The following is a 144,179-nucleotide window of genomic DNA, read 5'->3' on the forward strand; positions in this document are numbered from 1 at the left end:
ATGTGTAATGTGTGTAAAGTGTGCCGCTTTTATTACTATATCTCTCAGTTTCTTGTCCCTGCTTTGCAGGGTTGAGAACGTGACAGATCACTTCCTCTGTACAGAGCTTTGTGCTGTTTACTAACACAGAGCTCTGGGCTGTTATTGTACACAGTCGATCAGCAGGTCCCAGTGAATCATTGCCCAGACTCCCTCTGTGTACAACCACATGCCCTAAACCTGAAAGTAGGCACCTGCGTCGCTTTGCCTACAGTGGCAGCTCGCCCACATTACATTGTAGACAAGCAGTCACCAAGTGGTTAAAGTCAGCCCGTGAGCCACTGAGAACCTGAGCTAGTCTCTCACACCCTCTGCATAGCCTCTAGTGAGCACTAGAGGGGCAGAGCAGACAGTCAGTGGCTGACAGTTACTAACTCCCTGCAGGCTGAAGACCAAGAAATGAGCGATCAGTGGTGTTTGATCGCTCATTTCTGTGTCTTAGAAGTTGCAAGGGACAGCTGAAGCTGGCATTGGTGCTGCAACCATCTAGGTGAGTATGATTGTTTATTTTTTTACAGAGATGGACACCAAAAACTTCAAAAACATCTATTCTGAAGCAATCCTCAACAGATGGGTTGACAAATTTTTATGTTATATGCAAATCTGGCAAATTTTTGCAAATCTGGCAAAAATGTAAAGTATGTCACACATTTGACTTGCATAACAATATATTCCTTGAGCATTCATAAAAGCCATCTTAAAAGGAACGTTCAAACCAACAACGTTCCAAATATTTTATAAAGACTTTAAACATAAATAAAAACACCATACAATTAGGTCCATATATATTTGGACACAGGCACAATTTTAGTTTTTTCAGGTATTTACCAAAACATATTCAAGCTATAGTTATATAATGGATATGGGCTGAAAGTGTACACTCTCAGGTTTAGTTTGAGGGTATGTACATCAAAATTGGAGGAAGGGTTTAGGAATTACAGCTAAGAGTAGCCATCCCCTTTTCAAGGGACCAAAAGTAATTGGACAATTGAATCAAAAGTTGTTTCATGGCCATGTGTGGGCTACTCCTTCATTATTTATTCATCAATTAAGCAGGTAAAAGGTCTGAAGTTGATTCTAAGTGTGGTATTTGCATTTGGAATCTATTGTTGTGAACCTACTTCATGCGTAAGGCTTCAAAAACTAACAAATCCATCAGAGAGATGGCAGCAGCCTTCATTAGGAGTGGCCAAATCAACAGGTTGGTACATTCTGAGGAAAGAAGAATTCACTGGTGAGCTCAGCAACATAAAAAGGCATGGACGTCCATGGAGGACAACAGTGGTGGTTGATCGCAGGATCCTCTCTATGGTAAAGAAAAACCCATTCACAACATCAAGATAAGTGAAGGACACTCTCCAGGAGGTGGGCTTATCATTGTCAAAGTCTACAATCAAGAGAAGACTTCACGAGAGCAAATACAGAGTCATCAATTTTGTCAAGAGCCCCTTCTAGTTGATCTTGCAACTCCTGTATACGGGCGGTATTTTGATTAGCCTGGGAAACTGTTAAGTTCACTTTCTGTTTAATGACTTCAATACGGCAGCCCAGATTTTGCAGGTCTGCCTTTATATCTTTGGTGATCTGCACCACCGTGTGAGATAGGCCACGGTCTAAAAGCTCTGAAAATGTGTTAAACATGTGAGTGGTTTCCACATAATGTCCTGCTGTCCAGCCAATGGGGTAGTAGGGCTGAAGGGAGTATCTGGTAATAACGGTGGGTAGCGAGTGCCCAAAGTGCATTAAAGCAGGGATTCAGTGGATGGTGTGGAGAATGCAAGAGTACTCACAAACGGACCTCCACCAATGTGAGGGGTTTGCAGAAGGGAGTCCTCATCCGCAATGGAGACCTCACTAGCATGGTCTTCCATAGCTTGTGGTGTAGCCGCCATCTTGGGAGAAGCAGTCTTTGGGCTGCAAGTTCCCAGTTGATGGGAAAGGGTTCTCCTGGCCATTCCTACTGGTATTAGGGAGTGCCTCTAGGCTTACCCCTGCCCCGGAGTGCTCTTCGGAGGAGGATACGCTGTGTATAGCAGCCGCAGTTACACAGAGCCAGCCAGAGCGGGATGGAGCTTCCGGAATAAGCAACCATCTTGGGAGCACCTTTTTATTTAAGAGTGCCCTTGTTGGGGTATTGAAGGTATGTATTATATTTAGTAGGAATGTTTACTTTGTTCAATGAGTTCCTCAGAGTTAAAACATCAGAGAAAGTACACATTCATCAGGATAACTGCCCATTCATCCCTTATTTAATATTTGCATGTGGATCTGTCTGATCTGCAAAGAATAACACCATTTAGGAAACCAGGTAATTGTGATCTATGAAATAGATGTATTGAATTAAGCAATTACACTATAGAAGATCTTTATAGTTCAATTCCTTCCAAGATCAAAAAAAGAGTTACTCATTTTGTAAACTAAATTGTAGGATTTGGTTGGCAACTGATGTGTGACCTTCTCTAAAGCCCATAGCTTGTCTAGGAAAATTGAATCATAGGGAAATCTAACTACATTATATTAGCTGGAATATATTACTGAATTTTCTACTTTCACCCATAAAAGGAAATGTGGGAAGGCATTCTGAACTAGTAATGGTGAAAGTTGGGAAACTTTCAAATACTTGCACAAGTGTAGAACTTCCCTATACCTTGATCAGTGCATGATTTGTTATGGATATGTGGTTCTCTGCCTGGCTGAATACATAAAACAAAAATATTGTCTGGAAATTCAGACATTATTAGCTCATTGTTAAAGTGGTATTAAACCCAAGAGAGAACATTTAATATATTGCAGCTTACCAGTTCTTAGATGTGATGGCCAGTAAGTCTGTTATTTTTCAACAGAAGCTCTCCTGCAAATATATAGCAATTAACGGTTTGGGACAAAATCTTTACCTTTGACTGGGATGCTTAGAATGATCGGCTTTCTTTTTATTTATGTATAACGTTTTCCCAAAAGGAAAAAAAACTGTTGCTGTAACTGTAGTTGAAGATGATGTTTGGCTTAAATGTGTTAGTGTATCTAAATCTGCTAATACATCTGTAGCCAGGTGCTATATCATTATGCCATTCTGGGACATTTACAGATGAGACTATGGTTAATCCTTTTCCCCCCAGTGCCCAGTACTGGGACTGCAACATCACTTCCCATTTCAGAGTGGATTCAGTTTTTCTGACAGCAGAAGATCTTGCGACTTGTAGTACTATAGCCAATACATCCAGTATTCCTGAGTGCTGATCTTCACAAAGACATCTCTGCTCACCACGTTGGCAGGCCGTGAGGCAGTTACTGCACACATCTCTGCAACCAGCCAGTAGCCTGAGCAAGAACGCTGTTCCTAGGAGGTCATGCTGTCCATTGGATTGGTGAGCTGGAGGATGCCCAACCTCTTTCTGTCTTCACTCTAGAGAAACTGCATGCAGACAACTTTACAACTCAGTATCAGGAGATCTTTAGTTTGAGTAGTACCACAGTCTGTTTAATTGAATTGAATTACCAGTGTTCACTAATGTTTATGACCCCACCATTGCTAGCAGAAGACAACAAAAATAACCACCATATCAGGAACTTTAAACATCACAGGACTCAAGTTACAACATCTACTTAAAGGGACCTCTTCTCTTTTAAGGCCATTGCTATTCAAATTGTGGTACTAATATCTATTCATAGCAGAATATAGTACGTTTACATAATTCTCTGCTTTTACCATTGCAGAGCCGGTGGTCCGAAGGGAGCTCATAATTCACCAACATTTTCTTCCTTCTCTTGCTGCTGTTGTAAATGACTGAAGCTTATTACTCATGACTGTATAATCTGTTAAACATTGCTAATTATTCATTTTATTTTACCAGTGTTCTGTGCTTTTATGCGTCAACTGGGGTTGTATATCCTAAATCTATTATTTCTGTAGCCTACTCTTCAGAGCAAGTGTAATATAAAGATGTTACTAAAGCATTGTGTCTCATGCTTTAATATTTTATACTGTTGAAATATGTCTGAAACCAGAGTGTCAGAGGTTTTGGGAGCATTGCAAGGTCAGGGCAACCACTGGGGACAAGTATTTGGAACTAAATTTGGCCGGTTAAGCAGGGACTGACCAAATTCCGATCCATGTATGGGCACCCTGGTTGTGCAGAAGATGCTCTATCAATCTACAACAACCCCTCTGAGTTTTTTCCAAATGATCAGGGCCTCTGACTATCGTTTGACTTGTGTGCAACCAGTCTGTCTGGTTTTTCCCGAATGATTAGTGTTGCTGGATATAGCTCCCCTCAGTTAGAACATAATAGCTGTTTAGGAGGGATTCCCCATAAATACTGACGGGGGAGTCAAGAAATTGTCTTTCCTTCCACCCATGGTGAAAGCAAAAAAAATGCATAATCAATGACCTGCCTAAGTGAGTCACTGCATATAATTCAATTCTCTCCAACAGAGGCCACTCACATACACAACAACAATTTACACAGTACTTTTATAATCCAATTATTTGTACTTTTACCATCATCAGCTACCAGTAGAACAACTTACAAGCTTTATGACTAGAGATGAGCGAATCGAAGTATCCGAAGTGGAATTCGAGTCGAATATCGGAAAAATTTCGATTCGTGCCGAATCCGAAAAATAGCCTAATTCGGACGCGCGAATCGAAATTTTTCAGAAAATGGCGGCTGACATGTGCGGCGACGGAGCGGGGATGTCTGGGAAGGCGCGCAGACAAGGCGCGCTGACCCATAATGCATTCCTCAACTACATGTGATCGCATCAGCCAATCAGCAGCCAGCCAGCCAGCACTGTGTAATGGTCGAGCTATAAATAGCGGCCATTTTGGAATTCTTCATTTGCCTGCAGTCATTGAACAGAGGCAGACCGCTCTGTACTAGGGACAGGGACAGAGTTAGGGCCACAGAAACGATAATTGGGGACAGAGAAAAGTTACTTAGGGACAGAGAACCATTACTCAGGGACACAGACTTGTTAATGAGGGCCACAGAATCGTTATTTAGGGACAAAGAAACGCTAGTTAGGGCCACAGAATTCATACTCAGGGACAGACAGAATTGTTACTCAGTGCCAGAGAATTGTTACTTAGGGCCACAGAAACGTTATTAGGGCCACAGAATTTTTACTCAGGGACAGACAGAATTGTTACTGAGTGCCAGAGAATTGTTACTCAGGGACAGACAGAATTGTTACTGAGTGCCAGAGAATTGTTACTTAGGGCCACAGAAACTTTAATTAGGGCCACAGAATTTTTACTCAGGGACAGACAGAATTGTTACTGAGTGCCAGAGAATTGTTACTCAGGGACAGACAGAATTGTTACTGAGTGCCAGAGAATTGTTACTTAGGGCCACAGAAACTTTACTTAGGGCCACAGAATTTTTACTCAGGGACAGACAGAATTGTTACTGAGTGCCAGAGAATTGTTACTCAGGGACAGACAGAATTGTTACTGAGTGCCAGAGAATTGTTACTCAGGGACAGACAGAATTGTTACTGAGTGCCAGAGAATTGTTACTTAGGGCCACAGAAACTTTAATTAGGGCCACAGAATTTTTACTCAGGGACAGACAGAATTGTTACTGAGTGCCAGAGAATTGTTACTCAGGGACAGACAGAATTGTTACTGAGTGCCAGAGAATTGTTACTTAGGGCCACAGAAACTTTACTTAGGGCCACAGAATTTTTACTCAGGGACAGACAGAATTGTTACTGAGTGCCAGAGAATTGTTACTCAGGGACAGACAGAATTGTTACTGAGTGACAGAGAATTGTTACTCAGGGCCCCAGAAACTTTACTTAGGGCCACAGAATTTTTACTCAGGGACAGACAGAATTGTTACTGAGTGCCAGAGAATTGTTACTCAGGGACAGACAGAATTGTTACTGAGTGCCAGAGAATTGTTACTTAGGGCCACAGAAACTTTACTTAGGGCCACAGAATTGTTACTCGCACAGACACAGAATTGTTACTCGCACAGACACAGAACTGTTACTGAGGGCCACAGAAACTTTACTTAGGGCCACAGAATTGTTACTCGCACAGACACAGAATTGTTACTCGCACAGACACAGAACTGTTACTGAGGGCCACAGAACTGTTACTTAGGGCCACAGAATTGTTACTCGCACAGACACAGAATTGTTACTCAGGGCCACAGAACTGTTACTTAGGGACAAAGAAACGCTAGTTAGGGCCACAGAATTCATACTCAGGGACAGACAGAATTGTTACGGAGTGCCAGAGAATTGTTACTCAGGGCCACAGAAACTTTACTTAGGGCCACAGAATTTTTACTCAGGGACAGACAGAATTGTTACTGAGTGCCAGAGAATTGTTACTCAGGGACAGACAGAATTGTTACTGAGTGCCAGAGAATTGTTACTCAGGGCCACAGAAACTTTACTTAGGGCCACAGAATTTTTACTCAGGGACAGACAGAATTGTTACTGAGTGCCAGAGAATTGTTACTCAGGGACAGACAGAATTGTTACTGAGTGCCAGAGAATTGTTACTCAGGGACAGACAGAATTGTTACGGAGTGCCAGAGAATTGTTACTCAGGGACAGACAGAATTGTTACTGAGTGCCAGAGAATTGTTACTTAGGGCCACAGAAACTTTAATTAGGGCCACAGAATTTTTACTCAGGGACAGACAGAATTGTTACTGAGTGCCAGAGAATTGTTACTCAGGGACAGACAGAATTGTTACGGAGTGCCAGAGAATTGTTACTCAGGGCCACAGAAACTTTACTTAGGGCCACAGAATTTTTACTCAGGGACAGACAGAATTGTTACTGAGTGCCAGAGAATTGTTACTCAGGGACAGACAGAATTGTTACTGAGTGCCAGAGAATTGTTACTTAGGGCCACAGAAACTTTACTTAGGGCCACAGAATTGTTACTCGCACAGACACAGAATTGTTACTCGCACAGACACAGAATTGTTACTGAAGGCCACAGAACTTTTACTTAGGGCCACAGAATTGTTACTCGCACAGACACAGAATTGTTACTCGCACAGACACAGAACTGTTACTGAGGGCCACAGAACTGTTACTTAGGGCCACAGAATTGTTACTCACACAGACACAGAATTGTTACTCAGGGCCACAGAACTGTTACTTAGGGACAAAGAAACGCTAGTTAGGGCCACAGAATTCATACTCAGGGACAGACAGAATTGTTACGGAGTGCCAGAGAATTGTTACTCAGGGCCACAGAAACTTTAATTAGGGCCACAGAATTTTTACTCAGGGACAGACAGAATTGTTACTGAGTGCCAGAGAATTGTTACTCAGGGACAGACAGAATTGTTACGGAGTGCCAGAGAATTGTTACTCAGGGCCACAGAAACTTTACTTAGGGCCACAGAATTTTTACTCAGGGACAGACAGAATTGTTACTGAGTGCCAGAGAATTGTTACTCAGGGACAGACAGAATTGTTACTGAGTGCCAGAGAATTGTTACTCAGGGACAGACAGAATTGTTACGGAGTGCCAGAGAATTGTTACTCAGGGACAGACAGAATTGTTACTGAGTGCCAGAGAATTGTTACTTAGGGCCACAGAAACTTTAATTAGGGCCACAGAATTTTTACTCAGGGACAGACAGAATTGTTACTGAGTGCCAGAGAATTGTTACTCAGGGACAGACAGAATTGTTACGGAGTGCCAGAGAATTGTTACTCAGGGCCACAGAAACTTTACTTAGGGCCACAGAATTTTTACTCAGGGACAGACAGAATTGTTACTGAGTGCCAGAGAATTGTTACTCAGGGACAGACAGAATTGTTACTGAGTGCCAGAGAATTGTTACTCAGGGCCACAGAAACTTTACTTAGGGCCACAGAATTTTTACTCAGGGACAGACAGAATTGTTACGGAGTGCCAGAGAATTGTTACTCAGGGCCACAGAAACTTTAATTAGGGCCACAGAATTTTTACTCAGGGACAGACAGAATTGTTACTGAGTGCCAGAGAATTGTTACTCAGGGACAGACAGAATTGTTACTGAGTGCCAGAGAATTGTTACTTAGGGCCACAGAAACTTTACTTAGGGCCACAGAATTTTTACTCAGGGACAGACAGAATTGTTACTGAGTGCCAGAGAATTGTTACTCAGGGACAGACAGAATTGTTACTGAGTGCCAGAGAATTGTTACTCAGGGCCCCAGAAACTTTACTTAGGGCCACAGAATTTTTACTCAGGGACAGACAGAATTGTTACTGAGTGCCAGAGAATTGTTACTCAGGGACAGACAGAATTGTTACTGAGTGCCAGAGAATTGTTACTTAGGGCCACAGAAACTTTACTTAGGGCCACAGAATTGTTACTCGCACAGACACAGAATTGTTACTCGCACAGACACAGAACTGTTACTGAGGGCCACAGAAACTTTACTTAGGGCCACAGAATTGTTACTCGCACAGACACAGAATTGTTACTCGCACAGACACAGAACTGTTACTGAGGGCCACAGAACTGTTACTTAGGGCCACAGAATTGTTACTCGCACAGACACAGAATTGTTACTCAGGGCCACAGAACTGTTACTTAGGGACAAAGAAACGCTAGTTAGGGCCACAGAATTCATACTCAGGGACAGACAGAATTGTTACGGAGTGCCAGAGAATTGTTACTCAGGGCCACAGAAACTTTACTTAGGGCCACAGAATTTTTACTCAGGGACAGACAGAATTGTTACTGAGTGCCAGAGAATTGTTACTCAGGGACAGACAGAATTGTTACTGAGTGCCAGAGAATTGTTACTCAGGGCCACAGAAACTTTACTTAGGGCCACAGAATTTTTACTCAGGGACAGACAGAATTGTTACTGAGTGCCAGAGAATTGTTACTCAGGGACAGACAGAATTGTTACTGAGTGCCAGAGAATTGTTACTCAGGGACAGACAGAATTGTTACGGAGTGCCAGAGAATTGTTACTCAGGGACAGACAGAATTGTTACTGAGTGCCAGAGAATTGTTACTCAGGGACAGACAGAATTGTTACGGAGTGCCAGAGAATTGTTACTCAGGGCCACAGAAACTTTACTTAGGGCCACAGAATTTTTACTCAGGGACAGACAGAATTGTTACTGAGTGCCAGAGAATTGTTACTCAGGGACAGACAGAATTGTTACTGAGTGCCAGAGAATTGTTACTCAGGGACAGACAGAATTGTTACGGAGTGCCAGAGAATTGTTACTCAGGGACAGACAGAATTGTTACTGAGTGCCAGAGAATTGTTACTTAGGGCCACAGAAACTTTAATTAGGGCCACAGAATTTTTACTCAGGGACAGACAGAATTGTTACTGAGTGCCAGAGAATTGTTACTCAGGGACAGACAGAATTGTTACTGAGTGCCAGAGAATTGTTACTCAGGGCCACAGAAACTTTACTTAGGGCCACAGAATTTTTACTCAGGGACAGACAGAATTGTTACGGAGTGCCAGAGAATTGTTACTCAGGGCCACAGAAACTTTACTTAGGGCCACAGAATTTTTACTCAGGGACAGACAGAATTGTTACTGAGTGCCAGAGAATTGTTACTCAGGGACAGACAGAATTGTTACTGAGTGCCAGAGAATTGTTACTTAGGGCCACAGAAACTTTAATTAGGGCCACAGAATTTTTACTCAGGGACAGACAGAATTGTTACTGAGTGCCAGAGAATTGTTACTCAGGGACAGACAGAATTGTTACTGAGTGCCAGAGAATTGTTACTCAGGGCCACAGAAACTTTACTTAGGGCCACAGAATTTTTACTCAGGGACAGACAGAATTGTTACGGAGTGCCAGAGAATTGTTACTCAGGGCCACAGAAACTTTACTTAGGGCCACAGAATTTTTACTCAGGGACAGACAGAATTGTTACTGAGTGCCAGAGAATTGTTACTCAGGGACAGACAGAATTGTTACTGAGTGCCAGAGAATTGTTACTTAGGGCCACAGAAACTTTACTTAGGGCCACAGAATTTTTACTCAGGGACAGACAGAATTGTTACTGAGTGCCAGAGAATTGTTACTCAGGGACAGACAGAATTGTTACTGAGTGCCAGAGAATTGTTACTCAGGGACAGACAGAATTGTTACTGAGTGCCAGAGAATTGTTACTTAGGGCCACAGAAACTTTAATTAGGGCCACAGAATTTTTACTCAGGGACAGACAGAATTGTTACTGAGTGCCAGAGAATTGTTACTCAGGGACAGACAGAATTGTTACTGAGTGCCAGAGAATTGTTACTTAGGGCCACAGAAACTTTACTTAGGGCCACAGAATTGTTACTCGCACAGACACAGAATTGTTACTCGCACAGACACAGAACTGTTACTGAGGGCCACAGAAACTTTACTTAGGGCCACAGAATTGTTACTCGCACAGACACAGAATTGTTACTCGCACAGACACAGAACTGTTACTGAGGGCCACAGAACTGTTACTTAGGGCCACAGAATTGTTACTCGCACAGACACAGAATTGTTACTCAGGGCCACAGAACTGTTACTTAGGGACAAAGAAACGCTAGTTAGGGCCACAGAATTCATACTCAGGGACAGACAGAATTGTTACGGAGTGCCAGAGAATTATTACTCAGGGCCACAGAAACTTTACTTAGGGCCACAGAATTTTTACTCAGGGACAGACAGAATTGTTACTGAGTGCCAGAGAATTGTTACTCAGGGACAGACAGAATTGTTACTGAGTGGCAGAGAATTGTTACTCAGGGCCACAGAAACTTTACTTAGGGCCACAGAATTTTTACTCAGGGACAGACAGAATTGTTACTGAGTGCCAGAGAATTGTTACTCAGGGACAGACAGAATTGTTACTGAGTGCCAGAGAATTGTTACTCAGGGACAGACAGAATTGTTACGGAGTGCCAGAGAATTGTTACTCAGGGACAGACAGAATTGTTACTGAGTGCCAGAGAATTGTTACTCAGGGACAGACAGAATTGTTACGGAGTGCCAGAGAATTGTTACTCAGGGCCACAGAAACTTTACTTAGGGCCACAGAATTTTTACTCAGGGACAGACAGAATTGTTACTGAGTGCCAGAGAATTGTTACTCAGGGACAGACAGAATTGTTACTGAGTGCCAGAGAATTGTTACTCAGGGACAGACAGAATTGTTACGGAGTGCCAGAGAATTGTTACTCAGGGACAGACAGAATTGTTACTGAGTGCCAGAGAATTGTTACTTAGGGCCACAGAAACTTTAATTAGGGCCACAGAATTTTTACTCAGGGACAGACAGAATTGTTACTGAGTGCCAGAGAATTGTTACTCAGGGACAGACAGAATTGTTACTGAGTGCCAGAGAATTGTTACTCAGGGCCACAGAAACTTTACTTAGGGCCACAGAATTTTTACTCAGGGACAGACAGAATTGTTACGGAGTGCCAGAGAATTGTTACTCAGGGCCACAGAAACTTTACTTAGGGCCACAGAATTTTTACTCAGGGACAGACAGAATTGTTACTGAGTGCCAGAGAATTGTTACTCAGGGACAGACAGAATTGTTACTGAGTGCCAGAGAATTGTTACTTAGGGCCACAGAAACTTTAATTAGGGCCACAGAATTTTTACTCAGGGACAGACAGAATTGTTACTGAGTGCCAGAGAATTGTTACTCAGGGACAGACAGAATTGTTACTGAGTGCCAGAGAATTGTTACTCAGGGCCACAGAAACTTTACTTAGGGCCACAGAATTTTTACTCAGGGACAGACAGAATTGTTACGGAGTGCCAGAGAATTGTTACTCAGGGCCACAGAAACTTTACTTAGGGCCACAGAATTTTTACTCAGGGACAGACAGAATTGTTACTGAGTGCCAGAGAATTGTTACTCAGGGACAGACAGAATTGTTACTGAGTGCCAGAGAATTGTTACTCAGGGCCACAGAAACTTTACTTAGGGCCACAGAATTTTTACTCAGGGACAGACAGAATTGTTACGGAGTGCCAGAGAATTGTTACTCAGGGCCACAGAAACTTTAATTAGGGCCACAGAATTTTTACTCAGGGACAGACAGAATTGTTACTGAGTGCCAGAGAATTGTTACTCAGGGACAGACAGAATTGTTACTGAGTGCCAGAGAATTGTTACTTAGGGCCCCAGAAACTTTACTTAGGGCCACAGAATTTTTACTCAGGGACAGACAGAATTGTTACTGAGTGCCAGAGAATTGTTACTCAGGGACAGACAGAATTGATACTGAGTGCCAGAGAATTGTTACTTAGGGCCACAGAAACTTTACTTAGGGCCACAGAATTGTTACTCGCACAGACACAGAATTGTTACTCAGGGCCACAGAACTGTTACTTAGGGACAAAGAAACGCTAGTTAGGGCCACAGAATTCATACTCAGGGACAGACAGAATTGTTACGGAGTGCCAGAGAATTGTTACTCAGGGCCACAGAAACTTTAATTAGGGCCACAGAATTTTTACTCAGGGACAGACAGAATTGTTACTGAGTGCCAGAGAATTGTTACTCAGGGACAGACAGAATTGTTACGGAGTGCCAGAGAATTGTTACTCAGGGCCACAGAAACTTTACTTAGGGCCACAGAATTTTTACTCAGGGACAGACAGAATTGTTACTGAGTGCCAGAGAATTGTTACTCAGGGACAGACAGAATTGTTACTGAGTGCCAGAGAATTGTTACTCAGGGACAGACAGAATTGTTACTGAGTGCCAGAGAATTGTTACTCAGGGACAGACAGAATTGTTACGGAGTGCCAGAGAATTGTTACTCAGGGCCACAGAAACTTTACTTAGGGCCACAGAATTTTTACTCAGGGACAGACAGAATTGTTACTGAGTGCCAGATAATTGTTACTCAGGGCCCCAGAAACTTTACTTAGGGCCACAGAATTTTTACTCAGGGACAGACAGAATTGTTACTGAGTGCCAGAGAATTGTTACTCAGGGACAGACAGAATTGTTACTGAGTGCCAGAGAATTGTTACTTAGGGCCACAGAAACTTTACTTAGGGCCACAGAATTGTTACTCGCACAGACACAGAATTGTTACTGAGGGCCACAGAACTGTTACTTGGGGCCACAGAAACGTTAATCAGGGACACAGAATTGTTACTGAGGGCCACAGAACTGTTACTTAGGGCCACAGAATTGTTACTCGCACAGACACAGAATTGTTACTCAGGGACACAGAATTGTTACTCAGGGACACATATTCGTTTAATTAAAGAGTATGTCAGACAACATGCAGAGGAGTGGCAGAGGAGGCAATGTTTTAGGAGCGAGCAGACGTGGCAGCAGAGGAAGGGGTCGAGGCAGCACTATTCGCAGCCAGAGGCCAGTGCTCCCGGTGTCATCCAGCGGTCGTGTCTCCACCGACAACCCTGCCGTCATTGATTGGTTGGCTCGGTCGTCTTCCTCTTCCCAGGTCACCTCTGACACCTACAGCCAACGGTCGGTGGGTACGTCAGACACAACCGTTAGTTGGCATGGCCCGGGAGCAAGCCCACTGAAATCACATGTCCTCTACCTGCCCCTGTCCTTTGCTGTTCCCTCACCAAGCGAAGTATCGCATGCTGTGGGCTCAGCCCCACTGTACAGTGAGGAAGAGCTAACAGAGGGCGGTCAGGAACGGGGGGAGACATCGGCCTTTTCAGCAGCCAGGCGAAGAAGTACTGGCGAGGAGAGTGACATAGGGTGCTGGCAGATTACGGACCTCCCATAGCTGCTGCCAGGCCCCTAATCTGCCATGGGCCCCTATATACCGCCTCCTCATGCTGCTGCCAAGTCCAGAGTCTCTCATGGGTCCCCATACGGCCTCCCATTGCTGCTGTCTCCATCGCCACACTCTGCCATGTGCCACTTTCAGGTCTCCTCACACACTGCTGGTGTGTTGAATTTTTTGACATAGGGTGCTGGCAGATTACGGGCCTCCTATAGCTGCTGTCAGGCCCCTAATCTGCCATAGGCCCCTATATACCGCCTCCTCATGCTGCTGCTAGGTCCAGAGTCTCTCATGGGTCCCTGTACGGCCTCCCATTGCTGCTGTCTCCATCGCCACACTCTGCCATGTGCCACTTTCAGGTCTCCTCACACTGCTGGTGTGTAGAATTTTTTGACATAGGGTGCTGGCAGATTACGGGCCTCCTATAGCTGCTGCCAGGCCCCTAATCTGCCATGGGCCCCTATATACCGCCTCCTCATGCTGCTGCCAGTTCCAGAGTCTCTCATGGGTCCCTGTACGGCCTCCCATTGCATCTGTCTCCATCGCCACACTCTGCCATGTGCCACTTTCAGGTCTCCTCACACACTGCTGGTGTGTTGAATTTTTTGACATAGGGTGCTGGCAGATTACGGGCCCCCTATAGCTGCTACCAGGCCCCTAATCTGCCATGGGCCCCTATATACCGCCTCCTCATGCTGCTGCCAGTTCCAGAGTCTCTCATGGGTCCCTGTACGGCCTCCCATTGCTGCTGTCTCCATTGCCACACTCTGCCATGTGCCACTTTCAGGTCTCCTCACACACTGCTGGTGTGTTGAATTTTTTGACATAGGGTGCTGGCAGATTACGGGCCTCCTATAGCTGCTGCCAGGCCCCTAATCTGCCATAGGCCCCTATATACCGCCTCCTCATGCTGCTGCCAAGTCCAGAGTGTGTCATGGGTCCCTGTACGGCCTCCCATTGCTGCTGTCTCCATAGCCACACTCTGCCATGTGCCACTTTCAGGTCTCCTCACACTGCTGGTGTGTTCAATTTTTTGACATAGGGTGCTGGCAGATTACGGGCCTCCCATTGCTGCTGCCAGGCACGTAATCTGCCATGGGCCCCCGTACCGACTCCTCATGCTGTGACGTTGCAACAAGGTGGAATTCAACCCTACATATGTTAGACCGCCTTTACGAACAGCGAAAGGCCATCACAGATTTCCTGATGTTAAAAGCGGATAAAGGTACTCCCTGTGTAACTTAGATGTCAGCCATTGGCAGCTCATGCGTGACACCTGCCGCTTGCTCAGGCCCTTTGAGGAGGCCACGCTATTCGTGAGTCGGCAGGACTATGGGATGAACGACGTCATTCCTCTGTTGCACGTCCTGGAACAAATGCTGTTAACAATGGCTGGTCAGGGTGCGGTAGACGTGGCGCACAGATCTCAACGCCACATGACCCCTGTGGGGGCAGGACAGGAAGAAGAGGAGGAGGTAGAGGAGGACATTGGTGCTCAGGAATTATTGAGTGAAATGGGTGGTTTTTCCACTCAGCGGACAGGAGTGGAGGAGCAGGAGCATCTGGTAGAGGAGGAGGAGACAGAGGACCCAGATGCACCGTGGCAGTATGCTGTGGAGATGGAGGCAGGGAGTCCCTCGCATTCCTTGGCACAAATGGCCCATAGCATGCTCGCTTGCTTGCGTAGCGACAGCCGAATAATAACCATCAGACAGAGGGATGACTTTTGGCTGTCCACCTTGTTGGACCCTCGCTACCGGTCCAAAATGGTGGCCTTTTTCACACCTGCTGAGAGGGAGGCCAAAATTACGTACTATAAAAACCACCTATGTAGTCAGTTGGTCTCTGCCTTTGTGCGCCAACGTCCATCCTCAGACACTGTGGGCCCTGTGCGCTCGCGTTCCGCTGGCATGGCAGCAGGGGAGGGGTGGGGTGGTAGGAGCAGTGGCAGCTCCACCAGCAGCGGCTGCCTCAGTCTGCAGTCGATGATGAGTAGCTTTCTTCACCAGCGCAGTGAGGAAACTACTAACCAGCCGCAGCAGCAGCAGCAGCATCAGGTGGACCTGGAGCAGGAGCTCAAACAACAGGCTTGGGCCTACTTGGACAGCACCCTGCCAACCGAGGTAGACAATCCCCTTGATTACTGGGCAACGAAACTTGACCTTTGGCCCCAACTAGCTGAATTTGCCCTTGAAAGGCTGTCATGCCCGGCCAGTAGCGTGGCATCGGAGCGCGTGTTTAGTGCGGCAGGAGGTATTGCAACTCCGCGGAGGACACGACTGTCCACCCAAAGTGTGGAGAGACTCACGTTTGTGAAAATGAATCAGGCGTGGATTAGTCTGGATTTCAAACCACCAGTTCCTGACACAACTGACTAAATCCGCCATGAATCATGCCACAAACATGTGCCACTTTCAGGTCTCCTCACACACTGCTTGTGTTTTCAATTTTTTGACATAGGGTGCTGGCAGATTACGGGCCTCCCATAGCTGCTGCCAGGCCCCTAATCTGCCATGGGCCCCTATATACCGCCTCCTCATGCTGCTGCCAGGTCCACAGTCTCTCATGGGTCCCTGTACGGCCTCCCATTGCTGCTGTCTCCATCGCCACACTCTGCCATACGCCACTTTCAGGTCTCCTCACACACTGCTGGTGTGTTCCATTTTTTGACATAGGGTGCTGGCAGATTACGGGCCTCCCATAGCTGCTGCCAGGCCCCTAATCTGCCATGGGCCCCTATATACCGCCTCCTCATGCTGCTGCCAAGTCCAGAGTCTCTCATGGGTCCCTGTACGGCCTCCCATTGCTGCTGTCTCCATCGCCACACTCTGCCATGTGCCACATTCAGGTCTCTTCACACTGCTTGTGTTTTCAATTTTTTGACATAGGGTGCTGGCAGATTACGGGCCTCCCATAGCTGCTGCCAGGCCCCTAATCTGCCATGGGCCCCTATATACCGCCTCCTCATGCTGCTGCCAAGTCCAGAGTCTCTCATGGGTCCCTCTACGGCCTCCCATTGCTGCTGTCTCCATCGCCACACTCTGCCATGTGCCACTTTCAGGTCTCCTCACACACTGCTGTTGTGTTGAATTTTTTGACATAGGGTGCTGGCAGATTACGGGCCTCCCATAGCTGCTGCCAGGCCCCTAATCTGCCATGGGCCCCTATATACCGCCTCCTCATGCTGCTGCCAAGTCCAGAGTCTCTCATGGGTCCCTGTACGGCCTCCCATTGCTGCTGTCTCCATCGCCACACTCTGCCATGTGCCACATTCAGGTCTCTTCACACTGCTTGTGTTTTCAATTTTTTGACATAGGGTGCTGGCAGATTACGGGCCTCCCATAGCTGCTGCCAGGCCCCTAATCTGCCATGGGCCCCTATATACCGCCTCCTCATGCTGCTGCCAAGTCCAGAGTCTCTCATGGGTCCCTCTACGGCCTCCCATTGCTGCTGTCTCCATCGCCACACTCTGCCATGTGCCACTTTCAGGTCTCCTCACACACTGCTGTTGTGTTGAATTTTTTGACATAGGGTGCTGGCAGATTACGGGCCTCCCATAGCTGCTGCCAGGCCCCTAATCTGCCATGGGCCCCTATATACCGCCTCCTCATGCTGCTGCCAAGTCCAGAGTCTCTCATGGGTCCCTGTACGGCCTCCCATTGCTGCTGTCTCCATCGCCACACTCTGCCATGTGCCACATTCAGGTCTCTTCACACTGCTTGTGTTTTCAATTTTTTGACATAGGGTGCTGGCAGATTACGGGCCTCCCATAGCTGCTGCCAGGCCCCTAATCTGCCATGGGCCCCTATATACCGCCTCCTCATGCTGCTGCCAAGTCCAGAGTCTCTCATGGGTCCCTGTACGGCCTCCCATTGCTGCTGTCTCCATCGCCACACTCTGCCATGTGCCACATTCAGGTCTCTTCACACTGCTTGTGTTTTCAATTTTTTGACATAGGGTGCTGGCAGATTACGGGCTTCCCATAGCTGCTGCCAGGCCCCTAATCTGCCATGGGCCCCTATATACCGCCTCCTCATGCTGCTGCCAAGTCCAGAGTCTCTCATGGGTCCCTGTACGGCCTCCCATTGCTGCTGTCTCCATCGCCACACTCTGCCATGTGCCACATTCAGGTCTCTTCACACTGCTTGTGTTTTCAATTTTTTGACATAGGGTGCTGGCAGATTACGGGCCTCCCATAGCTGCTGCCAGGCCCCTAATCTGCCATGGGCCCCTATATACCGCCTCCTCATGCTGCTGCCAAGTCCAGAGTCTCTCATGGGTCCCTGTACGGCCTCCCATTGCTGCTGTCTCCATCGCCACACTCTGCCATGTGCCACTTTCAGGTCTCCTCACACACTGCTGTTGTGTTGAATTTTTTGACATAGGGTGCTGGCAGATTACGGGCCTCCCATAGCTGCTGCCAGGTGCCTAATCTGCCATGGGCCCCTATATACCGCCTCCTCATGCTGCTGCCAAGTCCAGAGTCTCTCATGGGTCCCTGTACGGCCTCCCATTGCTGCTGTCTCCATCGCCACACTCTGCCATGTGCCACATTCAGGTCTCTTCACACTGCTTGTGTTTTCAATTTTTTGACATAGGGTGCTGGCAGATTACGGGCCTCCCATAGCTGCTGCCAGGCCCCTAATCTGCCATGGGCCCCTATATACCGCCTCCTCATGCTGCTGCCAGTTCCAGAGTCTCTCATGGGTCCCTGTACGGCCTCCCATTGCTGCTGTCTCCATCGCCACACTCTGCCATGTGCCACATTCAGGTCTCTTCACACTGCTTGTGTTTTCAATTTTTTGACATAGGGTGCTGGCAGATTACGGGCCTCCCATAGCTGCTGCCAGGCCCCTAATCTGCCATGGGCCCCTATATACCGCCTCCTCATGCTGCTGCCAAGTCCAGAGTCTCTCATGGGTCCCTCTACGGCCTCCCATTGCTGCTGTCTCCATCGCCACACTCTGCCATGTGCCACTTTCAGGTCTCCTCACACACTGCTGTTGTGTTGAATTTTTTGACATAGGGTGCTGGCAGATTACGGGCCTCCCATAGCTGCTGCCAGGCCCCTAATCTGCCATGGGCCCCTATATACCGCCTCCTCATGCTGCTGCCAAGTCCAGAGTCTCTCATGGGTCCCTGTACGGCCTCCCATTGCTGCTGTCTCCATCGCCACACTCTGCCATGTGCCACATTCAGGTCTCTTCACACTGCTTGTGTTTTCAATTTTTTGACATAGGGTGCTGGCAGATTACGGGCCTCCCATAGCTGCTGCCAGGCCCCTAATCTGCCATGGGCCCCTATATACCGCCTCCTCATGCTGCTGCCAAGTCCAGAGTCTCTCATGGGTCCCTGTACGGCCTCCCATTGCTGCTGTCTCCATCGCCACACTCTGCCATGTGCCACATTCAGGTCTCTTCACACTGCTTGTGTTTTCAATTTTTTGACATAGGGTGCTGGCAGATTACGGGCCTCCCATAGCTGCTGCCAGGCCCCTAATCTGCCATGGGCCCCTATATACCGCCTCCTCATGCTGCTGCCAAGTCCAGAGTCTCTCATGGGTCCCTGTACGGCCTCCCATTGCTGCTGTCTCCATCGCCACACTCTGCCATGTGCCACTTTCAGGTCTCCTCACACACTGCTGTTGTGTTGAATTTTTTGACATAGGGTGCTGGCAGATTACGGGCCTCCCATAGCTGCTGCCAGGCCCCTAATCTGCCATGGGCCCCTATATACCGCCTTCTCATGCTGCTGCCAAGTCCAGAGTCTCTCATGGGTCCCTGTACGGCCTCCCATTGCTGCTGTCTCCATCGCCACACTCTGCCATGTGCCACATTCAGGTCTCTTCACACTGCTTGTGTTTTCAATTTTTTGACATAGGGTGCTGGCAGATTACGGGCCTCCCATAGCTGCTGCCAGGCCCCTAATCTGCCATGGGCCCCTATATACCGCCTCCTCATGCTGCTGCCAAGTCCAGAGTCTCTCATGGGTCCCTGTACAGCCTCCCATTGCTGCTGTCTCCATCGCCACACTCTGCCATGTGCCACATTCAGGTCTCTTCACACTGCTTGTGTTTTCAATTTTTTGACATAGGGTGCTGGCAGATTACGGGCCTCCCATAGCTGCTGCCAGGCCCCTAATCTGCCATGGGCCCCTATATACCGCCTCCTCATGCTGCTGCCAAGTCCAGAGTCTCTCATGGGTCCCTGTACGGCCTCCCATTGCTGCTGTCTCCATCGCCACACTCTGCCATGTGCCACATTCAGGTCTCTTCACACTGCTTGTGTTTTCAATTTTTTGACATAGGGTGCTGGCAGATTACGGGCTTCCCATAGCTGCTGCCAGGCCCCTAATCTGCCATGGGCCCCTATATACCGCCTCCTCATGCTGCTGCCAAGTCCAGAGTCTCTCATGGGTCCCTGTACGGCCTCCCATTGCTGCTGTCTCCATCGCCACACTCTGCCATGTGCCACATTCAGGTCTCTTCACACTGCTTGTGTTTTCAATTTTTTGACATAGGGTGCTGGCAGATTACGGGCCTCCCATAGCTGCTGCCAGGCCCCTAATCTGCCATGGGCCCCTATATACCGCCTCCTCATGCTGCTGCCAAGTCCAGAGTCTCTCATGGGTCCCTCTACGGCCTCCCATTGCTGCTGTCTCCATCGCCACACTCTGCCATGTGCCACTTTCAGGTCTCCTCACACACTGCTGTTGTGTTGAATTTTTTGACATAGGGTGCTGGCAGATTACGGGCCTCCCATAGCTGCTGCCAGGCCCCTAATCTGCCATGGGCCCCTATATACCGCCTCTTCATGCTGCTGCCAAGTCCAGAGTCTCTCATGGGTCCCTGTACGGCCTCCCATTGCTGCTGTCTCCATCGCCACACTCTGCCATGTGCCACATTCAGGTCTCTTCACACTGCTTGTGTTTTCAATTTTTTGACATAGGGTGCTGGCAGATTACGGGCTTCCCATAGCTGCTGCCAGGCCCCTAATCTGCCATGGGCCCCTATATACCGCCTCCTCATGCTGCTGCCAAGTCCAGAGTCTCTCATGGGTCCCTGTACGGCCTCCCATTGCTGCTGTCTCCATCGCCACACTCTGCCATGTGCCACTTTCAGGTCTCCTCACACACTGCTGTTGTGTTGAATTTTTTGACATAGGGTGCTGGCAGGTTACGGGCCTCCCATAGCTGCTGCCAGGCCCCTAATCTGCCATGGGCCCCTATATACCGCCTCCTCATGCTGCTGCCAAGTCCAGAGTCTCTCATGGGTCCCTGTACGGCCTCCCATTGCTGCTGTCTCCATCGCCACACTCTGCCATGTGCCACATTCAGGTCTCTTCACACTGCTGGTGTGTTGAATTTTTTGACATAGGGTGCTTGCAGATTATGGGCCTCCCATAGCTGCTGCCAGGCCCCTAATCTGCCATGGGCCCCTATATACCGCCTCCTCATGCTGCTGCCAAGTCCAGAGTCTCTCATGGGTCCCTGTACGGCCTCCCATTGCTGCTGCCAGGAGGCAGCAGGGTCGCAGCAGTGTCAGTGGAGGCAAACGGCCACGGAGTAGAGCACCAGCTCCACTGCAGCCTACCACCACGGCCAGTAGTGGTGCCGGTGTGCACGGAGGAAGTAGCAGTCAGCCAGTGAGGAGTAGAGGAGGCAAAGTTTCCTACTCTGCGGTGTGGCAATTTTTCGTCAAGCCGCCCGAGGAAGTAAACGTAGCCGTATGTCGACTATGTGGCCAGAAAGTCAAGCGTGGCCAGGGGGCCCATGTTGGGACTACAGCGTTGCGTCAGCATATGCAGCGTCGCCATTCGGTGGCCTGGGAAAACCGTGATAAAGATACGGCGGTTCTGCCTGCCCCAGCCCAGGGTTCCATTTTGTCATAGGGTGCTGGCAGATTACAGGCCTCCCATAGGTGCTGCCAGGCCCCAAATCTGCCATGGACCCCCGTACCGCCTGGTCACGCTGCTGCTGGGCCCACAGTGTGACCTGGGTCCCTGTACCGCCTCCCATTGCTCCCACTCTGCCATGTGCCACTTTCAGGTCTCCTCACACTGCTGCTGGTTTCCATTTTGTCATAGGTTGCTGTATGGCCTCCCATTGCTGCTGCCTCCACCGCCACACTGTGGCTCCAAACACTGGTTTTGGCCCCGTGACTGGCCAAATGAGTGAAGTGTGCGGTGATTCTAAGATCGACGGCACTCATCTGCATGTCATACTGAGTGACAGTATTATTTCTCTTCCCCAGCAGACTCCAAGGGCATTTAAATTAAAGGTACAGTGTTCTGCACTAATATTAAGTCTCTCTGAAGCCTAGAAACACCCTTTTTTAAGTTAAATTCACAGCAAATTTATTCGACTCGAATCGAATATTGTCCACGAATTCGCCGAATCAGTCGAATCGAATTTTTCATTTCTTCGCTCATCTCTATTTATGACACTTACATTTCTCTGGCCTCAACTGCATACTGTATTATATGGATCCAGAATTTCGCTATAATTACCAGCTCTCCCCGGCTCTTAGTCTCAACCAGGGGTGGACTGACCATTGGGGTACTTGGGCACTGCCCGAGGGTCTGGGGTCAGTAGGGGGCCCCATGAGGTGCCCCTGGCACCTTTCATAATCTTTTTTGGGTGTGGTTTGAGTGTGTGCGAGGACACCATGATCCCCTATTACCCGGGGGCCCCATGAGTTGTCAGTCCGCCCCTGGTCTCAACCAGTAAAGTTAGATAGCAACTATCTTGGCCAGTTGATTGGGTCACCCAGGAAGATGTACCCCACACACATCACGCTCAGTTCTGATTGCCCTAAAGAGGTTTTCAAAGTCTTGTTTGATAATGACAATCTGTTGCCTTTGGCTTTTAGAGGTGGTATTTTTCCTGATTGCATAATCCTTAGTAAAAATATAACTTTTTCTATCTTTTTCAGAGCCCTTTAAATGTATCCTGTACACATTAACCACTATCAGATTAGCATCTTGAAACCATTTGGTTCTTCAAAATTATTATTCCAGTCTCCAGCTGCAGCTGCTAATTTACATTTATGTAATTCCCCCTTATCCAGGTGCCTATGCCTTATTATGTATTTTCATATCAAGTTTAGTTTGGATGAACATTTTCACTTCAGTGTTTTAGATCCAACCCCTGCAGCTGATACCACATGGCTAAAGGTTTTCTTTTAAACACTCCAACTGGCAAAACGTGACTCACTGGCCAGAACAGCTTTGCCTCAGCAGGGAGGAAACAAGCTGCTGTGAATATGAAACATATAAGATAAATTATTTTACTTTGTGTGCAAGCTACTGAAAAAGCAAACTTGGGTAGAAAGAGAAAGTTCAACTCTACTTGCTAGAGAACATTGATATTACTGTCACATTAGTTGGGTAATTGCTTTAGAATAAGTGTCATAAGGTCATTCTCCCAGTGGAATTTTCTTATATGTATATATCATATCAATTAACTCAAAATTATTTAATGTGATTCTAAAGCCTGAAAGTTTTTTTTTCAACTTAATGCATTCTCTGCATTAAAGGAGAAGTAGGGCCAAAGCTTTTTTGGCCCTACTTCTCCTATGGATCACAGGAGTGCAGCCTGCTGTTGGCTGGTGTCACTCAGCCAGTCCAGGCTCTGAATCGATCCTGAATTAACATTCAAGATCCACCCAGATGCCTGGACTGGCAGGTGCCTCAGCCTCTCAGTGAGCCACTGAGATCCTAAACAGCCGCTTCCACTGTCTCCACAGCCCGGTGCTCCAGTGAGCACTGGAGAGGCAAAGCAGAAGGCAGATGACTGACAATCACCAGCTCTCTGCTCACTGAAGACTAAGAGCCGTGCGATCAGCAATCTTTGATTGCTCAGTTCTCAGTCCTAGAAGCAGCAGGGGACAGATACAACATTGGACTGATGCTGCATCCACTTGAGCAAGTATATATATATATATATATATATATATATATATATATACACACAAGGTGATATCAAAAATTTTCCAGACTAGTTTTGTAACACGCCAACAGATGGCAGCACAAGTCTGTACGTACAGACGCAGGGAGCACTGACCTTCATAAGTCAACATGCCAAAAGACATCGTCCTTTTCACATTGGGAGTTGTGCAAGTGGTGCTATTCTGACCACGTGCATTACCACATCTGATATTTTATCATGGACAGCAAGTTAGAACAAAGAGCAAACTTGAAATTCTGCGTGAAACTGGGCAAATCTGTCACGGAGATGTTTGACATTATTCATCAAGTTAATGGCGATGCTGCAATGAGTGTTTTGAGTGGCATGCGTGCTTTAAGAGTGGAAGAACATCACTGGAAGACGACAAGAGATCAGAAAAACCTTGAACAGCTCAAACCCTGGAAATACCCTCTTCATGAAGATGAAGATCCAGCTCAAAGGTCGTCGTTTTGACAAAATGGCGGAGATCCAGCGATTTGCCCAGTTTCATTCAGGATTTGACCTTTGTTCTAAGTTTCTGTCCATGATGAAACAGCAAGGTAATGCATGTGGTCAGAATAGCACCAGTTGCACTGCTCCCGATCCACACAGGACAATGTCTTTCGGCACACTTACTTATGAAGTATGAAGGTCGGTGCTCCCTGGGACTGTGTGTGCAGCCTTGTGCTGTCATCTGTTGGTGCGTTACAAAATTAGTCTCAAAACTTTTTTTATACCACTATATATATATATATATATATATACACTATATTGCCAAACATATTGGGGTATCCCCTTACAAAAAATTACCCAAAACCATGATATTTCACCTACAGATAGCAATGAAGGTAATATTTGTACTGTATAATAGTGGAACATAATGTAAATGCATTAACATACAGAAAAATGTGAATGAGCCTTAAAGAAAATGAAGAAAATTAAAAGTAAGTGTAAGATGTAAGATGAACAATAGATAAGTAGAGAATATCTTCAGTGAAAATATCACATCAAAATAATTAGTAACTGGACAAAAACATACAACAAGAGTATTATGGAAGCCATATATAGCTCTTGCCCACAATAAAGATAAAAAGGAAAAGAGATATATATGGCTTCCATAATACCCATGTTGTTCTTTTGAATTTGAATAGATTTCATTTACTTTTTTTTTTTCTTTTTTCTTTAGTGTTTGTGTTTATTTTTAGATTATTTAGCGCTTTGAAACCTTGATGTTATGTAGAATGGTGTGCTTCTCACCAATATTCACTTCCATCTGCTGTGTAACATACCACATAAGAAATCAAGGTAAAATGAGACACTTACAGTATTAAACCATTAGCCGCCCAGCCTATAGTCGTTTGGTGGCCGCAAAAATGCTTTAGCTTTCCGGGGTGTACGCCATTTGGCGTCCTCCAGCACATGCGCAGTTCGCGCGGTTGCAGAGCCGTGCAGCGGCGCGATCTGTCACCGGCCGTGTACCTCGGACACGGCCAATGACAGATCTGAGTATCGGCCCCCGTTGCCGGTACCATGTGACCTGCTGTGACCAATCACAGCAGGTCACATGACAGTTGTATACAATGGATGGCTTCATTCATGCCATACATTGTATACTAAAAAAAAAAAAAAAAAAAAAAAAAACCTGAATGAATTGATGTCATTCAGGTAAATGCTTGCTTAAAGCAAAGTAATTCTTTGCTATAAGCAAATTGTGTAAAAAAAAAAAAAAAAAAAAAAAACTGATCACTTCCCCAAAGTAGTACAATGTTACTATGGTAACATTGTACTACTTTGGTCATAGTAAAATATGAAAATAAATCTTAAAAATGTTTTTAAAAAAATGTAATAAAAAATTAAAAATAATAAAAAAATAAAAAAAAATTAAAAAATATATAGATTTTTTTTTTTTCATGCTGTCACCAGTCAGTGTCCCTGTTCACCGCCATGCCAGTTATATGATGATGCTGTACTGCACTGGTGACAGTATGTAAAAAAACAAATGAACAAGTGAAAATAATTTTTTTAATTTTTTCATTTTCCGAAAAATTATGACAAAAAAAAATACAACTTCAAAAAACTCGCCATTCCTCTTATGAAGTACGTTGGACTGTCTACTCTGCAAAAAGGGGTCATTTGGGGGATATCTGTACTATTCTGACATTCTTGGACCTCAAGAAATTAGATTGGCTGTCAGTACTTCAGGATTGATCAATATTCAGATCTATACCATAGTTTGTGAACTCTATAACTTTCCTACAAACTAAAAAATACATCCTAATTTGGGTTATTTTCACCAAAGAAATGTAGCAGAATACATCTCGGCCAAAATTTATGAAGAACAATTATTTATTTGTAAACTTTTATAACAGAAACAAAGAAAAACGTGTTTTCTTTTCAAACTTTTTGGTGTTTTTTTTGTTAATTTAGCAAAAATTAAAAACCCCGGCGATGATTAAATACCACCAAAAGAAAGTTCTAGTTGTGTGAAGAAAATGATAAAATTTTAGTTTGGGTACAATGTTGTATGACCGCGCAGTTGTCATTCAAAGTGTGAGAGCGCTGAAACGTGAAAAATGGCCTGGGCAGGAAGGGGGTAAAAGTGCCCGGTATGGAAACGGTTAATTGGGATTGTATATAGATATTTTTCTAATTATATATAATGATATTTTTTTTTGCATTGTTGCATCTTTTCATCTTTTGTTGCATCATTCCTATTAGATCCTATATATTCCCTGAAGGATTATAGCTATCCCTTGTGCTATCTGTGGATGTTTGGAGGTGTGCCCCCCTGGGGACATCTAACCACACTTTGCTTTTGAACTTTTGTACAAAGTATACTGCTGAGAATTGGAGGTATCTATGATATGTTACTCCCCCTTAATTATTGTAACTTGTGTCTGCACTGGTTTTTCTGTATGTTTTTTGTTGTTTGTATTTATTTCAGGCTTAATTTCAGAGAAATAATTGATAACGCTCTGAGGAAGACTCACGAGTTGAAACTCTCTGGCGTATATTGAAGCAATGTATGTACATGACCTCCATATTGTATACACTGCATGTAACATTTTTCTCCTGTATGTTTTCAATATAATATGTACTATATATGTTGTGGTATGTTAGCCTTTGGAGGCTTGTTTATCATTATTTATCATATTATTTTTTATACCACTTTTTGTCATATACTTTGGTACCTTACAGTCCTTAGTTCCTCATTTATTCCCCTGTGGTTTCTATTCATATAGCATACAGTATTTTGGGATGTGGTACTTACTGTTCATTCATGGGAAGTCAGGAACAGATTTTAATTTCTAAAGACAATGCTCCTCTTTTACCTATTAGTATTTGATTGAAATATTTCTTGTTTGTCACTGTGGATTTAATAACTTGGGCATATTCCCAATACATACAGCACACTAACCTGCTCACAGAAACAGATAGCTGTGTATAACTGAAGCTGCTACTGGTCCACCACCCCTGACCCGAGTTCAAACAACAATCCTATTCAGCTGAGCTCTGCTGATTTGGCTCTCTCGTTTGACTACATAACAATCTGTTCTAGCTGACAACAAGAAGTCGCCATTGAGATCCCTTCATCACCCAGCAACTGTGAGCAGCAAAATGCATTATGATGCTACTATTCTTTTCTCAGCTCTAACAAGGTCTTGGATTTGTAATATTAATGAGTGTGGATTATAAGTAAACTTCACATAAAGCCTTCTTGTTTTTATTTGTGTATTGCACATTTGGGACAAGCTGAAAATGTGCCCAAAATACACTGACACAGACAGAAATAACCAGGTAAGTCAATTTATACCTATTATTATGTAATAATAATTACTAAAAATAGAAATGGTTTAGAGAATACTAATATATATATATATATATATATATATATATACAGTTGTGGCCAAAATTATTCAACCCCCAATGCTGTAAAGGGGTTTAGGGACTATAGTGTACATTTGGAATTGTATTCAGAATCAAATCCTACAAGGACGTTGTAACTACCCAAATGCAACTAAAATGACATCAATTGTTTATGTAATACAGTAGTAAATGGTTCTTATGTGGTTTCTTCATTGCCACAATTATTCAACCCCTTAAAGACTACCACTCTGAAGAACAGAGGTTCATACAGGTGCTTTCCATCAGGTATTGAAAACACCTGTGGATGTCACCGAGCAGCAATCAAGCATAATAAGCACCAATTAGGCAGCTTTAAAATGACTGTGATACTCAGCTCCTTCTAGACATTTACTGGTGTGGTTACAAACATGGTGAAGGCAAGAGAATGGTCCAGGAAGACAAGAGAAGAGGTGATTTCTCTTCACAGGAAGGGCAATGGCTATAAGAAGATTGCAAAGATGTTAAACATACCAAGAGACACCTTAGGAAGCATCATTCGCAAATTCAAGGCAAAGGGCACTGTTGAAACGCTACCTGGTCGTGGCAGAAAGAAGATGCTGACTTCGACTGCTGTGCGCTACCTGAAGCGTAGAGTGGAGAGAAGTCCCCGTGTGACTGCTGAGGAACTGAGAAAAGATTTGTCAGATGTGGGTACAGAAGTTTCAGCCCAGACAATAAGACGCACACTGCGTAATGAAGGCCTCCGTGCCAGAACTCCCAGGCGTACCCCCTTGCTGTCTCCAAAGAATAAGAAGAGTCGACTGCAGTATGCCAAAAGCCATGTGGACAAACCACAAAAGTTGTGGGATAGTGTTCTGTGGACAGATGAAACAAAATTAGAACTGTTTGGGCCCATGGATCAACGCTATGTTTGGAGGAGGAAGAACAAGGCCTATGATGAAAAGAACACCTTGCCTACTGTGAAGCATGGTGGAGGGTCAATCATGCTTTGGGGCTGTTTTGCTTCTGCAGGTACAGGGAAGCTTCAGCGTGTGCAAGGTACCATGAATTCTCTTCAGTACCAGGAGATATTGGATGGAAACGTGATGCAGTCCGTCACACACCTGAGGCTTGGGAGACGTTGGACCTTTCAACAGGACAATGATCCCAAGCATACCTCCAAGTCCACTAGAGCATGGTTGCAGAGGAAAGGCTGGAACATTTTGGAGTGGCCATCGCAGTCACCAGACTTAAATCCGATTGAGAACCTCTGGTGGGACTTAAAGAAAGCAGTTGCAGTGCGCAAGCCTAAGAATGTGACTGAACTGGAGGCCTTTGCCCATGAAGAATGGGCGAAGATACCCGTAGATCGCTGCAAGACACTTGTGTCAAGCTATGCTTCACGTTTAAAAGCTGTTATAACTGTAAAAGGATGCTGTACTAAGTACTAAGATTGAATGTCACTTGGGGGTTGAATAAAACTGATAATGCTGTGAGCACAGAAAAGACATTTGTGGTTATTTCATTATAACTGTTATGTTATATTTGTCTGACCTACAAGTGCCTCTTTAATGTAAATGTAAGCAAGATGACTGAATGATCAAAAGCAATGTCAAACTGGCCAAAACACTCAATTTCAGTGGGGGTTGAATAATTTTGGCCACAACTGTATATATATATATATATATATGAGTAGAACATAACCTTTTATTATGGTATTTTATTATGTATTATTACAGGTCTGGGCAAAATATACTAAAATGCACTAGTCAGTTCAATTAAAACCAGATTTTTAGAATCTAGGAGCTATCTAACATGTATAAGAAGTCTATCTGAGTCTCTGTGACCAGAGACAGGAGTAGTATTTGCTAAGGTTGCAATATGGTTTGGGATTCACTCCACTGGCAACAGTTAGTCATCCCTTTAAAGCCGAACACATATTAATTACACGGGTTTTGTGGCTGATTAAGGTGGTAATTAAACTCCGTACTTTATCTGCATGAACACAGCTTCAGAACCTGTGTAATTAATAGGTGTTCAGTTTTAAAGGGATGAGGTATCAACCCTAGCAGCAGTGGACATGGGTTCTAAGAGCAAACAAATTGCTAGCCAGAATTTGATTTTAGTTTTTAATAGTGTGAAGAAAGGATAGCAGCTTTATCATGGCTTTTTTGTTGTCTGTGACTCTCCTAGGGAGATTCCCCTGCCTTATGTGTCTCAGTGACACCTATGTGCAGGGGCGGACTGACAACTCATGGGGCCCCTGGGCAATAGGGGATCATGGAGCCCCTGTGTCCTTGCCCAAACTCAAAAAAGCCTATGAAAAAGGTACCAGGGGCATCTCATGGGGCCCCCTACTGACCCCGGGCCCTCGGGCAGTGCCCGAATTTCCAAATGGTCAGTCTGCCCCTGCCTATGTGACACCAGTAGAAAAGAGGAACTACACTCACTGGGGCTGGAAGGCAATAAAAACATAATCAAAGTTCTAACGTTTCCCTTGGGATTCTCTTTATGATTGTTAAAAAAAATCAGTATTAAAAATAATATAGTCATTATAATATTTCCTACCTAAAATGCCTAAGTTAGGCCTAAAAGAATATCTCCGGAACTACAGTATTAAAAATACAGTCATTACAATATTTCCTACCTAAAATGCCTAAGTTAGGCCTAAAAGAATATCTCCGGAACTACAGTATTAAAAATAATACAGGCATTATAATATTTCCTACCTAAAATGCCTAAATTAGACCTAAAAGAATATCTCCGGAACTACAGTATTAAAAATAATACATTCATTATAATATTTCCTACCTAAAATGCCTAAGTTAGGCCTAAAAGAATATCTCTGGAGCTACAGTATTAAAAATAATACAGTCATTATAATATTTCCTACCTAAAATGCCTAAGTTAGGTCTAAAAGAATATCTCTGGAGATACACTATTAAAAATAATACAGTCATAATATTTCCTACCTAAAATGCTTAAGTTAGGCCTAAAAAAATATCTCCGGAACTACAGTATTAAAAATAATACAGTCATTATAATATTTCCTACCTAAAATGCCTAAGTTAGGACTAAAAGAGAATATGGCCAAAGCTCTTTGGGCCATACTTCTCTTGTGGGTCACAGGCATGCACTTACTTGTGCTCTCCTGTCACCCAGAATCAGCAGATAATGGGCTAAAGCCTGCTGTCAGATGATATCACAGAGCCCCTCCAGATTTTGGAGGGATCCTGACAATAATGTTGGGGTCTATGTTGTAATCAGATGCCTTACAGACAGCTGGCTCAGCTTCTCAGCGCACTACTGAGAGCCTGAGTCAGCCATTCTGGCCCCGTCTTTTCCCCGGTGTTCCGGTGAGTGTGCTTGACAGTCCTACTCTCTGCTCAGAGCAGACCCAAGAACTTATCAATTAGTCATGTGATCGCTCAGTTCTCAGTTTAGAGATGGAGGGAGACAGCTTGCAGGATCGGACCGATGCTGCAGTAGGTAGCTGAGTATGTACCAGGGGTGGACTGACCATTTGGAAACTCGGGCACTGCCCGAGGGCCCGGGATCAGTAGGGGGCCCCATGAGATGCCCCTGGTACCTTTTTCATAGGCTTTTTTGAGTTTGGGCAAGGACACAGGGGCCCCATGATCCCCTATTGCCCGGGGGCCCCATGAGTTGTCAGTCCGCCCCTGGTATGTACGTTTATTTTTTATATTACTATTGACATTCCCAAAATCAGCTGCATCCAGTCACCTATTGAGATGCGTTAGAAGTGGCAGCTGTACACGGTTGTGCACCAAGGGTTGCATAAAGGATCCATGTGCACAATGCCATATGATCCGATTGCAGATTGTGTGTATTCAGAGCAAACGTCGGTGCTTTGTGCAACCCATAGCACACAACTAAGTACAGCTGCCTCTTCTAATTCATCGCAGTGGGTGGCTGTATGTGGTGGCAATGGGTCAGGAATAAAAAATGATCATAAAAAGTCCCAATTGTGGTGACCTAGGGTAACAATGCACACTGACCAGAAGTGCACATAAATAGTGCAGTGTAATAAGGATGGAGTTCATAAAGTAGTCATCATCATGGGTAGATGTATAAGGGTAGATGTATTCCCTTGATCAATGAAGGTCCACACGATGATACAGAGCTAGGCAGAAGAAATCCACTAGATGGCAGAAAATGATCACGGCTCCACCAAAGAAAACACTGCTCCTCCACTGTACACCAACGATATCTGAGAGAAAAGATGCTCCCCACAAGGGATCAAGAAAAAATGCCCATAGTGAAGTATAGTTAAAAGGTATTTATTATTAGGCAGGATGCATCCAGTAAAATAGCAAAAAATAGCAAACAAAAAACAGACAGGACTAACCGTCCTGTCAAATGTAGTGGCCGCCGGAGCTCCACGATGCTCCGACGGCGTGACGTCAAGGCGTGCGTAGGCTCCTCCTTACGCGTTACGTGCCAAGCACATCTTCAGAGAAAGAACAAGTGCTAACAGGCGACCCGGAAGGCGACGTGTGACATCACTTCCGGGTCACAGCTGTCACTCTCTCGGCTAGCGCAGCCAACAAGCAATGCATTGTGGTCTGCATTGCAATACATTGAATGTAGGCCAGTGGAGACATGCAGAGTCTTTTAGACCCTACATGTCTCAATAAAAAGGACTTTGTGTCCCCTATGTGAAGAAAAAAAAGTTAAGCAAAAAAAAAGTTACACCCAAGCACATAACATCCCTCTCCAACAAAATTTTTGAGGCCCCTCCCACCCCCACATATACGCACGCATCAGGGCATCTACGTGAGAAATTTGTCGATTGTGATACATGTTACATGTCGCGTGAGAGCAATAATTGTAGTTCCTCCGTAACGCTAAACTGATGATCAGGGGCGGACTGACAACTCATGGGGCCCCCGGGCAATAGGGGATCATGGGGCCCCTGTGTCCTTGCCCAAACTCGAAAAAGCCTATGAAAAAGGTACCAGGGGCATCTCATGGGGCCCCCTACTGACCCTGGGCCCTCGGGCAGCGCCCGAGTTTCCAAATGGTCAGTCCGCCCCTGCTGATGACCTATACGGGCTTTAAAGCATTGCCTATAGAAAATATAGGGTACTGAAGTTTGTTGCTATTTCATAGGCACACACAGATGTAAGGTTTGGCACATTGAGTATCTATTTACTTGGCAAAACCTCATCTTTTATATTTTACCAAAAATTTGGGTAATTTTGTTGCATTTGTTTTCCCTAGTGTGTTTTTTTACAGAAACTTTGCATTTCCTAGACCTTTGCAGTAATATCGAGTCACATAAAAAATTGGAACTACCACTATTTTATTCTCTAGGGTGTCTGCATTCAGAAAATATATTATTTTTTTTTGAGGGGGGGTTCAGGCCTAAAATGATTTTTTTAAAACGTGTTTGAGAAAAAATGCAAACACAGATCTTGCAGCGAAAGGGTTAAAACTGAAGTTTTCCCCTTGACTCTTTGTTCTTTTTTGCCTCCTTCTCTCCCTGCCCCTTCCTTATACCCCTCCTCTCCTCTCCCCTCCTAATGCTCCTTCCTCATATCCTTTTGCTTTCTTATAAAGGGTAACCAATATCGTAAAGTTGTAAACCAGTCTTTGATTTTCTATGAATGCTCATACCTTTTTGTCTACTCTATTGTGACTATGTACTGTGATGCACTATATTGTGCCATTTAAGTTGTATGCTGTTCTTGATGGAGAAAACACACCACTGCTGCTTGTAGTGTTTGCTAAAACTTAATAAAGTTTTCTGTTAAAAAAGCTGACATTTAACTAAAAAAACCCTACAGCTTTATTAACATTACTTACCTTTAAGGAAGTATGTCCCACATTGTGCAGGCAGCTAGATCCTGGAAATGTTTTTACTGCAGGGATGCCAGTCCTCTTCCTGTCTTTGAATTTCCAGAGCTGCAGTTATCAAACATTTATAACAAATTGTTTTAATTGGTATAATTAAGAAACCAAAAGGAAGCAAAAAGGGAAATTTTAATCATATTCCTAAATCAAGTTTACTACGGCAGTGGAAAGTGAGTGCAATACTAAACAGACTTACATGATACTTGTATGGGGTTTAGGTGCCACAACATTTTTACTACAATAAAGCATCAGAATTGAATGCCTCACTTGTTCCCGCTTAGGATCTAATTGAATTTACATGTAAAATAAATTGTCTAAATTAAAGTTGCAGGAGGACAGTTGTAAATGTTTAATACTGCTATATACAGTAATAACTATTTGACCTTTAACTTGAATATAAAATCTTGAGCCCCAGGCAGGAGGCTGGGGATAGGACAACTGTTATCTGTGTGTGCGGATTGGCTATACTTACCCTGCATTGTGTTTACAGTGATCTGCTGCAAGAACTCTTATGGAGCTCTGTGTAGAAAAATCTGAAGTGCAGGGGCTGATTGTTTCAGCTCTTGAGCTTAGTGCTGGATGCTGGCTGTCTTTGTAACAGCTTCCAGGAGTCATGGTGCCCTTTATATTGTTAGTGAGTAGACAGAAAAAAATGCCCCAGTATCGGTGGTTTGTGGAATACAAATGCTCAGGTGTCAGTGGGAAGAAACAATATGCTGGTATCAGTGATCAGAGGAAGGAAAAATTGCCCCGTATTGGTGGTCAGAGAGGGGAAAAGATTACCTGGGAAAGTGGTCAGTGGTAAGAATGCCATGAAGTCCATTGTTAGTAAAAATTACCCAATGCTGGTTGTCAGTTGGAGAAAAAAGGCCCTGGTAATGGTGGTCAATGAAAGAAAAAAATGACATGTGGAAGTGGTCAGTGGAAGATGAAAATGGCATTGTCAGTGAGGAAAAAAGCATTCAGTGTGTGTGTTTGGGGGTGTTCATTGTGGGGAGATGGGGATACTGGCTTTTAATATAGAGGGTTTACAGGGAACCACTGATTATCAATGTTGGCCAAAGGGTGTCCTGGTAGGGTGTTGTTGACTGTGTAGCACAGTTAAGGTCCATAATTCCCTCATGCTGCTGTTCCACCCAGAATGCACTGTCCTTGGCCTGTACCTTTCTAACTTTCCACCACCCCTCCCTAATCTGGCATTCTTAATCCACAAAACTACTGTAAGCACTGAGAAGACTGACTGATGTAATGACATTATGCAAGCATAGTTGGAGAGGAAGAACTGCTGGATTAAAATGATGGTGTCAGGGCAGGGCTGTGGAACGGACAGGTAGGCCTAGTGGCAGGGTAACGCACTGACTGACGACAACCACCACCAACAGACCGAAGTCCCTCAGGAGTCTAAGTCCCTGGCTGCCCTTCACCAGGGCCCCTGATGGTGGGGATGGACTTGACGCAGCCAGGAACCAGTTCGCGGCCCCCGAGACACCCCAGCTGCGGTAATGGCCGCCGCCAATGGCGTGTAGCTGGTAGAAAATGACAATAGCGAAGTCAGGCAGGCCGGGTCAACAACAACAGGACAAAACAGTACAGAACAGTAGACAAGAATCACAGGTCACGAGCCAGGTTCAGCAACGGAAGGTCAGATCAAAGGAAAACACAGAGAATGGTCTGGTCACAAGCCGAGCCAGATACCAGAAGAGTCACGAGAGTATACACAGAGCTGTAGCAATACAAAGACACAAGACACAAGTGCAAAGAGCATGTGCGGATCACAGGCTTATATGTACTCAGCCACACCCCTCTGGGGGAAGGACCTCAGAGACCTGAAGGCATAAAAGACTCCCACCATGCTCTGCAGAAACCCAAGATGGACGCCAGTACATGAAGCTGCACAGTCTCTGGAAAAGATAGGACCTTGACAGATGGGTAGTTGGACTTTATTGGGACATAGAAGTATTATCATAGGACTTTGAGACCCTGGGATCCCCCTCAAATTGTGGGACAGTCCTGGCAAATATGGTATTGTTGGGAGGTATGAGCACATGTATTATTTTAGCGTTCTGTCTCTAGTTAATTATTCACACAGTAGCAGGCTCCCACATAGCACATGTACTTTTTTAGTATTCTGTCAGTAGTCAGCCTTTCACATAGCAGAGAGAGAGCCATTGAAGATTAGCCAGTTTACATTTCATAAAGGTCCATGCACAACTGACTAATTAGCGAGGTTTGGGTAACAGGTAAAAAAAGTAGATATAAGACTGTAGGCTTAATGCCTCCCAAAACTCTACAAAGTCTCCATACTCTGAGACCCAGACCAGAACCTATAAGGATCTGGATTCACTTTGTTTTCTCCATAACAGATACAAATCATGAAACCCCTCAATCTCTGTAGGTTAGAAACCTAGGTGACACATATATACTCACCGGCCACTTTTTTAGGTACACCTGTTCAATTGCTTGGTAACACAAGCTGCTAATCAGCCAATCACATGGTAACAACTCAATGCATTTCGGCATCTAGACATGGTGAAGACAACTTGCTTAAGGTTCAAACTGAGCATTAGAATGGGGAAGAAAGGGGATTTAGATGACTTACAACGTGGCATGGTTGTTGGTGCCAGAAGGGCTGGTCTGAGTATTTCAAAAACTGCTGATCTACTGGGATTTTCATGCACAGCCATCTCTAGAGTTTACAGTGAATTGTCTGAAAAAGAGCAAAAGTCCAGTGAGCAGAAGTTGTGTGAACATAAATGCCTTGTTGATGTCAGAGGTCAGAGGAGAATGGACAGACTGGTTCGCAATGATAGAAAGGCAACAGTAATTCAAATAACCACTCATTACAACCAAGGTATGCAGAATACCATCTCTGAACATACGACATGTTGAACCTTGAAGCAGATGGGCTACAGCAGCAGAAAACCACACCAGGTGCCACTCCTGTCAGTTAAGTTCAGGAAACAGAGGATACAATTCGCACAGGCTCACCGAAATTGGACAATAGAAGACTGGAAAAAATGTTGCCTGGTCTAATGAGGCTTGATTTCAGCTGTGACATTCAGATGGGAGAGTCAGAATTTAGCATAATCAACAACATGAAAGCATGGATCTATCCTGCCTATACAAGCCAGGATGGATCCATGCTTTCATGTTGTTGTTTATGCCAAATTCTGACTCTACCATCAACAGTTCAGGCTGGTGGTGTAAAGGTGTGAGGGATATTTTCTTGGCACTAGCAAGGTGTACCTAATAAAGTGGCCACGTCTAGATGACTAGATATTGCTATATATTCTGCCTTATTCTGCAACAAGGACGTTTATGTTTTAGTTGTGGGGATAATATTTTGTAAATTATGTTAATGTACTATATAATTTGTAATACTACTTATTTTATATATTTGCTCTTTTGCCGTGATAGGGAATTCTATATGTTGGTTACCGGGCATCTTATGTCAGTGAAAAATAAGATTATTTAAGAAATTGAACATTGTAGCTCAACCTTTTAAAGCTCGTGTTCATGGGCTTTTGTTCACTTCAAGTGGTTTTGCATTCCCCTGCAAGTCTATGGGAATGCAAAACTTGTTTGAAGTGGGACAGAGGGAGGTTAACTGCAAGTTAATGCACCTGTAAATGAATTCAAAATGATCAAACTGATGCCATCAACGAAAGCCCAAACCCTGTCAAAATAGACATTTATGATTGTGTGAGTTCACTTATAAAATATTTATATTTTCTCTCTAATTTAGCATTTTTTGTGTGTATATAGGACACTGTGGCTTGAGTATCAGTGGTCAGAGATCACCAGACAGTTGGGGGTTTATTTACTAAAGCTGGAGAGTCCAAAATCAGACTCCCTTCTGCATAGAAACTAATCAGCTTCTAACCTCAGCTTGGTCAATGAAGCTTTGGCAATGAAACCTGGAAGCTGATTGGTTTCTATGCAGAAGGGAGTCTGATTTTGGACTCTCCAGCTTTAGTAAATAAACCCCTTGATGTCTTGCCTAGAATTTTGACTGTTCACTTGTTAGTCTTGATTAGAGATTAGAGAACCTGTCCAGGTTTGATTCACAGGGAGTTTATCAAATCCTGCTTGGAACCCACAAAGTCCAAATTTAGCTGCTAACCCCTATTGAGGTACATTAGAGGTGAATCTTGGTACTACATTCTAACCATTTTCACAGCTAATTGTGAGAAAAAGAACATGGGTAGCTTGGTACTGCCATGGGGGACATTTAACAAATAAAAAAAAACCTTTTAAAAGCTACCACACTATAGGAAGAGAGTCCTGTTAATGTGTCTATGAGGATGACATGGGAAAAACATTGTTCCTTATAATACATGCTTTGGTTGCATCCAGAAGCCATGGATGATATATTTGTTCCTCACTGCTGTCTCCTAGGATAGCTGGGCATTGGAAATGCCATAGTAATTTGCCCCTGCAATGGTCTGCAGAGCATTCTCATGGGATTGCAATCAACCAGCAATTACAAGAGGCATCAGTGAGCCATATTTTGTTGGTAAAGTGTAAAAGATGACATACACTAAGTAAATACCAAACACACTTAAAATTTGCACATGCCTATGGAATGGGAAAAAACTACGGTTTATTAAATTATCCTTAGGTGACATTTTAAAAGCCTTTACAGGTTACCAGTTTAGACTTACACAGGAGGTCTGGTGCTCAAATTATTGCTCTTACTGTGATGTTCAGGATGATACCTCATATGTGTGGTGTGATCACCTTTTACATATGCATGTGGGACCTACATATCTGTTAGCATTTGCAAGTGAACACATGCTTTTTTTTAACATTTTTTTTATCGAACTTTATTACTACCACTGGGGATAAACAACAATACGTGTGATTGCATGTGCTGCTCTCTGCAGGTCCTCTTTATGGAGAGATCTGGGGTCTATTAGACCCCAGATCTCTTCTCGGCTCTCCAAAGCAGAGAATCAAACTTGTTTTTCTACCTATTTTTTTCTTTCCATTTTCTTTTATTATTTTTTTTTTGTTTACATCTTTCTCTCCTACAAGAGGAGAAAGATAAAAAGTATCTTTCTCTCCATTCAGGAGAGAAAGAGAAAACACATGGGGGGCCTGTAGAGTGACTGATCACTGATAGCTAATCACAGTGATCAGGTGACTGGAAACTGGGAGTCTTGGGTTCTGTGGGTTCTGATCATTAGTGCTCCCAACAAAAAGACAGGTACTCAGATATGTGGCCCCAAGGATAAAGACCCACTTCAGTGAGGCCACATATGAGTATGAGTACTTTCGGCAGGAAGGGGTTAAATAAAACAAATGTTCGTAATAATGTGCAACTCATTTGCCATTAAATAAATAACAAACTAATAACTAATATTAAAAATAATATAAATGTATTTAAAGTGCATTATCTATACAAAATGGAAATGTCTGGCTAGACAAAACGTGTCAGATGTGATTCTACATGTGACATCATTTCCGGTGAAACACACACCGGCTCCTAGGTGAGCTGAGGAGAGCGGTGAGGCTCCCCCTAGAGGATTAAGCTGTTGCCTTAGTGCTCGGGTTACAGTGGCACTAATCCATGTGAGTGTGCATTCGTTTTTTAAACATTGTCAATACATTTTTGGTTTTACTCAATAAGTTCTCTCTATTTGTGGTATCGGTGTATGTGATCCTGGTATAATTGGAGGGAAGGAGCTGGTGGCCATGCAGGTGGAGGAGCAGAGTTACTATTGCCTGCTGTGAAGGTAGCATTCATCTAAAGCTCATTAAGACCTCTATTTTAATAAGAAGGTCTTTTAAATCTGGTGAGTGATCCATTGTATGGGGTGTGAGCGCTGAACATACAGTTGCTAGGAGTCACCTTATTTTTGGACATGGTGTTGGTTTATTTATACAAGAGGTGGAAAGTAAGGAAAACTGTACCACATGCATGTTGTATATTCGTGTTTAAATATGATTTGCACTTAATAGAAAGCACTATTTTTGCACAAGAAGGACATTTTTTTTATAGATATTGTACTATGAATATATTATTTATGATATCAGAGACTGCTATTTAATGGCATCATTCTTAATTTATTACTAAGAGTTTTTGTTTTATTTAAAGTGACTGGGGATCATAATTATTACACTCAACATTTTTTTTAATTTGTTGAGCGCTGCTAACTTTTCATTATACAGTATTTATATATGGGCACTGTAATATACCCCAGTTTTCGGTAACTGCCGATGAGTACGCACTGCCTAAGACACATAGTATATTGTGGTGCAGATGTTGAATCCCTTTTATCTAATTAACAAATATACTCACACAGCCTGTTATTACTGTAGTACATGTAGACAGGGGTGTCTATAAATTACAGGGTGTCCCAAAAGTCACCGTACTTAGAAAAAATGGGAAATTGTAGATAAACGTACATTTGTTTACAAAATATTAATTACAAAATTAAAAATTACCAAAAAAATATAAAAAAGAATATAAATATTAGAACTAGAAAATATCATATGAGTTGGCAATTTTTCCTATGTATAGGGACTTTTGTGAAACCCTTTAGTGGCCACTGTGTGCTGTTCATGTAGCAATTGATAATAAATCAGATTTATCACTGGTTTCTCTTCACAGGGTACTTTAGAACAGCACAGTGTTAATATTCCTAAAACTACAATCAACATTAAAGGTGATCTCTTTGAAATTGTTAATTCTCTTGAAGCAGGTAAGATATAAAGGGACATCAGGGTATTTGTTATGAATATTATATTGCAAATTGACATTTACTTTTATGAAGGTGCTTTGAGCTCTTGAAAGGGCAGTGGAGAGTTTTCTAAGCACATTTCAAAGAAGCCAGTCCCTTTCATTAGCCTGTTCTAAATGGAGAAGGTGAAAGAGTAAAGATTAGTAATGACAAGTGAAGATCATTTGTGATAATAAACCACACTGGAAGTACGTACCAATACCAATTGCTGCAGTTACTGTACTTGTGTTCTGCATTTGATATTATAGATAAATCTAGGGAAACTTTTGACCACAATAGTTTACCCCTTCCCACCTGTTTTTAGTCACTGGCATTTCTCCTACAGTGTAGTAAAACCCTTTAAAATGTTAAATGACCGTTTTGTGATCATACCATTATTGTTAATAAAAAAAAAGGGGTTTCAGCTGCATAGATTTGAATTATATGTTGCTGTCAAATACTACTTCCAAGATATTGGAAGTGCAGTCCTGCTCTAAACTGCAAGAGCATCAACAGTGGGATTAAATTGAGAGCAAGGTCACCTGAGGATACCCAGCTCCATTAAAAGTACAATGAAACAGACACAGGAAACATACCCAAGGTAACTAATTACTTTTCATATGAGGTCAGCAAACACTGCAAGGGTAGGAAATGACAGGCAGTTAATTGTCTTATAATAGGTACAACAAAGTTAAAGTGTTTGTAAAGTTATATTTTTTAAATAACAAACATGTTATAATTACATGCAAAGGTTCTGCACAGAGCCCTCCTCTTCTTGGGTCTCCCATCGGTGATCTTGGCTCCACCTCCCTGCTGAGTGCCCCCATAGCAAGCTGCTTGCTATTTGGGCACTTGTGCGGGCTCACTTACAAGCCAGCTTTGTGTTTCCATAGACACGCAGTGCGGGGCTTGGACCCACCCCCTACTCCCTCCTCAATGGCTGTGATTTGAAAGCTGCAGAAATCAATGGGGAGGGAAAGAGTCAAGAGAGGCACTATTCCCGTGCACATTTCTGGACAAAGATAGGGCTCAGGCAAGTTTAAAGGGGACATGGGGGGACTTGGACAAAGACAAAGAAGTTTTTTTTACCTTATTGCAGAGAATGCTATAAGGTTAAAAAAAAAACTTCAACCTTTAGAACCACTTTAATTCAAAAGTGTGTTTAAAAAAATTCCAAGCTCTCAGCCCCACCTAGCACTTCGAGGGGCACTGCAGTAGGTAACCAGCCAGTCCATCTCTAGTATAAATATTTCGGTCAGGTTTTATTTTCCTGTCCAATAGCTGTTGTATCCCTGAGATGACTGCTTAGTGGACATCTCTGTGCTACAAAAATATACAAAATTAACAATGACAACCCAAAAAAAGTGGCTAAGTCTAAAGACTTTGGGATATGTCTATATAGAGACTGGCTGCACATTGCCAGCAGGCCAACTACACAGATTTGCATGTAAATTCACCTTGACAAATAACATTAAGAACATTTGTTTTTCAATGACAAAAAGGGAATTTAAACAATTTAAGTGACTGGAGGGTTAATTTTGAAACATTTTTACATGTTTTATAAAAGAGGACCCCCCTACACACACACACACACACACGTAATACTAATCAGGGAGCATTAGGCTCATACAATGTTGATACTATCTTCCATGCCCTTCAGTGTTGGTTGGGTAGAACCCTTCCCAAAGCACTGATGGCCAATGGTAATAGGCAATGGGCTATTCGACAGCTAGGTTAGCTATTTTCCAGTTAGCTACCTTCTCCTTGGTAAATTAAAGGGAGTATCAGAACTCTTGAAGCCAATTCCAACTAAAAGGGATAAAGCTTCTGTCAGGTCTTTGTCGACTAAGATAGTATATTGTCAAATAAACTGAAGCCAAATAGTGTGAACACAAACTGTAGCAAGTATGCTTCCTAATAAAACACAGTCTACAGAAATAAAAAGAGTGCTCAAAATACAAAAAAGAAGAGGCTTTGATTCTTTAAAGAAAATTCTATTTCATTAATGAGATATTGGGAAAAAAAAACAACAAAAAAGAAAGTAACTTAGCAAAGAATTAAAAAACAGTTTACTAATAATATTAAATTAATTTAAAAAATAATTACTAAGCATTAAAATCCTAAGAGGAAAGAATCTGATAATATAGGAACTCTTAAACAGATTTGGGGACTATAACTGAGGGGCAAAAACTAGACTAGTAAATACATATTGATTGTATTGTAATATTGTTGGCATATAATATTATTATTATAAGCCAACAGTTTACGCAGCACTTTAAAACAAGTGTCAAGTGTCAAGATATACAAAAGGTAATAAAGGTAATAACTGTAGGGGATGAGCTGATGGAGAAAGCAAAAGTATAGGCTGGATAGGCTTCTCTGAAGAGAAGGGTTTTAAGGGATCATCTAAATGTGGACAGAGTAGGAGATAGTCAGACAGATTGGGGTAGGGAGTTTCATAGGATGGGAGAGGCTCAAGCGAAGTCCTGGAAGAAAGCATAGGAAGAGGTGACAAGGGAGCTAGAGAGCAAGAAGTCTTTGGAGAAACAAGAATGATTAAGCTGGCATTTTGAGACCAGGATAGTGATGTAGCTCTAGACAAAGTTGTGGATGGCTTTAGAAGTTGTTTTGAATTTATTTAGTTGGGTGAGCGGAAGTCAATGGAGGGATCGGCAGAGAGGGGTGGTGGACACTGAACGGTTGGTAAGGTGGATGAGTCTGGCAGCAGCATTCATGATGGACTGAAGTGGGGATAGCCTAGGTAAAGGTAAACCAATGAGGAATGAGTTGCAGTAGTCAAGGTTAAAGATCACCAGAGAGTGAATCGGAAGCTTTGTGATGTCATTAGTTAGTAATTAGTTAAGAAGGTGTGTATTTTGGAGATGTTGTGTATTTTGAGGCAGCACGCTTTGGACAGTGATTGGATGAGGGGCTGAAAGGAGAGTTCAGAGTCCAGGGTAACACCTAGCACCCTGGCATGGGGGGATGGGTTGATAATTGTGCCATTGATCTTGACAGAAAAGTCAGGGGAAGGTGCCCATGGGCTAGGACATATTATAAGCTCGGTTTTGGATAGATTGAATTTGAGGAAGTGTGATATCCAAATTGATATATCCAGACTAATAATACTAATTATTATTGTTTTGTTTTAGCTATAGCTGTTTTAATTTAAATCATCCACAGTTTTTGAATACTTATTATTTTTTTCAATCTCTAGTAGCATACAGAATAAGATAACTATGTTACCCTGTTATTCTATGACATTTTAAAGTCAAATAGCATAATGCTGAAGATAACTATGACTTTCCTGATAGAACAACATAATAGAAATGTATCCTATTGGCTATACAGGCTGCTTTACAATAGAGAAAAATTTTTCTGCATAGCAATACTTATTAAATGTAAAAAAGCTCAATTATAAAGAAATTTAATAATCTTTAAAACATTTTTGTTGGTGTAGAAATGACAAAAATCATACATGATAAAATATCCAGCAACATCCACTGTGAAGAGCAGACTTTTGATATTAATTATATAGGGATAAGAATATTATGTATTGCCCTTTTATAAACTTAATTTAACTGGAAATAAATGGATTTCAAATATACTCTTTTTTTTCTAATAAAACACCAAGAGAGATAACTTATCACAATTATATGTAAAAAAAACAATTTTCAAACGCTGCTCGAAAAAGTTACTTAAATAATTACTTTTGGCCACATGATTTGGACCCTGTAGAACAGGGACCCACACTGCTTTCAGTGCCTCAGTTTTACTTGACTCCTGCGAGCTTTGAATCATTCAGTGGTCTGGGGTGGATTACTCTATTATACAAATACTACCTGCATTGATACGGTAGGCGCAATGTCATGGTTTTGGGTCAATTTTTCTATTATAAGACATAGTTCACGTTACAGTGGATGTAGAGGAACACTCCACACAATGGGGTTGATTTTCTAAAGGCAAATACAAGGGTTCTTCAAAAAGTTTCCACACTTTCTTTTTAAACTCAATTATATATATAAAAGCGTGGAACTTTTTGAAGACCCCTCGTACATTGTTCACTTTGCAAGTGAAGTTGCGCTCTGCAAAGGAACGTTACCCAAAGCTTAGTGAATGTGATGAAACTTCACCTTGCAAAGAATACCTAATCACGTGCAGGGAACGAAAAAAACTATTTTGCTTGCATATAATTGGATGATAGATATAATGTTGATCCATGGAGTCACCTTGTTTTTTAGGTATCAGAATCTCAGTATTTCCAGGGTGTATGAGCAGCCTTGCATAAACTAGATGCACCAACCAGCTAAAAATCTTGCTATCACATGAGAGGTAACAAGCTGGGATTTGACATTGTAAATCAATACCAAGCTCACGGCTACAGCAGCAGCTGTAAGCATATTATAATACATTTATAAACCCTTTGAAAGACATTTATAAATGTACCTTGGCAGCCAAGAGTTTAAGCAGCATGCTGATCAATGTCAGTAGTTACACAGAGCTAATCACCTTCACCCCTCTCTTAACTTGACAGTGCTCAAGTCCGGAGAGTGGCTGCTTAGGCCAGAGCACTGCACCCTGGGAGCAAAAAGAGAAGGACACAACACCCGTATATAGCAAGAAATTTTTTTTTTAACTGATGGGATTCTCTATATAGTTTCTATAATTTTTCTATAATATCAAATATGCTAAAAATCAAATAAGGAGAGTGAGAGTGTGGAGATAGATTTTCAGATCTGGAATGTGCGTGTACTAGAATCCATTACATAGCTGTAAACCATTTATAAATTATTTACCGTATATACTCGAGTATAAGCCGACCCGAATATAAGCCGAGGTACCTAATTTTACCACACAAAACTGGGAAAAACTATTGACTCGAGTATAAGCCGAGGGTGGGAAATGAGGCACCTACTAGTCAATGTAAAAAATTGGTGCCAGTGGGAGGAATAGTGCCCCATCATTGGTGTCAGTGGGAGGAATAGTGCCCCATCATTGGTATCAGTGGGAGGAATAGTGCCCCATCGTTGGTGTCAGTGGGAGGAATAGTGCCCCATCGTTGGTGTCAGTGGGAGGAATATTGCCCCATCATTGGTATCAGTGGGAGGAATAATGCCCCGTCATTAGTATCAGTGGGAGGAATAGTGCCCCATCATTGGTGTCAGTGGGAGGAATAGTGCCCCATCATTAGTATCAGTGGGAGGAATAGTGCCCCATCATTGGTGTCAGTGGGAAGAATAGTGCCCCATCGTTGGTGTCAGTGGGAAGAATAGTGCCCCATCGTTGGTGTCAGTGGGAGGAATAATGCCCCATCATTAGTATCCGTGACACCAATGATGCGGCACTATTCCTCCCACTGACACCAATGACACTTGCTGACCCCTGTTGCAGTATGGTGCTGCTGTAGCCAGCATATGTGGTTGCAGCAGCACCTCTGCACTGCACACTTACCGGCTTTTCCCTCACTCGATTTTCGCGGGTCCGCTCGGCTCTGCCTCCTCGCCCGTGATTGGCCGCCTGTGTACCTTTCCTGAGCTACAGAGTGAGGGAGTGGCCGGAGTGACAGAAGGAGCAGCGCTTCCTGGATGGATCATCGTGGGATCGGAGCCAGGTAAGAGACAGCAGCCCTCTGCCCACCCCTGTACGTGCCCCCCTTGACGGAGCCTCGCGCCCCCCCTGTGGGGCGCACCCCACTATCTGCAGATGTTGACTCAAGTATAAGCCGAGGGGGCCGTTTTTCAGCACAAAAAATGTGCTGAAAAACTCGGCTTATACTCGAGTATATACGGTACCTCCTTTCCTGCAAGTATTGTGCCCATTGCATGCACTGCTAAATTATTATTATTATTATAGAGGATTTATATAGCGCCAACAGTTTGCTCAGCGCTTTACAATATAACGGGAGACAATACAATACAAACAGTAACAATACAGTTCAATACAAGAGGGATTTGAGGGCCCTGCTCCTTGGAGCTTACAATCTAGAAATTACTTCAGATTGCCCCCAAATTTATGGCGCAGAGAGAGTGCAAGGCAAGTATAAGAGGTTACAGAGCCACCAAGTGCCACCAAATCCAAAATAAGAAAAATGCTAAGCCTTTACATTTATAAATCAATAACATTTCTTCTTAATTTAAATTTGAACTCCAGAAAACTGCTAAGTACAAATAATAAATACATATAAGTGGGCTATTTCATCTGCCAAAGGAATTGTATTTCGATCACTCAAGGTCTAAGATTTTACAAAGCTGCAGCACTTGAAGATTCCACTTTTGGTATTCCCACTGGTAAAATATTCCACCATAGAACATGAATCGTAATTGATCAGACAGTGAGATCTTGATGAATCATAGGGCCAATATACATTGTAGATCAAACCTTATAAAGTGCTGCACTTAGCTATGCACTCATCAACCACCATTGAAATCTAAAGACAGTATTTTACCAAAGGTTCGGAATCCAAATGTTAGAGGTCAAATGTGCTTATGGATGGCAAATTTGCATACAAGATTAAAAGGGACATTGAAATTTTCAACTGCCAGAACTGTTCTCCCAACAATGTACTGTCAGCTTTCCTTCAGATGTCCCCAAAATAAAAAAAAAGTACAGATCATCTATTACTTAAAGCGTATTTGTACCCTAAAGGGGAAATTCTGCTTTATGCCCCCCCCCCCCTTCTATTTTTGGCACTTTTTGAGGGAGTAGAAGGTACCTGATTTTGACAGGTACCCGATCTCCCTTTCGGTCGAATCACTGCAGTGATACACAAAAAATTCTCCCCCCCTCCACCTGCAACCTTCTCGGACATGTCACAGGCCCCACAAGGCTGTGAGACCATTCACATAGCGTAGCGTGACTCGTACATGCACAGTGAGCAGCAAAGAATCACAGTTGGCTGTCCACTGTAAACATGGTGGTGCTGGGGATCCAAAGACCAATGAAGAGCTGATTCGAGCACGGATGGAGCTGGACCCCTTTGCATTAAAAGTCAACAGCTACAGTAATTGTGGCTGCTGACTTATATTTTTTTTTGCAACCAGGGCGAAGAACCAGTTTAATAAAAACTTAAGATATTACCTTGCATTGATGGTTAATGTATGCACATCTAAGGAGTCTCACTTGAAGTGTTTCACTTTATAAGGATTTGATCTAGAAAGTGCATTTGACTTCTGATTTATCTGGGTTTCACTGTCAGGTAAGTTGCTATTTCTGATCTATGCAGTTGTGATTACAAAAAGCTGCCATTTTGGAAAATGTACTTTTATGAAAATCAAATGTCAGTGTGTTCTTTCTGCCTGCTGTTATTGTAATTTATTTAGTATCACACATACTTGGTTTTATAATTTATTTTATTAGCACAGACTTACAGATAGACATGAGTTTAGGTAATACAGGTCTTGTCCCTCCCCCAGCTTGTGGATGGACAGTAAAAGGAGCAGCAGCAGACTAATGAGTTCATCTCTCTGTCACTCTGCTCTCCACTCATAATCATGTTTTTTTCAAGACATAAGCCCAGCCACCTCCCTGGCATCCTTCTGTTGCTTCTCTTTCCCAGTTGGAGCTCTGCTTTATAGAAGATTGCAAGGTGCTGATACTAAAGTACTTACACTGCTTGCATTAAAACAAGGACATTTTAATGATGAAATAAAAAAAATACAGAGCTACATTAACCTGTGTCCTTAATATCTGCCTAGAGTTTTAAAATGAGACATCTGCTGTGCTAAAGACGAGTCCCCCCCCCCCCAAAAAGAAAAAAATTAAGAGTCAGTAGCTACAAATACTGTAGCTGCTGACTTTGAATATTTGCACACTTACCTGTCCAGGCATCCAGCAGTGTCCTCACCTGAGCCGATTCTTCAATCAGCTATCGCATGCAGGTGCCACCATCTTGCCTGTGGGAAACCAAAGCCTTGCGGATTCACAGCTGGTTTCCTACTGCGCACGCACAGTATTGTGAATGGGATGCAGTCTTCTGGGACCTGTGAAATATCCTAGAAGGCTGAGGAAGAAGGAGGGTGGCAAACTTCCAGGTCAGTTTGCCACGGTGAACTGAGCCGGTAGTGAGAGCGGGTACTTGTCAAAACCAGGTATTCTCTCTGCTCTCCCCCCCCCCCAAAAAAAAAGGTGCCAAATGTCAATGGGGGAGAGGAGGCAGACAAGCCGAGCTTCCCGTTTTGGGTGGAACTCCACTTTAGGTATGCAGTAATAATGCCCAGTAGTATTTACAATGCCAGCCCAAGGCCTACATTAAAAAACTCATGGGAAAGTGATTGTATACATGGTATTTTTAACAATAGTATTATTCATGGTCATGATAGGGATTGCCTACAATGCCTAGATAGCCATGGTGATCTTTGAAGTAAGAGCCACTGATATAAAGCCCTGAAATAATAGTGAATGAACTCAATCCTACATGCTGTAACTGGTGTATCACCAATTGTTATATACCAGAACTGTTAACTGTTTTGTATTTCACATCTAGAAAAATCAAGAAAGCAACAATGCAGTGCCCGGAAGATTCTGATCCTCCTTTTTGCTGCTGGAGTTGTCACGGGGACAGCGGTGGGAGTTTACATATTAGGTATAATTATTATATAACATATTTTGGTTTGTGGTGGTTGCCAAATCAGCAAACTCCAGTGATATCTTGGTAGTGATGGTTTCCTTTTTCCATACCCATATGCCATCCTATTTAATGCATTATTGACCATAGCAGGTTAAACAGTGAATATATAATTAATGATTACCAATGAATTAATATGGATAATTAATAAATGATTAAAACAAACAGGCACTGGGACTTAAAACATTTTTGTGCAGTTAAACAAGCCTCAAACAAGCACGATAGACTCCAAGATACTTTCATTGTTCATAAAGATGAAGAGGGGGTGTTTCGACCCCTGAAAAATATGACCAATTATGAAACATAATGTATGAATCATTAGGTAATCTTGGAATATTTCATTTCTTTTTGGTCTGGCTCTCCAGTTTTCTTATGACTTGTGTAACCAAATAGACAATGCATTTAAACTGGCTCCCAGTCTACTAGCTGAGTGAATCTACCACAGCTGGCTGCCCCATTTTTTAAATCCATACTATTTCTCATCATTTTTATCAACGTAATAGCCCTTAATCCTATTCTGGTAAATGCTGCCTAAATGTACCTTCATTCACGCCCAGCCCTCTTTATAGGGACCTTATATGTACATTGGGAAGAGGAAGGTCATAGATTGCAGAATTATATAACAGGAGCAGCTTCAGCAATGTTACAATATTTCTGGAGTAGCATTGGCAGTTCAAAGAAAGACTTGATTTGTACATTTAAATGCCCTTTTATAAGCTCTTTTACACAATTTAACATTCACTAGTCCATCATTTGCCAGTAATTAGTGAAATATATTTGTTTTATTTCTCCCCACCAATCTCTGCAGTCTACAGTACCAGAACTTGCCAGCAGTACCGACAACTTGCTGAAATTCACAAGCACTTTGTGGTATTCCCCGTGTTTGAGAACACATATAGATAAAATATGAACTAATAAGGAGCTCTGTAAGCACATTATGCAAACTCCGCATTTAGAATAAAATATTCATAAAGAAAGAAATCAAGCCTCGAGCCTTTTTATGGCTAATATACATTTTTTCTATGTGAAAGCCGTGAGACTGCACCGCAGGCAAAATGTGCCACTATAAAGTGTAAAATATAAAACTTAAAAACTCTGGCGATGAGAATATATACATTTACAGCATTGCATAAGGGCTTTGTGTTAAATTCCTAAAAATCAAAGACTGTTTAAAATGAGGAATTCTCATTTCACCAGCATTAGGCCGCTTGATAGCCCGTTATTCAGAAAGCAATGTCTTTCAATACTCATACATTTAATTTAAAGGAAAAAATTAAATAGTCCCCAGTTTACCAATTGGTGCACTACAGTCAGACACAGCTCATGCTATTACCTCCTAGATTGTAAGCTGGAAAGACCAGGGCCCTCGAACCCCTCATGTTTTGCATTGTATTGTTATTGTTCTGTCACATGTTCTGTCCCCCTTTGTAATGTACAGCGCTGAGCGAACTGTTGGCGCTTTATAAATACTGTATAATAATAATAATATAATAATATTACCAATATACAATGAGCTGTGCTAAAGTAAACAAATATGGATAAAGGAGTAGAATATGAATAATCTGAAGAATATACACTATATTGCCAAAATTATTGGGATGCCTCCCTTTACACGCACATGAACTTTAATGGTATCCCAGTCTTAGTCCGTAGGGTTCAATATTGAGTTGGCCCCGCCCTTTGCAGGTATAACGGCTTCAACTCTTCTGGGAAGGCCGTCCACAAGGTTTAGGAGGGTGTCTATGGGAAGGGTTGATCATTCTTCCAGAAGCACATTTGTGAGGTCAGGCACTGATGTCGGGGGAGGAGGCCTGGCTTGCAGTCTCCACTCTAATTCATCCCAAAGGTGTTCTATGGGGTTGAGGTCAGGACTCCTGTACTAAGGAGAATAGTTATAATATTGAGCATTTAATGTACTGATGTAATGCGTATATATATTTTTTAATTTCACTCCAAGTGTCAAAATATATTTTGAATGTAACTTCATGCACTTTCAGAGAGAAATAAAAAGAATCAGAAATATCTATATTTTTCTTTACACACATCAGTTTGTTTATATAAATGTGGTTGTAGGTGGCAAATAATTCTGAGCGCTAAAAACTAAACCTGCATCATTCATGTCTCTCTATTTTAATTGGTTTTCCTTGACAGCTTGTTTGGCAGTGCACCCTGCAGAGATCATACAGACCTTTACACTGAAGTATCCACTGCTCAGATATTCCTGCCTGGAAAAAGTGTTCATAATTAATAAATGTTTTACTGTGTGATTTATTACCAACATTATGTATAATTAATTAGGATCTTAACAGCAACAAGATAGAGTTCCATTATTTCTCATTTACATTTGAAGCAGCAAGTTCATGTTTATGACAAGACTACACATGATGTAAATGTAAAACTAGAAAATCAGAAATAAGATTGCTATTTTTGTGCTGGTTGGAAGAATGTTCAGAGATTAGTCCTACTATGTTAATTTTGTGGGGGTATATCACATACTGTATGTAACTGTGACTACTGTTCCATAATGAGTGAACTTAATAGCAGGGAGGAACAGTGTCTTGCAGAACAAGATGATTATGTAACCACCGTCTTTCTTTTAAACCATTCTTTTTTTGACCAATTTTACAACAACTGATAAACTGTTAGGATGATTACAGAACCCGAGAAAGAGAACGATCATTTTATTGCTTTTAATGCTTGCAGTGCAGTATTTGATGAAGCCCCTCATTTACCAAGGTTCCATTTCATTACAAGATGCTGAGGTGACCTCTCGATGCAATGACACTGAAAACAACGAAGTGGCTACAGTTCCACGCAGAAAAGGTTTGTGAATATATCATTACTAATTAGCCATCATAACCGTGTCACTGTGAAATTAGTTAATATGCTTTGGCTCATTTTTTCAATTCAGAAAGACGAAGCACAAATTTTAGTTTATTAAAGAAAACATACCTAACGGCCTTTAATTAATAAGGCAAATAGCAAAGAACGCAGAGTAGTAGCTTTTTCCAGCCAATTATAAATCACATTTAATTGGTCCAACTGCACTAAGCATCTGGATATCAATGTGCTTCATGCCATGTTACTTCAAATCTCCTATAAACATTTACTTAAAGGGTGTTCAACGGGAACTTTTAGCTAAAGTCCTCCAGTTACAGCTGCTATGAGATGGGAAACTGAAAACAGGTTATCACATTCTAATATTATAAGCATTGATCAGCAATTACCCTTCTTCCCCTTCCTTTAGCTTCTATAAGATTTTGGAATTTGTCTATTGGAGTTTGTGCCCATTTGTCAAAAAAGAGCATTTGTGAAGAAGTACTTAGATGGGAAGGTTTGGTTCACAATTTGTGTTTCAATCCATCCCAAAGGTTTTCAGAAGGGTTGAGATCATGGTTCTGTGCATGCCACTAGAGTTGCTCCACACCAAATTTGTCAGCACATGTATTCAATCACTTGGTTTTATGCTGCTAGAACAGAAAAGGGCCTTCTCCAAACTGTTGCCCTGGTTGGAAGGGTTCAATTGTCCACAATGCCTCTGTACACTATAGCAAGACTACTACACTATTTCTATTTTCCTTCAATGGAAACATCTGAACTCGATAATTTGGATTGGCATGTACATACTTTTGGACACATAGGTAGGTGTGATCTCCACAAATTTAGTGTAGGTAGTAAGAGGGCCCTCCTTTCCATTGGTGATCATTTTGGTCTCTATACTGACAAGACCTTAACCGCTTTCCCGCCACACTATAGCAGATATACTGCTACAGGGCAGCAGGGGTGTATATATACATGATTTTTCACTTCCGGGTAGGGGGCGCGCGTGATCCCTACCTGCACTGCTATTCGGGGACACTGAGCATTAACAACGGGGGGAGAGAACTGTATGTAAACAAGACAGTTCTCTCCCCTGTCAGCTCCTGCACACTGCTTTGTATGGCTGTGCATAGCAGAGCCATACAAAGCAGCGTGCTTACATTTAAGTACACACACACAGCTTACAGTAAAACAGCACACAGTTAACCCTTTGATCGGCCCACATGTTAACCCCTTCCTACCAAGTGCCATTACTACAGTGTCAATGCTTTTTATTAACACTGATCACTGTATTGTTGTCACTGGGGATGTCAGTGACACCAAGTCAGTTCCCCCCAGTGTCCGAATGCCTGCCGCTGTCCTGCTATAAGTCGCTGATCGCTGCTATTACTAGTGAAAAAAAAAAATCCCAGTATATATACCGCCATTTGTAAACACTATAACTTTCACGTATACCAATTAATTTACACATATTGGGCTTCTTTTTAGCAAAGACATGTAGCAGAATACATTTTGGCCTACACTTATGACTAAATTTGATTTTTTTAAAACATTTTTTACTGGACACGTTTAATAGCAAATAGTCAAAAATATTGTTTGTTTGTTTTTCAAAATTGTCAGTCTTTTTTTTATAGTGCAAAAAATCACAGAGGTGATGAAATACCACGAAAATAAAGCTGTATTTGTGGGAAAAAAAGGACGTACATTTCATTTGGGTGCAGCATTGCATGACCGCGCAATTGTCAGTTAAAATAACATAGCACTGTAACGCAAATAATGGCCTGGTCAGGAAGGGGGGTAAATCCTCTGGAGGGCAAGTGACTAATAATGTTTAACTGTTTGCAATGAAATTATAGTAGTAGGTCCAGTAAAGTTCCTAATGTCAAAGAACACACAGCAGAGGTTCTGGTAAAAGATCACATGTGGTGGTTAGTGAGCAGGGGCAGACTGACCATTTGAGCACTCGAGCACTGCCCGAGGGCCCGTGGTCAGTAGGGGGCCCCATGAAATGCCCCTGGTACCTTTTTAGGCTTTTTTGAGTGTGGGCAAGGACACAGGGGCCCCATGATCCCCTATTCCCTGGGGGCCCCATGAGTTGTCAGTCCGACCCTGTTGGTGAGGTGATGTTTGGCTGCGCTTCTTGGATGAAGATCATAGTTTCAGTTATAGATGCAAAGATTTCTTGATGGAGAGAAATGGAAATGGAGAGGAAGAAAGGAAATGGTTTAACTGCTGCTGGAAATGGAAGAACTGCTCTGGTTAGACAGCCCCATCATCTATCATGACCTGAAAGTTCTAAATCAAAGATGTTTTTTCAGATTTTATCAAAATTCGATTTACATTTGATGTGGTCATTTAAGCTAACTAGACATGGTACCTATAGTATGTGTAAAGTAATATATTGTATGTTGTATTTATTCTGTGATATGAGGAAAGTATTAGCCAGCTAATACATTATGAAAAGTACAGTTATCTGAAAATATAATTTATTCGCACACTGACCGCCCGGTCAAATAGTGATGATAGATCGGCTTCATCTTGTTCCTTGTCCTTCAATAAGGTACCCCCCAATTTTAAAAGGCATGTTACCTGCTGTGGTTCAGGTGGGCCACACATTTGATGCCCTGTCTTTCCTGGCCAAGACAAGGGTAAGGGTCTGGTTGGAATTTTTTTTTACATTTTATTAAAGTATACCTTGCCATTAACAAATTGGGGAAAAGAGTGCTCCCCAAAAAAATTTCAACTAGGCTCTTATCCAGGTATGCACCCTGGGTGACTAGGAGAGGGCGGGCAGCAAGCATGCAGCTCCCTTCTTGAACAGAGGGGATAGTAAAACCTCTCCCTCTTGCATAACACCCTTTCTTCATGTTGAGGGACAAGGAGCTCTTCATTCTGTCCCCCAAAAGGGATGTAAGCGTTTATGAGGAATCTGTAAGCCTCCTATGTATTAAAGGGGACCCCAAATATCCACTTCCCCACCCAAATAGAATGAATATGGATACATCTAGAACACTTTTTAATCATTCTCAAAATGTCAAAAGCAAATAAACACCCACACCATGAGAAAGACCTGCAATAAAAATACCCCAAAACACCCAAAAATTTAAACAATGTGTATTGATAAATGTAAATCTATTGGCAATCATGTAAGTCCCCTTTAATAATAATGGGGCCCCCAAATAGCACCCCCCTCAACATGAATGGGTAAGGGTATACAAATGACCCCTACTCATTCACACACAAAAAAAAAATAACCAAAAAAATAAAGACACCCAAGCATTTGACAAATCTTTTATTTTAAAAAAATTAAATCCCCAAAAAGTCCCTTATTGTAAACCCATGGTCTGTCATGATGCCTGACACCTCACCACGCGACCCAGCACAAATGACTAATACCAATGATAGCAGTAGCTAAATGACAGCTCCCCAAGCTGCCACCAGCTATATAAGAGAAGGGGTGGGGATATCCGTGAAATAATTGCCCAGAAATGGCCCTTGGCCATATTTGGGCAGTGATGACACTACTATCCCTGCCCTTTTGCTTACGTGGCAGGGGATTCCCAACCATGAAAGGCAATGTGCCATGACATCTGCAGTTCCTAGGCACGTGGCAGGTGAAGTCACCTGTTTCTTCTTCAGAAACCAGTGACGGTGGGAAATATATAGCAGCAATAAAAATACTGCTTTTATATATAAAGCTCAGTTCCTGCTGAACAAGGGGCTGGACAGGCAAAAGTTCAGGAATGCCTGAACAGCCAATGCTTGGTCTGAAACAAAATAATATAAGTGGTGAAGCGCTCAACTTAAATAATCAAAAAAACTTGTGCATTAACCCCATATGTAAATATTACATCCCTAGTGATATAATGATAAACAAATAATACCTCTTAAGCTATGAAAATATACAAATAATAATAAATAAAAAACTAGTGCAATATCCTCATATATGCATAATATATCCCTGGTGGTGTAGTGATGAACAACTAATAACTCTTAAACTGTGCAAAAGTGATACTTAAATACAATTAATGAAACCAATTTGAATAAAGTATTAATTACAATAAATTAGATAGTGATGCCACATTGTGCAAAAACATAGGAAAGTGTTCAAATAATGTCACTCCATGCTGCAATAGTGCTCTTCGTGAAAATCTTGACGTGACTCCCCTCAATAATAGCCAAAATGCCCCCTCACCTTCCACATTCGACCCTTGCGGGTCACAGAGCTTTTTATATATATATATATATCTCTGCCAGATATTATTCTCCTCCACCGACCATGATCCTCCTCCAGGCAGTAAGTTACACTCCAATAACTCCCCTCACCAGACGGACTCTGCCAGATATTATTCTCCTCCACTGCCTCCACCGACCAAGATCCTCCTCCAGGCAGTAAGTTACACTCCAATAACCCTCACAAAATGGACTCAGACACAGGGCGCATATGGAAAACAAAAGCAAACCTCCATAGTGCAACACTGTTTAATGCACTTCAACGGTACAATGAAACATTACACTCACATGTCCTCCAATAAAGTGAAGCAGTTCCCATGTACTATGGGTGTATACAGGTGTCCAAAGATGGCGTCCGAACCCGGAACCGGAAGTACGTCACCCCTATGACCGGAAATACGTCTACCCGTTGCGCCACGATTCACGTGGCTTCTTCAGGATACCTGAAGGGTATCCTGAAGAAGCCACGTGATCGTGGCGCAACGCGTCAACGTATTTCCGGTCATAGGGGTGACGTACTTCCGGTTCCGGGTTCGGACGCCATCTTTGGACACCTGTATACACCCATAGTACATGGGAACTGCTTCACTTTATTGGAGGACATGTGAGTGTAATGTATCATTGTACCGTTGAAGTGCATTAAACAGTGTTGCACTATGGAGGTTTGCTTTTGTTTTCCATATGCGCCCTGTGTCTGAGTCCATTTTGTGAGGGTTATTGGAGTGTAACTTACTGCCTGGAGGAGGATCTTGGTCGGTGGAGGCAGTGGAGGAGAATAATATCTGGCAGAGTCCGTCTGGTGAGGGGAGTTATTGGAGTGTAACTTACTGCCTGGAGGAGGATCATGGTCGGTGGAGGAGAATAATATCTGGCAGAGATATATATATATATATATATATATATATATATATATAAAAAGCTCTGTGACCCGCAAGGGTCGAATGTGGAAGGTGAGGGGGCATTTTGGCTATTATTGAGGGGAGTCACGTCAAGATTTTCACGAAGAGCACTATTGCAGCATGGAGTGACATTATTTGAACACTTTCCTATGTTTTTGCACAGTGTGGCATCACTATCTAATTTATTGTAATTAATACTTTATTCAAATTGGTTTCATTAATTGTATTTAAGTATCACTTTTGCACAGTTTAAGAGTTATTAGTTGTTCATCACTACACCACCAGGGATATATTATGCATATATGAGGATATTGCACTAGTTTTTTATTTATTATTATTTGTATATTTTCATAGCTTAAGAGGTATTATTTGTTTATCATTATATCACTAGGGATGTAATATTTACATATAGGGTTAATGCACAAGTTTTTTTGCTTATTTAAGTTGAGCGCTTCACCACTTATATTATTTTGTTTCACATATCTTGCGGTATAGAGAATAGGTGTTAGCAGCTTACTCACTAGGTTCTGTGGAGCGCAGGGGGATTTCTGTATATCTATTAATGCTTGGTCTGAGCCTAGGTTCAAAGTGAACCGTTGGCTCATCCCTAGTGTCTGAAGAAGTTTTCCTCCCCACCTTCCCAGTATTGGGTCTGTTTGAAAAAAAACACCAATCACTGTCACAGTGCTTTCTCATTCTAAGAGTGATATTCCAGTTAGAACTTGAAGAGGAAATACACCCACTGATTTAACAGTTTCCCAAAACTGTGTCATTCAGATCATGTATTTGGTGAAAACTGTCACATGCTTATATCAGCTCTTTGTTAAATTTGCAAGCTTTCAAATGGCTGGTGATAGCTAAGCAATACAAACTGTAGATCTAAGATTTCTTTAAGATTTCAGGAATGAGATCTCTCTGCCATTGCGATAGACTTTCTTTTCACAAACTCCTCGGAACTTTGGGTATTCCTGCCTATCTTTGAGGGTTTCCCATTCCTCCAGTTACATTAGCTAAAATATAAAATAGATCACAAATCCAACATAAGGAAGGAGACCCCTTCTAATGGACCCATCAGATGTGCTGGCTTGAGAACTTGAGAACAGAGATCTCTTTGCTGGAGTCCTGAGAGACAGCAATCTTTGTAGATGAACTTAAACCCTACGATATCTACCAAAAGCTGAAAAAGTACTTACTGTATGTTCCCTCCCTAAACCCAGCCTTGTTTGGCGGCGCAAAAGACACTCTTAAGTTTTCTATCTTTGCAAAAGATTTACAAGAGAAGCCAAATACGTACTTACGGTAAGTGATTTTTACAAATGACCAAGCCACCTGTTTCCAAGCACAACCAATTTCAGTGCATTTGGTAATACCATATGATCTCGTGAGATCTAACAGGGCAAAGTCATAGGGCTTTCATGGTATATTACATAAATTATTGTTGTTTGGTCATGTCTCTCAGTGAAAACATTCTTTCATTTAAAATGGTTTCAGTATCTTTCAGAATAAACACAGAAACCTTCTTGTTGGAAGTACAGGTGGAATATAGACAAGAATGGCTCCTAACCTGCCATGAAGGATGGAACTCAGCTTGGGCAACACTTGTATGTAAACATCTAGGTTATATCAGGTACGATATTCCACTGCAATATAAAGGAGTAAAATATAATTTACAACCTGTTATTTCAGTTTCAAATCTATTACATTCCGAGAGTCTGCACCTGGTTGCACCACTATAGAAGCAGTCATTTAAAACAATCTAATATCCTATCTATCTATCTATCTATCTATCTATCTATCTATCTATCTATCTATCTGTCTGTCTATCAATCTCTATATATTCATATCTATCTATATATATCTTGTATGTCAGCACTGACTATCAATGGAATGCTAATGAGACTCAATGGGAATTCTGATTGTATTCAGTCCTTAACTCTAAAGTGAGACTGCCATGTTTCTCATGTACATCATGCATTTGGTGAATTTTGGGTTTCAGATGTTTAATTGTGTTCTTTTAAGGTATGGTTGGGATTTTTTTTATTAGAAATAATTACACTAGATGACAAATTTTGTAAAAATGTTTGCTTCCTGAAAAGCCTTCAGTGATTAACACTTCTTCAAACTTTCCACAAATATAATTTCTGAATGACTGTATCACATAAAGACTATAAAGTGTTTAATCACAATGTTTCACATGCACAGCATAAGTTCATCAGGACTACTAAATTTTTTTTCTGCTGATTTCTATTTGGACTGGTGCATGCTGCTGCAGTGTCCAACAATAGTCAGCCACAATTGTTGGGTTCTAGTTGCCCTGTTACTATTTTCCATTGTGGCAATGTCCTGGTGAAATCTTTACCCATGTTCATCACTGACTGCAACTAGATTTTTAGGAAATAAGTCCGAGTGTGGATGCAGAAAAAGAATCTTCAGTGACATGTTGTGGTTTATGGTCTTGTAAGCTGTAAGAAGTTTGTAAACCAGCGGAAAGTACTTTGGTGTTCTGTAGTTGTGAAGAAAATTCTCAACAATGTCCTTGAAAGCTTTTCATATGATTTTCTCTGACCCTGTTAACATATCTTCAAACCACTTTTCATTGATGAGGTAAAAGATCTGTGTGCCAACAAAAATGTCTTCCTTAATCTTGTCTCAAATAATAAACCTTCACCCTCCTTGTTCATCTCTTTCAATACATTTTTCATCAGTCCAACTTAAATTTAATGCGGAGGCAAAAATATCTTTGTTGGGTCAACAAGTGGTTTATGTGTCAAGTTTTTCTATTCCAGAACCAAACTCTTTGAGGGTGGTCATTTCTTTTTAATGTAATGTGACTCTCTTGCATGGCTGTCTAATTTGAATATGTAATAAAGTTCTTAGTATGTCCAAGCTGCATTCCAAGCAGCAGAGCTACTACTTTTAGATCTGCATAGATATTCCAGTTGTACTTGGTGTACTGGATGTGCTTCAATAACAGTCCCACGTTTTTGTATCTTTAATTCATATGTACAGTATAGCCAATAGATATTGCAAAAACAGAAGATTTCTATAAAGCAGTACATGATAGGTTAAATTATGGTTAATTTCATGATTAGCCATCAAAAATCTAAAAGACATACCAAAACATGTTTAGGAAGCAAAATGTTAGTTGTCCAGTGTTGTCAAAGTATCCAGCAATGTATAACATACTCTTTCTGTTGTGTTTCTAAATAACTTTCCAAAGGCTTATCCAACACAAAGCTGTAAATCTGACAAACTACAGGCTAAATAACACTCAAGGATTTGCACAGATCCCTCTTACTCAGACCAGTTCAGCAAAACATATTTGGCAAACCAGGTAAGTTACTAACTGAATTAAGTACATATTTTAAAGCAAAATAACTTGACATATTCAATAACCAAATTAAAAGCTGGCCATACATGATTAGATGTCTTTCATTCAGCTTGCAGGATAATTAAAAAAAAATTATATATATATCAGATTCCTCCATCCACGCTTTACAGCATGGATGGGTGATTTTCCCCTAGCTGGGCTATTATAACAGCTGCCTCAATGGCTGCCAGAATACCTGAACAGCGGTTACATCCAATCAGACAATTTTCCTTCTGGCTCCTTTTGATTTTTTCTTTGAAGGACATCGGATGGGAAGGGTGGACAGAGACACCCACTAAATTAATTTGAGCTTGTCCATTGGGAACAGACCGAAATACAAATACTATGTGGCCAGCTAAGTGTTTGGTCTTTTATCACCATCCTCAGCTCAGTTGTTTTTACATCAGCTAATTAGCCATCGTCTACTATAAAAAAATTAGGCTTATCTTGACTGAACAAAAATCATTAAGGCCCCTTTCACATAAGTTGACCGTTGGGGTCTGCCTGTCTGTTTTTCAGGCAAACCTGATCGGTCCATCTATAGAGTTCTATTGACCGTCAGTGTCAGCAGACAATAGTCCACTTACACCCGCCGGCATCTGATCTGATCCTGTTTGGAAAAAACAGAGGGATGGGGATTTGTTCCCCATCCCTCCAGTGGATTGGATCAGATGACAATCGGGTTGAAACGGACAGGCAGTCAGTATCCATCCGACCGTCCCATTGAAATCAGTGGGCAATGTCTGTGTCAGAGACCTGTCATCAGCCTGCTCAGTGGAGAGATCCCCCGCTTAGCAGGCGGATCAGGCTGACGGATCCTCCCCATCTGAAAGGGGCCTAAGAGTGCCTTTCATATTTTGTTTATATATGCATCAATTGGTGTCATGCTATAAAAACTGCAATCAGAATGTGAAACCTTTTTTTTTTTTAACCTCAAACTGAATATAGCATTTGTTGTGTTAAATGGTATACTGTGTGCTACAATTTCTTTCATTTTCCTGCTCAAGACTCTTTCTTGCATGTGCCTGGTAACACATTTAATAAATAACATTAAAACCAAAAAGTATTCACTGGCAGAAGCAGGTGTAATGCAGTTAACATCATTAAATAATATCTAAAGCCAAAACACGATTTTTACCATTTTGGATAGAGTAGGGAATAGTTGAATCTCATCATGGTTTTTTTTGCCATCATTGTCCCTTTGGGGAGATTTCTCTACATTTTCCGCTTTGTAGATGCAACAGGAAGTGAAAGGAGATCTCTCCAAAATGAGGGAAATTCCCTCTTAGACAGTTGTCACCAGAACAAGCGGAAATTTTTTACCTATATTATTTTCTAGTGACATCTCATAACTTTGAATTTTCCCTTTAGTCCCAAAGGCAGTGTTTTACCAGGACAAAGGGAGAGAATGGCACTGACAGCAACAAAAAAAAAAATAGGTAAAAGTAGGAAAGCATCAGAAAGATGTGTAAAGTTCATATTTTCTTTTCCTTAAAAGTTTTATACGGTAAAACAGCCAATACCTTTTGGGACTAAAGAGGTGCCTCTTCATCAGGGCTTGGTAAAGATTATAGACAGTGCATACTGAACTTGTGTGCCTGGGGGGTTTCTAAAGGGAACTTAGAAAGCACTTTGCAGAACATTACAGGGCAAGAGCTTTGTGCTCCTGACACCTTAACTTTCTGATAAAGTGGTTCTAAAGGCAGAATTTGTTTTACCTTAATGCATTCTATTCATTAAGGGAAAAAGCCTTCTCCATGCATTCCCTCCCCCCAATACTTACCTGAGCCCGATCTCAATCCATGACTGTGCCCAAGAGCAGTAGCTCTTACTGCTCTCTTCCTCCTCATTGAACAGAGAGGCAGCAGCAGGAGCCATTGGCTCCAGCTGATGTCAATCACAGCCAGTGAGGAGAGAAAGAGAGAAGGCAGGGCCAAACTGTGCTCTGTGTGTCAATGGACACAGTGAGCATGCATGAGTGCCCCCATATCATGTGGCTTGCTCTGGGGAAACTCAGCAGAGCCAGGGACACAAGAAGATGAGGGTTGAGGTTGCTCTGTACAAAACCATTGACCAGAGCAAGTACGTATGACATGTTTGTTATTTAAAAAAAAAAAAATGTTGCCTTTACAATCACTTTAAAATGACCAATTCACATTGTCCTAATTTTGTAGTGTATTCCTTGTGTAATTATGCAATTTTGTTTTCCTAGACGTGAATGTCTTTCCGGTCACGTTGTTGCATTGAAGTGTTCAGGTGAGTCATTTCAATCAGACCAAACAGTAGGCACATTCAGACACAGAAACATACAAGGATTCCAGAGGAGCAAATGGGGTGAGCAATGTAGTTTTTTTTGGGACAACATGAGACAGGATAAAAATACAGGATTACAATTAGGGGACAGAAATTGAGCACTGTCATCCTAAGGCCCCTTTCATATGAAGGGTCTGATCATATTCATCTGTCAGTTTTTCAGATGGACCTGATCGGACCCTCCATTCAGCCCTATGGACCGGCAGGTTGTGTCCATTTACACGTGCCTACCTCCAATCAGATCCAGTCCACTTAAAAAATAAATAAATAAAGGGGGTCCACCCCTTCTCTCTAGGTCGATCAGATTGGGGCGGTTGTTGATTATAAATGGACAGCAGAGTCCATTTACTCCCAGCAGCCCATAGAGGGGGAAGGGCTCTGTCCACTCTGCATAAACCAGGAGTGCTCAACCTTTTGAAGAGTGAGGGCCACTTAAGTGATTTGGTAATCGGTCGTGGGCCATAATGAAATGAAATGGCTCAAAATTTTGAATTTTATTTTGAATAGCATAATGAACATTCTCCTCCTGCAGCCACTGAATGCTGGTGGAGGGAGAGGAGGAGAAGCCAGATTTCAGCAGTTGCAGGAGGAAAATGGAACACAAACACAAGCCCATCTCTGAGGCACCCGGGTGATCTGGAAAAACTGGTCAGGATGTCTTTTCTACTCTCCATGACCTCCTATTGCGGTGATTTCTTGATGCCAACAATATGATAAGTACAGTTGTGCTCAAAAGTTTGCATACTCTGGCAGAAATTGTGACATTTTGGCATTGATATTGAAAATATGACTGACCATGACAAAAAATGCTCTTTTATTGAAGGATGATGATCATATGAAGCCATTTATTATGAAGGCCAAGGGACCCATCAGACAGCTCAGAGGGCCACATGTTTGCCCACTTTTCTCTGATCAGTAGGGAATCATCAGAGAGATCCCCTGCTGATCTAAACGGAACCTGCCCCATGTGAAAGGGGTCTAAATCAAAATGTGTCTGCACAAGCACCATCATGGCAGGATTGCCAGTGTATGTAAATCCAAACCTTTTAGTCAGTTTATTGTGCTTTGTGTCCTTTTGGGGAAATCATATATATCACAAGTGATGGGATGTACCCTATTAGATATTTGTTGAGCAAACAGAAGAACTGGAAGGAGCGGAAAGAATACCACAGGAAATATCAAGTATATAAATGAATTTAAAAAATGAAGGTTCCCGAAAAAAAACAGTATACTCACAACTGTAGGGTTGCATGAAACTCAGATGGAAGGCAAGTAATCTGATAAGGAGCTTGTGGAAAATATATATCTGTCTCCATACAGATATGGTGAGCATCTACCTTCAATGTTCCATGTTTGACAATATAGGGATCCTGGTGTGCAATGAAGTTAGAGATTTCAACCCCACTAAAGTGGAGGTGAAATCAGCAGAGTGGCCCACAATAAAGGACAAGTATTCATAGTATTTTCCCCAAAAAGTAAGTATTTATTTGGTGTGTAATAAAAAACAACTCCATCAATGCATTTCTTGGCTACCTCATCAGTTTCATCAGATCATATGCCATAAATACTGACATTGTGCCACAAGTCATTCAAGCTGCTTTGAGTTGTTTAAATGTTCTTCCAGCTTTTTTCTTCAATCCAAACTTGCAATTTCTGCAGAATGCGGGTCCCGTTCCAAGTCTTCCAGGATTATTGGAGGAAGTGATGTCGCCTTAGGTCGCTGGCCATGGCAAGTCAGCTTGTACCTTAATAAAAAGCATGTCTGTGGGGGCTCCATCGTGGCACCTAAGTGGATCATAACTGCTGCACACTGTGTGCACAAGTAAGTGTTAAAAGGCAAGCTTTCTCTGATGCTCAAAGTATCATTAAAAAGGGACCATTAGAATAGCAACAATTAAGGAGTGGCTATAGGATTATTTCTCATAATATAATCACTATTGAGTTCTCTTTGACCCTTGCATTACACTGCTTTTGCCTATCATCTGGGCCAAATTATTGGGTGGACTGAAGCTGTAGTCTGTCTAGTGGCCATTTCAACTTTGTACTACTAACTTTCTGATGTGCCAATCTCACGCCCCCCCACCCCCAACCACTCTAGTGACACAACTCAGGTTGGTTTTGCCAGGAGTCTTTCTTTACTGACAAGAGAGAATGATGGACTATTGCCAGTTTTATCAGTATGACATCTGTATATTATTTAGTAAATAACCTGAAAACCTTAAATTCAAACCTAAAGTAAATATCACCCAAAACATACAGTGCTTACATAATTACATAAAGTGCAAATTATAAAAAGTGCAGAGCAACCATTATAGAAGTGTAAATTCTAATATATAAACGTGTGACTCCTTAAATACTGTATATGAAGTACTACTTAGTGTATATCCTCCAAATAAATACATTTGTCCATATAGTGCAACAGTTCCTTCAAAAAGTGCGCCTCCTGCGTGAAAATAAAGTGCTTCATACAATCACTTTCAATCTCTGTTTTTTGTGCTCCACTTCCCCTCCATGTGCCACCACCATAACAGAGAATTCACCAGACAGCCATGACCTTCTCAATTAAGAGTTGGTCTGTATGCGCTTGCATATATATATATATATATATATATATATTGGATCCCCTCTCCAGTGGGTCACTCCACTATGCTCCTCACTTATAACTTCGCCAAGCGTATAATATATATAGGAGGGAGAAAGAGAGCATCCAATAATGTAAAATACCCTTTATTAAAACTCACATAATAAATGTAAAACCATTAGTTATCCTGCTCACATTTAACAGTGCATTCCGCCCTGCATGTGGGTGTAAACACTCAATCTCTTGCCCAGCCAGCCCTGCCTCTCATTGCTCAGGCCACTTCCATAATGCAAGATTATCTCACCTTTTCTGGATTACTGGACCACCACATCCTGTAGCTCCGCCTTGACATATGTTTTGTCATGCTGATGTCATCAGGAGGAGTACTGATGTTCACAATAGCCTTGGGTGTATGGGCACTCTCCCTCCTCATTGCCTGAGACAGTAGCGGGAGCCCATTGGCTCTCGCTGCTGTCAATCACCGCCAGTGAGCCAAAGTGGAGAAAGAGAGTGGTGTGGGCCAATCCATGGCTCTGTGTCTTATGGACGCATAGTGCAGCGGCTTGGGAGCAAGCACGTAGCAGTGCCCCCAAGGCAAGCAGCTTTCTCTGGGGGCACTGCTTGAGGTGGAGGAGCCAGGAGAGCCAGCGGGAGACCCAAAAAGAAGATGATCAGGGCAGCTGTGTGCAAAACTACTGCACAGAGCTGGTAAGTATGGCATGTTTGTTATTTTATTTTTTTTAAATGAAGCTTTAGTATCTCTTTAAAGTATATGTGAGTATACCTGAGATTGGCCAGAGCTCCATGAATATGCAGATTAGGCCTCCACCCCTTCCTGCTAACTGACTTCTGAAAGGTTCTACAGTCCCCCAGAGTCAAGAGGAGTCGATAGAGCCACAACCTGTTCAAGCATCCAGCTGACCCTCAATAACCCGAGCTCAACCACAAACTCAGAAAACTACCATGAGTCACACATAATGATTTACCTATGATACTCTACACTATTCTAGTAGCACACTAGAGGGTGCTACACATATATCAGGAATATGAAATGTTGAGTAACAAACACTTAAAATACTATTGACATATCAACAGCTATGATATGCATTTATCTATGTTTTATTGGTTGATCCTCTTTAAGTTACAGATCTCCTCAAGTGTCTAGCTGGTCGGTGCTTGCGGGCATTATTAGCCATTCCTTAGTGAAACAGAAAGCCTTGGTGTCTGCAGTGGAGAAAATCATTTATCATCAGAAGTATGATGATAGAAGTCATGACTATGATATCGCCCTGATGAAACTGGAGAAACCCTTAAACTACTCAGGTTATCTAACCATTGTGATATACTGGATATACTTTTTTGGGTTTAAATAAATGTTAACCATGACATAAACTTTAGCCTTTATCATCAAACTGAAACACTGTTAACTATTAACAAAGGAACATGCTTAAGCTGGCCATAGACAGTTCAAATCGGTTCAGTAGGGACCAGCTGAGATTCGAACCATGTATGGGCAGGTTGAATGTACCCAAATTGATTGATTGATAAAATGGGTACAATCAGCTTGTCGGATTTTACATGCACTTGTTGCTAGTGGCTATCAGAGCCATTAGCAGTAATCACTGTGTTTTATGGGCAAGGATGGCTCCCCCCCTGCCCAGAGAACACAATGGCTCCACGGGAGGGATTTCCCAATGAACATCAATGAGGGAACTGAGTGATTTTCTACCCTGAAACCAGTGGTTGTAGGAAAGAAAATCACTATATGGCTGGTTTTATTCATCAAGATTCATGCAGTAAAATCTTACACCAATCAAACTTCAATTTACCAACCACTGCCCACCAACAAAGTGGGTGACATTACTCCATGAAGACTGCCCCAGATAAGAGAAAATTAAAACAAAGGTGAGGGTGGGCAGGAGAGCAGGTCAGAAGATCCAAAAGCAAAGCTGGATCTAGATATGAGTCCAGATGACAGTCCAGAGCAGGGGCGGACTGACAACTCATGGGGCCCCCGGGCAATAGGGGATCATGGGGCCCCTGTGTCCTTGCCCAAACTCAAAAAATCCTATGAAAAAGGTACCAGGGGCATCTCATGGGGCCCCCTACTGATCCCGGGCCCTCGGCCAGTGCCCGGGTTTCCAAATGGTCAGTCCGCCCCTGGTCCAGAGCTAACTGCCCAGTCACAGGGCAAGTGAAAGATTACACTCATTGGCCAGCTGGTTTCCCATCAAAAGATCTGTCACCAATGCAGCACTCAGTTGACTGAAAATCTGGAAAATCTTCCCAGCAACAATAGGCACCACCACAGCACTGATCTTCCAGTGATTCTGGAGTTGACATCAGTTTTTAAAAAGTTGTGCCACTGCCCGTCCTTTCTGTCCACCTCCTCCATTCATAGAACTCTTATGTTCTTTCACAGAATGTGAAGTGTTCTGTGAAGAGGCAGTTTCAGTGATGCATCTGCCTGCCCTCCATTCACAGAATGCTTTGCATTCTGGAAAAGAACATTACATGTTATATGAATGGAGGAGGCAGGAAGAAGCATAACTATTTCATACTTTGGCTTTAGATATGCTTTTAGTTCAATCTGAGTATATTAGTTTTATAGTTATAAGGTACAGAAAAGAAAAAAACAAAGGTCAAATGATAAGGCAAGACATTGCAATACAATACAGTCTTGCTGGTTAGCATACACTAGTCAAGCATTTCACCGAAGCATAGGGAAACACACAGTGAAAACGCAGATCAAAATCATAATTATAATGGGGTTGATTTACTAAAATTGGAGCGTGCAAAATCTGGTGCAACTGTGCATGGTAGCCAATCAGCTTATAAATTCAGTTTGTTCAATTAAAGTAAAACTATAGGCCAGTTTTTTTTTTTACCAAATTAAAAAAGAAAAAAGCGCCATTTACAAAAAACACCAAAGTGTCAGCAGCATATCCCACCCAGTTTTTTTTTTTTGCATTTTGAATAGAGTAAGAGTTTATTTAGAGTCATTTTAGTTTTTGCTATCTGTGTGCCATTGGGGAAATTTCCCTTCACTTCCAGCTCCATAGCCAAAACAGGAAGTGAGAGAAAATTCCTTCAAATTAATAGAATACCTTGGGGGCCTCCCAGGCCAGCAGAACTAGTGTCCCCATTGGAAGATTTCCCCTCTATTACTTTTCTGGGAACAACCCAAAAATTTAGATTTTCTTTTAATTTCACTTTCAATGATCAGGGTAAAAAGGAGAAATAGAGAGGATGAATCTCCTTAAGCGGCATGGACAGCAATAAAAACTGGCATGGCTTCTAATCTATCTCTACTCTATCCAAAACAAAAAAAAAAGTTTTTTCTTTAATTATACTTTACGTTTTTAAGTTTTGACAGCAAAACATGGATGCTGATTGGTTTCTCTGCAGATCTGCAATGCATTTTTCAATTTCTGGTTTTAGTAAATAACCGTCATAGTTAGGTTGAAAAAACGTCCATCAAGATTCACCAATAGAAAAAATGATTGTTAAAAGAGTAACATCATGTAAAAACGTAGTGGAGGAATGCATGCCGCTCAGACCCGCCCAGGTTGTCTGGTGTGTAGGATGGTCTCAGCCACAGTTCTGGCCATTGCCAGCTGATGCGTTTGACCCCACCCACAGGGCTTGATCACAGGTGAAACGCGATAGTTGGCCTAGCTGAGGCTATCCTACACACTGGACTCCTTGGGCTGCTCTGAGCCTCCGTTCCTCCACTGCAGAGAAGTTACTAAAAGCATTTACGAAAGCTGCTCCTTCTTCCAATACTGGTGGGGTGATCTCCTCTTGTTCCCTAGCTTGGAGCAGTGCCGCAGGCCTTTTCATGCAATCATGTGAATATAATTGTAAAAACATACTTTATGGATGCTCATGCATAGATGAGGCCCCTTTAAAAAGTAGGATGACCCATTGTTGTTCTCCTTTTGAACAAGTAAAATGTTTAGTAAAAGAGTGTGACAACTGTAAATTTGACTGATTTGGTTTTGCACAGACAGTATACGTCCAGTATGTCTACCACAATATGATCAGGACCTCGCTGCTGGTTCAGAGTGCTGGGTCTCCGGCTGGGGCCATACTCATCCTGACAACAGTGAGTATCAGTTTGTGAAGACCTACCTCTGACATTACCTCTTCTCTGTCAATGGTGCTTTGGTTTCTATACTTTCAGGAGTAGTGCTAATCTTTTTTTTTTTACAAGAGGTCCTGTTTACACCCTACGCCAGTCTCTGTTATAACCATTCATAAAGAGCAGTTATAACCATAGTGGCTGTTATGGCCTTTGTCCTACTTGATCTTTGAGTAATGAAATCAAAGCTATTTTTACAGGTAATATAGGAAAAAAAGAACAGGAGATGGAGACCCACAATAGGGTCTCCCCCCTTGCTAGTAGGATTTATTGGTGCCACACCCCTTAATATAAGACACTAAAAAATACATAGCCCTAACAGAAAAAACTAATGGGGTTTTAAAGGCAGCATACCACAAAAATGAATACTCAAAGAATATAACAACTACAGCTTTATTGTTAAAATTCAAACCACAATTGTGGTAATGAAAGTTGAGCAAGAAACACATTCATTTTAAAAAGCATATATTCCTTATAACAGACCGCATAATATACCGCATAATTCATTTAGTAGTTGTTACTGTATTAGGACTGGGATGCAACATCTGAAAAATCAGATCCGTACGTGACTATAAATTTACTCAATGATATGCTTTTTTCAACATTTTGTTTGAGTATCCACGAGCTAACAATCTAACTCTTAATGCATCAGTCTCTCGTTTAAAATCTTCTTGATTGGAACAATTATATTTAAGATGTAAGCATTGGCTATATGGTATAGACCTAATTAGATTGTGTGGATGGCCACTATTGGCTCTTAAGATGGTATTGCCAGTTGGCTTTACAGTATAGATGTCAGGAATGGACTCCGCACTGGTGGTGGGACTCACCTGCCGTGTGGGCTGCAGTACCAGGGCTGACCAGCGGGTGCTCTCAGCAGCCAGAAGCTCACTTCTGCAGTCAGCCAACACCTGGGGCTGATTACAGCAGGTCTATTTAAGGAATGACCAGGCCTGTGATCTGTGCCTTGGTGTAAATGTTTCCCATGATCCCTTGTATCCTGTTCCTGTGTTGCTGTATACTCCGTTGCCGACCTCTGCTTGTTACTGATCCTGCGCTTCTCCTGTTTAACCCCTGGCTTGCCTGACTACTCTTCCGTCTGATCCCTGGTACTGTATATGCTCGCACCCTGCTGAACCTGGCTTGTGACCTGACCATTCTTAGCTCGCTCCTCTTGTACCTCGCTGCCCGCATAATACTGACCTGGCCTGTCTGACCACGCATACCGTACCCGACCTTCCATCCATCCATCCGGCTCGGATCAGACCAGTATATCGGTCTGCCTCTTCCAAATTAGATTCCGTTCCTGCACTCCCCTGTCAGTACTCTCTACCACCGCAGGTCGCACTCGGGGGTCACGACCTGGTTCCAGTCTGCACCAAGTCCATCCCCACCATCAGAGGCCCTGGTGAACAGCAGGCTGGGACTTAGACCCTGTGCCCTGAGGGCATCCGTGCGGTGGGCTGCTAGAGACTCTGCCAGGCGGCTTAACAGTACCAAACGGCCTGCCTGACCATTCCACCTCTCCAGCCCTGACTACGCCTGTGTTCTTGAAGCCTGCTACTTCCCTGTGTCAGTCCACACATTTCTGGTCACACCCGGATCCCTAACAATAGAGTAGAGCCTAAAGTTTAGTCTTACCATATGAAGATTTCCACATCCAAAAAAGAAATACCTTTAGGATTACATGTCATTGTGAAAGACAGGTTGAAGTAATTGATTCCCAGATGTATTATAAAGGCATCCAAAAGTTCTCTGGTGCCATCCCAGAGGATGAGTATGTCAGAACATGGCACAGGTACATTGCGAGAGACCCATCCCCTCAGGTACAGATTGGCGTAGGATGGGGCACAAGTCCCCATGGCTACGCCCTGCACCTGGAGGAAGTGGGAACCATCAAAGGTAAGATAGTTATGGTTGAGAATATATTGAAGAATTTCAATGACAAATATGTTGAATTCAGTCTGGTCCCTGCTTCTTTCCTGTAAAAACATATTAACAATATCCAGGCCCTTACTATGTGGTATACTGCTGTATAAAGCTTCTACATGCCGACGACGCACAAATCTATCTCTCAACCCCCCACCTCACCCCCTTGGTCTCCGCCCGAATCACACACCTACTGAGCGACATATCAGACTGGATGTCGCTCCACTTCCTTAAACTGAACCTCTCCAAAACCGAGTTTCTTGTCTTCCCCCCAGCCCAGACACCACCTCCCATTGACTTCTCCATCACATCCAACAACGTCACCATCAAACCCGCCCTGCAGGCCAGAGTACTTGGTGTCATTCTGGACTCCAACCTATCCTTCCAGCCCCAAGTCCAATCGCTAGCAAACTTGTGCAGACTCCACCTCCGCAACTTCGCCAAAATACGCGCGTTCCTAACTCCAGAAACCACTAAACAGCTCATCCACTCCCTCATCATATCACGACTCGACTACTGCAACTCCCTCCTCGCTGGCCTGCCTCGCCGCTGGCTATCCCCGCTTCAGTCCATCCTGAATACGGCTGCCAGACTCATTCACCTTTCCAACCGCTCCATTTCCGCCACCCCCCTCTGACAATCCCTCCACTGGCTTCCGATTGCGCAACGGATCAAATTCAAAATCCTAACACTGACGTACAAAGCTTTCCACCATACTGCCCCGAACTACATCACCGACCTAATATCCAAGTACCGCCCAACACGCACACTCCGCTCCTCACAAGACCTCCTTCTCTCTAGTTCCCTGGTCTCCTCCTCCCATGCCCGCCTCCAGGACTTCTCCAGGGTGTCACCCATCCTCTGGAACTCCCTGCCCCAACCCATCAGATTATCACCTACTCTCCTCTCCTTTAGGCGCACCCTGAAAACCCATCTCTTCAGGGAAGCCTACCCCACCCCCTGCTAACTTGCCAACCTCCTCCACTCTTCCTACCACTCCATCCCTCACAGCTATCTCCTTCTGTGCCACCATCCCCTCCCTCCTAGATTGTAAGCTCGAAAGAGCAGGGCCCTCAATCCCCTCATGTTTTGCATTGTATTGGTATTGTTCTGTCACATGTTCTGTCCCCCTTTGTAATGTACAGCGCTGAGCGAACTATTGGTGCTTTATAAATACTGTATAATAATAATACATCCAGGGCCACTAGTAAAGTATTAGTAGGGACTTGCATATCTTAAATTATTTGTAATAAGTGAATCGTATCCTTAGTATATGATGGCAAACTGGTAACGTGTGTTTTTAAATACATGTCCACCAAGGTACTTGCATTCCCTGTGAGCCTACCACATCCAGAAATGATGGGCCTACATAGGGGTTTGTTTACATTTTTATGCACTTTCGGAAGGGCATAAAAGGTGGGATATCATAGGAATAGGTCAATTAGAGATGCCTTAGTGCAGGGGTGGGCAATCTGCGGCTCTCTAGCTGTTGCGGAACTACATTTCCCTTGAGGCATTGCAAAGATCAGTTACAGCTATGACTATCAGAGGCATGATGGAACTTGTAGTCCTGCAACAGCTGGAGAGCCGCAGCTTGCCCACCCCTGCCTTAGTGCATAGTTATTTCACTAGATCAGGAATGGCAGATCCATGTCGCCATAAGGGAACCTTCATTTGTGGTGTAAATATATTTATAGTGCCGCGCTCCTATTTGTATATATATATAGCTTAATCCAATCTACTCTCATTCTTAATAAATACATAAATTGATATCTAAAACAATATATAAATCACTGTGACTAGTGAATAAAAAATAATAAATCAATTGTGAATCACTGTGACTTGTGAATCAATTAAAAATGGATAAATATAAATAAATCAAAAACCTTAATTAATGTGACTGATATCAATCAATCAGAAAATCCTTAATTAGATGTGACTGTTAAATGGATGAAACTAGGGTATGTAAAATCCTAAATCTGTGCCACTCTAATCTGATGTGATCAATCCATCAATATTGTGCAAAAGCATATATAAATGTGCAGGTGCAATCAATAAAGTTCATAAATAAAAGTCTTTCAAATAAGTGCAATGTGCAGGTGAATTCCTTATTCCCTCTCGCCAAGTGCCTAGTGGTCTCCCTATGCGCTCACCTTGGTATTTGCCTAAATAAATTCAGGCAAATAAGCTTTTAATCCTTCCAGGATTGATGGGATAATACTCTTGTATAAGATGTTCCAAAAGATGGGTGTAGATCTATTAGGATCCTCCTGTGCTCTCCTCTTTCTCCTTGTGCAGCTGCTCATAGATGAGTGTTTTGACCAGCTCTATAGGAATCTCCTAATTCCCCTCCTGGGGTCACCTCCTTCTCAAATCCTCCTTTCACCAGCATGGGGAATGTGGGTCAAATGAAGAAAAGAAGAAAAAAGACCATGGTGCCTTATCCTTTTGTGTAAAGGAAATTTATTACTGCCAGTTGCGGTATTACACAGCGGTGTATGGCTCTTTTGTGATCCAGGACAGCATAGGTAATATCGGTCAGTAGTGAGTGAGTAATACTCTGCCTCTGCCTTCCTGCCTGCCTCTGTCTGCACTGGAATCGCCGAGCCTCTCCGATGCAACGTCGTGACGTCAGAGCCCCTCCCCTACGCGTTGCGGTACAGGGTCACGTGACTTCATCAGGGGGAAAATGATTCCAATCATTTTCCCCCTGATGAAGTCACGTGACCCTGTGACGCAACGCGTAGGGGAGGGGCTCTGACATAACGACATTGCATCGGAGAGGCTCGGCGATTCCAGTGCAGACAGAGGCAGGCAGGAAGGCAGAGGCAGAGTATTACTCACTCACTACTGACCGATATTACCTATGCTGTCCTGGATCACAAAAGAGCCATACACCGCTGTGTAATACCGCAACTGGCAGTAATAAATTTCCTTTACACAAAAGGATAAGGCACCATGGTCTTTTTTCTTCTTTTCTTCATTTGACCCACATTCCCCATGCTGGTGAAAGGAGGATTTGAGAAGGAGGTGACCCCAGGAGGGGAATTAGGAGATTCCTATAGAGCTGGTCAAAACACCCATCTATGAGCAGCTGCACAAGGAGAAAGAGGAGAGCACAGGAGGATCCTAATAGATCTACACCCATCTTTTGGAACATCTTATACAAGAGTATTATCCCATCAATCCTGGAAGGATTAAAAGCTTATTTGCCTGAATTTATTTAGGCAAATACCAAGGTGAGCGCATAGGGAGACCACTAGGCACTTGGCGAGAGGGAATAAGGAATTCACCTGCACATTGCACTTATTTGAAAGACTTTTATTTATGAACTTTATTGATTGCACCTGCACATTTATATATGCTTTTGCACAATATTGATGGATTGATCACATCAGATTAGAGTGGCACAGATTTAGGATTTTACATACCCTAGTTTCATCCATTTAACAGTCACATCTAATTAAGGATTTTCTGATTGATTGATATCAGTCACATTAATTAAGGTTTTTGATTTATTTATATTTATCCATTTTTAATTGATTCACAAGTCACAGTGATTCACAATTGATTTATTATTTTTTATTCACTAGTCACAGTGATTTATGTATTGTTTTAGATATCAATTTATGTATTTATTAAGAATGAGAGTAGATTGGATTAAGCTATATATATATACAAATAGGAGCGCGGCACTATAAATATATTTATATTACTGTATATACACTAGTAAGTGAGTCTGTGTAAGTGCCAGCGCACCAAGCACATCATATCAGTAGATAATTATTTATTACCCACTGAATGCCTCATTCATAATAGCTCACAAGTATTCACTATTTACAGCTTCATTTGTGGTGGCTGTGCATACTGTCAATATATCTCCCGAGGCAGAAAACATGTTCTGCCGAATGGGGAGATGCATGAAGCATGACACTATGCTAACTGCCAAATGGCAGGTGTTGTTTATATGATGACATGCAGTTGTGGCAGCTTCTATATTGGTAAAACCAAACGCCAATTTTGGAAAATAATTTATTATCATGTTTCAGCCATCCAAACGGGAAATATTTCATCACCTATAGGTAAACATGGTACCTGGTACCACTCTAAGAACCCACAATGTGTCAGGTTCTTTGCCCTCGAAAGAGTTCATTTAGACCACCCTAGAGGTGGTGACTGGGACCATCGTATCCTTCAAAAAGAAGCGAGATCGATACATAACCTGGTGGCGACACAGACTCTGGGTGTGAATGACTCACTGCGTTTTAAACCATTTTTGGGGCGGAGGAGGAGCCTAACTATGGCGGCAGGTGAGAGCGCGATGTGAACGCTCTCCACAGGATAGCCACTCTCCCTCCCCAAATGTTCCCCGAGTAAAGCTGCGAAGGTGCCCGGGCAAAAACTCACGGGCGAGAGGGGCCCCCCGAAGAGAACTTCGAGGACAGAGCTGCAGGAGTCCACGACTGAGGGACGGACGATACCTCCCGCCCGAGACTGCTGGGAGTCCAGGTGACGCGGGACAGTCACGTGATCTCCCGAAAGGGAGCTCTGGGAGATAGAGAGGCCGGCCGGTTCTCCGACACAGGGGGAGAAGCCGGCTTCCTCACTGACAGGACACGTGGTACCGGCTCAGCGTCCCGGTGAAAGGAGAAGAGGAGAGATTTGGCTGCTCTCCAGTGGAGTCAGAGAGACATCAGCGTGGGAGAAAGGAGACCCTGTCTTCCGGATACCTGTGAGAGAGGTAGAAGGAGGAAAAAGGAGACCCGGAGAGACCCCCCCCCCCCCTCCTTCAATCGAGGGGAAGAGGAGTAGAGCCAGAGCAGAGGACAGAGAACCTAAAGGACAACTTCCCTGGAAAGGCAGCTGGAATGTGGGTGAGTGAGAGTGGATGGACTGTATATTAAATCCGTGTTATGGACAGTTTATTAAAGCAGCAGAGGTAATTATAGACTGGGGGAAAAAAGAAAAAAAGAGAGGGGGAAATATCAAAGAAATCGAAGAAATTAGAACCTCTCTAAAAAGACCCATTATAGCATATACCCTAAAGCCTTAAAGAAAAGGGTTTGGACATATATAGAAAAGATGAAGAGTAAAAATAGCAAAGGGAGTGGTCCCAAACACTCCCAATCTGGAACAATCAGAAAATTTACGTCTCAAGGTAATGTGACCCCAGAAAGAACTCAGGAGATAGCAGAAAAAAGTATAATGGAAAACAGCATGGATAAGAGTACCAGATCGCCTGGGGAAATGGATAATAATAGCCAACAAATAATAGAAGGAATAGAGCTAAGAGTAAAGGAAGGAGAACTACAAATCCCAAATAAAAAGGAGATGGCAGAAATGTTTGGAAATTTGGAAAAATCAATTAAACAAGAGATGGGAATAATTCGGAAAGACTTGGGACATCTTTTGTCCAGAGTAGAAGAAACAGAAGAAAAAATTAAAAAACACGCTCAAGCTATTCCTGAACTGAGAAATCAAATAATGGAGATTAGGCAAGAACAGAAAAAGTTGGGATATAAGTTGGAGATACAAGGTAACATGTACAGGAAAAATAACCTCAGGATAAAGGGAATCCCGGAGCTTACACAAGAAGAAGATCTAAGAGAGACAATACAAAAAATTTTTAAATCCATCATGGGTAGACCTAGAACTGAGACATTTGTATTGGACAATATATACAGGTTAGGAAGGTTCCAACGAGATCGGATGGAAGAGAGACCGAGAGATGTAGTGGTACAATTTAATAAAAATGGAGAGAGAGAAGAAGTATGGAAGAAGATAAAAGGAAGAGCTAGTATTGAATATGAAGGAAAAAACTTGCAAATTTTTGCAGACTTGACACCTGAGACATTATTGAGAAAAAGATCATTGAGACCACTAATAGAACAGATGAAAAAACAAAATATACAATATAGATGGAATAGCTCGATGTGTCTAATCGGATGGAAGAACGGAGTTACTGCATATCTGAGATTTCCAGAGGAATTAAGAGACTTTTTTGATAAACTTAATATTCAAAGAATAGAGATTCCAGGTTGGGAGGAAGAAGAAGAGGGAGAGAAATATGCTGAGGGAAAAGAGGAATGGCAGCAAGTTAGAAGAAGAAATAGAGAATAAATAGATAGGGGAACATCGGGGGAAATGGGGAGTAGGTGAACCGTACAAGGTTAGAGTTCCACCTCAGGGTCAGGATCCAAATGTGGCATTTGGCTCACAAAAGGATTAGATGAAATAAAAATAGGCCCAATGGGGGTGGGGGGAGACGGAGGGGGACTAGATGTGGGAGGGGGGGGGGGAATGGGGGTGGGAGGATGGTATAGGGGGAAGGTTTTAAAAATACTTTGCATAGGGATGAGATGTATTCAAGAATCATGGAAGATATAAAATTTATAACATATAATGTAAAAGGGTTGAATAGTCCTGGGAAGAGATTTAAGCTATTTAAGGAATTACAACATAGAGAAGCCTCAGTAGTTTTTTTACAGGAGACGCATCTTGAGATTAAGTCAAACATCAAATTAAATACTAGAAATTATCCAACATGGTTCTATGCAGACTCCCCAATTAAGAGAGCCAAAGGGGTGGCAATTGGGTTCGCTAAAAATGTAAGGTGGGAGGTGGAGGAAAGAGAGACAGACCCTGAGGGGAGATTCTTATTTTTGAAAGGTAGATTACAGGAAATGGAGTGTACAATAGCAAATATTTATTGCCCAAATAAGAGACCAGAGGTATACCTGAAAGGGATATTAAGAAAACTGAGGGACTTTAAAAAAGGAAGGCTGATAGTGGCGGGAGACTTGAATTTATGCCTAGATCCACAGATGGATACAACATCTCGTGTGCAACGGGAGGGAGGTAGGTCTATGAGGATCTTGAAGAAGGAGATATATGAGGGTCAACTAGTGGATATATGGAGGATAATGCATGGAAAGGAAAAAGACTATACTTTCTTCTCTAATGCACACGAGATTTATTCAAGACTGGACTATATAATGGTAGAACATCAACTTATTGAAAGGGTGGCTAAAGTAGAAATAGAAACAATGACCCTCTCAGACCATGCCCCAGTTATAATGAAGTTGAGATGGGGGAAACAACTGACAAGGGGGGTGGGATGGAGATTAAACGAGGCCCTTCTATTAGATCAAGAGACTGACCAGCAGATCAGACGGGAAATGGAAAGATATTTTCAAGAGAACGAAACAGGAGACGTGTCAATGGCCACTGTCTGGGAGTCCCATAAGGTATATATTAGAGGTATATTGATTGCGTTAGGGGCAAAAAAAAAAAGGGAAAGGAGTAAGAAAATGACAGAGCTCTTAAAAGATATAACTGACCTAGAACAAATCCATAAAAATACAATAACATGTGAGATAAGACAAAAGATAATAGGAAAGAAGAAAGAACTGGAGATATTAATGGAAGAAGAGAGGAGGAGAGTACTCAATAAAGTTCTAGTGGAGAGGTATAGATGGGGAGATCGTCCAGGAAAATATTTAATGAAGGCCCTGAGAAAAAAGAAAAATAGAAATTACATAGAAAAAATAAGAAACCCCAAGGGAGAAATGGCTCACTCTACTAAAGAAATTGGGAAGATATTCAAGGAGTATTACAACAAGCTGTATAATATTAAGTCTCAAAACTTAGTAAATAATAGGGAAAATGAGAACAGAGAAAAAAGAAAGGCATATTTAAAAAATGCAGGACTACCAAAAATAGATGAAGACCTATTGAAATCCCTGGAATTAGAAATCACACAGGAGGAAATAAAAATAGCACTAAAAGACACTAAAGTGGGGAAAAGTCCTGGCCCAGACGGATACACCGTGAGGTATTATAAAAAATATAGTGAAGTATTAATACCAAAGTTGAAGGAATATATGAATGCCTTGGGGGGAGAAATGGAGATTAGACAGGAATCCCTACAAGCCCATATAACACTCATACACAAGGAAGGGAAGGATCCTACTCAATGTTCAAGTTATAGACCAATTGCACTCCTAAATGTAGATACAAAATTATATGCGAAGGTTTTAGCAAATAGGATCAAAGACTTAATGCCAGAATGGATCCAGGGAGATCAGGTTGGCTTTGTATCAGGGAGGGAAGGTAGAGATAACGGAATTAGAACTCTGTTATTGATCCAGAAAGCTAAGAAAGGGAAAACCCCGGCAGTGATTCTCTCGATCGATGCTGAAAAAGCTTTTGATAGAGTAAACTGGAGCTTTATGATGGACACCCTAGAAACCATGGGAGTAGGTAGTAGAATGAGGGAATGGATAGGAAAATTGTATAAAACGCCATCCGCGGTTATTTTGGTTAATGGTGAAAAATCTACACCTATAAGGATGTCAAATGGGACTAGACAGGGATGCCCACTGTCCCCTTTATTGTATGTGTTAACATTGGAACCCCTACTAGAAACAATTAGGAAGAACGTAGATATAATGGGAATACAAATAGGGGAAACGGAACATAAGGTGGCAGCCTTTGCGGACGATCTGTTGTTTTATGTGGGTAATCCTAGGGTAACACTCCCGAACTTAATAAAAAGCTTAAAAGAATATGGAGAAATATCAAATCTAAAAATCAACCCGACAAAAACCGAGATCTTGAATATAAATCTACCGAATAGTGAGAAAGAAAAGATAAAAAAAGAATTCCCTTTTACATGGAGAGATAGAGAGATAAAATATTTAGGAGTTAATCTTACTGCTTCATATTCAAAATTGTATAAATTAAATTATATTTCCCTTTTAAACGAGATTAAGGAGGAATTGAAGAAATTGGGAGGAGGAATCCCTTCCTGGTTAGGACGAATAAATCTGATAAAAATGATAATTGTACCCAAAGTTTTGTATAAATATCAAATGATCCCAATAAAACTCCCAGAAGCATTTTTTAAAGAAATTAAAAAGATGATAACAAAATTTATATGGAAAAATAAAAAATCTAGATTATCGTATGACTTGATAAGTAGACGAAAAGAGAGAGGGGGACTGGGAGTGCCGGACTTTAAGAGATACTATAATGCTGTAATTTTAACAAGAATTTATGATTGGACACACAATAAAAGGGGGAAAAGATGGGTGAAGATAGAGAATGATCTGAGCGGAGTTGACCTGAGTAGAAACATATGGGCACCAGCACAATATAGAGGTTTAGAGAAAACCACGAGTGTGTTCACATTGAATGTTTTGAAGGCTTGGGATAATTTACACAAGTATATGCACTGGGATTTTAATTCACAATTAATGCCATTAAGGAATATGGAGTATTTTCCACCAGGTATTGAGGGGAGTATGGGAAAATGGATCAAAAAGGAAGACATTCAACTAAGGGATATTATGGACGGAAAGAAGTTGAAAACATTGAAAGATTTAAAAAAAGGTGGAAGGGAACTTTTTACTAAGATTGATGAGTGGAAATATCACCAATTAAATCACTTTGTTGAGGGTCTTCCGAAACCCATAAGAGGGAGAGGGGAGTGGAACTTGTTTGAGAGGTTGTTGGAATCACGAGGAGATGGAAAACGGGGCACGGCAAAAATTTATAAAATTCTCACCGAATTAGCCACGGAATTTAAACCAAGTTATATAGTAAAATGGGAAAGAGATTTGGAAGTGGAGATAGATGAAGATAAACAGAGGAAGATATATAGACTCACACACGAGAATATTAGCATGAGAGAGGTGGAGGTAAATTATAAGATTTTAGTAAGATGGCACATCACACCAATTATGGAGTACAAAATGGGTATAGAGAGAACACAAGAGTGTTGGCGTGGATGTGGAGAGATGGGTACATGGTTTCACATTTGGTGGGAGTGCCCAAAGATACAAAATTTTTGGAAGACAACAGTAAACTTAATTGAGAAAATCTCAGGAATAAAGATTGGATTAGACCCACAAGTGTGTCTATTACATAAAACAGACTTACCAGTGAATAAATATAAAAATTCGGGTATATGGTACTTTGTAAATGCAGCGAAGGGTTTGATACCTAAGTTCTGGCATAGCTTGGAGGTTCCGAAAGAGAAGGATTGGGTAGAGAGAGTAAATCAGATTAGTAGGATAGAGAAACTATACTATATCCAGGAAGATAAGATAGAGATATATAATAGGAGATGGGAGAAATGGGAAGATTTTGTACACCAAAGGAATATATATGAAGTAATGTTAGGAGAAGATTCTTAATTTTATATAGAAGGAAGTAAGAGAAAAATGCAAAGTGGGAGGGGGGTGGGATGTGGTAGGGTATAAAGGTAGAGGGAAGGGAAAAGAAGAAAAAGGAGGTAATAGAAAGAGAATAAGAGTAAGAATATTATATGAGATTGTGGATGAAATGTAGTGTGTTCTTCTTGCATGTGCCTCTTTTTTCTTTTTATGTTTAATTATAAATATAAAAATTTAATAAATATTTGAATTAAAAAAAAAAAAAAAAAACCATTTTTGCCCTGAATTATTATTTAAATTTCTTCTTTCTTTTTTTTCCAGCTATCATATATCTTTATATTTATATTATATTTAAATTTGGTGTATTTGGTATTTTTGTATAATTTTGTATGCATTTCAAAACTTCTGTACTTTACCATTATATTTTTTTAATGTATTCTGATCTTGTTCATATATATTTATGTGTGATTTATATGTTTGTGGTTATCTGAATAGTAAATTGTAAAAGTTAGATAACGATCAAAACCGACTCTGTGGAGGGCGTCTGGAAGCATGAACGCATGCTCTCTACAATACTGCAATTTTGATATATGCATGGACATTGGATCTTGAAAGCCTTTGTATTTTGCTTTGTTAATCCCTTTTTTGCTTTGTATATATGGTGGCAGATTTGCATCCAGCACTCTGTCTTCCTGAATGGGCTCCTTTAAGATGGCAGCGACCGTGCGACGCCGGGCCTCATGACGTACGATGCATTGACGTTGGGCGCCGTGATGTAATGTACGTACGTCGATGACGTTGCCGCGCATGCGCCATTTGGCGGAAATGCCGGCAATTTGGCGGCTTAGTCCACTATTTAAGGCCTGTGAACTGAGGCATTTTGTTCATGGCTATATTCCTCGAGAGGACTGGGAGAACTGCTATTACTGGACAAAGGATTGGTTTCTTTTTTATTGATGCCAGAATGACTCTTGTCTGCTTGGGGCTTTTTGGACCATAATCAGACCACAAGCGTCAGAGAAACAAATAAAGTATCAACTTGGAATGATTATGCCAGCTGTTAGGGACCGACCGGCGGTATCCTCTAGCGCTCCACAGACCGGGATTCCCCGGGGCGCGGAATCTAAGCTCCGACCTGCTTGTTCACCAGAGACCCTGATGGTGGGGATGGACTTGGAGCAGGCTGAAACCAGGTCGCGGCCCCTGGGTGCAACCAGCTGTGGTAGAGGCACTTGCCGGTGGTATTTAGCAGGTGAGAGCCTGATGTGAAGAGGTGGAGTGAGCGAAGTCAGGCAGGCCAGGTCGGTAACGGTGGAGGCAGAGCCGTACAAAGCGGCAGGCAGAAGGATAAACGGGTCACAGGCCAGGTTCAGCAACAGGAGGTCAAATGTACAGGATAAGACAGGAGAATGGTCAGACAAGCCAGGGATCAGAGCAGGAGACAGTCAACGGATCAGGGTCAGGCAGGGTCGGCAACAAGGCAATCTCTCAGGAACACAGGATAACAGGAAAAGACCATACGGCAATTTGAGCATAGTCAGAGCCTGTTTAAATAGGGCGCCCTGCACTCTCATTGGTGCCAGGCACGCGTCCGCAATCGTGAGTGCGCATGCGCGACTGCCGTTGCGGGCGCCCAGGTCCTAGTGCCCGCACGCCAGTGCGCCCCGGCATACCGCGCATGCACAGACTCGCGCGCCGCGGTAAAGCTTGGGGTCCCTGACACCAACTATGACATTCATGCTATCAAAGGCCATATTTTGCAATCTTATACATTGCTTTTGTCTGTTATAAGCAATATATGCTTTTTAAAATGAATGTGTTATTTGCTCAACTTTCATTGCCACAATTGTGGTTTGAATTTTAACAATAAAGCTGTAATTGTTATATTCTTTGAGTATTCATTTTTGTGGTATGATGCCTTTAAAACCCCATTAGTTTTTTCTGTTAGGACTATGTATTTTTCAGCATTTTTACAGTTAATCTTACTTGAAGAAAAACCCTTGATTACTTCAGAATCAATTCATTAAAGAACCAGCAGCCACTGCCAGAGGAGGAAATTTGTTGTTGGTTTAGCACTACGGCCAAGAAGTTGAGGACTGATATTTAGCTTATAGCAGTCTGGTGGGCCCACCAAAACAAGTTTTGGGGTGCAGAAGGATGGGAGCATCCTATATGTATAGTGGAAGAACTCCCCTGCATTGGGGGGAGAAAAATAATATGACATTATAGTAACATATTTAGCTGCCTAAAACAATATCAACTAAATGTGATTTGTTTTTTCTTTTTTTTAGAATATTTAACATTTTTAGGAGCAATTGGTACTGTTCTGGATGAAATAAGTAGGATGGCGGGACCTTTTACATTGGTAGCCACCAAATATGTTTACCACCTTTAACCTGAATGTGGAAAGCTCACTGCAATGTCTATGATCTATGAAGATTCATTCTTAGTGCTTTTTAAAGAATTGAAAAGTATTTTTAAAAATACATAAAATATCAATGTCAAAATGAATCAATGTTGAAAAAAGCCTTTATGGTTTTCATTTTATATGTAAGTTTACTCATGATTGTTATCCTAGCTAACATTCTCCTATAACATGTATTTCTTCAGCTCATATGCCCCGCAGCCTGAAGGAAGCTATGGTGCCTTTAATCAGCACTAAAAAGTGCAATAGTTCCTGTATATACGATGGTGACATAACTCCCAGAATGCTCTGTGCTGGGTACCTTGATGGAAAAGTTGATGCTTGCCAGGTAAGGATTTACTAAATTTATTTAACATTAAGGCTCCTGAAAAAAAGAAATAAAGAAACAGTTGTTCCTAAGAACTCCCAGGGGAAGGGGAAAAACGCATTGGGTGGGACTTCTGGTTTCTGCTGATGTCACGTTGGATGTGAACTGTAGTTCAGGCATCCAGGCTGTGGTTTTTCCTTAGCTTTTATGGAAACTGATTTTAACATGTTCTATGTAAGTGCAATTTGTATTATGTGATTGTGAATAAAAGAAGTACTACACAATGAAGGTTCCCTCTTCTCTTCTGATGCTCTGTTGCTTGAGGTAGCCATTTCACCCTTTGCTTATCACCATCACATGCTGCCAATTTTGTGTAGCGCCCCCCCCCCCCCTAGTTAACCAAGGGGAGCTAGCCAGGTTTTTTTTAGGCAGAGACTGAGAAGCAGCCTGGGTATGAGTCGGTCTGGGTGTGAGCCAGCCAGGTCACTTTGATCCAGAGCTCTGCAGATCAGTTCCTTGATATCTTCACCTGCTCTATAGACTTGAGAAGTTTCTAGAAGACAGTGGGTGGGGGTGAGGAGGGGCTAATCTGCATGCCTGAGAGACCCTGACCAATTCCCAAGCAGGAGGCTTGGCATGGAGTCAGGACAGCCCTCAGATATGATTGAGCCTGATCTGCAGGAAGTAATTAATTTGTGTTTGGTGGAAGGGGCCTACCTACAGGCAGAAGAATGGACCTTCACTGTGCCACCGTTAACTAAGGGGGACTTCCTGGGCAGCAGCGAAGGAGCCAACCAAGCAGAAGGCCTAAAGGCAGCCACTAACCCATATAGCTATCAGGAAGGACAGTGTGAGTAACCTTACACCCCCTGGGTCAGATAAGGGGAGAGGGCAGTCAGGTGGAGAACTCAAGTAGCTCCTCGGCCAGGACTTTTTAAACTCTGGCATCTTCTGTATCCCCTTGCCCAGGGAATACCCTTAGTACTGCTGGATGAAGAGGAGGATTCATCTGGGATCTGAGGAGGTACACTGGTGAGCTGGAGAGCTCTTCCAAGAAGAGACAGATTTTGCTTCATGTCCATAGACTTGTACATAGTTTGTCCTTGCAGTTCACAGTTCCTTGGGCATCCCATGCATCCCTCAACCCCATCCAAGTTTATTACCCCTTCATAAAAACAAGCTTAAGGACTGGTTACTGTCTTTGTGTAGAAGTGTGATGGAAGAAGATGTGTGTTGCCGGGCTGTATAGGACTGAAGGGAGACCCAAAACTCAACAACTCCTATGGGGGTTGTGCTACATTTGGAAGTGGAGAAATGAGTCTGAAGGAGAGTGGAGTCCATAGGAGAGTGGAGTAAAGAGATACGCCATCCTTTAGAGCTTGTATGACTCTTACGCTGTAAGCAGGGGGTCCCTCCCATCCAGTGAGTGCCAGCTCAGTAGAGAGGGCATGGAGCACTTTTTTCTGAGCACTTTACTGAGTCACTTTATTTCATGCCCTTTGTTAAGGAAGAGATTTTTCTTTAGAAGAGAATTTTTAAACTCTGCAATTGAGTGTCACTTGTCACAGACGTCTTTTATTTCACTTTGGTCATAAGCACTCATATTGGTTATGTTGGACTGATTAGTTTTCGGAATTCGTTTTGTTTCTTTGGCATTATTGGTGGTCCGAGTGGATTACAATTCAAATTTTTCAGTTTTTCCAGAGGATTGCTATATATTTATTATATTATCAAATCGGAAAGATTAGAATGGGAAGGATTCGATATTTTTGGCCGCTAGCCAAGCCCACCAAGAGAAATAGCATGGGCTATTTAGACAATATCGACTGCCGTCATGTGCATCTGAATTAACGATTAGAACAAAATTGTGATCCATTTGTAATCCAAATTCTCAAATAAATTCAAATTTAATTCCCCAAAGGCCCGAACTACTATCTCATCATTTGATCCAAATGAAACGAATGCATTTGTAAATTTCATTCTAACTTTTTTTTTTCGGATTCGTTGACATTCGTTACTATGTCCATTCGAAGTCTCTGAGTACATCTGAATCTCCAAAAATGAAATTTTTGTTTGAAAAACTAATCGTAGCAAAATAAATGCATATGTCTAGTCTTTGCCCTGGATAGTAGTAAAAGCCCAAAATAAGTTCTAGTTCTTACTCACTGGAAAAAAAAGTTTCTAGCTTGACATACACTTTAAGCTGGCCATACAGTCAACAAATTTGGTCAGCTGACATCCTTTGATAGTAGGATGCAAGAATCAGATGCAGTTACTATTTGGGTATTCTCAAAAGCTGCGGATGCCCCTGTCAAAATAAAATAGCCAATAGAGCAGATTCCCTATCCAAACTGTTTAACATGGATAGGAGAATCAATAGTTCTCTTTTGTTCATTCCACAGGGCTGAACAAGAGAAAGGTTACAGTGTATGACCATTTAGGCTCCATTCCCAGTTCTGCAACTTGTCATGACACTTTGGACACAAAGTCCCATGACAAGTCGCAGCCTATGTATTATAATGAAAGCCAATAAAATCTATACGACTTAAAGTCGTGGTGACTTTAATCACTTGGAGACCGTATCACTTAGAAGTACGGCAGCAAAGCACATCATGTATCTGATACGTGATCCAGCTCTCCTGGGCAAGGGTATGCGCATTCACTGCCCGTCCTTGTCCTGTTAAATCTGAGACATGGAGCCTCAATTAATCATGCAAATTGGTACCACGTTCAGGCTTTATCTCGTAGCTGTCTGGTACAGCCATACCCCCACATTTACAACCTGAGAATGTCTGCTGTTAAGGTCTGTGTCCAGAAACCTTGCATACTAATAGGATATACTAATGGCTTCCAGTATGTCCATGTTATATTAGGTCAATATGATAAGTTCTGGCCTTCCAGTTTAATTCTGTAAGCACCGAATAGTTCAGACACTGCAAAACAAGGAATAAAAACTGGCACATACCTTAGTAAAATCAGCAAACAGTAAACACACCAAGCATTGTTAGGCATACAGTTAACCCTTTGGCTGGGAAGGGGTTAACATCTAGGGGAAATCAGAGTCATGTCATAACTATAAATCAAAAAGAATAAATACGAGCGCATCTATATAGCAGCTGAACATAAGGTACCAAACACCCTCAAAACAATATATATCACAAGATGCAGCGCTAATGACTATAACATGTATGCATAAATCAAGAAATCTGTAATAAATGACTAAACAGTAGAAAGTTCATAAAATGGGTGACTTTAGTGCTCTCTTCTCCTATATATCCTCCTGATGGTCAGGCGTTTGTGCAGAATAGTGCTGAAGGGGTGCACACTCACCAGAACGCACAGATAAATGAGCGTTTATTATAGATTCCCCTTTAGGATCATCAACTGGACATGCTGTGGTATTACGACAAAACACCTTCCAGACCTCCTAGATGTTCCTGTATATTCCCTGGTTTAGATGACCTGCGTACTTCTCCTTAGGATCAGCATACGATTCGTACCCCACAGAGAGATGAGTGGCTAGAATGGGTACTCCCCAAGGGAGTCAGAACAAAACGCATCCATAGTGTAGTAGGTCATATAAGGATTTATTTAAAATTCAGCAACCCGTGTACACGGTATAAGGTAAACAAAATGGACTAACCGTCCAGTATTAAAAATGACCGCCGGAGCGCCACGATGCTCCGGCGGTATGACGTCACGGCGTTCTTGGCTCCTCCTACGCGTTTCGTGCACACGCACGTCGTCTGGGGGGATGTGCCACTGAACGCCGGGCCGTGCGACGTTCATTTATATGCTAGGCGCATGCGCTTTGGAAAGGCGCCATCATCCTGAAGTCTGACCACGAACGATCGGATCTTCATACCAGCGCCATTTTTCATTAGTTTTGCATACTAATAAGTGTACTCGGCTGGTTATCATTTTCAAGCATTATGCTTTTATCCTTCAAAACCTTCCAATCAATATTACTGACCACCAAGCCGATTAGTACACATTTTACTTTATGGTGATAGGGTAATTATATTTCCAATTAGCCAGAGATAGATTCCGAATCAAAAATGGTCTATTGTGTGTGGCACTAGCATATAAACTATATGCCAAAATATATTATACATTAAAATACAATTTTAATATGAGTCAAACATACCCAATGTAGTGCAATTAAAATAAAGGACTACCATAAGTCCTTACTAAAATATAGATTATAAATTATAAAATAGTATATAAAATACAGTATCTATCAATCAATACAAATGGATTTAAATAGATGGTCCAAAGGTTTACTAAAAGGGGACATAGATGTATTGAGCCAACAGCATCTTATCCTATTTTCTGAATATATAGTTTTAACTGTTATTGATGAAACAGTTAAGATCTATATCTATATTGTGACCTTTGGGCTGCAGCGTTTGGAGTTCATATATCCAGCGCGTTTCGAGCTGAGAGACTTTCCGTATTTTGTTTATCCCCCTCCAATGGGGTTGTACAGTATCTATCCCAACAAATTTCAGGGTTGATGGATCATTATTATGTTTACATTTGAAGTGATAAGACAATGAATGATCTTTATATCCCTTTTTAATATTACTGATATGTTCTCTCAGTCTATCACGTAGACGTCTGGTAGTACGCCCCACATACTGGAGTTTGCAAGAGCATTCAAGGAGATATACTACGTTCTTACTGTAGCAGGTTATACAATTGTCTATTTTATATGATCTTCCTGTAGTGCATGAAGAGAAGGTAAATAGTTTCTGTCTCCTTACGTTATTAATCTTACAAATAACGCACTTATTACACGGAAAGAAACCTTTTATATTTGGTGCAAAAGTAATCTTCTCTGGAGGATCAATGACGTTTGGTGCTAATCGATGTCTTAATGAAGTGGCTTTCTTGTAAATAACTTCAGGTTTTACTGGAAGAATTTTAGAAAGAATAGGGTCCGCCATCAACACATTCCAGTTTTTATTTATAATGTGTTTAATGGCTCTATGCTGTGTAGAATATGTGGTTAAAAACGGACAAGACAAAGACCTATTGGTTATGCTTTTTTCCTCCAACAGTGTATTTCTATTTAGATTAGCCACTTGTTGTATGGTGTCATCCATATTTTGTTGGGAATAACCTTTTTCCACAAATTTCATTTTTAAGGTTTCAGCCTGTGTGTGATACATATCTAATTTGGTACAATTCCTACGTATTCTAGTGAATTGACCTTTGGGGATATTAGCTAACCATACGGGATGATGGCAACTGTCTAACGGGATGAAACTATTCCTGTCCGTTTTTTTAAAAAAGGATTTGGTAGTAATCATCCCATTGTCATTTGATAATGTCAAATCCAAAAAGTTTATCTCTGTGTTACTAAATACATAGCTGAATTCAATATTGCATGTATTGTCATTTAATGTTTTAAAAAAGTTATGTAGAGATTCCTCTTTCCCATTCCATAATAAGAACACGTCATCTATAAATCTTTTGTAGAATAATAGCTCCGGCCATTCTCTTGCGTAAATTAAAAACTCCTCCCAATACGCCATAAAAAGATTTGCTAGACTGGGGGCAAACTTTGCCCCCATTGCTACTCCTTTGGTTTGCAAAAAATATTTGTGGTCAAACCAGAAATAGTTGTTCTGCATTGCAAACTGCAGTAATGTTAAAATATACTCAATATGTAGGGGAGATAAAGTGCTTATAGTGTCTAAAAAATATTTTGCAGCATCCAACCCATCTTCATGTGCAATGTTGCTGTATAAGGATGTGACATCCGCTGTGACTAAAAAAGTCTGAGATGAAACTTCAATATCTTTAATCTCATTTAAAAAATGCTTCGTATCTTTTAAAAATGATGGAGTTTGCATGACCAGCGGCTGCAGGAAGTAATCTATATATTCTCCTGCTTTAGAGAATAGTGAACCTATTCCACTTATGATAGGTCGCCCTGGTGGTTTCGTCAAGCTTTTATGCACCTTTGGAAGTATATAGAACACCGGAAGTCTCGGAGCTGATGGACATAGGAATTCCTTTTCCTTCTTATTTAGTATACCACTCTCAAATCCCTTTCTTATAATACTTTTCAAACCTTTTTTAAGAGATAATAAAGGATTCCCAGGGAGGCGGGTATAAGTAGTGGTATCATTAAGAATATTGTAGGATTCCTCTAGGTAGTCATGTTTATTAAGTATAACTACCCCTCCTCCCTTGTCCGCAGGTCTGATGACCAAATCCTTCCTTTCTAATAGGAGATCAATCGCTTTCTTGGTGTCTATATCAGGGATCTTTTTAATATTTAACTCCTCCAAATCATTCAACATTAATTCTTTAAAAATATTAATATAGGATCTAGATTGGGGAGGGGGATTAAAAGTTGAGGCGTTCCTTAATGTAGAATGATTAGTAGTACTATTCTGGTCATAATGGTATGGATTAGAATAAAAATGCCGTTTTAATGCAAGCTGTCGTGAAAATCTATGAATATCAATATAAGTCTGAAACTTGTTTAACTTTTGTTTAGGGGCAAATTTTAACCCCTTATCAAGAAGTTTTAATTCAGGTTGTGTTAATGCTGTGTTGCTTAGATTGAAAATACCTTGACCAGCTACATTTTCCTTCTTTTGCCTGTTTCTGTTGACCCTTTTGCCACCCCTTTTCCCTCTCCGGAACCATTTCTTTTCCGGGATCCTCCCTCCCCTAAAAAATGAACCTGGGGTGTTCTGTTATAAACATAATTATGTGGTGCTCTCGGCGGTGTTTGCTGGTAATTCCGATTGTCATATTGATCTCTATTGTATTGTGGATTAGGTGGTTTATTGAAATACGCAGGCTTCTGATTATGCTGCCTAGGAGGTGTTGCTACTCCCTGGTGATGCGAGTAGTTATTAGACCCGGGATAATAATTCTGGTAGTATTGCTTAGGGGATGCTCCTCCCCTTTGTTGATATTGTTTCTGGTTCCTATTATGGGAGGTTTGCCCATTATTGGGATGATATTGCTGGTCATAAGTTGGATGCCATTGCATATTCCGTGTACCCACATTTTGATCAAATAGGGGTTCATATCTATTAGATGTTGATACATTATACTGATTAAATTGTCTGTTATGATTAGGAGATTGGTATTGTGAATATATGGGTTCATGTCTCTTATTTGATTGTATCTTTTTAGATTTCTTCTTAATCATATCAGGGGGATTAGTGACTGCTTGTATGTTATCCTCCTCTGATTGCCATCTAAATACTACATTATCTTGATAATCTTTAAAATCTCTGGCATATTTTTTCTTTTTCTTTATTTTTTGTTCTTTTTCTATATTTTCAAGATATTTCTTGACTTTATCAGATTCTTTATTATACTCATCCGTACCTTTAAACGGAGTGAGTTTCTCTCTAATGATGTTAATCTCAGAGTCTAAATAGGTTAATTTTTTCTTTTTTCTAGTAATAAGAAACTTAATTAAATCAATCCCAGCTTTGTTAAAAAATTGAAACCATTCCAACAAGCTAGTATCATCCATATATTCAGGGGGTACATCCCACCTAAGTGATCGAGGCACCATACCTTCTTTGAGATATTTGTCTAAAAATGAAATATCCCAAAGGGTTCTCACTTCAGCGGAGGTAAGATTCTGTAAATGCAGAAAAAGGCCCTTAAGGTCATCATTTATATCATCAATTGTATATATGTCTTCAGAGATAATAGATCTAGACGATCTCATCTCAAAGACATCTGCCATCTTAAATGTTCTTTATATACTAACAAGAAAAATGGGTGCCAATATGGTCTCTAATGTAATGTGACAACAAGATAAAAGATGCCGCTCAGTAAACAGGATGGTTAAATATGCAAATCAAAAAGAATAAATACGAGCGCATCTATATAGCAGCTGAACATAAGGTACCAAACACCCTCAAAACAATATATATCACAAGATGCAGCGCTAATGACTATAACATGTATGCATAAATCAAGAAATCTGTAATAAATGACTAAACAGTAGAAAGTTCATAAAATGGGTGACTTTAGTGCTCTCTTCTCCTATATATCCTCCTGATGGTCAGGCGTTTGTGCAGAATAGTGCTGAAGGGGTGCACACTCACCAGAACGCACAGATAAATGAGCGTTTATTATAGATTCCCCTTTAGGATCATCAACTGGACATGCTGTGGTATTACGACAAAACACCTTCCAGACCTCCTAGATGTTCCTGTATATTCCCTGGTTTAGATGACCTGCGTACTTCTCCTTAGGATCAGCATACGATTCGTACCCCACAGAGAGATGAGTGGCTAGAATGGGTACTCCCCAAGGGAGTCAGAACAAAACGCATCCATAGTGTAGTAGGTCATATAAGGATTTATTTAAAATTCAGCAACCCGTGTACACGGTATAAGGTAAACAAAATGGACTAACCGTCCAGTATTAAAAATGACCGCCGGAGCGCCACGATGCTCCGGCGGTATGACGTCACGGCGTTCTTGGCTCCTCCTACGCGTTTCGTGCACACGCACGTCGTCTATAATAAACGCTCATTTATCTGTGCGTTCTGGTGAGTGTGCACCCCTTCAGCACTATTCTGCACAAACGCCTGACCATCAGGAGGATATATAGGAGAAGAGAGCACTAAAGTCACCCATTTTATGAACTTTCTACTGTTTAGTCATTTATTACAGATTTCTTGATTTATGCATACATGTTATAGTCATTAGCGCTGCATCTTGTGATATGTCATAACTATAGTGTCAGTGTTTATTATTAGCACTGATCACTGTATTAATGTCACTGGAGAGGTCAGTGTCAGTTAGTCAGTTCACACAAAGAGTCAGTTAGTGTCAGATTGCCCACTGTACTATCGCAGTCCTGCTATAAGTCGCTGATCGCCATCATTAGAAGTATAAAAAATTAAATAAAAACTCCAGTATATATACCATAGTTTTTAGATGCTATAACTTTTACACAAACCAATTAATATCCCCCCCCCCCTTTTTTTGTTTTCTTTCTCCTTTTTTTTTTCTCTCCCCCCCAACATCTCACCCTACAATTCTCTCTCTTACTGTCTTTCTTTCTAACCTGCTTTTTTCACACCTGTTATTTACCTGTATCACTTATTCTCTACCAACCAAATAGAGCATTTACCTGCACACAGATGTGACTAACTTCAACCATAGCACATACTCTAGTTATAATTATGTAAACAATGACCTTCACAGTACCCAATGCTTTCCCTACCCCTACCCCTATCATCACGATACCTCACCATTTAAAAAGTTGATGAGAGTCAAGACGAGATAACTTTCACCAACATCACTTCATCCATTTTCCTCTTGGTATCCACCATTTTGCATTGTATGATTGATGTACTGTCCTACACCATTTCGTCATGTATGACTGTTTACAATTTGTCCCGTCTGCGAAACGGGAAGCAACATGTCATGTCTATGTTTTGACTGTGATCTATGGCTGTACATGCTCTAAATGCTTTTTTGTCTTCTATTATAACAATAAAGTATTTTTGGAAAAAAAACAATTAATATACACTTATTGGGATTTTATGTTTTACTGCCAAAAAGTAAAAAATATTGGGTTTTTTTTTCAACATTTTGGTTTTTTTTGTTTATATAATAAAAAATTTAAATAAAAAACAGTGGTAATCAAACACCACCAAAAAGCCTGATTTGTGTGCAGAAAATCAATTTTGTTTGTGCACAGTGTTGCATTACAGTGCAATTGTCAGTTAAAGTGCCAAAAAGAAAAAAATGGCCTGATCAGGAGTTGGGGGGGGGGGGGGGTGAAACCTAGAGGGCAAGTGGTTAAAAATGTTCCCCACTGCTCTGATGCAACTTTCATGTGACTTGAGTGCTGTAGACTGTAAAGTAAACTCTCAAAAGTCGCATCAAAGTTGCATCCTAATTTTATCAATTCAGCAGTTGTGCATCAGTTAAAGCCAAAGTCAAGAGCCAAAGTCACACCCATCCAAAGTTGCATCAAAGTTACATCAAAGTTGCATAAAAAATTGCTTCAAAGTCGCAGTGTAAATTTGCAATGGACATTTCACTACTTTGGAGTTGCAAAACTGTGAACGAAGCTTAAGAGTGTATGTTAAGTGTATAAGTAAATTAATTAAAGTTGATGTAGTGCTATTAATGGACATCAATCAATACTAATAAACAATACAGGTGAATAAATTGTGCTCATAATCATAATGTGAATAAATGTGAATTAGGATAATAAAGTGCTTTCAATAAATTAGTTAATAAATTTCCAAATATCACATGATCTGAAATATAATCCCTGATGAAGTCACGTGATGGTAATGTAACGCGTAGGGCATAGGCTAAGGCCGTTTTTGAGGAAGTGAGAAGATCCGTGGTTGTTTTAAAGTTCTTGTCATTTTAATATACAATGTAAGTGTGATCCATTAGCAGTGCTACATCGCCTTTAATTAATTTACTTATTTAGTTGATACTGTGGGAACACAATTTATGTCAGCAGCAGCACTATTATTATTATACAGGATTTATATAGCGCCAACAGTTTGCGCAGAGCTTTACAATATAAGGGAGACAGTACAATTACAATACATTTCAGTACAGAAGGAATATGAGGGCCCGGCTCGTGGAGCTTACAATCTAAAGAAAGGGGGAGATGATACAAAAGGTGATAGCTGCGGGGGATGATCTGGTGAAGGTGATTCAAGTATAGTTCTTGGGTGGAGGTGGGGTAGGCCTCCCTGAAGAAGTGCATTTTCAAAGATCGCCTAAAGGCAGACAGGGTGGGGGCTGACCGGAGATGCTGTGGTAGGGAGTTCCAGAGGATGGGAGAGGCTCTGAAGAAGTCCTGGAGGCGAGCGTGGGAGGAGGTGATGAGGGAGCTAGAGAGGAAGATATCATGGGAAGAGCGGAGTGGGCGATTTGGCCGATATCTGTAGATGAGGTCGGTGATGTAGCTAGCGGCAGTTTTGTGGATGGCTTTGTAGGCTGTGGTTAGTATTTTGAATAGCATCTTACAGTGTTTGACCAGTTTTAACCTGTAGTTCAGCTGTCAATAACATACTAAAATAATGCGTATGAACATACAGTTACGTGCATATACAGTATATTTGGACACAGGCACAATTTTAGTTTTTTTAAGGTATTTACCAAAACATATTCAAGATATAGTTATATAATGGATATGGGCTGAAAGTGCACACTCTCAGGTCTACTTTGAGGGTATGTACATCCAAATTGGACGAAGGGGTTAGGAATTGCAGCTCTTAAGAGTAGCCATCCCCCCTTTTTCAAGGGACCAGGGTCAGGTAAAAGGTCTGAAGTTGATTCTAAGTGTGGTATTTGCATTTGGAATCTATTGCTGTGAACCTACATCATGTGTTCAAAGGAGCTGTCCATGCAAAGCAGGCCATTTTAAGGCTTCAAAAATGAAACAAGTCCATCAGAGAGATAGCAGCAACATTAGGAGTGGCCAAATCAACAGTTTGGTACATTCTGAGGAAAGAAGAACGCACTGGTGAGCTCAGCAACATAAAAAGGCATGGACATCCACAGAAGACAACAGTGGTGGATGCTTGCAGGATCCTCTCTATGGTAAATAAAAACCCATTCCCAACATCCAGACAAGTGAAGGACACTCTCCAGGAGGTGGGCGTATCATTATCAAAGTCTACAATCAGGAGAAGGCTTCACGAGAGCAAATACAGAGGGTTCACCACAAGGTGCAAACCATTCATAAGCCTGAAGAAAAGCCAGATTAGACTTTGCCAAAAAACATCTAAAAAAGCCAGACCAGTTCTGGAAAAGCATTCGTGGGATTGATGAAACTAAGATTAATCTGTACCAGAATTATGGGAAGAAAGTCTCGTGGAGAAGGCTTGGAACAGCTCATGATCCAAAGCACACAACATCATCTGTAAAACATGGTAGAGGCAGTGTGGTGGCATGGGCATGCATGGCTTCCAGTGGCACTGGGTCATTGGTGTTTATTGATGATGTGACAGAAGACAGAAGCAGCCGGATGAATTCTGCAGTGTTTACAGATATACTGCCAGCCCAGATTCAGCCAAATGCAGCAAAGTTGTTTGAAGGAGGAAAACCTAGTCTTTGGTAATGTCCATGGGTTCCAGACTTCAGGCAGTCATTGCCAATAAAGGATTCTCAACAAAATATTAAAAATTAACATTTTATTTATGGTTATATTAATTTGTCCAATTACATTTGAGCCCCTGAAAATGAAGGGACTGTGTATAAAAATGGTTGCAGTTCCTAAAATTTGTACTTGATATTTATGTTCAACCCCTTGAATTAAAGCAGAAAGTCTGCAGTTCAGATTCATTTGGTATGTTTTGCTTTAATTTATTCTGGTGGCATACAGAGCCAAAAGTATGAAAATTGTGCCTGTGTCCAAATATACAGTCAGGTCCATAAATATTGGGACATCAACACAATTCTACCATTTTTGGCTCTATACACCACCACAATGGATTTGAAATGAAAATAACAAGATGTGCTTTTACTGCAGACTGTCAGTTTTAATTTGAAGGTATTTATATCCAAATCAGGTGAATGATGTAGGAATTACAACAGTTTGCATATGTGCTTCCCACTTGTTAAGGGACCAAAAGTAATGGGACAATTGGCTTCTCAGCTGTTCCATGGCCAGGTGTGTGTTATTCCCTCATTATCCCAATTACAATGAGCAGATAAAAGGTCCAGAGTTCATTTCAAGTGTGCTATTTGCATTTGGAATCTGTTGCTGTCAACTCTCAAGATGAGATCCAAAGAGCTGTCACTATCAGTGAAGCAAGCCATCATTAGGCTGAAAAAACAAAACAAACCCATCAGAGAGATAGCAAAAACATTAGGCGTGGACAAAACAGCTGTTTGGAACATTCTTAAAAAAGAAGGAACGCACCGGTGAGCTCAGCAACACCAAAAGACCCGGAAGACCACGGAAAACAACTGTGGTGGATGACCGAAGAATTCTTTCCCTGGTGAAGAAAACACCCTTCACAACAGTTGGCCAGATCAAGAACACTCTCCAGGAGGTAGGTGTATGTGTGTCAAAGTCAACAATCAAGAGAAGACTTCACCAGAGTGGATACAGAGGGTTCACCACAAGATGTAAACCATTGGTGAGCCTCAAAAACAGGAAGGCCAGATTAGAGTTTGCCGATTGACATCTAAAAAAGCCTTCACAGTTCTGGAACAACATCCTATGGACAGATGAGACCAAGACCAACTTGTACCAGAGTGATGGGAAGAGAGGAGTATGGAAAAAGAAAGGAACTGCTCATGATCCTAAGCATACCACCTCATCAGTGAAGCATGGTGGTGGTAGTGTCATGGCGTGGGCATGTATGGCTGCCAATGGAACTGGTTCTCTTGTATTTATTGATGATGTGACTGCTGACAAAAGCAGCAGGATGAATTGTGAAGTGTTTCAGGCAATATTATCTGCTCATATTCAGCCAAATGCTTCACAACTCATTGGACGCCGCTTCACAGTGCAGATGAACAATGACCCAAAGCATACTGCAAAAGCAACCAAAGAGTTTTTAAGGGAAAGAAGTGGAATGTTATGCAATGGCCAAGTCAATCACCTGACCTGAATCCGATTGAGCATGCATTTCACTTGCTGAAGACAAAACTGAAGGGAAAATGCCCCAAGAACAAGCAGGAACTGAAGACAGTTGCAGTAGAGGCCTGGCAGAGCATCACCAGGGATGAAACCCAGCGTCTGGTGATGTCTATGCGTTCCAGACTTCAGGCTGTAATTGACTGCAAAGGATTTGCAACCAAGTATTAAAGTGAAAGTTTGGTTTATGATTATTATTCTGTCCCATTACTTTTGGTCTCTTAACAAGTGGGAGGCACATATGCAAACTGTTGTAATTCCTACACCGTTCACCTGATTTGGATGTAAATACCCTCAAATTAAAGCTGACAGTCTGCAGTTAAAGCACATCTTGTTCATTTAATTTAAAATCCATTGTGGTGGTGTATAGAATCAAAAATGTTAGAATTGTGTCGATGTCCCAATATTTATGGACCTGACTGTATATGGACCTAACTGCAAGTCCTAACTTTCCAATGTTATTAAATATATACTCACCGGCCTCTTTATTAGGTATACCTATTGAATTGCTTGGTAACACAAATTGCTTATCAGCTCATCACATGGCAGCAACTCAATGCATTTAGGCATCTATTTGTGGTGAAGACAACTTGCTGAAGTTCAAACTGAGCATCAGAATGGGGAAGAAAGGGGATTTAAGTGATTTTGATTGTGACATGGTTGTTGGTGCCAGACAGGCTGGTCTGAGTATTTCAAACACTGCTGAACTACTAGGATTTTCATGTACAACCATCTCTAGGGTTTGCAGAGAATGGTAAAAAAAAAAGAGAAAATATCCAGTGAGTGGCAATTGTGTGGACGAAAATGCCTTGTTGATGTCAGAGGTCAGAGAAGAATGGGCAGACTGGTTCGAGATGATAGAATGGTAACAGTAACTCAAATAACTTCTCATTATAGTAGAGGTATACATAATACCATCTCTGAATGCACAACACATTGAACATTGAAGCAAATGGGCTACAGCAGCAGAAAACCACACCAGGTGCCACTCCTGTCAACTACGAACAGGAAATGGAAGCTACAATCTGCACAGGCTCACCAAAATTGGACAATAGAAGATTGCAAAAATGTTGCCTGGCCTGATGAGTCTCCATTTCAGCTGCAACATACAGATGGTAGGGTCAGAATTTCGCATAAACAACATGAAAGCATGGATCCATCCTACCTTGTATCAACGGTTCAGGCTGGTGGTGTAATGGTGTGGGGGATATTTTCTTGGCACACTTTAAGCCCCTTAGTACCAATTGAGCATTTTTCAAATGTCACAACCTACCTGAGTATTGTTGCTGACCATGTCCATCCCTTTATGACTACAGTGTACCCATCTTCTGATGGCTCCTTCCAGCAGGATAATGCACCATGTTACAAAGCTCAAATCATCTCAAAGTGGTTTCTTGAACATGACAATGAGTTCACTGTACTTCAATGACCTTCACAGTCACCAGATCTCCATCCACTAGAGCACCCTTGGGATGTGGTGGAACTGGAGATTCGCATCTATGTATGTGCAGCTGACAAATGTGCATCAATTGCCTGATCCTATCATGTCAATATGGACCAAAATCTCTGAGGAATGTTTCCAACATCTTGTTGAATCTATGCCAGAAGAATTAAGGCAGTTCTGAAGGCAAAAGGGGGTCCAAACCTATATTAGCAAAGTGTACCTAATAAAGTGGCCGGTGAGTGTGTACATCCCTAACTAATTTTCTATAAATCATTTACTATACTGACGTAATTAGATTGTGCAACCAATCCATACTGTGGCCCCACTTTCTTTTTGCTTAATATCCACTTTTAACTTGATAATAAATAATCTGATATTAACTGAACTGACACAGTGCTAAGCCTACAGTGATACTTAACTTCAAGAATCAACTTTGAAAACTCTTGTTAAGATCTGTGTAGAATTGTCAAAATGAAATGCATTATCTGCCAAACTTAAAGTCTGCTATTATATGCACATAAAAGGGGTATTCTCATTTCTCTATCTACATCTCCTTCAATCTGACAGAAGATTAGCTTTTGTATAGTGGAGCTCTTTTCTATAATGTATGGTAAAATTACTGTTGGATTAAATTGTCATTCATTTATAAAGTAAAGGTGAGATATTTTACTTAACAGTGAAAGGTTTTGTCACTGTCACGTTAAGTTTATGATGTGGGTGAGAGTAAGTAGATATTAACAGCATTAATGCCCAGCCTAAACCTTTGTACGCTGATTTTGTGTTCTGTCTGCATGGAGATCCGGTCTCCTCCCGTACTGTTTTCTTTTAAAGGCAAACAGAGTAACTGCTAAATGCATTGGGGTTGATATACGAACACTGGAGAGTGCAAAATCTGGTGCAGCTCTGCTTAGAAATCAATCAGCGTCCAATCAGTTTCCAGGTTTTATTGCCAAAGCTTAACTGAACAAGCTGAAGTTAGAAGTTGGTTGGCTATCATGCACAGCTGCACCAGATTCAGAGTTCTCCAGGTTTAGTAAATCACCCACTTTGTGTTCTATTCTCTAGTAGATTCATATAAATGTAACGCCCTCCAGGTTAGTTAGATAGTTTTTGTGTTAAATAGCGACTGAATAGCAGCCTGAGGGTGAGTCAGCCTGGAAGAAGGGTACCTCAGGACAGGCTGGGAGGCTCTAACAGGTCAGGGCTTCTGGAGCCCCCCCACCTTTCCAGAAAACTGAGAACTTTCTGAAGCAGGGGAGGAGGAGAGGAGGAGGCCCAGATCTGCATGTTTCAGGGACCTTGGCTAATCCCCTGGCAGGAGGCTGGGCATGGTGACTAGGGCAACCCTTAAATATCACAGAGCCTGAGCAGCAGGAGAGTAGGGTGGAAGATGGACTGAAAGGAAGGCTGGAGTGTGGAGCCTGGGAGGGGGCACCAGTGAGGGGAACCTATCTACAGGCTGGTTGCTGGATAGGAGGATCTCTACTGCCTCAGCTTCTCCTGGGGAGGAATACCTGTTAGCAGAGAAGGAGCCAGACCCATGTAAGGCCTGAAGGCAACCACTAACCCACCATTTTAGTAGGCAAGGACAGTGTGAGTACTCCTACACCACCCCGGGCCAGATAAGAGGAGACGGCGGTCAGGTGCAATACCCAAATAATCTTCATCCAGGACTGCTTAACTGCAAGCTCTTGGGACCCCCTTGTTCAGGGAAACCTTCAGCACAGCTGGGTGAGGAGGAGGATTAATCTGGGGTCTGAGGAGGTACACCAAAAAGAAAATGGGACAGTGCTATATTTTTCCCTGCTAGTTCATATTTTTGTACATAGTTTCTAAGAAGTTCTTCCTCAAGTTCTACAGTTCTTTGGGCATCCCATATACCCCTAGATCCCATCCCTATTGTTAACCCCTTAATAAAAAAAAAACTAAAACCAGCTCAAGGACTGTTTACTGACTCTGAGGGCACAAGTGTGGAAAATGCATGTTGCTTAGCTGTACTGGGCATAGGGGGACCTAAAACAAATCCAATGGTCCTCACAAGGGTAGTACTATATAAATACGTTTACATTCCCATGAAAATTCTTTGTACATTCAATGTATTCATTTTGTTTACTTTTAACCATTTCCCAACTGCCCACTGTAGCTACACCTCCTACCTACCCTCACTGTAATTGGCTCCCTTACATGTCAGTCACTGTGTCCTGGCCTGTGATTCCTGGCCGGGACCTGGAGACCGGTGGAGCGAATGACAGGAGAGAGATCTGTGTATGTAAACAATACATATATCTCCTGTCAGTGCGGATGTGCTGGTTTTTATCTACCTGCAAAGCAGTGAATAAAAACCAGCACATCCTACTAAAAAAGCACACAGTACACATATAGTACCACTCCCTGGCACACAGTTAACCCATTGATCACCCCATATGTTAACCTCTTCCTGCCCAATGTCATTAGTACAGTGACTGTGCTTTTTATTAGCACTGATCGTTGTATTTGCATGCCTGGAGATGTCAATGGCAGTTAAGTCAGTACCCACCCAGTGTCGGTTAGTGTCAGAATGCCCACTGTACTATCACGCGCTATAAGTCGCTGGTTGCCGCCATTACTAGTATAAAAAAAATTCTAATATCTATATAATTGTTTGTAGATGCTATACTTTTCACGCGAATCATTTAATATACACTTACTGGGATTTTTTTTTATCAAAGACATGTAGCAGTATACATTTTGTCAGATAAAGTAGAGCATGGCTATATAGCAAAAAATGTCCTCATGAAGGGGGGTAAATCTTCCAGAAGGCAAGTGGGTAACATTCAATTTTGGAATGAATGTCATTTCCCAAATGAAAACCGCATGCACTATCCTGCTTCTTCTAATTTTCTTGTCACTGTGGTTGAAAACAATTGCTGATTTTGTTCCAAAATTTTCAAATGAAACACTACTAGTTTATGGTCAGCTTGTGGGTGGGTGCAGCATAGTGCGGAGGCAGTGAACACACTGGGGTTTATTTACTAAAGCTGGAGAGTCCAAAATCAGACTCCCTTCTGCATAGAAACCAATCAGCTTCCAGGTTTCATTGCCAAAGCTTCATTGAACAAGCTGAGGTTAGAAGCTGATTGGTTTCTATGCAGAAGGGAGTCTGATTTTGGACTCTCCAGCTTTAGTAAATAAACCCCACTGAGTCTGGTTGCAATCAACAAACTTGTATTGAAGGAACAATTCAGAGATGCAAACAGCCCAGGCTCCTGGCTGGGAATATTCACAGTTCCGTGCTGAAAATGTACAGAGGAACAAGTTCTGATGCACCAACAGTGTCTGTTTCTGAGGGCAGAATGTGGCCTGGCCAGTCTGACCAGTCTGGCCAGTCTGAGCCCAATGGGGAAGATTCCTAGGAAGGTTAGAAAATCCCTATCCTGTCCTTACTCATCTGGAACCTTTCTCTATTGCTATTCACTTTCCCTGGCAGCGGTAACCTGTCCTTACACTGTCCACTTGAAAAATGTGTGCCAAGCCCGGGATCTAGGGTCTTAAATAGACTCTACCTGACTCAAGATGACCATCCGAGTCACATGGGATGGCAGCATCCAACCAGATCGCTTCCCCAGTGATTCAGGAAACCATAAATGTATATGTTCCTCTTGACTTCCTCTGCAGTGCCACTGTGGTGCCTGCAGTGAAGAGGCTGTGCCTGCCTACAAACCTATATAATGTATAGTCATAATATAAGGCAGCCTTTCTCAACCTTTTCAACACAAAGGAACCCTTGAAATAACTTTATGATTTCAAGGAACCCCTGCTAAAAATTATTATATCTACAACTCATGGTACATAAGTGTGATGGTCACTGAGAAAAATGCTCCTTACACTTGTGGTCATTGGAAAGAATTACCCCCTTACATATAGCTAAAAGATCAATGGTGTCAGTGGAGATCTATCTGAGTGGCAGAAATTGATCATTGCTCAAGGAACCCCTGGCAACCTCTGGAGGAACCCTTGGGTTCCATGGAACCTTGATTGAGAAACCCTGGTATAAGGTGACTGATAAAACTTCTTGCAGTTCTGCAGTTTCTATGCCATTTTCCTCTTGCACCTATTAGGTTACAAAGCAGATATTCCCAGTTGAAGTATGATATCACCTTTTATCTGAGGTGTGGAAATGCACATTAAAGTAAAACAGTCATGAGAGATTTTCATAGTCTGTCATTAACAAACCATCCTTTTTAATAATATTAGTTTTTGTATTGACGTACAGATGCTAATGCTTTAGCAGTTTCTGAGTCATTGACCTGGAATGACTATAAAGGGAGACACTACTCTGATACTCATTTTTCAACTCCACGTCTGTGATCAAACACATCCAAAAATAATTTTTACAGTGAGGCCAAGCTCAACTCGAGGATAAGCAAATACAGTCCAGGATAATACAAAAGACTCATGTTTTCTGCTTGAATCTTGTGTTTTTTATGTATTTCTTCCAGATCTGTGCAATAAATCAGCATGAAACCAGAGCGGTTTAGTGTGTGGGCAGCTGTACATTTTGGCTGCAATGAGCAGGTGCTAGGGGGCAGTGTGATACTCGTTTTACTGTTTCATACGGCTCACTTTTTTTTGGTCAACTTTATTTGAAGTGCCCTTTATTTAAACTGGTCAACCTTATTTGAAGTGTACTTCATCCACATCACCTGACAGTAGTGTGGTGCGTTACACTGCTGTGTGGTGACATGCAGTGCCATCCAGTGAGGTGTGAAAAAATGCAGCATGTCTGAATTGTATCGCAGCTCATTGCACCACACCTGCAGGCTGCATTGTAGTGAGAATGGGGCACATAGAAAACACCTAGTGGTGGCCGACGTTCTTCCAGTCTAGAAAAATGCCATTCACAGCATTAGAGAGAATGGTCCCTAATACTTTGCCTTTGTGCAAGTGTTTCCTGTAATAAAGACCAGTCACTGCTGCTCTCTCTTCTTCTGCAGGGTGATTAGTCTTGTATCCGCCAACGTGTAGTTTTATGCAAGCAGCCTGTAATGGGTGGATCTGCTGGGTCCCTCCCAGGGGCGGACTGACAACTCATGGGGCCCCCGGGCAATAGGGGATCATGGGGCCCCTGTGTCCTTGCCCAAACTCAAAAAAGCCTATGAAAAAGGTACCAGGGGCATCTCATCGGGCCCCCTACTGACCCCGGGCCCTCGGGCAGTGCCCAAGTTTCCAAATCGTCAGTCTGCCCCTGGTCCTTCCCACAACTCTGTTCTCTAAGTGCAGACAAAGCGATGATATCTTTGCTATTTATACAATGTAATACTTGGGATTACAAAGGCATTAGGTGCACATAAATTGATTTTTGGGTATTGAGGAATATTGCAAATTATAATGACCATCTTTGGGATTAGAGTACAGTTTTAAATTCAGATTTCATGTTACACCTGATGAAATAAAAAGGAATTTTGATTTTTTTAGGCACTACAAAAGGAAACAAAAATGTGTTATACATTTATCTGAAGTTTGTCTTTAATAAGTGGCTATAAGCCATTTATTAAATAATATAATAGTGTAGCGCTTGATAACATATAAAAACAACTAAAATAAATAAATTAGGTACATAAACCTAGTGACAACTCACATAGTGTCTAAAAAATAAGTGCTCTAAACAAGTGTAACTTAACTCATGAGTGAAAAACCTCATAAAACATATTAGTGTTGTAATAACCATTCAGCATAATATTTGTGTTAGTGCCACTCCTAATCAATAATACATGTGATCGTGCCAAATCACTAAAGTAAATGTATTGTCCAATATCCAAAAAACAAATATAAAACAGTGAAGTCCAAGTGATGCTTAAATACACATGCAATGTGTTAACATGGTGTCACTCGTGAAAAATCCACTCTTCCACTTTGGCTGCAATGCCTCCTCACCTCCTTCCTACGACCCCTAGGGGCCAACAAGCCTTTAGGATCAACTTGGATCCTCAGCACTCCTGGATGGTACCTCTCAGGTTATCCTTCTGTTTGTCCTCCTCCACACCTTTCCGCCTCACGGAGACCTCTACTCCAATCCTCTGTAAATCCTCACTCTCACAATGGTGAGTTCAAGAAAAGAAATCCTCCATAGTGTAGTAGTTAAAATACCAGCATTTTATTTATAGAATAGAAAGTCACTCACATTGTGTACAGCGTTTTTCTTCTCCCCTGCATGGGTAAACTGCACTCATGTAAGGCTCTAGGAAAATGGCGTCCCGTACCGGAAGTACGTCACTCGGGACTCCGGAAACTGCGTCTCTGCGTGCCTACGCGTTACGTCACGTACCTCGTGACTTCATCTGGAAGTCACGAGGTACGTGACGTAACGCGTAGGCACGCAGAGACGCAGTTTCCGGAGTCCCGAGTGACGTACTTCCGGTACGGGACGCCATTTTCCTAGAGCCTTACATGAGTGCAGTTTACCCATGCAGGGGAGAAGAAAAACGCTGTACACAATGTGAGTGACTTTCTATTCTATAAATAAAATGCTGGTATTTTAACTACTACACTATGGAGGATTTCTTTTCTTGAACTCACCATTGTGAGAGTGAGGATTTACAGAGGATTGGAGTAGAGGTCTCCGTGAGGCGGAAAGGTGTGGAGGAGGACAAACAGAAGGATAACCTGAGAGGTACCATCCAGGAGTGCTGAGGATCCAAGTTGATCCTAAAGGCTTGTTGGCCCCTAGGGGTCGTAGGAAGGAGGTGAGGAGGCATTGCAGCCAAAGTGGAAGAGTGGATTTTTCACGAGTGACACCATGTTAACACATTGCATGTGTATTTAAGCATCACTTGGACTTCACTGTTTTATATTTGTTTTTTGGATATTGGACAATACATTTACTTTAGTGATTTGGCACGATCACATGTATTATTGATTAGGAGTGGCACTAACACAAATATTATGCTGAATGGTTATTACAACACTAATATGTTTTATGAGGTTTTTCACTCATGAGTTAAGTTACACTTGTTTAGAGCACTTATTTTTTAGACACTATGTGAGTTGTCACTAGGTTTATGTACCTAATTTATTTATTTTAGTTGTTTTTATATGTTATCAAGCGCTACACTATTATATTATTTATTTGTACACTGTTTGTGGGTATCAGTTAGAGTGTTAGCGGCTGTTAACTAGGGAAAGGGGAGGGTGGTCCATAGCAGCGCAGGAGGACTCCCAATATATAAGCCATTTATTGCTATAACTTAGATAGGATAGAAAGAGTTTAAGTATCACTTTGGAGGAGATCTCTACCAACTGTTCCTCAATTGGTATGCTGCCAATTTAATCCTGAACTGGTGGTCAACAACCCAGTGAATCACATCTAGCTTCCATAAATAATCTCAAGAAGTATTTTATCAGCAAGATAGTTCATGCTGTGAAATTGTAGATAAACTATGTGGTGTAGTTAACTTTTCAAGCCTTATATTCAAGTCTGGTGGTCAAAGCAAAGGACACAGCTCCTCTAAGTGTAGACTGTATAACAATTTAATTAAAAGGTAAGTATAAGGACTGCTCTGGAGAAGAGGAACCACCTATGCCTGATGAAAGAGCGTGCCGGTCATGCTGGTTCCCGCGTATGCTCAGAAGCATGTTGCATCCCAATGATGTCAGACGCCCAATGCCACTAGCTCTGGACATATTGGAGACCCAGCCAGGCTTTACTATCTATGCTTTATCTGTTTCAGCGCCTTCTGCTGCCTGACCGGGTTCCTCTTCTCCAGAGCAATCCTTACATATGGCGACAGATGTACCGCATTCATCCATATGAGCCTGTATTACTATACGAAGATGTGAGTTGTTATACTTACCTTTCAATTAAATTGATATACTGTCTACACTTAAAGGCGATGTGTCCTTTGCTTTTATTCTTCTACTCCAGAGTCTGCTTCACTCCATCACAGCCTGCCCGAGTGCTTACTGGGTTGCCCTTGTCTTACCTGGAACTTTATCCATTTATTTATCACTACATGGACTGCACCACTATGCGTCTGCTATTTCTTTTGTAAAGTCTGGTGGTCAGCATATCAGGTGAATTACATAGGCAATCCCACTTTCCCCTCAAACACTTTACAGCAGGTGGATGCATATATATTTCCATGTCAGTATTGTTTTTTAAGAGGCTTATATGGCGTGAATATAAAATGTGACCATCCCTCTTGTCTTAAGCTGGCTACACATCAGATAGAATTTCCTCAAACCTGAAGTGTTCAAGATCAATAAAATCTACCATTAACAATTTAGTACAAGAACCTACCTAAACAACCCATGGAACCTATATTCAATAAATCCTGGTACCATTTGTTGGTAAATGTTGCTGATGTTACACACTGTTGTATAAAGACAATCTATCTGGTGTGTGGCCCACTAGAGATACACTAGAGCTCTTCAATATTTGGTTGCACACTGTTTTCTACCCAATGCTAAATATTTACTGAAGGATAGACCTTTAGTGTGGGGACATGCAGTCCTTCCAGAAGCTGATTTCCCATGTTCTTACAGGGTGACAGTGGTGGCCCCTTGGTATGTCAGACTGACTACATCTGGCGTCTAGTAGGAGTGGTGAGCTGGGGCATGGGATGTGCTGAGCCAAATCGTCCTGGAGTCTACACTAAGATTTCATCATTTTTAGATTGGATCCACAACATCATTGAGGTTAGTTTCTTTTTTTCCTGGATCTAGATTTTTTTCCCTATCCTGAATACACATAAACTAGATATGAATCATAATGTTTTTGCAAATATTACAGGATGATTAGAAGAAATAAAGAAGATAGAAGATGCATGTATCTCTGTAACTCCAAAACGTATGGGTGATATCTCCAATCAGTTCAGTGTCAATCAATGTTGAATCTTCCAGAGACCTCGAATTGTTACATTGCTGTAACCACCATACTCCATATACATCTCTGTCAGTTATTTCTGTCTGTAGTGGCGTGAGCAGCTCATAGACAGGACTGTATGATCGCATGGACATACAGTACATGTCGTTGCTATATAGCTACACCATATTACATCAATGAAAAGCCAGTGTATCACTGGTTTATATATACAATACGTAAGAGTCACACAAGGAATGGTTTAAAAAAAAATCTCACAGTATTATAAAATACAGCTTTGGGACAGATGTAAAAAAAGAAGTGTTAATAGTAGCTAAAGTAACTGACCAGAGTTTTTACTTTATTTCTGCCTTAATAATATCTGCCATCTGATTGGCTGATTGATGAATCAATCTTTCTTCTTTTTCTTCTGCAGCACATTGCCCAAAATGATTGTTTTGGGGAAAAATATTTTCTGGAAACATTTTAAGTTTTGAGAGGTCAAATTTGTACTTTCACATTAGCAGTAGAGCTGAATCCTCTAGGTACTGGCTTGATGTGCAGGGTCAGAGAAATGTCCATGTTTTCCACTGGTTCCTCCCTAAAGAGGTTTGCTGCATGATGCTCCCAGGTTGCAACCCCCTGGTTTGCTTTACCATTAATAGTTAATATTGTAGGCTGGAGAAAAAAGTGAGTCAAGAAAGATAATTACATATATGGACTTCTACTAAGCAATTTAATCACAATACCAGCATCCTGGACCTACTGTATAACAACCCATAAATATAATAGAACTTTTAAGGTGCAACATATCCCAATGTCCAAACAATTTAGTATTTTAAGAAAAGCAAGTTTTAACTTTATTTTTATACATCTTACACCAAAGTAGCACTGGTACCTTTTCCAAAAAACGTGCTGCATTGATGTGAATGGGCACCATTGAAAAAAAAACACTTAATTGTTTGGACTTTAAGAAATGTGGTACCTTTAAAAGTCCCATGATATATTTTTGGGTTGGTATACAGGACAATGGAGTGGTGAAGTGAATGACCAATGACTGTCTAAGGTGGTGTTTATGTACAGACTACGTATGGGTCTGCTTTTAGTTATTACTACCAGGTAAAAGTCACAGTAGGTGGCAACGAGATAGATCAAATCCTGAAAAAAGCCATGGTTAGTACCAGGATATCAGCAAAAAAATGAAAGCACAGTACAAAGGGTCAGTAGGAACCTTTTTGTTCAGAAGCTGTTCTAGTGCATTGCCCAGAATTTATGTTTATGGCTTGGAGTATCTAATGCAAGTTTGAGTAAAACATTGTTACATTCTTAGTAAGAAGACCATAGCTGGTCAGAGGAATGCAATGCTAGGATCACAGGTAAATCCAGAGAAAGGTAAGCAAGTGTTGTTGGCTTTTTTCTTGTAGCTAGGTTCTTTAGGATTTCGGTTATGTCGAGACCCAAGGAGAAGAGCTTCAGGTTCAGCCAGAACTAATGTAAAAAGTGTGAGTCAGAGATCAGATGAAAACAGAAAGGCAGCAAGGTCAATATACAAAACCATCTGGTATGAATAGATAATTATTGCACAGTATAATACAATATTCCAAAGATAAATAAAAAAAATAAATAAATTGTGCAATTAATCAATAAATAAATTTAAAAAATTTGCAATTAGTCAATGAATACTACAACTCACATCTTGAATATCCAAAATGAGCAATAAAAAGTCCAATTCCTCAATTACAACATGACATAGTCCATTCCTCTGTGTATAATCATAACATTTTTAAAAAATCACCAGTTCATAAAAATTAAAGTGCTACAATCTTCCATTGATATCCACTGTGCAAATACCACCACCAACACTCCGCACTCACCAAAACATATGGTTTCATAGACAATAGCAGCAGAAGCACGTTATTGTATCCCAGGCAAAACTCCACTTTTACTTCGGTCACTGTCCCTTTAAGATGACACCTCATTGGTTGCAACACTGACTATGTGACTCCACTATCCAAAGAAGAGAGGTAAGTACCGCAACTTTGTGGAGTAAATGCTCACAAACCTGAGCAAGATAAATCACAGCCTTGTGAATGAAATGTAGTGCTTACAGAATAATATGTGGACCAATGATGGACCAACGCAAATATGTGGACCAACGGACATCTTTCTGATATCCAATGGGCAACCACCACCAATGCTGTGGCTGCTCTGTGTGGGCTCATCAGACAGGCTGGTGGAGAGAGATTCTATCAGCACGACATTTCATTCACAGGGCTGTGGTTTATCTGGCTCTGGTTTGTGAGCATTTACTGCACAAAGTTGCGGAACTAACGTTTCTTCTTCTTTGGGTGATGGTATCACTGTCATAGTCGATGTTACAACCAATGACGTGTCATCTTAAAGGGACCATGACCAGAAAAAAAGAGGAGTTGTGCCTGAGATGCAATAAAGTGCTTCTGCTGCTATTGTCTATGAAGCCATATGTTTTGGTGAGTGTGGAGTGTTAGTGGTGGTATTTGCACAGTGGATATCATAAAGCCACATATTAGCAGTGGAAAATTAATGCACTTTAATTTGTATGAACTGCTAAATTTTTAAATTGTTATGATTTTTTTATATGCAGAGGAATGGACTATATCATGTTGTAATTGAGAAATTGGACTTTTTATTAAACATTTTAGATATTCAAGAGATGAATTGCAGTATACATTGATTAATTGCACATCATTTTTTTATTTATTCATGAATTAATCGCACAACTTATTTATTGATTGATTTATCTTTGGAATATTGTATTGTTATAGGCACTGCACTATATTTACAGTTGTGACCAAAATTATTCAACCCCCAATGCTGTAAAGGGGTTTAGGGACTATAGTGTACATTTGGAATTGTATTCAGAATCAAATCCTACAAGGACGTTGTAACTACCCAAATGCAACTAAAATGACATCAATTGTTTATGTAATACAGTAGTAAATGGTTCTTATGTGGTTTCTTCATTGCCACAATTATTCAACCCCTTAAAGACTACCACTCTGAAGAACAGAGGTTCATACAGGTGCTTTCCATCAGGTATTGAAAACACCTGTGGATGTCACCGAGCAGCAATCAAGCATAATAAGCACCAATTAGGCAGCTTTAAAATGACTGTGATACTCAGCTCCTTCTAGACATTTACTGGTGTGGTTACAAACATGGTGAAGGCAAGAGAATGGTCCAGGAAGACAAGAGAAGAGGTGATTTCTCTTCACAGGAAGGGCAATGGCTATAAGAAGATTGCAAAGATGTTAAACATACCAAGAGACACCTTAGGAAGCATCATTCGCAAATTCAAGGCAAAGGGCACTGTTGAAACGCTACCTGGTCGTGGCAGAAAGAAGATGCTGACTTCGACTGCTGTGCGCTACCTGAAGCGTAGAGTGGAGAGAAGTCCCCGTGTGACTGCTGAGGAACTGAGAAAAGATTTGTCAGATGTGGGTACAGAAGTTTCAGCCCAGACAATAAGACGCACACTGCGTAATGAAGGCCTCCGTGCCAGAACTCCCAGGCGTACCCCCTTGCTGTCTCCAAAGAATAAGAAGAGTCGACTGCAGTATGCCAAAAGCCATGTGGACAAACCACAAAAGTTGTGGGATAGTGTTCTGTGGACTGATGAAACAAAATTAGAACTGTTTGGGCCCATGGATCAACGCTATGTTTGGAGGAGGAAGAACAAGGCCTATGATGAAAAGAACACCTTGCCTACTGTGAAGCATGGTGGAGGGTCAATCATGCTTTGGGGCTGTTTTGCTTCTGCAGGTACAGGGAAGCTTCAGCGTGTGCAAGGTACCATGAATTCTCTTCAGTACCAGGAGATATTGGATGGAAACGTGATGCAGTCCGTCACACACCTGAGGCTTGGGAGACGTTGGACCTTTCAACAGGACAATGATCCCAAGCATACCTCCAAGTCCACTAGAGCATGGTTGCAGAGGAAAGGCTGGAACATTTTGGAGTGGCCATCGCAGTCACCAGACTTAAATCCGATTGAGAACCTCTGGTGGGACTTAAAGAAAGCAGTTGCAGTGCGCAAGCCTAAGAATGTGACTGAACTGGAGGCCTTTGCCCATGAAGAATGGGCGAAGATACCCGTAGATCGCTGCAAGACACTTGTGTCAAGCTATGCTTCACGTTTAAAAGCTGTTATAACTGTAAAAGGATGCTGTACTAAGTACTAAGATTGAATGTCACTTGGGGGTTGAATAAAACTGATAATGCTGTGAGCACAGAAAAGACATTTGTGGTTATTTCATTATAACTGTTATGTTATATTTGTCTGACCTACAAGTGCCTCTTTAATGTAAATGTAAGCAAGATGACTGAATGATCAAAAGCAATGTCAAACTGGCCAAAACACTCAATTTCAGTGGGGGTTGAATAATTTTGGTCACAACTGTATCTATTTCAGCTGGAACGAAGCTGGAGTTAGCGTGGGTGGATCAATGTGCAATCTATGGGCAGGAAAGGCTGCACTTCCCAACTCCTGAGCCAGCAATTGTACAATCAATGTTCAGACACGGACTGGGCCCCTGACACTGGGTCCCATGCCAGTCACACGGGCTGCTATGACTGTAGTGAAGCCCTTGGGAGGAACCTTCAACAGCAAGATCTTTTCAGAAAGCTAGAAGCAAGTAAGTTACCAGCATCTTACATAACAAACTAGATGCTACTCATTACTCTGTATTAATTCATTGATGGAATTATTCTTAGAAATGTAGAACAAAACAAAAACTTAGAGCTGTCAGTCCTGAGGGGTAATGGGTTACAGTATTGCTGATCAGTGTTCTATAAAGGATATGAAATTAATCTAGAAATTCATTTCCTCGTGACTAAATTTATTAGAGTCCGTTAAGTATGTAATTCAGTGAGCAGCCCAGAGCAAATCATAGACCTTTCTACAACGAGAATACAAAACAGTTTTAAATGTTATCATAGCCCTGAGTTCTGCAGACGTGTTAAATATAGTGCATGCATAGATAACGTGAATTACATTTCATATCCATTTATAAAAAGATTTGCGTGATGGATTTTCATGTAATTAGTATAATTGATTGCTTCCGTAATTACTCTCAGTCATGTGCTGGTGTTTTTTTTGCTCCGTTCTTGTTGAAGTGATATAATAAATCTTCTTTAACTAGTTTTGACAGTTGTATGCTCTATGGGGATTTTTTTCACATTTAGATATGCTATAGCTAGGGTAGGCAAATGCAGACATTGTAGCTGAATTGCCAGTTCTGTAAAACCGCCTGGCAAGGAACACTGAGCAAAATCTGATAACCAATTTTGTTTTGCTTTTATATTTTGTGAAAATGTAACACAGGTGTTTTGTACCCTATCCCTTTTGAATGCAAATCCTTTTTATTTTCTCTTTTGTGCTCTATCAGTCCGCAATATGTGAGATGACATCATTGTAGGCATACTGTGATGATATCATCAAGGTAGATGGCAAACAAAATTTGTCTCTTAAAGGTATAGTGCTAGCCCAGCAGGAGCCGCTGGATAGGAGACTGCTTTAAGAGACTGTTCTTAGCCTCAACCTCCTCGATGACGTCAGCCCCTCTGGCACACTATGTTAAGTGATCAAGCTTGCAATATCACAGAAATAATGAAAGCAATACCAGGTACACAATCACGATGTTGTGTCATAAAACACCAAATGAATTGGTGAATGCAAGTCTCAATATATTGTCACACAATATGATTGGTAACAGTAAAGGCATGAAAGTGCATTAGCAATAATAATAGTACAATCCAACATACAGTATGATCCATAGTCAACAGTAGGTAGAGGATAACACTATACACCAGGATCAGCATAAACAGTAGCAAGATTACCTTGATTTCAGCAATGGACAGCAATATTTGTAAATTTACTGTGTTCAGGAGCCTATACTACCAGAGTGCATCAAGGGTGACTATGCTAGGCCTAGGCTAACTGGGAGAGATACCCTTTTATATGAGTAATAGATAGGGGGCTTGTAAAATGGCTTTAAAGAGGCAGCTCTTTACTGTTGATTTCGGATGCTTATAGTTGGGGCCCATAAGCAGCATTGGTGCACTGAAGATCAGTCTTGGTGAGCCAGCATACTGTGTAGGTGCTATGTGCTAAATATCCTGCTTCCAGTAACTCAGTCTCTGCTATCAGTGTGCAAATAGTGGGCAGTAAGTCTTGTCATCAGTCCCTATGGTGCGACTGTAAACTCTGGCTGTAGGAAGGGGCCCCTTTATCTCTATGCAGATGATTTTGGTGATCAGAAGTGAAAGAAGGGAGAGTGGAAGAATTCTCCAATCTCCCTGCAGCAAGAGTGAGAGTGGCTGGAATGCAGAGGGCAGCACAGTGCTGCCTCTGTGTCACTGCTCTCAGGCCTCAAGCTCCATCTCCCGCTGGTCTGGTCTGGTCACAGATATGTGCACACAGGTTGATCTGTTCACATGGACTCCCATGCTGCCATGAGAAAGATGTTCCCAGTGCAGTCTGTCAAAAGTTATTCCGCCACTCCCTCTCATCCTCACTGTTCTATGAGAACTGCAATGTAGTGAGTCCCATTCTATTGTTCATGTCCTCTGCACAGAAGTCCATAGGTTTTCCTGGCTATAGCTCTCCCCCTGCTGGCTGAAGGGGATAGTGCAACACAACATCCAGCATAGCAGTAGAAAGTAAAAGCAAATGGACTGTAAATAGATCAATGCCTCCTTCTTCAATTTTCTGTAGTCCAGTACCTGGCTGCAAAAGATCTCCAAAAAATTATTACATTCCTTAATAGTATACACCAATGATAAACATTAGTTTATAAAGTATTATATTCAACAGACATTTGGCAAGCTTCAGCAGGTATTTACTAAGAATTTCACAAGTGTTGACACATTTATACTCAAGCTAAAGGCTGATTAGATGACTTCAAGAAATATGTTTGATTCTTTGTAGAAAGTTGTCACAGTAATATTTACAAGCTAATTACTGCATACACAGTTGTAGATGTAAGAAAATCTGACCAGTTTCAGGAAATTTTAACCTTGTACAATCAATAATGTTTAGCCCATAACTATATTGCTGTCCTACATTTACCACACATTGTATTACATGCTGGTGACATCCATGCCTTGATATAGAGACACATGCTCATACTTACATGTTGACAAAATATGATGTCACCAGTATCCAGCTCCTTTACTTACAAGTGCTGCAGAGACTGACCTATCCAACAGCTGATTGGACTTAAAAAGAGTGTGACTCTCAAGTTTGGAGGACGCCCAAACTCATCTGGACTGCACTGGGAGACTGCCTTCTCTTATCACCTGGAAGCATAACTCAAGTTAGAAAAAATGGCCATATGTACAGTATTTAGTTAGCCTTCTGCAGCATAATCATAAAACACAAAACCTGGTGGTTCTTTATGTATTTCAATGGAAAGTCCATGGGGACATGCCCAGCTGCTACTGGAAACTCTCCAAGCTGGTCCTGAAGTTTTCTGCACATACACAGACAATCCCATTCATTCTGATGATGGACAACCTATCTTTGGGTCTAAGGTTGAGGATACCTATGTAAACTGTTTTACTTTAACACTTTTAAGTACCATATGCCCCATGCCAGAAAAATGTTTCCTGTTAATGTCTTGCTCTTCATGTTTCTACTCCAAAAACAGTTCCTTCCACAGACTCTTAGGTGTGGCCAGCAGACACAGATTTGTTTTGGGAAGTATGGGGTCTGCTATTGCTAACATTCTTATAAAATTCTACTTGTCTGGCTTTGTTTGACTTGCTTCTGAGCCACAGACCCAGAACAAGCATGCTGTAATTAAGTGTCAGAATGCCTTATCATTATACTTACACCAGATCATTGACTCACACAGAATTGAAGTCAAAGCATCAGCAAGGCATCCAGGAAACTAGAATTCTCAGAAAAGGCCCGCAATGGCAGCCTCTATTATTCTCAAGGACCTAGAGTAGCTGCTGACTTTTGATCCACGTTGGCTCGCTTTGTCAGCAGATGGCCCACAGTGAGCAGATAATCAGAAGGGGTTATGCTACCTCCTGAATTCCTATTTGCAGAGGGAATTCAGTGCAGTAAATACTTCTTCTACATCTGCTAGCAAATGACTTCAGATTGCAATCTCAGCATTCCTTGGAGTTTGAGATGAATTAATTACTGTATGCATTCATGGGATATAAGTCATTCCTTAATGACCAAACGAGATGGCCGAAGATGCCTAACAAAAAGTAGAACCAAAAAAATATGTCAGCAGTGGTGTTGAAGCAATGGGGGAAATTGTGGACATCATATTGCTAGAGCAGGGGTGTCAAACTGGCGGCTCTCCAGCTGTTGCAAAACTACAAGTCCCATCATACCTCTGCCTTTGGGAGTCATTCTTGTAACTGTCAATCTTGCAATGCCTCATGAGACTTGTAGTTTGTAGTTAGTTAGAGTCTGCAAAGACCAGGGCGAAGGTTCACATTCCAGCAGGACAATGACCCTAAACATACAGCCAGAGCTACAATGGAATGGTTTAGATCAAAGTATATTCATGTGTTAGAATGACCCAGTCACAGTCCAGACCTAAATCCAATTGAGAATCTGTGGCAAGACTTGAAAATTGCTGTTCACAGACGCTCTCCATCCAATCTGACAGAGCTTGAGCTTTTTTGCAGAGAAGAATGGGCAGAAATGTCCCTCTCTAGATGTGCAAAGCTGGTAGAGACATCCCCAAAAAGACTTGCAGCTGTAACTGCAACGAAAGGGGGTCCTACAAAGTATTGACTCTGGGGGGCTGAATACAAATGCCGCCACACTTTTCACATATTTATTTGAAAAAAAAAATTGAAAACCATTTATCATTTTCCTTCCACGTTACAATTATGTGCCACTTTGTGTTGGTTTATCACATAAAATCCCAATAAAATACATTTACGGTTTTGTTTGTAACATGACAAAATGTGGAAAATTTCAAGAGGGATGAATAATTTTTCATGGCACTGTAAGTAAACTGTTATTGCAACGCCCCTCCCAGAATGTTAAAGACACACAGTGGGGTTGATTTATTAAAACTGGAGAGTGCATCTGGTGCAGCTGTGTATGGTAGTCAATCAGCGCCTAATGCAGGCCATACATGGGTCGAGTTCCAAACAAATTTTCTTTACAAAATCGTAAATTCTGTGCGTTTTGTAATCCGATGGTGCCACCATTAATTTTGAAATTCAAACAACCAAGCCTTCAATTTCACCTCATGTTGTTACAGAAAATAATTTTCATAGCCAAGAATTTCTTTTCTTTCCAGGTCACAGCTCATGCTCATTACTTTTTCGGTTACATTTCTCGCACGATTCTCCCATCATTGATTCAAAATTCGTTTGTCTTTCAAAAAATTTCCAACATGCCTGATCACTCAGATTTGATGTTCTCACAAAAATCGGCCGTTTCTGTGACCCACTAATGGTACAAAATTTGTATGAAAATTCTTACAAGAGATTTTCGAAAGAAAATTCTTTCAGAATTCGACCCATGTATGGCTGGCTTGACTCCAGCTTGTTCAATTAAGCTTTGGCAAAAAAACCTGGAAGCTGATTGGTTTCTATACAGAGCTGCACCAGATTTTGCATTCTCAGTTTTAGTAAATCAAGCCCATTGTGTTGTTAGAATGGCAGAGTAATGCATAGGCGGCCAAAAAGCGTGTGACATGAGGAGCTGGATTACAGATGCATTTTACTGACAGTGTACACATGTGCGATTTAGGAGGGGGCCCCAGAACTTCCCAGACGACTGGCTCTGTAACTGGCTCACAATCACCCATTAACACCAGAACTTCCCAGAGGACTGGCTCTGTAACTGGCTCACAATCACCCATTAACACCAGAACTTCCCAGAGGACTGGCACTGTAATTGGCTCACAATCACCCATTAACACCAGAACTTCCCAGAGGACTGGCTCTGTAACTGGCTCACAATCACCCATTAACACCAGAACTTCCCAGAGGACTGGCTCTGTAATTGGCCCACAATCACCCATTAACACCAGAACCTCCCAGAGGACTGGCTCTGTAACTGGCTCACAATCAACCATTAACACCAGAACGTCCCAGAGGACTGGCTCTGTAATTGGCTCACAATCAACCATTAACACCAGAACGTCCCAGAGGACTGGCTCTGTAATTGGCTCACAATCACCCATTAACACCAGAACTTCCCAGAGGACTGGCTCTGTAACTGGCTCACATTCACCCATTAACACCACATTACCACCAGAATTTCCCAGAGGACTGGCTCTGTAATTGGCTCACAATCACCCATTAACACCAAAATTTCCCAGAGGACTGGCTCTGTAATTGGCTCACAATCACCCATTAACACCAGAATTTCCCAGAGGACTGGCTCTGTAACTGGCTCACAATCACCCATTAACACCAGAACCTCCAGAGGACTGGCTCTGTAACTGGCTCACAATCACCCATTAACACCAGAACTTCCCAGAGGACTGGCTCTGTAACTGGCTCACAATCACCCATTAACACCAGAACTTCCCAGAGGACTGGCTCTGTAACTGGCTCACAATCACCCACTAACACCAGAACTTCCCAGAGGACTGGCTCTGTAACTGGCTCACAATCACCCATTAACACCAGAACTTCCCAGAGGACTGGCACTGCTACTGGCTCACAATCACCCATTAACACCAGGACTTCCCAGAGGACTGGCTCTGTAACTGGCTCACAATCACCCATTAACACCAGAACTTCCCAGAGGACTGGCTCTGTAATTGGCCCACAATCACCCATTAACACCAGAACCTCCCAGAGGACTGGCTCTGTAACTGGCTCACAATCACCCATTAACACCAGAACATCCCAGAGGACTGGCTCTGTAATTGGCTCACAATCAACCATTAACACCAGAACGTCCCAGAGGACTGGCTCTGTAATTGGCTCACAATCACCCATTAACACCAGAACTTCCCAGAGGACTGGCTCTGTAACTGGCTCACATTCACCCATTAACACCACATTACCACCAGAATTTCCCAGAGGACTGGCTCTGTAATTGGCTCACAATCACCCATTAACACCAAAATTTCCCAGAGGACTGGCTCTGTAATTGGCTCACAATCACCCATTAACACCAGAATTTCCCAGAGGACTGGCTCTGTAACTGGCTCACAATCACCCATTAACACCAGAACCTCCAGAGGACTGGCTCTGTAACTGGCTCACAATCACCCATTAACACCAGAACTTCCCAGAGGACTGGCTCTGTAACTGGCTCACAATCACCCATTACCACCAGAACTTCCCAGAGGACTGGCTCTGTAACTGGCTCACAATCACCCATTAACACCAGAACTTCCCAGAGGACTGGCTCTGTAACTGGCTCACAATCACCCACTAACACCAGAACTTCCCAGAGGACTGGCTCTGTAACTGGCTCACAAATACCCATTAACACCAGAACTTCCCAGAGGACTGGCACTGCTACTGGCTCACAATCACCCATTAACACCAGGACTTCCCAGAGGACTGGCTCTGTAACTGGCTCACAATCACCCATTAACACCAGAACTTCCCAGAGTACTGGCTCTGTAACTGGCTCACAATCACCCATTAACACCAGAACTTCCCAGAGGACTGGCTCTGTAAATGGCTCACAATCACCTATTAACACCAGAACTTCCCAGAGGATTGGCTCTGTAACTGGCTCACAATCACCCATTAACACCAGAACTTCCCAGAGGACTGGCTCTGGAATTGGCTCACAATCACCCATTAACACCAGAACCTCCCAGAGGACTGGCTCTGGAATTGGCTCACAATCACCCATTAACACCAGAACCTCCCAGAGGACTGGCTCTGTAACTGGTTCACAATCACCCATTAACACCAGAACTTCCCAGAGGACTGGCTCTGTAACTGGCTCACAATCACCCATTAACACCAGAACTTCCCAGAGACTGGCTCTGTAACTGGCTCACAATCACCCATTACCACCAGAACTTCCCAGAGGACTGGCTCTGTAACTGGCTCACAATCACCCACTACCACCAGAACTTCCCAGAGGACTGGCTCTGTAACTGGCTCACAATCACCCATTAACACCAGAACTTCCCAGAGGACTGGCTCTGTAACTGGCCCACAATCACCCATTAACACCAGAACCTCCCAGAGGACTGGCTCTGTAACTGGCTCACAATCACCCATTAACACCAGAACTTCCCAGAGGACTGGCTCTGTAATTGGCTCACAATCACCCATTAACACCAGAACCTCCCAGAGGACTGGCTCTGTAACTGGCTCACAATCACCCATTAACACCAGAATTTCCCAGAGGACTGGCTCTGTATCTGGCTCACAATCACCCATTAACACCAGAACCTCCCAGAGGACTGGCTCTGTAACTGGCTCACAATCACCCACTACCACCAGAACTTCCCAGAGGACTGGCTCTGTAACTGGCTCACAATCACCCATTAACACCAGAACTTCCCAGAGGACTGGCTCTGTAATTGGCCCACAATCACCCATTAACACCAGACCTCCCAGAGGACTGGCTCTGTAACTGGAGGACTGGCTCTGTAACTGGCTCACAATCACCCATTAACACCAGAACTTCCCAGAGGACTGGCTCTGTAACTGGCTCACAGTCACCCATTAACACCAGAACTTCCCAAAGGACTGGCTCTGTAACTGGCTCACAAACACCCATTAACACCAGAACTTCCCAGAGGACTGGCTCTGTAACTGGCTCACAATCACCCATTAACACCAGAACTTCCAAGAGGACTGGCTCTGTAATTGACCCACAATCACCCATTAACACCAGAACCTCCCAGAGGACTGGCTCTGTAACTGGCTCACAATCACCCATTAACACCAGAACTTCCCAGAGGACTGGCTCTGTAATTGGCTCACAATTACCCATTAACACCAGAACTTCCCAGAGGACTGGCTCTGTAACTGGCTCACAATTACCCATTAACACCAGAACTTCCCAGAGGACTGGCTCTGTAACTGGCTCACAATTACCCATTAACACCAGAACTTCCCAGAGGACTGGCTCTGTAACTGGCTCACAATCACCCATTAACACCAGAACTTCCAAGAGGACTGGCTCTGTAACTGGCTCACAATCACCCATTAACACCAGAACTTCCCAGAAGGAATGGCTCTGTAACTGGCTCACAATCACCCATTAACACCAGAACTTCCCAGAGGACTGGCTCTGTAATTGACTCACAATTACCCATTAACACCAGAACTTCCCAGAGGACTGGCTCTGTAACTGGCTCACAATCACCCATTAACACCAGAACCTCCCAGAGGACTGGCCCTGTAACTGGCTCACAATCACCCATTAACACCAGAACTTCCCAGAGGACTGGCTCTGTAATTGGCTCACAATTACCCATTAACACCAGAACTTCCCAGAGGACTGGCTCTGTAACTGGCTCACAATTACCCATTAACACCAGAACTTCCCAGAGGACTGGCTCTGTAATTGGCTCACAATTACCCATTAACACCAGAACTTCCCAGAGGACTGGCTCTGTAACTGGCTCCCAATCACCCATTAACACCCTGCAAGACAGCATGCAGAGAAAGAGACTGATCCCCCGAATCACCTGGCCTATCATTCATAAAAAATAAATAAAATTAAAGAAATAAAATAAATATCAGCATCCAATTTTATTTCTATTATCTAATATAAACCTGTCAGTGGTGAAGCTAGTAGAACAAAAGCCCTATAACTGACAGGTGAAATGCTATGTAAGCACTGATTTAGAAACACTAATGAGAACAAACACACATCTCTAAATACATTATGAATTCTTAGCAATCCGCTGAGATGGTTATTATATTTTGTTGATAGCCGCCTTAAAACTGAATTTTGTAAATGTGCCAAGCGCTGAAAGGGATGAGCACATAGCAGAGAATAGAGAAGCACGCCAGGTGGAATAAAAGAGTGAACATGAGAAAGGATTTTGTCACTTCTAGTGAACTGTCAGGATTGACAGGCACTCATTGAGGAGTCCTGGCCGCTGACACAGCGAAGGGCACAAATCAGTCAGACAGGACAACACAGATCACACATCCAAGGGAGAAGAAACTCATTCCAGGGATTATTACTGTTATTATTCTTTTTTGGCTGAGAATTCGTAGCAAAATAACCTCTAAAAAAAAGAACTGCAAAGCATTTATATGTCATCTGTTTTATGCATTCATAAGGAAAAGAATATTGACATTATAATAGTAGGTTAAATAGATTCAATAATTAACATGTTACTGCTAATTAAAAATAAAACATAGCGGACCATAAGGTGTGTAGCTAGGATTTTGCATCTTTAGCACATTGTTTTTGATCTTTCCTTTCCAAAACACTGCAGGCAACACCCCAGTTAAGCCAAGCTGCAGTGATATTTAATTTGCCGCATACCCCTTTGGATAACATAGCAGAAAGTAGAAATTCTGCATAAACCAAAGATTCCATGGAACTATGCGCTATGACAATCTAGAAAAATGAACAATAACCCCATGCACTTATATACCGATGTTAGATTACAAAGTCTTTAGCTTTTTTATGGCTAGCGGCCAATGATGGCTGGATACCAAGGGTAAATGTGCGTACTGTGCATCAGCTATCTTAACTAATTCGTCTATCTAAATATTTTTTATACAGTTCTTCTTCTTTTGAAATACTGTATAAAGGCTTTTGTTTGGCACACTGTTTTAATACCTTTACTGCTCATATGCACTGCTCCAAAAAATTAAAGGAAGACTTTTTAATCAGAGTATAGCATCAAGTCAATTAAACTCCTGAGATATTGATCTGGTCAGTTAAGTAGCAGAGGGGGTTGTTAATCAGTTTCAGTTGCTTTGGTGTTAATGAAAGTAACAACAGGTGCACTAGATGGGCAGCAATGAGAAGACCCCCAAAACAGGAATGGTTTTACAGATGTAGGCACTGATATTTTTCTCCCCACTCATCTTTTCTAACTGTTTTTCACTAGTTTTGCATTTGTCCAGAGTCATTGTCACTACTGGTAGCATGAGGCAATACCTGGACCCTACAGAGGTTGCACAGGCAGTCCAACTGCTCCAGGATGGCACATCAATATGTGCCATCGCCAGAAGGTTTGCTGTGTCTCCCAGCACAGTCAGGAACAGGATGAGCACTGCCAGAGCCCTACAAAATGACCACTGGTGTGAATGTCTTTGACCAAACAATCAGAAACAGACTTTATGAGGGCAGCCTGAGGCCCAACATCCTCTAGTGGGCCCTGTTCTCACTGCCTGGCACCATAGAGATCGATTGGCATTTGCCATTGAACACCTGAATTGGCAGGTCCGCTTTTCTGTGCTTTTCACAGATGAGAGCAGGTTAACCCTGAGCACATGTGACAGACGTGAAAGAGTCTGAAGAAGCCGTGGAGAACGTTATGCTGCCTGTAACATCATTCAGCATGACCATTTTGGTGGTGGGTCAGTGATGGTCTGGGGAGGCAAATCCATGGAGGGACACACAGACCTCTACAGGCTAGATAATGGCACCCTGACTGACATTAGGTATTGGAATGAAATCCCTGGACCCATTGTCAGACCCTATGCTGGTGCAGTGGGTCCTGGGTTCCTCCTGGTGTACAACAATGCCCGGCCTCATGTGGCTAGAGTATGCGGGCAGTTCCTGCATGTGTGCAGATAGCTCCATTTGAGAGAAAAAATATTCCATGAAACGGTGCCATCTGGCAAAAAATCGCTATATGGACTTGTAATTCATCAGAATGGTATCCAATTATGCCAGGAGAAACAGGATTATTAATGCTTTCTTCACAGATAGAAGAGGTGGCATTAACTGGATCCTGTTGCAAGGATAACTCTTCAGGCCGCTAACAGGCATAAATGGGCCCACAGAGGTAGTCCCAGGTTAGAGGAGGACCTTGGCTGAGTCAGCAGCTCTTTGTAGCCAAAAAGACAAGGCAGAGCGTCCTTGTGTGGCTGGGCTTTGTAGACGTTTGCAATATATGTCAAGACATTTTCCCAGACAGTGGAGACATGCTTACACTCCCAGTGGAACAGAAGATACACTATATACGATATATTACCAAAAGTATTGGGACACCCCTCTAAATCATTGGATTCAGGTGTTCAAATCACCTCCATGGCCACAGGTGCATAAAATCAACCACCTTGGCATGCAGACTGCTTCTACAAACATTTGTGAAAGAATGGGTCGCTCTCAGGAGTTCAAGTATGGTACAGTGATAGGTTGCCACCTGTGCAATAAGTCCATCCATGAAATTTCCTTGCTATTAAATATTCCACAGTCAACTGTTAGTGGTATTATAACAAAGTGGAAGCAACTGGGAACAACAGTAACTTAAAGTGGTAGACCACGTAAAATGACAGAGCTGTGTCAGTGCATGCTGAAGTGCACAGTGTGCAGAATTCGCCAACTGTCTGCAGAGTCATTAGCTAAAGACCTCCAAACGTCATGTGGCCTTCAGATTAGCACAACAACAGTGCATAGAGAGCATAGAGAGAATGAGTTTCCATGGCCGAGCAACTGCATCCAAGCATTACATCACCAAATGCAATGCAAAGCATCGGATGCCGTGGTGTAAAGCACGCCACTTCACTCTAGAGCAGTGAAGATGTGTTCTCTGGTGTGACGAATCATGCCTCCATCTGGCAGTTTGATGGACGTGTCTGGGTTTGGTGGTTGCCAGGAGAACATTATGTGCCTGACTGCATTGTGCCAAGTGTAAAGTTAGGTGGAGGGGGGATTATGGTGTGGGGTTCTTTTTCAGGAGTTGTGCTTGGACCCCTATTTCAAGTGAAGGGAACTCTTAAGCCATCAGCATAGCAAGACATTTTGGACAATTTCATGCTCCCAATTTTGTGGGAACAGTTTGGAGATGGTCCCTTGTTCCAACATGACTGTGCACAAATAAAGGTCCATAAAGACATGGATGAGCGAGTTTGGGATGGAGGAACTTGACTGGCCTGCACAGAGTTCTGACCTCAACCTGACAGAACGCCTTTGGGATGAATTAAAGCAGAAACTGCGTGCCAGGCCTTCTCATCCGACATCAGTGCCTGACCTCACAAATGCGCTTCTGGAAGAATGGTCAAACATTCCCATAGACACACTCCTAAACCTTGTGAACAGCCTTCCCAGGAGAGTTGAACCTGTTATAGCTGCAAAGGATGGGCCAACTCAATATTGAACCCTACAGACTAAGACTAAGATGCCATTAAAGTTCATGTGCTTGTAAAGGCAGATGTCCCAATACTTTTGGCATTATACTGTAGTGTAGTTCTTAATGACATTGGCTGTATGTTTCAGGTCATGACTCATTATCCTACTGCAGAATAAATTTGGGGCCAATCACACGCCTCCCTGATGGTATGGCATGATGGATAATTATCTGCCTGTATTTCTGAGCATTTAGGACAACATTGATCCTGACCAAATCTCCAACTCCATTTGCAGAAATACATCCTTAAACTTTCAAGGAACCACCATGCTTCACTGTTGCTTGCAGACACTCATTATTGTACTGCTCTTCAGCTCTTTAGAGAAGAGACAGCCTTTTGCTACAAACAAATATTTAAAATTTTGGCTCATTAGTCCAGAACACCTGCTGCCATTTTTTTGCACCCCAGTTCCTATGTTTTTGTGCATAATTGTGTCACTTAGCCTTGTTTCCTCGCCACAGGTATGACATTTTGGCTGAAATTCTTCCATGAAGACCATTTATGGCTAGATTTCTCCAGACAGTAGATGGGTGTACCTGGGTCCCACTGGTTTCCACCAGTTCTGTGCTAATGGCACTGATGGATAGTTTCCTTGGCTGACCACTGTGTCTATGGTCCTCAGCATTGCCCGTTTCTTTGTGCTTCTTCAAAAGAGCTTGATGTATTGAACTGAATCTGGTTTGAAGCCAAAGGCTAATCACACAAAATATGGATTTGATTTGATTTTTCTTCTGTTTGCTCACTTTGCATTTTGTTAATTGATAAAAATAAACAATTCAAATATATTTTTGAAACATTCTTACTTTACAGCATTTCTTCACACCTGCCTAAAACTTTTGTACAGTTTTTTAAAAAGCTAAGTTGACTATATACTGATCAAATTGCAGCTGATTTCTAATGAACTGGTGAGATTTGCTTTGTGTGAGGCCCTGTTGGCAACCTCCACTCCCCTCCTTTCTTTCCTGCACTCTACATCCTTGAATTGAAAATTCAAAAGAGCCAGGCGGAAAACTGTTGTCCAATCAGATGCAGCTGCTGTCAATCTGACAAATGATGGCACCAACTTTCAGAATACAGTGGCCACAGCCAGAGATTCCTTCATCCATGCTGTATAGCTATGTAAATTCTGCTGATACACTGGAAAAAATTAAATGCAGATCTTGCTCATTCTTTCTATGTCAACAACGAAAGCTGTTGTGAGGCAAAAGAGATGGGGAGAAAAAAAAATTGAGGTTTGTTTCTTTGCCTATGATTGGTTGGCATGATGATCAAACCATCAGGAACCATAATGATTGATTCCTATTGCTAGCTTAAATGGGCAGCTGTCAGGCACATCGCAGTCATAGAACTAGCAAAGGTGCAGGCTGCTAGCTCTCCCGCATAATGTTTAGTAAAGAAGAACTTCACCCTCCAAAAGAAAATGTCTTTTTATCCTTCTTACTGTTGGTGCTCTTTTTATGCTGTAATTAGAGATGAGCTTGGGTATTCTCCAAAACCATTTCCAGCCAGACTCTGAACTCTGGCTCTTATTTTATTCCAGTAGGTTGGGTCATTCTAGCTTCACAGTCTACCTCTTCCTACCTACATATCTAGCCTAGATACCTCTCTCCATTCTACCCTTTAACATTTTTCGCTTACACTCAGCCTAGATATTTATCACTAACCCAGTCCCATTTCTCATCATCCTTTTTAGTTTCATCCAGCCCTTCCATTGCATTTATATCTCCAATGCCTCTCATCAAGCCATCCCTGCCTTCCACACTAGGTTCATTCATCATAGTTCATTCAACATTACCATTCAACATTGTGATAATTGAGACGTTTCATATTTATTTACAATATATGATTGTGACCTTTTAGATATTTATTCTTTAATTTTTACTTTTATTCAAATTATTTTATATTTTTACACCATATTGTAGCCCTGATCAAGGGGGCAAAGTGTAGCCCCCAAAATGCGTTGGTTATCATGATCACTACAAGTGTGGAATAAAAGCATTTTTTTAGGATCTCAATATTTCAGTGTGGTGCTCCTGCTTCAACTTTTACATTGAAAGCTTTCCATAGGAATCCCTCGGTATATAGAAGCAACCCATATATCACCCAAGTGTCCCATTGGGACACTATCATTATAGTTTTGACAAAACAAATAGCATGCGTCATGTAACATTCACCTAAAGTTTCAGTGCCATCAACTTACTACCCTAAGTATCTTTGTTTACAGATACAAGTGGGAATGAGCCAGATTGCATCTGATTGGAGTAAAAAAAAAGAGTGCAAGTTTAAAGTCCAGCTAGAGATAGGTTTAGATGGGTTTGGAGGATGCCTAAGTTCATCTCTATCAGCAATAATACACTTACAAAATCCAATGGATATTCCTCTTTATTTGCACTGCTCTCCTATACAGGTCCCATTCCAAGCCACCATCCTACTTCTTTTCATCACTGGGAGCTAGATGTCTCTTGGTTGTTACAGCCACCCCACCAATGATAGGGTGACAGATCTCGCACGCATGCAGAAAGAGGTGGCTTCAGATCTCACACATATACAAAAAGAAATCTGGCATCATGTTTGTTTACAAATTGTTCTATGGATGGAGAATAGTAATACCTTATGACAACCTTTCTCAACCAGGGTGCCCAGGCACCCTGGGGTGCCTTGAGATTTCTTGAGGGGTGCCTTGGCAAAATGTCTAAGAATTGCCCAAAACTTGTATCCATGCCAGTGAGTGTAACAAGCCTGCCTTTTCTGTTTTAGAATGGGGTGCCTCAAGATTGTCCAAAATTTTAAAGGGTGCCTTGACTTAAAAAAGGTTGAGAAACATTGCCTTATGAGATAGTGATGTCATCTGTCCAAGAAGACATTACTTGCCATCATTCATTGAACCCCCACAAGCCTCTGATGCAGCCAGGGGGGTCTGGTGAAACCAGTCAGGCGGTTCATCGACCATGTCAAGATCAATAATGGATTTAACAATGGACTGATATGTATACCAACTTTACACTTCCAAAAGCAGGCAACTTTTACTCTGTATTGAGCAATGGTTTGAAGAATGGCCACCATCTCTACACTGCTACACTAGCCATGATCTCTATCTTGTAGTGGGGTCAACACATGCATGGGATACCTGTGTTGGGAGTCTATAACAGAGTATATATAAATATCGTGTAACAGCAGCTACTTGTGCTTGGGAGGTTGACGCCTATACAAGGTGGATTTGGGCCAACATACATCTTTAGAATGCCATCACAACAAATTATTTTCCTCCTCTGGACCACACCCAGCTGTCCCCTTCTTGGCTTGGATTTTTGTGGCTACATCAAGCACATTTAGTTCTGCTTATGCATAGAACTTAAATCAGAATTATAGCCGATACAACTTTAAGTGCAAAGTACATTGGGACTTATTTGGCTCACTTTTTGTCCACGTTACATTTTCAGACCTTCCAACATATTTTGCTTAATGCTTGAAGGATTGTCTGAGGGGGAACATTTGTTTAACAGTTGTACATCTCCTTCTTGAGTGACCACTCTCTCTATCCGTTAACTCTCTATGGCTGTCCCTTCTTTCCTGAGAGCTCTCAGCCTAAATTGGTATTTAATCAGTCTAATATGTAGATAAAATAATTATATATATGCTAGTTGGTTTGAAATATCCAATTGATATGTAGATGTGACCCGTGATAATTTTTAAATGGGTTTCTGTACATGTTTAACCCCTTTACGCCGGCCGCACACAAATGTGCGGCCTCCTGACGTCTGGGCCTAGACGCCGAGTGGCCGCACATTTGCGTTCATGTAACAAAAAACATATGTGCTGAGAGCGCGCGCCCTGCGCGTTCCCAGCACACATGTGCGGTACTCACAGAAAGGTCCCGGTCCGCTCTTTCGATCGGGACCTTTCCTGATCATGTGACCGCCGTGACGACGCATCACATGATCCCTAAAATACGCCCCACTCACCCCGCCTCCCAGAGTCTGAAACTCTTAAAGGGCCGGGAGGCGCCGGCGGGAAGGGGTTAATGTGTTTTGGTTTTTAATAAATAAAAGATATCTGTCAGTACCATTTTTTCAGTTTTTGATATATGAATTATATCTGGATTGAGATGTCAAAACAAATCCTATCTTTTATGTAAGGAATGTTTTGGCATCATCCATAGAACATGTAAAGAGACAAATCACTAGATCTCTGTCTGTCTATGTGTGAGATCTGGAGCCGTCTTTGTTTACATGAATCTAAAGCAGAAATTAAAGTGTTACTAAACACACAGCAGTAAACTCAGTCTGTATATGCTGTAAAGCATGCTTGTTATACTCACTGTGGAACTTAAGGGATTAATCCTCTGCATTGTGTAAAAAGTATGTTTGTCCTGCTCAAAAGAAATCAATCTAACAACTGACTTATGTCAAATGGGAATGTTGGAAAACTTTTATCGATCAGCATCTGCAGCCAATCGGCTGTAGTCATTGATCAGTGATTTCTGACAGATGAGAAGTCCCACTGTCAGAATACAATGGCAACATCAAGAGGATTGCTCTATCCAGTTTGCTTGTATGGATGGGGGAATCTGTTCATATTTTTTCATTTGGCCTGCTGGCTGGAAAAAAAAAAGATTAAATTTATGGACAGCTTAAGTCAGCCAATTCATTGAAAAACTGTATTCCCTAAGTGGCTATCATCTTTCCTTAACAGTTATTAAAGTAGATCTAAACCATAAATAGATTACATTTAATTTAATAAAGCACTCAGTATCAAGCAAATTCCCTTTCTATTATTAGATTAATGCTTTACCCCTTTTTCATCTTTTTTGGCATCTCAGCATTGTTCATCTACTCTCGCCTTTGAGTTGCTACTATTTTGTTCCAGGACACTCTATCACATTGTATCATTTTCATTCTGCTGATTTTGCCATTTTGATTCCAACTAAGTTTCTGTAATATCTGAGCCCTGACGAAGGGGGGGTACTTCATATAACAGTTGATCATTTTTATTCCATAATTCCAGGAGATCCATACATGGATCAGGGGCGGACAGACCATTTGGAAACTCGGGCACTGCCCGAGGGCCCGGGGTCAGTAGGGGGCCCCATGAGATGCCCCTGGTACCTTTTTCATAGGCTTTTTGGAGTTTGGGCAAGGACACAGGGGCCCCATGATCCCCTATTGCCCGGGGGCCCCATGAGTTGTCAGTCCGCCCCTGGAATGGATGCTATATTTTACATACTGTTTTTCAGCTGCCCTTGCGAGTATTTGAAGTACTTCGATAGTAGTGTTTTATTGAAGATTCAGAACAAGTGTGATGAGCTCTCTGTTTTTGTTTTTCATATATAAAAAAAGCATTAAACTTTTAGCATTGAATGAACATATGCAACAACATGTATTGTTTAAGTGATTTGATGTAGAAACATTTTAATGGATAATTTGCTAATTTTCCAGTGAAATATAATGCAAATAACCTTTAACTGTCTAGCTTGTCCTTCCATCTACAACCCCAATCCCCAAAAAGTTGAGACACTTCATAAAATCTATATGAAAACTGAAAGCAATGATTTGAAAATCTCATAAGCCCATATTTTTCACAATAGAAAATAGAAAACATATCAAACGTTTAAGCTGTTTGATGGCAGCAACACATCTCAAAAAAGTTTTGACAGGGCCATGTTTTCCTCGGTGAAAAGTCTGTACTGCAGGCCGGCCAGTTAAGTACCTGGACTCATCTACTACAAAGCCATGCATTGTCCTGCTAACATATGCAAGCCCTTTCCTGAAAAAGACGATATCTGGATAGGAGCATATGCTGCTTTTGATTGTACCTTTCCAGATATGCAATCTGCCCATTCCATACGTACTAATGCACCCTCATACCATCAGAGATGGAGACTTTTGAACTGAACTCTGATAACAAGCAGGAAGGACCCTCTCCTCTTTAACCACTTCAAGTCTGGACACTTTTACCCCCTTCCTGTCCAGGCCAATTTTCAGCTTTCAGTGCTATCACAAGTTGAATGACAATTGCGCGGTCATGCAACACTGTACCCATATTAATTTTTTAGCATTTTTTTTAGACAGATAAAGCTTTATTTTGGTGGTATTTATTCATCACTGGGATTTTTTTTTTTTTGCTATGTAAATGAAAAAGTCCAAAAATTTTGAAAAAAAGGTTTTTCTTATATAATTTTGCAAATAAATAATATTTCATCATAAATCTTGGCCAAATTTATTCTGTTATCTTTTTAGTAAAAAAAAAAAAATAACCCAAATTAGTGTATAACCAAAAATTACAAATTTTTAAACTTTTTTTTAAATTTTTTTTATTTGTTTATATTATTATGTATGTTTTTTTTCATGGTGACACTGTGCTAATTGTGGGGGGTGATGAAGATTTTTTTTTTTTTACACTGTTTGCTTTTACACCCATAAAGGCAGTAAAAGCAATTATTTCTCCTCTCTGGCTGCATTCTTGCAGCCATTGAGAACTACTCAATGGTACAAGGCTGTTGTGAATAGCTCTGTACCATGTGACCTCAGTGATCATTCACAGATTTCACACGTAGTAAGCAATGATGTCAGAAGTGACATCTTGCTTACTACTCTGCATGTCCTAGATTGTAAGCTCCAAGGAGCAAGGCCCTCAAATCCCTCTTGTATTGAACTGTATTGTTACTGTATTATCTCCCGTTATATTGTAAAGCGCTGAGCAAAATGTTGGTGCTATATAAATCCTGTATAATAATAATAATAATGTGATCACTGATTGGCCAATCAGTGATCACATGATCACACAGAGCTCCCAGGGAGCGCGCACAAGCAGGGGGCTGGGAGGCCGTTTATAAGCGGCCACCCGACCCTGCACTGCCACCGCCCGGCTGTTTATATAAAACGGCCAGACGGGAGGTGGTTAATCTGGAGGACATGGAGCCCATCGCTGCCAAAAAGAATGTCAAATTTTGATTTGTCTGACCATAACACAGCATTCCACTTTGCAACAGACCATTTTCAATTAGCTTTGTACCAGAGAAGACAGTGGTGTTTTTGGATCATGTTCAGATATGGCTTCTTCTTTGTATGATAGAGCTTTAACTTGCATTTTTAGATGGCACATCACAGACAGTGATTTTTGGAAGTATTTCTGAGCCCATGCAGTGATATCCATCACAGAATCATGCCTGTTTTTAATGCATTGCCATCCAAGGGCCCAAAGATCATGAGCATCCAGTATTGTGTTTCAGCCTTGTCTCTTGTGCGCAGAGATTCTCCAGATTCTTGGAATTTTTTGATGATATTATGTACTGTAGATGATGATATATTTAAAGTATTTGCTATTTTACATTGAGTAATATTTTTCTGAAATTGTTTAACAATTTGTAGATGCAGCTTTTCACAGATAGGTTACCCTCTACCGGCTCTTTTTATACACATCATGTTACTGACCTGTTGCCAAGTAACCTAATTAGTTGCAAAATGTTCTTCCAGCTCTTCCTTGTTAGTACACCTTACTGTGCCAGCTTTTTGTTGCCCTGTCCTAACTTTTTTGAGATGTGTTGTTGCCATCAATTTCGAAAATTACCTTATATTTTTTTTTTAAATAGTACATTTTCTCAGTTTAAACATTTAATATATTTCTATTTTTTATTGTGAATAAAATCACAATAGCACAGTGGCTAAATGGTTAGCACTTTTGTCTGGCAGTACTGGGGTTGTTGGTTCAAATCCCAGCCATGGCATCTCCCGCCTGGAATTTGCATGTTCTCCCTGTTCCTGCATGGGTTTCCTCCGGGAACTCTGGTTTCCTCCCACACTCCAAAGACATGCTGGTAGGTTAATTGGATCCTGTCTAAATTGGCCCTAGTATGTGTATGTATGAATGTGAGTTAGGGACTTTAGTTTGTACACCCCTTGAGGGTTAGGGACTGATGTGAATGTACAATATATATGTAAAGCGCTGCGTAAATTGATGGCGCTATATAAGTACCTGAAATAAATAAATATAATGTACCAACCTAAATAAAAATCCATGCATCAAGTGCTCAAACAAACAAGTGACCTGTAGTCACCCTTGTGCCTTACAACCAGTGTATTGACTCAATGTCATAAATAATAAGTGACAATAACTCATACATTTTTAACATAAACCAACCTGAAATAAATAAATCACTGCATTCTGATGTAGATTTTACGCCACACCCCAAGTTTTTCGAAATTGGGGTTGTACATAGCTTTAGGTAGCCAGTGCAAAGCTCAGAGAAAACTGCGCCAATTTTTTTTGTCAAATTGTATTTTTTCCATTGACTTAGCAGTAAGGAATCTTTTAAATGAATCAATAAAACTCACTGTAAACTTAAATACATTTTTCAGAAATCTCCATCTTTAGAAAAGTCGGTTGATAGATTATGTTGATGATTTTTCTTTTTTTTTTAATTTTTAGAAAAGTATTACTAATGAAATTACTTTCAAAAACTACACTGTGTAGAGTTGACTGTTCTTTTGCTTTTTCAAACAGGTTTCTGTTGTTGTCCTTTCTTTCTTGAATTCAGTGCATCCAGTTCTAATTGAAAAGTACTCACCATACGAATACAAGAAACAAAAAACACTGACTTCCAAAAGTAACCACACATGTCATTCATATAGGGCAGCGGTTCTCAACCTGTGGGTCGCAACCCCTTTGGGGGTCGAACGACCCTTTCACAGGGGTCGCCTAAGACCATCGGAAAACACATATTTCCAATGTGTAAAGAGCAGCTACTGTGTAGAAAGCAGCTACTGTGTTGAAAGCAGCTACTGTGTTGAAAGCAGCAGTATTGGAGGTAAAACGACACTTCATGAATTATAATTACTGGGTAAATAATTTTATGGTTGGGGGTCACCACAACATGAGGAACTGTATTAAAGGGTCACGGCATTAGGAAGGTTGAGAACCACTGATATAGGGTATAGTCATGGAGGTCAGTACGAAAATTAGAGGCAGCTTAAACACAAGAAATTACAAGCTGCATGCATATGGTGGTTTTTTTTACTTGCATATTCCTTGTAGCTTTCAGAATGGCTCTTATAGGCCCATGACCTCATGTATTCCATGTGCACTACAAATCAGTAGCAACAGAGAAACATAATATCACTTTATATCCTCAGATTTGATTCATACCAGTGTCCTGTCCATTCACTCATTAAACGGCATATCTTGTAAGGAAGTTTGCATTTCTACCACAATAGGCTGCACAGCGCAAGTACGCAAGTTTACGAAAGTAAAAATAGGCAAATAGTTCCATCTGGTGGCCAAGACTCATAATATCACATTGTTTGAAAGTGGATTTGAGGAGTCTAGAGAAGATCAAGTGGTAGAAAAAAAAAAAAAAAATTCTGGACTGCAAGTAATTTGTAGGTTTTACTCCCCAAAGTTCGACACCACTATTGAAACACCACCAGTGACAAAACTGCAACATTATTCACTACAAGTGTTGGTTCACTGGTATGTTGTTTTGTTACTTTAGCCTGTCAGTGAAAACTGTAAAGAAGCCGTGCCCTACAGCCTGGAGAACAGAGTGCGGGCATTTTTATTTTGTGGGTAGTAAGCAAAGGTACAGAACAACAGTAACAGGGAGCAACAATGGTGAATGGAAATCAAAAACAAAATCATGTTATAGAGAAATGTAGATATGAGTTCAGCGAAATCTTGATATGAGTGTAAAGACTGCAAGTCAGGTATTTTATAATCTTTCATAGCAGCGGTCTCCAGACTGTTACTCTTTGCTTTACTTTGTCTGGCTTCTGGGGCACTCTTGCTCCCCCATTGACACCAAAAATGAGGCACCATTCTTTTTGCTGACATCAACACTGGGTCATTATTCCTCTAATCAACACCAAGGATGGGGCATAATTCCTTCCACTAACACCAACATTGGGACATGATTCCTCCCACTGATACCAATGATGGGCACTATTCCTCCCACTGAGACCAACAATGGGATACTATTCCTCTCACTGACACCAATGATGGGGCACTATTCCTCCCACTGATGCCAACAATGGGAAACTATTCCTCTCACTGACACCAACGATGGGGCACTATTCCTCCCACTGACACCAACAATGGGGCACTATTCCTCCCACTGACACCAATGATAGAGCACTATTCCTCCCAATGATACCAATGATGGGACACTATTCCTCCCACTGAGACCAACAATGGGACACTATTCCTCTCACTGACACCAATGATAGAGCACTATTCCTCCCAATGATACCAATGATGGGACACTATTCCTCCCACTGAGACCAACAATGGGACACTATTCCTCTCACTGACACCAATGATGGGGCACTATTCCTCCCACTGACACCAACAATGGGGCACTATTCCTCCCACTGACACCAATGATAAAGCACTATTCCTCCCAATGATACCAATGATGGGGCACTATTCCTCCCACTGACACAAATGATGGGGCACTATTCCTCCCACTGACACCAATGATGGGGCACTATTCCTCCCACTGACACCAATGATGGGGCACTATTCCTCTTACTGACACCAATGATGGGGCACTATTCCTTCCACTGATGCCAACGATGGGACACTATTTCTCCCACTGAAATCAATGATGGAGCACTATTACTCCCACTAACACCAATTATGGGGCACTATTCCTCCCACTGACACCAACGATGGGGCATTATTTCTCCCATTGACACCAATTATGGGGCACTATTCCTCCCACTGACACCAACGATGGGGCATTATTTCTCCCATTGACACCAATGATGGGGGACTATTCCTCCTACTGACACCAATGATGGGGCGCTATTCCTTCCACTGATACCAATGATGGGGCACTATTCCTCACACTAACACCAGTGATGGGGCACTATTCCTCCCAGTAACACCAATGATGGGTCACTATTCCTCCCACTGACACCAATGATGGGGCACTATTCCTCCCACTGATACCAATCATGGGGCACTATTCCAAACAAATGGCAACTTCCCCAATCCATAACTGACCTTTTCATTAAGGAGCACATGGAAAGAACAACAAAAAAGAAAAATTCCCAGCACAACTTACCAACCAGCCTGCAACAGTTTGTGTTGAAAACAGGGGCTTAGTTTGCAAACATTTGCAAATACATGCGTAAGCTGCAGAGCCTCTTTATGGCACCCCAGTATTATCTGCACTCCTAACACTCTAATTTTGAGAGCCTCCATAGCAGAAGCACATATATAATAATGGATAGACTGAGGGCAGGTTAGCCTGGAGGGAGCCCCCCCCCCCTCCTTAAACACACAGGGGCGCACTGGACATCCAGCATATAGCACAATGGCAGCCAAGGTGTCCAGTGCACCCTTCATCAGTATATCAACAGTACAAAAAATGACAACTGCCCCAATCTATAACTGACCTTTGCAGCAAGGAGCACATGAGAGGGTGACACATGTCAAACATGGGGCACTATTTCTCCTAGTAATACCAATGATGGGGCACTATTCCTCCTAGGGACCCCAATGACGGAGCCCTATTCCTCTTACTGACACCAATAATGGGGCACTATTCCTCCCAATGACACCAATGATGGGGTGCTTTTTCTTCCACTGACACCACTGATGGGGTATGAGTTCTCCCACTGATACCAATGATGGGGCACTATTCCTCCCCTTAACACCACTGATAGGGTACTATTCCTCCCACTGACACCAATGATAGGGCACTATTTCTCTCACTGACACCAATGAGGAGGCACAATTCCTCTCACTAATATCAATGATACTGCACTATTCCTCATCTTACTAACCACAGGTGCTATGTATTATTTTTACTTCCACTAAGCGCCAAGCATGAGACTCCATCTACTTCTATTGATGATGGAGCATTTTCTACTTACAATGGCCACAGTTCAGCTCCCTCTTAGTCTGAAGGACAGTAAACTGGCCCTTTATTAAAAAAGTTTGGAGACCCCTAGTATATAGTATAGTGAATCTGTGGCCAAACTATGAACATTAACTAAACAAGTATTAAAGTATTTCTGAAACAAGCATTTCCTGATACCAACAACAAAATGGCGACGGGGTCTATATATATATGAGAGTTCAGCATCAGACAGTCCAATCACGTTCCCCTTGAGAAAGTCCCATTACGAGTGACGAAATGCAAAGAGGAGGAGCTTTGGATGACGTCAAGACACAATACGGAGCCGGCGAATACTACGGCGGTAGTGGTGCACACCGATCCATATAGGATTACACTGGAGGACACACTGCCATTGAGAGCCGGTGAGAATTACGACACTTGCGATTTATTTTGATCTGCCATATGGAGGGACGGTAATATCGGAAGGCACACTGCTGTAGCCTTATTACTCCTGACCCCTCACGGCACAGTTTCTCCAGATTGCACAGCAATTTATATCAGAGGCTTAATACACTCGGAGCGGTTGGGCACCTTATACATGTGAGTGCGCATTTTGTATTTATTTTGATATTAAATTGTTTTAATGTTTATGTGGAGTATTTTGTTTATGAGGTGAAGTGAAGGTGGAAATTGTATTCCGAACAAGGTGTGAACCACAGTTGAAATCCATCAAGTTGATCCTCAGAGTCCATTTTGGGACCAAAAGTGCAGTTAGACCAAACATAATACTATGTTGGAGATTACATTACATCGAGTTTATATAGCGCCAAAGGGTTTGCTCAGCACTGTACAATAGAGGGGGGGACAATACATGAAACAGTACAGCAACTACAAACAGCACACGAGGGGTTAGAGGGCCCTACTTTTTCGAGCTTACAATCTAGGAGGGAGGGGGTAGTGGTACAGGAGGAAGTGGCTGTGGGGGATGGAGTGGTAGGAGGAATGAAGGAGAACAGCAGTTAGGTGAGGGTGGGGTAGGCTTCCCTGAAGAGGTGGGTTTTCAGGGAGCCACTGAAGGTGAGGAGGGAAGGTGACAGTCTGATGGATTGGGGTAGTGAGTTCCAGAGGATGGGGGAGGACCTGGAGAAGTCTTGCAGACGTGCATGGGAGGAGGAGACCAGGGGGCAAGATAGAAGGAGGTCCTGTGAAGAGCGAAGGGTACGGGTAGGGTGATACCTGGGAATCAGGTTGGTGAGGTAGTTAGGGGCAGTGTTGTGAATGGCTTTGTAGGTCAGAGTGAGTAGTTTGAATTTGATGCGTTGAGCGATAGGGAGCCAGTGGAGGGATAGGCAGAGGGGGGTGGCAGAAACGGAGCGGTTGGTGAGGTGGATGAGTCTAGCCGCTGAGTTCAGGATGGTCTGGAGCGGGAGAGCCTGCACTGGGGTAGGCCGGTGAGGAGGGAGTTGCAGTAGTCGAGGCCTGAGATAATCAGGGAGTGTATGAGTATTTTAGTGGTGCCTGGGGTAAGGAAGGTACGTATCTTGGAGATGTTGCGAAGGTGTAGCCTGCATGTGTTTGTAAGTGATTCGACATGAGGTTGGAAGGAGAGGTTTGAGTCCAGAATGACGCCAAGGACTTTGGCTTGCGGGGCAGGATTGATGGTGGTGTTGTTGGTAGTGATGGATAGGATGGGGGGGGGGGGCGTGGGCAGGGGGGGAAGACGAGAAGCTCGGTTTTGGATGAGCGGACATCTGGTGGTGGAATCTTGCACTTTTATGATTGAACAACTTGGTGATTGCAGAAGGATGGAAGCACTATAAAGAAGATTTCTGGACTTTCTATTTACTTTTTATTTATTTTGTAATATTTGTATCAATATTTTGATTTAGGTTGTGTTTTTCATTTACTTTGTAGCCCTGCACTGGTCACTGTACATATTGAATTTCCTGATACCAAGCTGTGGAGGCACTAAGCAGTTATCTGGAATTTCACAGACAGGGCGATTTGAGTTCTTGCGGCTCTGTCTAATTAACCGGTTAACCTCTCTCACTTCTCCTCTTATGGCCTCATTCAGACAGGCCCTGGAACCCATACTATATGCAGGTTGCATTTGTTTTGACATAAGCATTCATCCCAAGCTGCATGCTGGCAGCCTATAGAAGTGGAAGCTGAATCAGTTGCACATCAAAATTTGACATTCATGCAAGAGCGGGTGCACATCCTGAACATTGCATTCAGGGCTATGCATGTTCTCCTGCAAGGTTGCCAAATTTTGACATGGGGCAATGTCCGTGCAGCCACTGCATCTGTATCCACCTCTGTAAGCTGCCTACACACAGCTTGGGGCAGATGCAGATGCTAAATCAAATGCAGATTGCACTCACTACAGATGTCAGCACCCGTCTGAATGAGGCCCGTCTCTGACTGTAGCCTTTTTATCTCAGTTTGCTTAGAATCTTGTGCAATTTCCCTGAATGTAAACCAGCCTTTCTCAACCTTTTTATCCCAGAAGAACCCTTTAAATAATTTTCTTGGGGAACCTTGCTAAAACGAATTAATTGGTAGTCAAAGGGAAAAATGCCCCTCACATTGGTGGATAGTGGGATAAATTACCCCTTATTACAGTGGTCAGAATGCTACCCTTACAGAAAGCTAAAAAGATCATTGATGTCTGCATTGATCCTGGAACTATGTAAGCACCATCAAATGAGAGGTCAATTGTCCTTACTGATGGACCCCCTAGTAACTTTTAAAGGAACCTTGGTGTAAGGGATTTCCGGCAAGAAGAATCGCGATCGGGAGCGCGCATGCGTGAAAGAGATCCCGCAGAAGAATTGCCGATTGTGCGCAGGCACGCAGGAATGTGACAGATCTGAGTATCGGCCCCGTTGCCGGTACCATGTGACCTGCTGTGACCAATCACAGCAGGTCACATGACAGTTGTATACAATGGATGGCTTCATTCATGCCATCCATTGTATACTAGTGTCTAGCTGTGAATGGTCACAGCTAATCACATGCACATGTCATGTGATTAGCTGTGGCCAAATCACAGCTAAGCACAAAAAAAAAAAAAAAAAAGCCTGAATGAATCGATGTCATTCAGGTAAATGCTTGCTTATAGCAAAGTAATTCTTTGCTATAAGCAAATTGTGTAAAAAAAAAATACTGATCACTTCCCCAAAGTAGTACAATGTTACTATGGTAACATTGTACTACTTTGAACATAGTAAAATATGAAAAAAAAATCTTAAAAAAAGAAAAAAAATTTAATAAAAAATAAAATATATATTTTTTTTTTCATACTGTCACCAGTCAGTGTCCCTGTTCACCGCCATGCCAGTTATATGATGACGCTGTACTGCACTGGTGACAATATGTAAAAAAAAAATAGTGAAAGTAATTTTTTTAATTTTTTCATTTTCCGAAAAATTATGACAAAAAAAATACAACTTCAAAAAACTTGCCATGCCTCTTATGAAGTACGTCGGACTGTCTATTTTGCAAAAAGGGGTCATTTGGGGGATATCTGTACTGTTTTGACATTCTTGGACCTCAAGAAATTAGATTGGCTGTCAGTACTTCAGGATTGATCAATATTCAGATCTGTACCATAGTTTGTGAACTCTATAACTTTCCTACAAACTAAAAAATACATCCTAATTTGGGTTATTTTCACCAAAGAAATGTAGCAGAATACATCTCGGCCTAAATTTATGAAGAACAATTATTTATTTGCAAACTTTTATAACTTTTTTTTTTCAAAATGTTTGGTCTTTTTTTTGTTAATTTAGCAAAAAATAAAAACCCCAGTGGTGATTAAATACCACCAAAAGAAAGCTCTAGTTGTGTGAAGAAAATGATAAAATTTTAGTTTGGGTACAATGTTGTATGACCGCGCAATTGTTATTCAAAGTGTGAGAGCGAAAACTGGCCTGGGCAGGAAGGTGTAAAATTGCCCTGTATTGAATTGGTTAAGGTCTTTATGTCCACTCATTACCATTGGGGTGAAAAATTTTTTCCATAGTATGGCCACAGGTTAGCAAATTATGGATTTTTTTAAACAGAGGGATGTGCTATTATGGATTTTTTTAAACAGTTGCCATGTGCTAAAAATGCCAATCTGCTTACCACCACTGCACTTGGACATTTGCATAAAGGTAGCATTATCTCTGCTGCATCCATGTTCAATACTCCTATTTTTGGTAGCATGTTGAGTAGCACCAACATGGGTTTGAAAGTTGAAAAACAAACTTCTTTACAAGCATATTATTTATAGAAGGGTTTATTTACCGTGTGTAATCGTACTTCTTTGGGCATGGAAACCAAATGATGGAGCCATGGGGACATACTGTATATACTGTACAATATTGGTACAGGTTGGGCCACCTTGTTCTGCCCAAGTCCAGCGTGCCTGTCCAGCCCTCAACTCTGTGGTATTTCTACAGCTTATATATATGACAGCTTCCAGCTGTCAATGGTTCCTAAGAAAGCAGCGGGTGCACTTGAGGCGTCCTTAGGAACCACTGATGTCATTGAGAATTTGCTTACAGGACGAGGATAGCAGTGACATTGCCACCCTTTCCTATATATATATAGCCCATGACAGCTCAGGGAGCCGTCATTCAGTTAGTGGTCCGGAGCAGCCATGTGTGCTGGGTTGTCAGGTCAAGTTTTTTTTGGGGGGGGGGGGGAGTCGAGTCAGCATGCATCATAATTGAGAATGGGTTTGCATCGAGGGGCATTTATTGGAAATTTTATGTTATTTAAAATATAAGACTTGTCAAATGTTTGGATGTCTATTTCTAGGGTACTTTTTGTGAATGAGTAGGAGTACTACAGTACGCACATCTGTACATCACAGAACTGTGCCCCTTCACAGCATATTATTTGAAGGAATTGGGCATTTTTATTGTTCCACTAAGTCGTGAAATATATCACTGCTGTTGGTCAAATGGAATTTTTATGCATTGGTACATTCCCCGAGGCACACTGCTGCTAGTGTGAGAGAATTCAAATTTCTCAAAAGCCAACACTAATCTTCTTTTCGTTTAACCATTACCTCTGACTGCTGACATATGCAGAGAGCAGTGACATGACTGTTGCAGGAAAGACAAGGTGTCTGACATGTGGGCTGTGATTGGCAGCCTGGCTTCACCTTCTCTATGTTATACAAGAGACATAATGACATTACAGTGGGAGAAAACCGGGTCAGACTACAGCAGAGTTTTTGTTTACTGACACAACAGTGAGATGTATATAGGCTGAGTAGTTCATATTATAAATGGCAGCATTTTTGTAAATATTGGCGAGTGAATGCATTTTGTTAAACTTTTGGGCTGGTTCATACCAGAACATGGTGTTCAAAACACCCTACCTTTGTGACCTGCTTTAGGTGCCAAAACATTGTTAATAGCACCCCAAATGCAAATCTCAAATACAGTGCATTTGCAGGCACCAGATACCGCAGTACCATGTGATTTGGTGTGACGTTTTTCAAAAGTAGTGCATGCATTACATGTTGTGTGTTCCAGTGTGATTTGCAACCAGTTCAAATGAATGGGCTGCTAAATTTCCCTGCGGGGGAACTGGCACATTGCTTTCACCAAATTCTGCAGCATTTAATACATTGGGTTTCTAAAAAGAAATGTCACCTTAAGGGATTTAAATTGCATCTTTGCTGAGGCTATAGACATTAAACTAGTCACATACTTTTACAATAAATATACAGTATATATGCCATATTGCCAAACGTATTGGGACACCCCTCTAAATCATTGGATTCAGGAATTATAATCACCTCCACAGGGGTAGAAAATCAAGCATCTAGGCATGCAGACTGCTTCTACAAACATTTGTGAAAGAATGGGTCGCGCTCAGGAGCTCAGTGACTCCAAGCGTGGTACCGTGATAGGTTGCCACCTGTGCAATTAGTCCTTCCGTGACATTTCCTTGCTACTAAATATTCCACGGTCAACTGTTAGTGGTATTATAACAAAGTGGAAGCAACTGGGAACAACAACTCAGCCACGAAGTGGTAGGCCACGTAAAATGACAGAGCGGGGTCAGTGCATGCTGAAGCACACAGTGCACAGAAGTCACCAACTGTCTGCAGAGTCAATAGCTAAACATCTCCAAACTTCATGTGGCCTTCAGATTAGCACAACAACAGTGTGTAGAGAGCTTCATGGAAGAGCTTCAAGTGCAATGCAAAGCGTTGGATGCAGTTGTATAAAAAATGCCACTACTGGACTCTAGAGCAGTGGAGACTTGTGGCGAATGACGCTTCTCTGTCTGGAAATCAGATGGATGTGTCTGGGTTTGGCGGTTGCCAGGAGAACGGTACTTGCCTGACTACATTGTGCCAAATGTAAAGTTTGGTGGAGGGGGGATTATGGTGTGGGGTTGTTTTTCAGGGGTTGGACTTGGCCCATTAGTTCCAGTGAAGGAAACTCTTAAGGCGTCACCATACCAAGAAATTTTGGACAATTTCATGCTCCCAACTTTGTGGGAACAGTTTGGGGATGGCCCCTTCCTGTTCCAACATGACTGCGCAGCAGTACACAAAGCAAGGTCCATAAAGACATGGATGAGTGAGTTTGGGGTGGAGGAACTTGACTGGCCTGCACAGAGTCCTGACCTCAACCTGATAGAACACCTTTGGGATGAAATAGAGCGGAGACTGCGAGCCAGGCCTTCACATCCAACATCAGTGCCTGACCTCACAAATGTGCTTCTGGAAGAATGGTCAAACATTCCCACACTCCTAAACCTTGTGGACAGCCTTCCCAGCAGAGTTAAAGCTGTTATAGTTGCAAGGGGTGGGCCAACTTAATATTGAACCCTACAGACTAAGACTGGGATTCCATTAATGTTCATGTGTGTGTAAAGGCAGGTGTCCCAATACTTTTGATGATATAGTGTATATATACACTGCTCAAAAAAATTAAACCATCATCCCTGACATCTCACTGGTCTTACAACAGTTGGAGATCTATTCACAAACTCCCTACATCTTCCCTTCCAACAACTGCAAGCTAGTTATACCATCACCATTTACATCTCACTGGTCTGGCAACAGTTGGAGATCTGTTCCAGAACTCCCTACTTCTTCCCTTCCAACAACTGCAGGCTAGTTAGAACATTACCACTAAAGACCTTTTTCAAGTACCTCAGGCTCT

At 41.9% G+C, this 144,179-nt stretch overlaps 1 protein-coding gene across 1 annotated transcript; it reads left to right on the forward strand.

Annotated features, from left to right (window-relative positions):
- The first annotated feature begins 27,161 nt into the window (after nucleotides 1-27,161).
- Nucleotides 27,162-109,503, forward strand: TMPRSS5 (transmembrane serine protease 5). The gene is made up of 13 exons (XM_089673080.1): nucleotides 27,162-27,501; nucleotides 40,043-40,133; nucleotides 48,634-48,732; nucleotides 51,478-51,597; nucleotides 58,218-58,353; nucleotides 59,947-60,060; nucleotides 62,309-62,352; nucleotides 64,069-64,231; nucleotides 66,132-66,313; nucleotides 69,000-69,098; nucleotides 83,852-83,994; nucleotides 107,564-107,716; nucleotides 107,811-109,503. Exons 1-13 carry the CDS (start codon nucleotides 27,463-27,465, stop codon nucleotides 107,817-107,819), a joined length of 1,392 nt encoding a protein of 463 aa, XP_089529206.1. The 5' UTR covers nucleotides 27,162-27,462; the 3' UTR covers nucleotides 107,820-109,503.
- The last annotated feature ends 34,676 nt before the right edge of the window (nucleotides 109,504-144,179 follow it).

The sequence above is a fragment of the Staurois parvus genome, unplaced genomic scaffold (assembly GCF_062004578.1).
Source record: "Staurois parvus isolate SC_StPar_1 unplaced genomic scaffold, SC_StPar_1.0 ptg000135l, whole genome shotgun sequence".
In the NCBI taxonomy this organism is placed as follows: domain Eukaryota; kingdom Metazoa; phylum Chordata; class Amphibia; order Anura; family Ranidae; genus Staurois; species Staurois parvus.

What these genes read in the sequence shown, in the direction of transcription:
- TMPRSS5 (XM_089673080.1), top strand. Translation starts at nt 27,463, where the DNA reads ATGTGCCCAAAATACACTGACACAGACAGAAATAACCAG. An exon ending in TACAGTTCCACGCAGAAAAG is followed by an intron (nt 51,598 to 58,217) that starts GTTTGTGAATAT and finishes AAATGGTTTCAG; the next exon opens with TATCTTTCAGAATAAACACA. An exon ending in GAAACCCTTAAACTACTCAG is followed by an intron (nt 66,314 to 68,999) that starts GTTATCTAACCA and finishes GGTTTTGCACAG; the next exon opens with ACAGTATACGTCCAGTATGT.